This window comes from Phalangium opilio, unplaced genomic scaffold (genome assembly GCF_054372755.1).
Source record: "Phalangium opilio isolate 3A_F unplaced genomic scaffold, DU_Popi_V2 ptg000013l_1, whole genome shotgun sequence".
Lineage (NCBI taxonomy): Eukaryota > Metazoa > Arthropoda > Arachnida > Opiliones > Phalangiidae > Phalangium > Phalangium opilio.
In genome coordinates, this window is record NW_028324148.1 from 7,795,146 (window position 1) to 7,938,102 (window position 142,957).

A 142,957-nucleotide genomic window follows, 5' to 3' on the forward strand; every position below is an offset into this window, starting at 1 on the left:
GTTCTCTATTCCTGCTTCTTATATTACATTAATCCCTGATCTAATCTATTGGTTGAACGAGTTTAGCGTTGATGGTGAATTATAAATTTTTAGTACAACATTGGCTACGAAAAGGTCTTATGAATTTGTCTTTCACGGGCCACCGGTACGTTCAAATTCTATAACTTGAACATTTGAAATAACTATCAACATCGGTTAATTGTACAGCTGTAATTCAGGCATCTTTTACTTGAATGCCTAAGCTTGAAAACAAAACGTCGCAACCAATATAACTTAAGTGGGTTTTCACACTGCAGTATTTTTACTCTATTCTTTCTTTAAAACCAGGAAATCATACCTCTTTTTAGAAGGCATAATTAGTCTAGTTACTCTTGGGATGTTTTAAAAACGTCACATCGCGTCACTAGGCGTTTATGTGTTGCACAGCTCACTGAGTATTTTTACTCTTCATGTAAAATTTCTAACTGAACTAAATGAAACTCACAAGTTGTAGAGCTGATGTCTTTAACTGGTGGAAATAGTTTTAGATATCTGACGTGACCAAAGGCAAAGACTGACTTGAAACCGTAATTTGGGTATGAATCCCAAATTCGAGGTAATGGAATCCTTTTAAGCAGAGACGATATAAATGGCATCAATTTATGAATCACTTCAAAAGCGAAAAGTAATATCCACAGCGACATGATTGTTGTTTGATGGAAAGACTAATTCTGCAGCGACCAACACTTAGATCAGCTGTGTTTATACTCTGGCTCGAATCGAATTCATTTATTATCAACTATTAAGCATTTTCAATTGTTGTGTCAAACCGTTTAAATTTGAATTTATTGTTGATTTACAATTTTAGCGAATATATTTTTCCGCAATTACTATTATAGATTTTAGAACTCTCTTAAATATGCCAAAGTGAAAACAAACGATTAATAAGACCTGTACATTTTAACACGTGGCTCTACAAAAAGACGAGTATTTGTGGTGAATTATTTCTTAAAGGTTTAGTCATTTGTTAGAAAAAAATAAATTGAAGTGAAATACAATTCATAAATATTTTCAATTATTCTGGAAGCGGGTCTCTTCCTTCACTGTTGTCCGGGTTGAATCTGTCGCTTCAGTAGCATTGCGCCGAATCCCAATCAACCGAACCCAATCCCATTCGATCGCAAAACCCGCACTTTAGCGGATTTACGATTTGGTCCAATGGGACATTCCCATTGCACCGCAAAACTCGCACTTCGGGTTTTCCCGATGGAATTTAAATATATAAAATTCGGAGAATTATCTTAAAACAATTTAAGGCCTACGAAAAATGAACACTAGATCCAAACATTTTCTCAATTATTATTTTAAAACTAAGGATTGTAAGAACAAAATAGTAATAAATCAGCAAAATATGACATAATAAAACCAATTGCTAATGTTTATTTATTCTTTTATGTTATGTTCATCATGAAAATACTTTAAGCCAACCCTTTTAATATACTTAAAGTGTATAACCGCTCCAAAGAGGAAGAGACGTCCTCCTAACCAAACCTAACCTAACAGTAATTTTTTGGAAAAGGCATATTATTTGAGAAGTCAATGAAGACCATCAATGTTTTGGAAAAGGCGTAACATTGTTAAGTGATTTATAAAATATTGCTAACCTAACTTAACCAAATAGTGGCATTTCCAAGGTAGTAAAAATGTATTTAAAACGCTTTAATTAAAAACGACATTTATAGAAATTAAACTACATAGCATCTTTGGGTCGCTTAATTCGACAAATAGCGTCGTTTGAATTGTAAATCCCAAACCCGCCGTTGGGATAAATTCATTAAAAACATTGGCGGGATTCGGTCTAACGGAATTCTGCGCAATGGGAAGATACCGAATCGGTCGGGGTCGAATACTTCTGGATTGGGGTAATGTCTGGGGTCGTGATGAACACCTTGTATGAAGATAACGCACGTCCCACTCTTATTAAGAATTTTCTCGCCCTGAAATTGGCGATATAATTATTTTAAACTCATGAAATGAAATGTAGAATGATGAAAATAATAGAATATTTTTCGAAAATTTAACTATAGTGAACTTTAATCGTAATTTGGAACTTGGAATCGAATATTGGAAGAGGTTTTGCAATGGAACTGTCGAGACCTTAAATCGGGCTAACGCCTCATTTTCATAATGTTTTAAAAACTACCGGGTCCTTAACCCTAATTACATTCAATCAAAAAACCTTCCTTATACATTAAAGTCAGCCTCAGCTCGGTTAACATAAATAGGTTTAATGAAAATTGCTACTTCCAACGTAAGCCTTGAGAACGACTAGAAATGCTATCCCATGTTTAGGAATGTAGTGGTTCAGTAAAACCAGCTCTTTAAAAATTGAACAGAGTGAAGAATGTCGTATCTTTCATTATTTCTCACGTCTCATATGTATTCTTGCTTAAAAAATAGGTCAAGTTTCATCGATTAGAAACCAGTGTATAAGTTAGTCCGAGTGGGAAAATGAAATATAGCAAAGTTTGCTTTAATCAAATATACACCAAAAACGAAATCATTTATTTACGCTTCTACTTTTAATGCAGTGGGAGTACATGATAATGCACTTTTCTTTCATTATTGATCCAACATCTTCCCTAACGGAAGGCCTGTTTCCATTTAAACCGGTTCATAAGTGAAGAACCACATTAAGTTAAATATCTAAAACTTCTTGGTTTTCCTAAAAGTATTATTGAGTTATATTACTCATTTGCTGAAATTTAAAGTTTCAAATTTAGTAAAAGTTGTTGAAGTCAAGTTCAATTTTTAACGGGTTAAACATCTTCACCTACATATTTTTCTCAATAAGAACTTTACAATTATTCCTAGACCTAAAGTTTGTAAACTTTTAGATCTATAAACTTGCGATTCACAAATGCAATTTATTTTTAATATAGCCTAATTTCAATTCCGTAAGAAATGGGATTTTAAAAAAATCTTGGGACCTTTTGTTGATTAGTATGTCTAGGCCTTGAAAAAAAAAGAAAGCCGAGTTCGATCATGCGTGAAATATTCTTTGTTCAAACATCTTAAACACTTGTTTTTCTTCTATGTTTCTTATAGATTTTATTGGTTCGGTGTAACCAGGGAGTAGAATGCGATATGTCGCGAAAATACGCTGAAAGTGTTTTCAGTTTTTGAACTAATAATTTAACTGGAAGCGTTATTTTTAATACATTCCCACTTAATTCGAGTGCAGTAATTTCGGATAGTATTACCATGGTTTCGGCAATTCTATAAAAAATCATCGAAGAAGTAATTCTCTTGAACCCTAGCACAGTGAGTTAGGGTGACAAATTTACCATCTGAAATCTTAAGCTCTATAATATCCATGGCTTTAGCCGACATACTACTCCGTTAACAACTTCACACGCGAGGTTGTTTTTCTTGCAATCGACAAGAATGCCAATAGTTCTTTAAAGACCACTTTTGAAGCTTGTGGAAAGCGCATCTCTACCAAATCAGTTTTCGCCACTGATCGTTGCTCTTTTGTTTTACCATCTTCTTGAGTGTTTCGACAATTTACATTACCATTGTTCTAACCCACAAGACTGCCACTAACTAAGGCTTTTAAATCGTTCAGGATAAGTTAGTATAAAAATGAAGCGGTTAGTGTCAATTTTCACGGAAATCAGAACTAGAATTACTAAGAATAAGAACCAACGCGATTTAAATAATCAAAACAATTTCAAACCTCCAAAATGTGTAACTGAAAACTTTGCTTTTTATATCGTATTCAGAATATTGCATATCTTGGGTCTTTACCGCCACGGAAAGAAGAACCGTTCAATTCGACAATGGTTACTTTTCACAGTAGTTAACGCGTACTCTCTGTACATTTTTACTTTCGCGGTACATTTCGAATTAAACCTGGAAAACCTTTCAAATTGTTTGTTACCAATTGGTGACATACTTAGAATGTGTTCTGTTACGTTTGTGCTCAACTCGTGTTTGTTTGGAAAAAGATCTATCGTTGGAACAAGCGTGAGACTAATGTTCCTCATCTCAAACGACGGTGATGTCATAAAACTACCACGCAGTCTCAGTGCAATCACGTTAATAATTTTTTCAGTAAGCGCATTGTTGATAGCAATTAGGTTTACCCTTTTATGTGACTATGATTGGGTAATGAGATACGTTCGCGAAACTTTATTTGACTGTGAGTTTTTAAAATCCGGTACCATCCCCGCCTATTGCGTACTTGTAATTGCAAGCACTTTGTACTACACTATAACCTCGTTGACTTACCTTTTTCAAGTTACATTGGCGCTTTCAATAGCTTGTATCGGAATCAAATTAAAAATACTGGCGGAAAAGCTAAAGGTAGAGAAAAATGTAACTGATCTGTGCGTCTTACATACGCGATTGTTGAACACTGTCCATGACCTTGATGACTCGATGAAAATTTGCCTTGCATTATGGTTAGTGGAGTGGGTGACTTACTTCTGTTTGGAGTTCACAGTAATTTGCAAATTGCTGGGCACTTCTTCACTCGATCATGCTTCGTGGACAATTGGCGTGGTATTACCTTTATCTAGTACCGTTGTTTTGTTGGTTACGTTATCCGGTATCATAAATAGTAATGATGAATTGATTTCCGCGGTTCATTTGAGAATTTTGTCTGTACGAAAACCTCGATCGTCCATTGCTTACATCTCGGAATATTTTCTATTGAAAAAGATGCAAAGTGGATATTTTCGCTTCTCTTTATTGAACTGTTGTGTCATTGATAACAATTTTATTGAAGGCATGTTACAGGGTGCCATTTCGTATTTGACCTTCGTTTTGTCTCTGGTTTAATCACCACCAAGAATAATAATGTGTTCTAGTATATTGTATCGATTAATTTAACAGCAGTTCCTTTGAAGTGAACTTAAATTTTTATATATATAAATTAATTATTATATATATAAATTAATTATTATATATATAAATTAATTATTATATATAAATTAATTATTATATATATAAATTAATTGTTAATATTAAATTTAAAGTAAATCGTTCCAACGAAAATAAGTCACAGTGGTGTAGTAAAGCCTCCCTCAGTGACGAGTATGATGTTTACAACGCTTATAATCAGCCTTAAAAATTTGGTTTATTAATTATATAAATATATTCTTTGGCTCGAACCATAACCATTGAAAAATGAGAGGATTGATTTGTCCATAACAGTTAATTGCTAATGTATTATACAAATTTTAATGAACATACTTTTAGAGTGAAAAGAAAGAAGTTGTGTTAAGGTGATATTTTTCATTCAGTGGTGATTTTAAAGGGAAGATAATTGTGATTTATCTATTAATGAAGAAACACTAGTATCTATGTCTTTAATAAACACACAAATCTGTCATATTGCCTTGTATAAAATAGGAAATGTCTAACTCTTTTTAAAAAACTTCACACGCTAGGCCAAGAATATTCAAAGAACTCAATCAACTTTATACAATAAATACTGAGAAATTTACTCAAGTTAGGTGTTTTACCAAATTCTCTATCTTTCAAACGCTTCTGGGCATAAGTGTAATTTAGAAAATTAAAAATTGTGATAAGTACAAGTCTATGTTGCAAACTAAAACTTTCTGTACGTGTATTAAAGCTGCGAGTGTAATCATTTTATGACCGTTAAAGGTAACTCATGGAGGAGCTTTCATCTAACGATACAGCTTACCGGGAAAAGTATAATGTTCCTTCAGTGAAGAAATGATTTCCCGTCAGCGTCGAGGTTTCACCATGGCATAACTTAAGGTAATAATTTCAGCACTATATAAAGATCATTGAAATTTTTAGTACGTGTATTAATGGTTACGTGTGGGTTAACCAAAACGTTACAGCACTGATATAAAGGCAGCGCTATAAAATTACGAATCTGTAATACTGTTCTTGTATTTATAAACGTCTACCCTTTGAAAAGTTTATACGAAGGGCAAAATTTCTCATACTTAGTTTTACCGCATTGGACATAATGAGTACGTACATGTTCCAAAATTGATCTGGAGTTAAACAAAAAAAAACGCTCAACTCTCTTGACCAAAGTCATTGCGGTTTGGTTGAAATTATGTACAACGGCATTAAACTTTCTTTTCCCTTTTAGCTTAGTTTAAATAAATCCTTTTCGTGACTGAGAAAACTTATATAAATATTTCAAGCATAACAAAATTTGAAAGTTTAGTTTTCCCGCAGCGGTGCTTAAAGGAAGGGTGAAAAGGAAAGTCAAGCTATTTTTTATCGATTTTTCTACTAATAATAAGACCAGTCTGCATAAAGAAATATTCAGGAAATATCTCCGAATGATTTTAAAATTGAGGATCAGATTTTATGGATAATTTGAAATAATCCCCTCCGACCAATCGCATAACGCCCTGCCTTTTTGTTATCAAAAAATCACGGGCAAATTTTATCAAATCTCGTGATAAATTTCTTTCGACACGGAGAATTTTGTTAATAAAAAGGCAGGGCGTAACGCGATTGGTCATAGGTACTTATTTCAAATTGTCCATGAAATTTCAAACTAATGGTAGTTTTAAAATCATACTGTGCTATTTCTTGGATGTTGCACTATCCAGATTGGTCTTATAATTAGTAGAAGAATTGATAAAAATCACTTTATTTTCCACTTCGCCATCCCTTTAAGGAGCTTAGTTCACGTGAAAATTGATTTTCAAAAAAGGTACGTATGCGCTTGGGAAAACTAGAAGTCACATCTTACTGCGAATTTCAGTACTAACCAAGCGTGATTTGAAGTTGTATAGCTGTATTCAGGAGGTAAAAGAAATTTAAAAATTAATTCCTTTCGCGTATTTCTTACTATAGAATTGTCGAATTCCTTAGAAATTTGTGTTTCTGTACCAGTCTACCAGGTGAAATTTTCCATATAATTATGGTTCGTCGGTTCTTGGTGTTCATTGTAATATCCTTGCATTTTGCGTAAGTACCACACATTGACACTTAAGTTTTATTGCTTACAACATGCAGTTTACACATTGTTATTTAAGATCTCATGACCTATTTAATCTCGCCGCGAAAAATCTTGACTGGAAAGTACTTATGCCTGATACCTGCGTTTACAATTTAAATTATACCTTGCCCGGTATGTGAACTGTTTAAAATAGTCCATAAGGAATTCATCTAAGTTTAATTATACCACAGACCATCCAATTGATTTGAATGTTAGTTTAAAGGTTAATGCCATATACGACATATCCGAAGAAAGAATGGTTAGAATAGATTTTGGGATACGTTGAAAATTGAAGGGATATTAATCGCAATATTTTAATGCAGGAGTTTGGAATGCAGATAGATTTGTGGCTTTTTTGGAGAGACACTTTAGTGCTTCTCAATGCAAGCCAGCTGGAAGAAACGAAGAGAGTGTACTTAATACCTCAACAATTAGTTGATTGCATTTGGAAACCGGACATTATTCTATCTAACGCTAAATCCGTAGAACTCTATCGCCACCCAACGGTTAATTCGTTCTACAAACTCGGAATGCCGTCTGGCGTCATCATTTACAAAAGCAGGTGAATTCCATATGTCTTAAACCCACTATGTTGAGAGTTAATTTACAGGAATTTCTCAACTGTAGGTATAGAGTTGTAGTGGCTTGCCCTATGAAATTTGACTTTTATCCCATGGATTCTCAAAACTGTTCACTTGATATAGGTTTATGTAAGTTTTAACAGGAATGTATGGAGGGGCTGGATTGGCTAAGGGGGCTCTCGTTGTACCCTTGATGGTGGAAACATAAGGCGAGTCCTTTTTTATGACAAGTGTAGCTCCTCCCCCTACGTCTGTTTAGCTGTCTACCGAAGGCGAAAAATGTCATGACTCGTTAAAAAAGGCATGGCAGAAGTGACCTTTTAGATATTTTAAAGTTAAATGCGCTGATTCGCCGCCGTTCGCGTTCATATTCGATTCTCTCAGCCTAGGCAGATGAGGACCTGGGGTAGAGGGTGGAGAATTATAGCAAACAAGTTTTTTTGGCAGCCAATGAATGAATGAAAATAATTTAAGTGGTAAATACGATTTTTACGTCAGGCTATGACGTCACTAGCGTAAATGAAGCCACCCCAGTTGTTTCCAAGATCATTTCACGCCGATTAGGATTTGACTTTAGCCATTCCAACCCCTCCATACATTCCTGGTTTTAACTATACTTGATGCGCGGAGATGAATTTCATGGCTAACCGTATATTTTAAATATAGATAATACTCTTAATGACCAAGTAACTTTAGAATGGTTGCGTGATATATACAATTTATCTCAAGGAATGGACGAGACTCCGTTAAATTTCGCCATAACACCACTTCTCAATACAAAAAGTTCCTATCGATATGAATCTTTGGGACTTCTAAAGGAATTTCTCCATGCAAACTATTTATTCGAGCGCTCTATAAGCGCCAGTCTTTTTAATACTTATATTCCATCGTCGCTCGTGGTCTGTCTCTCAATGGTCAGTTTCTGGCTCGACATTGACGCGGTTCCTGGAAGAGTCACCTTGGGTGTCACAGCCATTCTGACACTGTCAACCCAAATTGTTCAAGCTCGAAGTTCACTTCCGGTATTAGACTACATGACCGCTCTGGATGTTTGGTTGTTAGGTTGTCTCGTCATGGTGTTCATGTCTCTTATTGAATTTACCCTCGCAAACTCATTCACTAGGAAATTACAAGTACGCATAAGTGTCAAAGGCGCTTCTCACTAATGAATTTCTATTTTTCCCCCTCTAGTCTTCTAATACTGATAAGAAAAAAGTGGACGAGTCGACTAATCCAAACGTTGCTTGGACCGAATTTGTGAAGAGGAAAAGAAGACCGCTAAGTGTTAGAAGATTCTCATCCGTGCGCGTCAGGAAGATCAAGAAAGTAAACTCAATAAGGATCGCGGACAATATCTTGGATCGAATATCCAGAGTACTTTTCCCTGTTGTGGGTTTCTGTTTGGGCACCACTTACTGGTGCGTTTACTACAACTTAGCCTATCCGTAATCGTTAAACCATATTTACCCTCACGCGTCATCAATTCAGATTATTGGCGTCATTAAAGGGACTGTAAAGAGGGATCAACGGTTGGGTAAAAATTGTTTGAAATACGTCAGAGGCACGTGAACGCGGAGAGGCGTGTTAAAAAGAAGCTTAGTTCGTTTTATTTCGAAAATTACCTCTTCAGGGAATTGGCACTACAATCTCGCAAAAAAGAAAGACTAGATGTCCAGTCCCACTCAATGAGGAGTCTTTGTGTCTTGGCGTCACGTGATGCCTGACGTATTTCAAAAAATATTTACCCGCAAGCCGATGCCTTCTTTAAATACATTGTTACGTGAATCGAAAATAAATTATACTGAGGCAATACGGGACTTACGAGGTTACCGCCCCCTTTTCGGAGTGTTGTTCTGCCAAGGCTACGGAGCGCGTTCGACGACAGGGAATGTCAGCCACTAACTAAAGGCCGCCGACAGGTTATGGCAGCGCCCACAGAAATACCTCTCGTAAATCCCGTATACATATACGCGATGTACGAGGTTACCTCCCACTTCTTAAATGTTAGTAGTTTTTGATAAGCGCCATCTAGTGAGCGAATTCTGTACTTTGATTTTATTCCGTATTTTAAAAATGGCCGCGGACAACAACAATCTTTATGACACAGAGTTAACCCTTTGTCAGGCCCCGAATGAAGTTTGCAAACGCGCGATCTCCACTCCCTTAAATCCCTATCACTACTTTTACAGCCAAGAACGGAACATGTTCTACCCCAACTTGCCACTTTTATTTTTCAAAACATACTAATTACCAATGAGAATTAAAAAATATGTTCAAATCACCGGATTCACCAGGCCAAAGGATTTGAGACGATGGTTTTGAACTTCCTGCTTTTGAACGCTAGATGGCTTTAAGCACCGACGTTTAAAGAGACAAAAATACCGAATTTTACGCTTTACTTCGACGCTAGATGGCGGTTTCAAAAACTACTAAGACGCAATGGCAGCCCCCTTGGAATTTGCCTGGTAAACGACGTATAGTAATAAAATGTAAAGAAGTTTCGAAATTATTTTATTCGGGGAGAAGGGGCATGCTTCAGAAGCACAAGTACGATTTCTATTAGAAGACCTATCCATCCCTTTCTAGAGATGCGATGAATTAAAATTTTAGTGTGATTTTTCGTGTCCACTAGAAGAGACATTAACTGTCAAGAGTGAGCCGAAAGTTAAAAACACATATAATATTAATACTTTTAGTTTCTGTAATAGAACATGTTTCATAACCGCAACTAGATCGCGATATTCTACACCCAAATTTTACCTTGCCAAAGGCTGGAGCCAATCAGAACTCATCAATGAGGGCGGAGCTAAAACAAGGCTTTGCTAAGCTTAGTGGGCCAGTTAACTTCACCCTACATCTACAGGCATTTGTTTATACTAAACCACAGCCGAGACTTGCTTTAACAGCAATACTGGCAGTCGAAGAATGTCATTAAGGTATAACGAGATGATAGTGTTTACGCTTCAACCTTGTTGTGAATATAGCTTTGAATAATGCTTAATTCATTAATTTTAATTAATATCAATCGAGGAGTTTAATTTAAAGTTATTTAAATTTTTATAAAAAATTGTGTATTTTTGGATTTTGGTCAAATTTCACGTGACATTTATGTTGGATTGTGATTTGGCAGAGTTTAATTTAGCTTATAAAATGAGTTTCAATAAATTATTAACGTTAATTGCCATGTTTAGTGTAGTTTTTATCCATGCCGAATATTCACTATATTACCCCAAATCTTTGTATTTCGATGATAATAAAAATTAATTTTAGTTTTAATAGGAAATATGAAGTTTGAGCCGCGGCTGGTGTAGTTTTAATCTAAATGAAGTAGTTTAATTACAAGTTGGTAAACCAAAATAAACCTCTCCGAGTAGAAAAGTTTTTCTTAAATAATTAAATATAATCGATGTTGTTTATTTTAACCGTCAGTAATTTACCCTAATTCTAGTTAAGCCGTATTAAGAAACGCTATTCCTAATATCCTTTTAACCATTATTATTGTTAACGTTTGAATTCTAGCGTATGCCTCTTTAACCGTTTTCAGAAATTCATGCTATATAAGGCGATTGATTCAGGGTAAATGATAAGAAAACCTGCATTTGCGTGAACCTTCGGTGGAAGCCCTGACATTGGGAGGCTAGACGTTTCTCATAACCTTTACCGATGAAGCTAATATTGCTTTCTGCCAACGAGGTCCAGAAATTGCGAACAAGTTTGCTCTAATTTTACAAATGCAAACGTGGTGACAGACACACACAGAGACATGGTCGTAACACGACCTCTCCGCGCCATACGTCACTCGGAGAGGCAGTAATAGCTCTTCCAAAAACTTTCTACATAACGGCAAAATGGAAGCACAAATTTAATCAGTCATTTTGATAATTATTTTTATTTGCTAAACTGTGTCACTCGTGTAAATAATTTACAATTACCGACAAAGTTGGATATTGAGACGTAACGGCGCCCGATAACAGATGGACGAGGCCGGATTTAGTGGCGTACTTGGATCATCAGAGTATTTACTATTTAGCGTCAATAGGCCAAAAACGTCTTCAAAGATTTGTTGGGTGCACCAAGTTTCTGTTATCGTCTCTAATTCAGGTCCGATCTTAGTGCTATGAATATAATGGATCATGGGAAAACAAACCGATTTCGTTAAATAGCGCCACCTATCGCCAGTAAGCAAAAACATGATGCTTTCCCATTCCTCCCCCCCCCCCAAAAGGACTTTGACGTAATTTTTGGGCTATTGACGCTCCTCAGTCTACAGATACTCATCCAACGTCCCGGGGAAAAAGTCTGGTCGTGTTCCAGTGCACCATTTTCTTATAGGGAGTGTTGGTGGTTGGTAAACAACATTGTTTTGCCCATAAAGGAACCTATTCACACACTATATATTATTCGAGAAGCCCTCTCATAAGCGGTTCCCATAAGAGCGGATTCCAAAATAGCAGTCCTGATAACTGCGGTTCCCTAAATAGCGGTTTGCCGAAGTGGTAGTTTACCCGTCACAGTAGTTACCGATACAGCGGTTATCGTAAACGCGGCGTTCCGTTACAGCGGTTCTCTAAAGAGCAGAAAACAGGGATTCGAAAAACGATAGTCGTTTATTATGATGTAGGCTGGGTTATATGAAGTCAAATAGAACTAGGTTAGATATGGGTTATTAGATTAGGTAAATTTTGATTATTTTGAACTGAATAGTATTAGGTCAGGTCAGGTTAGATTAATTTGGTTGGGTTTTTCAAGTTCTGTTTCGTTTGGTTAGACTTAGGTTAGTAATATTTTTGAAATAATGTAACAATGTTACGATTTTTCCAAAATATTGTTGTTTATCTTCGTTGATTCCCAAATGATAGTATGCCTTTTTCTTAAGTTTATTTACTTCCGAAATAAAATAAGCTTTCCCGAATTATTTTTCTATCATGTTATGAGAATTGTTAATGTTTTAGCGGTTGTTTAAAATTTAATAGCTCTGTCGCGGGTATGGTCCCATTTCTCCCAATTCTGTGTTTCCCAAAATACATTTTTATCCCAAACTTTCCGATTCCCAGTTCTCCCAATCTTATATTTCCCAATCGGAATTTTTATCCCAAACTATTCAATTTTCATTTCTCCCAATCGAATGGTTTCGTCTAATATTTTATGCTGCAAAGGGTTGCTTTCAAAACGACTTTGATTATTTTTAATGCGAATAGGTTAGGTTAAGTTTGGTTAGGTTAGGTTAGGTTAGGTTTGGTTAGGTTAAGTTTGGTTAGGTTAAGTTTGGTTAGGTTAAGTTTGGTTAGGTTAGGTTAGGTTAGGTTAGGTTTGGTTAGGTTAGGTTTGGTTTGGTTAGTTTAGGTTACGTTAGGTTAGGTTAGGTTAGGTTAGGTTAAATAATTTTCCTACCAATTAATGTGTTATTCTAAATGTATTATATTTTTCTGCTAGATCCACGAGAAAGTTCGTGTTTTATAAATCATTTAACTATGGTACGCCTTTTCCAAAATATTAATGTTTTTCTTCATTGACTTCTCAAATAATATGCCTTTTCCAAAACATTACTGTTATGTTGGGTTGGTTAGGTTAGTAATATTTTATAAATCATTTAACTATGGTACGCCTTTTCCAAAATATTCATGTTTAGCTTCATTGACTTCTCAAATAGTATGCCTTTTCCAAAACATTACTGTTATGTTAGGTTAGGTTTGGTTAATAATATTTTATTTTATTACCATTTAGCTATGGTACGCCTTTTCTAAAATATTGATGTTTAGCTTCATTGACTTCTCAAATAATATGTCTTTTCCAAAACATTACTGTTATGATAGGTTTGGTTAAGTTAGGTTAGTAATATTTTATAAATCATTTAACAATGTTACGCCTTTTCCAAAATATTGACGTTTAGCTTCATTGACTTCTCAAATAATATGCCTATTCCAAAACATTACTGTTATGTTATGTTAGGTTAGGTTTGGTTTGGTTAGGAGGACGTCTCTTCCTCTTTGGTGCGGTTATACACTTCAAGTAAGTGTATCCATTATGAAATGAAAAAAAAAATTAATAAAACCATCAAATTCTACTCTATTTGAGTCTTTTTGGGTATGCAATATTGGGTTAATTGGATCAGGAGAACTGGGAATTGGGTTGAATGATGTTTGGGTAAATGGGAATTGGGCGTTTTAAATTGGGTGAAATGGGGAGTAACCTGTTCGACCACCAAACAGAAAATACAAGATTTAGGAGGAAAGAATAAAACAACTAAAAAGGGAACTGGATGCGGGGAGAAAAACTCCATTTGAATATCTAGAAATCATAAAATGGAAATTCAAACTAAACTGAATATGTAAAACATATCATTGTTAATAAAACAAAAAAATTATCTTTGAATTTATTAACATATGTTTTATGCTGAATTGGGAGAAAAGAAATTGGGGGAAAAGACATAGTGTTGGGTCAAATGGGATTGGGAGATATGGGAATTGGGAGAAACGGTTTGGGTTAAATGGGAGTAAATCCTGTCGCGTAGCGGACTCAACGGCGGTGTATTCATGAAATTTCTAAATTTTCGATAGTTTATTTTACCAGCTTCCAGGCGGTTTAAAATGTTTGCACTATTATTTTCGAACTTCCCTTGGTCTAGTCAGGGATAGATAGACTTTTTTTAGACGGAATGGGTAACAGGGTTATTCGGGTGCGCGTCCTAGTCCAAGACCCCCTTACCCGCGACGGAGGGGTATGAAAGAAGAGGCGGGTCTTATTTTTGTTATGGCGTTGTATGTATATCCGGGTCAAATAAACGACGTCTGCCCCTTCGTCTGCCAAGTTGGAATGGGCTCGGATTGTAATTTTTGAAATAACATTGTTTAAAAATGGAAGTTACACAAGCAACTGAAAAAAAAAAACGGGGAAGACCCAAGAAAATTAAAAGTGAGTTAGAATTGAGTAAAAGTCTTCATAGATATTACAGCACGAACAGGTTTTAACCAAACACTAAGCTCACAAAACTCCTGACCATCCACTAAGCCTTGGTTAACTTCATCAAATTCGTTTACAAAATCATGAGGATAGTAGAAATGATTGGCTTAAGAAAGAATTAGCGAACACTTTTCACCTTTACAGATGTACTCCAAATCCAAAACACCGGCACCAAATTCACTAACTACCTTCTTAATTGCTATTAAAAACAATTCCCGAATAATTATCGGACCCTCGCATTTAGACGGCTCCATTTTGAACCCCTGTGAAGACGCTTATCTGTACAACCATAGCCCACTCGATCCGCGCTCTATAGCTATAGCGCTAGCAGCTTGCGTCGTGACGCGCGTGATCGAGTGGGCTATGGTACAACGCAAGAGGGGTCGTAGTCATGGCGACAGAGGTTAACAGGAATTACGTATTTTTGGCCCTCCCCGTCAGCAACGTCACCAATACGTAGTTTTTGTGAGCCAATAAGATAATTTAATTTTTTGGTTACGTGTTGAAGGAAGGGACTACATACTCGTCTATGAGTCGGAATGAAGTAAAGGCCAAACATTGTTTATTCCGTCTTAAAAAAGTCTATCTATCCCTGGTCTAGTTTAGTCAGAAACCAATTTGGGTTGGGTTGGTAAAATCCTACCAAATTGAAGCAGCTGTGTGAATTTTTATGCCATTGATGAAAAAGGGGCGTGCTTATAATTCTATTGTAAAATATTTATTTAGGTTTTCTTTTCTTATAAACATTCATATCGATTTAAACCGTGCATTAGGGTATTTTGTCGTAAACACATTTTAGGGAATTTTTTATGGTTGGGGGAATTTGTCATGTGACTGTAGGTGTTTTGTCTTGGACATCCATTCGGGGATATTGTCCGAGGGATCTTTTCCAATATGGTAGGGGATTATGTCCTTTTTTTCTCTGATGGGGAATTATGCCCTACATTCTTGACCCTATATGACAGTTTTCCTCTCTTCACTATCAAACTGATTCAGCCTGAAGAATAGTACAATATTTAAGTGTAGTTACAAAAAAAATCCAAAAACACGGTCCCTTAGTAGGTCACATTACTAATTAAATGATCACAGAAAAGGTAGTTTTTGAAACCAACGAGTATAACAGTATTGTTAAGAAATGCTCAAAACTCAAGACAAACACAGCTATTTTTAAAACCGCAGTTTTGAACAACACCGCTTTTATTTTTTTAGAATCGCTTTGGAGACTTCGTGAAACAGAGCGTGCAATATTTCGTGAAGTTTCTAAGTTAAAATTTAAGTTTTCATATTTTTATATGGTATATTTCCTCTACTTGGAATCTTTAAGTCCCTTACAATTTAATTGATTAAGGCGTTATTTGGGAAATTGAGGGATTCTGGATTCTTTTTCTTTTAAATTACTTTGAAATACCTTTGTAATTTTCTTGAGAAATAACTTTGGAATTCATTTGAGAAAAACATTATGAATTTCCTTGGGAATTGCCTTTGAAATTTTCTTGTGAAATACCTTTGGAATTTTGTTAAGAAATACGATTGTAATTTCTTTGAAATTTTCTTGAGCAATAACTTTGACATATTTTTGAGAAATATCTTTGAAATTTTCTTGGAAAATATGTTTGGAATATTATGGGTAAAAATTAATTTAGCCCTCTAGCAACGAGGGTAAATCTAACATGCAGAATCAAATCCCAATACAGGGAGGGCAGTTCTTACATGGAAAACTAAATTTCCTTATAGCGAGGATATTTCTCACATGCAGTGTGAAACTGCATATGAATTCAGTCATTTTATCGACTTAAAAACATCCGAAAACGGCAGAAAATTTTAACTTTGAACAAATGTATGGGATACTAAGTGGATTTTGGAGGCTACAATGCACAGACGTTATTAAATTTAATAACTATTTTCACTGAGAATTTTACGAGTACCAGAAACGCGTTTAACTTAATTTTCTCTACAATATTTTAAAATAATATTTATTTTGGGCTCTAATTACGTTCAAAATAAAGATAAATATGTCACTAGAGACTTTATTTTATGTTGAATTTACTTTGCAAAAGTTAAAGTTCATATAAGCAAAAGAACCGACTGCCACCTTATATTCCATGTATATCTAAACATTACAATTTTAATTACGCATATTTTACTTTTAATCTAATTTATCCTTTGCATAAACACCTCACGGATTATTAAAGGCATAAAAGTAGGTAAATATAACAAACCATATCAGCACTTGCTTAGCCTTTAGCTATGAGACAAACCTTCGTGAAAAGTTTTTAATTTTTTAACCATCGAGTCAATGTCTATGTAGGAAAACTTTAGCTAAACAAATTGGGCAAAAATATTTTGAGATAATTATTTGTAAAGCATAATTGCAAATATATCTGCCCATTGGAAATCTATCTCTCGCTACGACAATGTCTTGTAGTTTCTAAGACCAATGACGTCAAGAGAAACAGTTTTTACACCTCCTCTATAATTCAAGCAGAAAAACCCAGAAAATGGCTTGTTAATGATTCCAAATAGATTAAATCTACGTATCCCTGGAAACACGCAGATCCGTTTATTTTTGTTCAACCATAAATCTATTATGTACCATTAGTATATATGTCTAAAAACGATCTATAGAGCAATAGTCTACCCCCCCCCCCAACCTGGCATTAAATTATTTTTGTAGTTTGTTTTATTGATTTTTTAAAAAAACGTTTGTGTGTAACTTAAGTCTTATTATGTCAAGATAAAAACGCTTGCTGCCATTACAGGTAAGCTGGTCTTAAAAATTACGATTTATTAAAAGGTAACTGCCGTTTAAAAAAACTCGGTTGAGATTTTGTTTTTGATCTTTATTGATAAGAAATAGATCTGTTTGATTGAGATTTATTTCTGAAATAGTGCTGAGGACCAGGCTAGAATTTATCCTTCCTCATTCCAAAAGAACAAAATAAAATTAATATTTCTAATTTCTTGTAGTAATTTATATAGGGCGCTGTCAGTTAGCTGTAGCATAGATACTAACCAATACCGCTCTAAGCATTGTAATGGGGACCCACTTGTAACCAAATACCAAAGGATTCGTGGGCGTATCCCTTCGACGATAAAGCTACAATTATTTTTTACTTCAGTATTCATTTTCAATAATAGGTATATTTGTAGAAGAGAATGAAGTAACGTTGTACCAGGGAGTAAGGAACGTTAGAGGGAGTTTTGATCTAATGCTAAAAAAACCGTCATACAGTGGCAAATGGTAAAGAAAGTGGGGGGTAGGAATTTTTATCTCCGTTCCTCAATTTTTTCTAACGCGCAGGCGCGAGTGACGTCGTTTACTACCGCCAGCAGAGAGAATTTAAAAATTCTCTCTGCAGCCAGCGCCAGCTTCCGCTTCCATCGACTGCTGCCCCACTCACTCTGTTCGACTCGCCGTCGAGTTAACCGGGAAGCCCGGAAGGCGAATTTGCGGTATCGTTCGGTAGGCGTTATAAAATATTCAACGTTTTAAAGCTCAAGTTTCGAAATTTTTTGAGACATTTACCAAGTCTTCAACTAAATATTATAACATTTTCTTTAAATTTCAACATAAATATAGCTCTGAGAATAAAATTAGACACGAAAACTACACTAAGCCTTGGTTAGATATCATCGGCTGAGGCCGAGCGGCGCATCTCGAGCCGCCGGCGGCCGGGCTTGCCGTAACGGCGAGAACAGAAAAATACCTCGTTAAAAAACAGATGCACAACGGTTTTTAAATTTGACGCATGCGCGCGGACACCGCGTTGAGTCCCCGAGTCAGCGCCAGAGAGAGACGATTTTAGCCACGAATCTAACGAACGCGCCTATACTCCCTCTAACGTTCCTTACTCCCTGGTTGTACCGGGACTGTACTAATTAATTATATTCACATCATAGAGTGTGGGTTCGTATTTACAATAAATTTCTAATTTTCGTTAAGAAGAAGATTTGAAGTAATATAAAATGTACAGATTTTGCTGATATACCATATAAAGAAACAGCTAGGTAATTTGTATTTGGGAGTAATTCGATTGCATATGGCATAGTGATGTATTAAAATTTATGCGGTAAAGCGACGTTTATTGAGGAAATTTTCAGTAATGACAATGACTACTGTTCCTGTCATCAGAATGAAAAGTAAGTAGAAAGGCGGGATGACGCTACTGAGGTCCAAGTTATCCATGCTTTTCAACGGTTTCTTCCACGTGACGTATTCAATGAGACGATGCATCTCCAAATCCAAATACTTGAACACTTGCGTTTCGAATACCGGTAAGATACTGAAATAGAACATTCGTCAAACCTGTTTAATTGATGACAAAAGTCATACCAACATCAGTTCAATATTTTCGTGCACTTGTGGATTGCTCTTCAACCAAGTGGTGTTCAAAATTATGTGTAAGTAGTCGAAGCCAACTTCTTGTTGCGAAAAGTAGAGTCCTCCTTTGTTCAAGAAGATGTCTAGACTTTCAGTATCAGCGATCATAAGTTCTCCCAAAATCCAAAGAAAATAGATGTCTGATACAATCAATGCTTTTTCTCCGGAAAGAATGGCATTGTATCCTTCAACAGAAAAGTATTCTCCCGCATTGACGTAGAGATTCTCTTCATCGAAAGTGTCTAGCCATTCCTGAACAACTGGATCCTGAGCTCCCTAAAATACGCCCCAATGACGTTCGCGGAATGTCTAAAGATTTTAGGAATAAATAGGCTATTTACCAAATATTTCAGATAGTCAAGAGTTGGGCTTCCTTCGAGCACTAAAGGTGGAATTCCCGATTTGATCAAGTCTGAAAGGGAGTCGATGAACTTGTAACTTTCCGTCGTAAACTCCGTACGCAAGTAACAACCCAAGAAAAATAGAATGACAGTCACTCCGATAAGCCACGACGATACTAGCAGACGTGAAGTAATGTGGGGCAAAACGGAGGGAATTGCTACAGCACATAATTATTTTTCAGTAAAGCACTAACCATATTTTGTATTGGGGACACAATCTCGTCATGAATACGAAGCTGGTTAACGCTACGATTTGACATGTGACGAACTAGGCCCATGCAAGTCGATTTTTACGTGGGGAAATATCCAGTTTCATAGAGGAAATATTTTTACCCTTTGTGTGTACGAGGTGGCGCTTTAATGACCGTTGCGACCGGCGTCTTACATAAATTATCGATGACATTTTAGGGGCCAATTATAAAACTTTTATGAAAGAGAAAGGTTTCACCTTTAAATTAACGTAATTTTTTAGGGGCTATTCACTTTTTATTGAATCCATTGGTTAGATTGTATGGACAAAAAAGTAATTATGAGATTTTAACATCGTTGTTTTTTTAGTAAAACAAAACTTCTTGAAGTTGCTAATTCACAGTTTTCATATACCATTAGAGGATTTTTTACCCCTTCAAAACCTTTCATTTTTTTAACCTTAACATTTTTATCCTTTACTTCTTTGGAATGATTGTTTAATAAAGGTCTTCGGAAATTTTCAAAAACATTTTATAACTATCCGCGACCTCGGCTTCACCTCTCTACGTCCAGTCTTGGAAATAGCACAGGTCCACAGGTCAAAAACCAGTTTATTAATTGCTCGGACCAGTTTTTTTATTCAAAATCCGGGGGTTACTGGTCCTGTGGACCAGTTTATTAATTGAGAATTTTTATGAAAATTCTGGAGGGACCAGTTTAAAATTTCTAGTCATTACAAATTTCTACTCCATGGATATAGTCTCCTAGCCTTGAGATTTTATAATTCTTGCCTTCCTTGCTACAACCACAGCCCACTCGATCACGCTTTGGCTTCACACGCTATAGATAGGTAAAAGCGCGTGTTGGTAATTTTGGGATTTTTCGCTCGAAAAATCCAAGGAGCCAGCTTTTAACATGACCGGCTATGGGAGGAACTCAGGAACACCGTTATTTTGCCCTAATTTTGAAACTACTGGTGCAAACCTCTTGAAATTTTAAAGAGATGTGAAAAAACAACGTTTGCTATGTTTTGGAAATTTTAAAAAGTTTCCCTTCTATAGTTTTTTTGTATAAATATTAGAACGAAAATTAGCCCTAATTAAAGGGCTTGGTCTTGGAACGGTTTAATAAGTTTCTTCCGTTTCACTTGTTCGAATCTCTTGAAATTTTAGTGAGAGGCACATTGAACGGTTTTAAGTTATGATGCTAAGTTTCAAAGTTTTCAAAGAAACAATTCACTTCCAAAAAATTCATTAAAATTGAGCTTGTGCATAATCCTACAACCTATTTAGTCGCTTAGGGAAATTTTAGGAAAAGGACTATTCGCTTTATAAGTTCGAAATTTTCCACGATAATTTAAAACCTTTCAATATGCCTTTCACTAAAAGTTCAAGAGACTGGAACCAGTGATACTGAAGGAAACAAATTTAAACTGTTTGAGACTAAGCCATTAAATTATGGTTAATTTTCGTTTTAATGTTGTTACAAAAAGCTTTGTAAGAGAAAAACTTTGCACAAAAATACCAAACATTATTTTGCAAATCTCATATAAATTTCAAGAGATTTCAACCAGTATTTTCAAAATTAGGACCAAAAAACGGTGTTCCCCCCAATGACGGAAATGTTAAGAGTTAACTCTGATTTTTGACATAATTTTGCATCTATAGCCCGATCGAATGGGCTGTGCGTCAACGAAATACTCCCTTAATTTTTCAATAGGATTAGTAAAAAATAAGTTAAGTTTAATATTGTAGACGCTGGGGGTCACTGGTCCCGAGGACTAGTTTCAAAAAAATCCTTATTTCCAAGACTGTCTACGTCTATACCTTGCCCTAATATTGTAGCAGTCGACGGGGTCATGAGGCTGAACTTGTTTATTTTACGGTGCTGAAAGCGCCACCAAGCGGGAAAACACGGCGAACTAAATTAGTCAAAAAAATATTCTCGCTTCGCTAAATGCATGGGCCTAGATATCTCGGAGGCTCCGTTTCAAATATTAACTTCAACCAACAAAAAATATACCTATAAGAAGGCTTAAACTTGCCAGACATTGGCTTCTACTCCTACACCGGTGTGAGTATACAAGTAAGCCCCACCCCTTTCATATCTGATATTGCTCTGTGCTTTCCCATTGGATTCCGTGGGGATAGGTCATTCAGACGCGAATGACGTATACGGAATAGATAAAAAAATTCGAGCAAAGTAAACAGAAATTGCAGGCTGCTCCAGGTACTGAATCGGTACGCGAATTGATTTTAATTGCTATTAACAAGCTAGTTAAAGATTTTGAACCTAACGTTCTGGATTTGGATTATGTGTCCAACCGTTCTATAATTATTTCTAAATACAATCAAGTGTACTATATTTATGATTTCGTGAGTTCCAAAAACCAAACCAATTCTTATCGAAAAAGTAAAAGAGATAAAATAGTGAAAAACATAGAGTAAGATAAAATATTAAGCGCCGCCTATGTTTCGGCTGCCTCCCACACGTGAAGGGGGATTGCCGACTATCAGTACATGCGAGTACCAGAGACGAATTTAAACCTTCTTATAGGTATATTACTTCTTGCTTCAACATCCTTACGTTCACCGCACAAAAGCGACGCGTTATCCCACATATTATCCAAAGTTTCGATGGTCAGTTTCTTGACAGCTTTCCTGGTGGGCAAAGATTTGTATTTGTTCATTACGATTGAATGAATGACGAGCAAAAGCGAGATAACGACAACGGTTAAAACTATTAGAATAACCACCTAAATGAACCAATAATGAAATTAAACGAAATGGGTGGTAAATGAAGACAATTTTACTTGTATTTCCATATTCAGGAAGGACATGGTAGTTGACACGAATTTCTTCGGGGCGGCGGACACGATGATTGTCCTGGCTGTTTCGTAGGTCGAAGATGGAGTATAAAGTTCTTGTTTGCCCTCGAAAGACGACAGTGGCACATAAAACATCACAGCATGAGCTTTCTAAACCAATTGAGTGAAGTGTTATAAAAAATTGTTCTTTGATACTTAAAATGACCATAGAATTTTGGTATTTATAAATAATGGAACATGTGAAAATTAAGCCCAATAGGCCTTTCCAAAAACCTAAAAGAATCTTGGCTGAATGCTCCTCTGCTAGAGCTCGCCCTAATGTATCTCGTGCAGTTAAATAAATTTTATGGTGGTTCTAAATTTAAAAAAATGGCTTAAATTAAAAGCCTCACGCGCTCAAGTTTATCACCTTAATATGTGCGTGTCAGGACCATTTCAATGAGAATAGTTTTTGAAAAGCCTTTTAAATAAAAGCCGCAAAACTACTTACGTTGAAGAAATTTGGTTCAGTGTATAATTTTTCTAAGTCGAATACGGAAACTTTATGTTCTTCGTAAAGCACCCTAAAATCATAGACAAAATTTTACTCCTATGAGATATTGACATAAATTTACGATTCGCCATACGTTATTTTTATGTTTCTGAAGAAAAGCTTTAGTCATGGAATCATTTTTATAAACTTACGATATCAGTAAATATATTTGATGTGAATCCGAACCAAACATGTATATGTTCTATAGTTTGCTTTTATAAAACACTAGCTGTTACCCGCGGCGTCTCTCGCGTGTAATTAGAACTACCATCAAAAGGATTTAAAGAATGGGTAGATTTAACTGATGACTAATATTTTTGTAGCACCCAGGGAGCGAAGGCACTCGGCGTTGCCCGTCAGCCCGTCGGGACATTTTTTGTTACTTTTCACGCGGACATTATTTCATAAAGAATGGTTTTTAGGTTTTTGGCCGCCATTTAAAAAGATGGCGACAAATCGAACCCGAAAGTCCATTCAGTAAGTCTATAGCATAAAGGAAACCAGTGTACTAAATATTTGTGAAATTGGTTGAAACGCGCGGACTTTGTTGCATAGAGAAGAGTTTTGCATTTCTGGGCACCATTTTTTAAGATGGCGGCGGATTGGAAAAATCTTTCTTAGTACGCGCCTACTACTTATGAGTACCGTTCGTGCAAATTTTTAGTTTTCTAGGGCAAGCGGTTTGGGCTGGGCGTTGATTATCAGTCAGTCAGTCAGTCAGGACTTTGATTTATATAGATATAGATATAAATATGCTCACTTGGTGATTGCAGGAAACAGTGAGGACGTATGGGAAGAAGAGTCGTCCCCCCTTTCAAAATCAGTACTAGTGCTGTGGCTCGATATCAGAGTGCCACACATGCGTAATCGGCGCAACAGAAAGAAAAAAAAATCAAATGTTTTTTTTATACGTTTCGGTCAGTATTACAGCCGAGGCTTGAAAGATTTTACTGCATGCTTACAGAGCCTCAGTAAATTAACCTTAGCTTAAGCTACAGTTACCATGCTGATCTCTGGTATTTTCTTATAAACCCTTTTCAAATTTTCTTCTTAATGGATCACGTGAGGTCTGACTCCTCGGCTATGCCCCGAAGTAAGTGCGCGTGAGAGCAATATCGGGCTGTGCATTATTAGTTACTTCCCCTCTTCTATATTTGACTCTCATACGTCCTCACTGCGGGTAAGTACGTACGATCATAGGCATTATCAGGAGTCCATCACACCCGGAGTTCTAAAGTAAGGCTTTCCCCCGTACCCTCTTCAGCCCCTAGGACAGCAAGACAACGGGATGTTTCTTTTTTGCTTTTGAATTTTGGCGAACATTAGGAAGCCTATAAACGGAAATTCTCCAGAACGCAGCGCAGAGGCCAGCGTGAATATTATGGTTAGGAACCCGATATTTAAACCTTTTTTTTGTCGTTTTTGATAAGATCGTAAATTTTTGAAGGATATTATTTTACTCCGTTAAATGAGTCATAGGAAAACATGCAAAATAATTCAGGGGCGTGCCAACATGAGGCAAAATTTTGCACTGGAGCGGGGGCAAAATGGCTGCCTAATATTAAAGTCCCATAGAGTTCAAAATTTGAGCGGGGGCCTTCGCCCCGGCTGCCCCCGTAGTTGGCACGCCCTTGCAAAATATTGATAAATCAAGGGCGACCATTAACTGAAAACTGATACCAATCCAAATATTATTTTAGGTACGTGAAAAAACAGAGCACTTGAAGGACTCTCCCACCAAACCTTCTTCTACCCTTTTATACCTTCTTTGAGGTAGTGACTGACAAGAGGAAACGGTAGAAGTGGGAACGTTTTGATTGGACAATAAAACTACTTGACGTCACCCCGTTTGCGAAAAACAGCCCTCGCAAAACGGCTTGAACCAGAGAGAATTTATAATAGGGAGTGAAGCTCTTGCCTTTGACAGTGCTAAATACAATGTAGCTCAAACAAGTATGCTGCGACGCTAAAACTGCCCAGGAAAATTTCCGGTCACATGACACTCCTTTAATTTTAAAGTTTGCCCTCAATCACTGTTGGCTGTACAATTACCCCATAAGGGTTCGAGTGCGACTGGCGCCATTTGAAGTTATTTTAGTCAGACCGTTCCCTTTCCCTAAAAACGGTAGTGTCCATCTCCCCTAGAGACCCTCCCACAACATTCTAGACCCACCCTAGAGGGAGGGCCTCAAAAAATTATACAGGAAATAGACCTGGCCAGTTTTGTTGATCACGTGATTTTTGAGCTACATAATATTCCTCAGTTTCCACTCCCTATTATAAAATCTCTCTGCTTGAACGGAGAAAAAGTATTTTCCCCAAAGTAGTCGTAAAACTGAGGGGTGGGTTGCCATAAAATTTCCACACTGAAGACGTTACATCTCAGTACTTCGAGTCGGGTTATGGACTTCTGATTCCACGAATCCAAACTTTAATTCCATTAATCGATAATAAACAAATTACTTCGTGTTTAAGGCTCGATTTATATAATCTGCCGTGATTTGATATTGCTTCAGTCTGTTTTCAAATCCCCATGTTTCCTGACAAGAAAAGAAAATGTAATTTCACCTCCAACTGCGCAATTTAAACACTCACCCTTACTGTCGACATGTTCCATGGGGTCTCTTGGGTGTATCTATAATCATTGATTTGTTTTTCAAATCGACGATAATTTTTTTTATTTAAAATGCAAATTGTACCTATATTTAAAATATCGATCTTTTCCCTGAAATTCAAATTCTTTCATTGCCATTTTAAGGATACGACGTGAAACCTAAGAAGAAGAAAGTCGGTAAGAAATTGCTTAATTTTGAGTTTATAAAATTTCCCTCAAAGAAACTAGAGTACTCTGAGAGAGAGGTAATATTAAATATACCGAAATTTATTTACAAGTGCTTGTACTTGTATTGCCTGGTTCATGGTTTAACTACTCAATTAAGTTACCACAGATTGGAAACATATTTGCAAGTGCTTATACTTGTACTTGTATTGTCTGGTTCATGATTTAACTACGCAATTAAATATACACAAATACGGAAATTTTTTACAAGTGCTTTTACTTGTACTTGTATTGCCTGCCCAATAAAATAACCACAAACTGGGGTAAAATCTCGATTTTCTAGTCTCCCTAGATTTTAACTTTCATGAAAATAGCACAAAATATTCTCCTTAATATATGCAATCAAATAGGGTATGCTTCATTGATGGAAAATTGATGATTGATGTATAAATTTCTCGATTCACTTACCACAAATTGGGAAAAAACTTAATAAGCGCTTGTTGTAATTGTACTTTTTGCCTGATTCATGATTAACAACTCAATTAAATTACCCCAATTTGGAAAAATATTAACGGGTTCTAGTACTTGTACTTGTATTGTCTGGTTCATGATTTAACTATGGAATTTAATATACACAAATACGGAAATTTATTTACAAGACCTTGTACTTGTACTTGTATATCCTTGTATATCCTTGTTCAGTTAAATTACCACAAATTGAAAAATATTTACAAGTGCTTGTACTTTTACTTGTATTTGTATTGCCTGGTTCATGATTATTTGTATTGCCTGGTTCATGATTATTTGTATTGCCTGGTTCATGATTATTTGTATTGCCTGGTTCATGATTATTTGTATTGCCTGGTTCATGATTATTTGTATTGCCTGGTTCATGATTATTTGTATTGCCTGGTTCATGATTATTTGTATTGCCTGGTTCATGATTTAACTTCTCAATTAAATTTCCAGAAATTATTAAAAATATTTACAAGTGCTTGTACTTTTATTGCCTGGTTCATGATTTAATTACTGAATTAAATTACCCCAACCTGGAAATATATTTACAGGTTCTTGTACTTGTATTGTCTGGTTCATGATTTGACTGCTCAATTAAATTTCTAGAAATTTGGAAAAAAGTTTACTAGTGCTTGTACTTGTATTGCCTGGTTCATGATTTAACTACTCAATTAAATTTGCAAAAATTATTAAAAAGTGCTTGTACTTGTACCAGAAATCTGCTTGTACTTGTATTGCCCGGTTCCTGATTTAATTACTCAATTAAATTACCCAACCTGAAAATATATTTACAGGTTCTTGTACTTGTACTTGTATTGCTTGGTTCATGATTTAACTACTCAATTAAATTAACCCAAACTGGAAAAGAGCTTGTAGGTAGTTGTAGTTTTAGTTGTATTGCCTTGTTCATGATTTAACTACGCAATTAAATATACACAAATACGGAAATTTATTTACAATTTCCCAGATATATCTTCCTCGACGCACAAATACACGACATATGTAATCAAAATATGTCAATCTATAAGGCGATAATAATTGAACAGAATTAAAAGAATTGTATTCACCTTTATAATATAATTTTGGCATCAGGTATTACTAGACGAGTACGGAGTTTGAAAGTACACCACCACCATATTAACTACGCTTATTTAAAAGCACCGATTTCCAGGCGTCTATATGCGACAATATTTTAACAAGACTATAGGAATTGCACGAATGTAGGACATAGTACCCCCGGTCAAGGTCTTACTGGAACAGAAAAAACGACAATTTCATCAAACATGGTCCTAAATCCCCCGGGGACAAAATACCCCAAAATCTATTTACAAAAAAATTTTCAAAATATTAACCCTCTAAAAGGGATGTCGAAAAGAAAAATTAAAGGATTTTTTAATCGAAATATATCCTAAACTTAAGATCTGTTTCTATGATGGTGTATTTTGGCCAGGGAGTTTGTCCTGATAGTCTGGGATTTAGTAGTTTTTCCGTGATAAAGATAATTGAAGGAAGTTTTATCTACAGAGTGGGGGAAGTTTGTATTTTTTTTATAATGGGCGATTATGACCGGTGGTCTTTTATCATGGGGGTATTTAATCCGTATACCGAATAACAATCGCTTTTAAAAGATTGAAATCAGACTTGCACTGTTCAATATACGTTAGGGCCTATACGGAGTTCGGAAAAACTTACAGCACGACGTTATGGGAATCCGCTTACTTTTAAGCATTTTTCCCGCTCGTTTAAGTAATGCTGCATGGGTTAAAACAAAAGCCAATATAAATTGTTGAGTACCTTTGGTTAAGGGCATAAAGGGTTTAGAAATAGCGTGATTCGTTCTAGAAAGCAAATGGGATTCATTAAGTGTAATTATTGTATATTCAAATCGGCATTAGAAAAGTTGAACATGGAAAAGTGTAATATGCAAAATAACGGTTTTTTTCCTGAATATTTATCCATTCTAAGAATGGATTTTTCTGTAGGCACATTCAAATTACAAATGACTTGTTTGAAATTAAAGTTTGTCAAAGCATTTAGTGTCGCTACGGTAATGGCAATACAACAAGGCACGTTTCATCTGAAGTATATAGAATATTTCCCTTCAAGAGAAGGGTACCACAAAGCGGGGTAATAGTAACATGATTCTTCCTAACATCAGAAAGGTTTGGAGCAAGGTTACGATACCGAATCACATACGCGATAAATAGTTCCCTCATCATTACTCTATTAGCGCTTAAGAATTTTCCAAGGCTTGCTTGTAGATTTTTGTCCCGCGTCATGCCGAGGTCTGTGGGTTGGTTGTTAGGGGTTTAGTAAGAAACAGTTATAGAATTCATCCCAAATGAAATTTCATGAGGAGAGCAACCAAAAAGGGTGAGTCTGGGAAGAATCATGGTACGTAACTAAAGTATTAAGAGGATACTGAGTGTGAGCCTTCTTCTATTATCCCCTTCTGGTTTTATTTAATACTTCTAAAAGTTTCGTCTGGAATACATATTCTTCTACTTGGAATCTTTAAGAGACCATTCTGATTGAAAGTAAGATGAAGGGTTTAAAACTTTGTTAAACGGCCCGTTTCTACTTCTTAGCGTTCATTGGCTATTCACATGTATACAGTAGAACAACCGTCAACCTTTATAAGTTTACTCCTTCAGATTACTCAAAGAAATCATGTTTAATTCGAGTTCGAAGCTTATAGGTCGTGTAGAGCTCGGCATTTTCGATCAATTATCCACTTTATTTTATCTTTATCCATACCCGAAAATTATCCACAGAACTTACATGTTAAATCGTATTATAATCCACAAATTTGTTTATAAATAATCGGTTATCCACCAATTTGTGGATAATTAATCGAAAATGCCGAGCTCTAAGGTCGTGGCACTGACAGCTAGCTACGTCAATATCGCGTTGTTTCCAAGTTCAAATGCATTATGCACAACATCACGGATGACAGTTTCTACGCCTCCTCAAGCAGAAAGGCCCAGAAAATGATATGGTAGAGATTCCAAGTAGAAGTCACTGCATTCTTGGCTTCGTACTGAAACGTAATTTGATTTGGTGAAAGCTTACCGTTTGTTTTTGGTAATCACTCTCATTTAAGCATAATAGGCCAATTAAAGAAAACTTGAACTATGTCCCGTCTCAAAAGAAAATTGGAGTCCTTATGTTTATAGCACAACTTAAGGCAGTACGTAGAGCATGAAATACGTGATCCTCCTTGCCTCTCAGCCAAACCAATCAATATATTTAGAGCTCGGCATTTTCGATCAATTATCCACTTTATTTTATCTTTATCCATACCCGAAAATTATCCATACCCGAAAATTATCCATGCACGGAACTTACATGTTAAATCGTATTATAATCCACAAATTTGTTTATAAATAATCGGTTATCCACCAATTTGTGGATAATTGATCGAAAATGCCGAGCTCTAAATATATTTAAATCCTTCCCCCCCCCCCTCGTTAAGACACAAAACGAATTACATATACTATATTTGATTTACGGAATGTTTGATAACCAATATCCAAAATTAGAGAAGTAATGACGACGGTAATGAACATTGACTGGTTAAATCAGGATTCATGAGTAGGATAAGAACTACTTCTGGTTAAATAATTATAGTGAAATCATTTACGCCTATCAAAATTGCTGGTAATTATAGGTTGTTATCATAATGCATTAATTTTAACTTCTGCAGTTGCTTATCAATAAGAGCAATAATTACATATCTAGGTAAATAAGTTTGTAGGTATTAGGCCTACGCAAGAGAAATGAAATAGTTGTACTCTGCAGAATGGATATGAATTTGAATAAATACTAACGTACTATGGATTCCCAACTGTCCAACTAGCCATGAGAAAGCCAACCAAAAAATATGTGTTACACCCGCGGATGTGAGACGGCTGTAATTCGATGGGAAATTGCTATAGTTCACGTGCGGAAAAGGAACTAGAACTATATCTCTACGAAAAATCCTGAGCGATGGTGCGTTTGAAATTTGGTCCATGAGCAGAGAAGAAAAATTCGAATTTCTCTCTCACTCACATGGTTGGGGGGTGGGGCTGGAAGTCATACTAATACGCTGATAAACGGGTAGGGTGCTAAGTTGTGTTGATTTAGTGTTTAAATCAATAATTTTTTCAAAATTCAATGTTGAGCGGAGTTTATTTTTAGGGAATGTTGGTTTCAATCGTTGCCTACGTTAATCAAGGCCTGTGCGCGGTAGTTTCGAAGGGGGCGACTTTTAAGAAACGCGACTTATTATTTTCTCCCTAATTTACCGCGAGATTTCATTTATAGCTGGACCGAAACGCGCTCGAAAATGAGTATTTAAAATTCTAAGCGCGAGAAAAATGAACATTTCAAATTATTTAAGTCTCAGTCAGGTGAGAGAATTTGGCCGCGCACAGGCCTTGATTAACGTAGGCCATGTTTTAACCTAAGTGTTCAAATTTCGCACCTTTACGTGTATTTTACAGATGATTTAAATTAGATTAAATCTGAAATTGGAATAATAGGTTTGGACGATGGATAAAGAATGCGCTTGAGCAAATTTGTGCTACAGGATAGGCAACTCCCTATCTCTGACGACATCTTATTCTGTATATACTCTGTTCCAGTATCAGTTATCAGCACGCCAAAAGCTAGGTCTCTATGTAACGTAGCTTTGTGCGCTGCCTACGTTAATCAAGGCCTGTGTGCGGTAGTTTCAAAGGGGGCAACTTAAGAAACTTCTTATTCTCTCTATTTTGCCGCGAGATGGTATTATGAGCTGGACCGAAACGCGCGCAAAAATTAATTTTTCAATTCCAAGCGCGAGAAAATTGACATTTCAAATTCCAAGCACGAGAAAATTAACATTTCAAATTCCAAGCGCGAGAAAATTAACATTTCAAATTCCAAGCGCGAGAAAATTAACATTTCAAATTCCAAGCGTGAGAAAATCAACATTTCAAATTCCTTAAGTGCAGCTTGTTGTAAAATTTAGAATCATAAGAAATGTTTGAACTTCGCAATTCAAACCAAATTTTTCATATCGATTAAACTTAATTTCAAATTGGAATACAGATAATAACTTCTAATTTCTGGCCCTTTGTGGGTTTGAAATAGTGTCGCCAAGGATTGTGTATAAATGCAGTTTTTTAAGGTCTGCGAAGCAAAACTGGTTTTTGTATAATATCTGTTCCTTTTTGGGGAGAAACGTTATTTAGGAAATAAATAAGTTCTGGAATTGTCAAATTCAATCGTAACTTACACTTGGAATAGTCGGAAAATACAATGAACTGTATAAATGCACGATCTACTAAATGTTCATTTAAACCGGGTGAAACTAGCTGATAATTATAAAAATTCTCCAGGTATTTCATTGTTTAGGTTTATTAAGACAAAAAGTAGGCCCGAAACATGGATTAACTAACGCTATAGGGATTGTTCACTAACTGGGTTTCCCATGTAATTCTATCGCCGAATTATTCCTTGATTGCCCTCTTCATTCCCCCAATTTATTGGACCAAAACGGATGTAGATATAGCGCCATCTCTCGGCAAAATAAATCGTTTTTGCCCAATTTAGGCAGTATTTCAATTTTGACGTCATAGACCACGTGATATTTGGTCCAATTTTCTTATAACTTCCTGTTAGGGATAGTAACTGCTGCTAGGGGGCGTTTGGAACATGCATGCGTTATCTTTTTGGGGGAACGAACTATCCCTAGCGTTAGTTAATCCATGCCCGAAAGGTCTTTGAAAAATCACGTGACCTTAATTTTACAATATAAAATGGGGAATTTGAGTGCGAGATTTGAATTTAAAACTTTAATAAAATGCAGGGCGTGGTTAAAAAAAATTTTTTTTCAAACCTATACAAAAAGTCAAACTTAACTTTGCACTACGAGAAATGAGATACTACACCTTTTCTGACTTTGCTAGTACTGTAAAGTTGGGTCTAACTCTAAAAAAATTATCCACCGGCGCTGTTGGGGGAGACCGCACTTAGTTCAGGGGGAAAACACCCAGCTCTTTGGCCATAAGTAATGGTGGGCGGGTAAGCAATATGCTAACCATCAGTTGAACCCCCCCCCCCCTTCAACCCAACAGCTCCGGCCAGCCCCTTTAAGCTCCATAGAGACTAACATTATGTTTTCGGATTGAGTATAAATATAAAATCCCTGACGGGATTTTCTAAATAATCTGTCGTCCGAGATTGGGAGTTGCCTATCCTTCAGCGAGAAAACAGATTTCCTCGAGCGCATTCTTTTTCCATGGTCGAACTTGAAAAGGCCAATTTTTGGTTAATTTCAGGTAATTTGTACTTAATTAAGTTAAAAGGGGGAGGATAGATAAGTTAGGTTGATTCAGTTTATGAAAGGGATTTAAATAAATAAATTACTTTAATTGCGACGTTAATTGTAGTTTTCGCATTTTTAATTTTTACCCCACATTTTTTTAGCCGAAAAGTGCGGAAACGAATAACTGACACCCTGCTGACACCAATTTACCCCATTTAGCCGAAGCCGAAGCCGATTAAGCCAAAAGGCATTAAGGGCTTTTTTAAGGCAAGCCATTTAGAATGTGTTAGCAGACGACGCGTAGGAGGATTTTTCCTATTTTAGTATCACAGCCCAGAGCCCACTGCACCACGCTTAGGCTGCACGCGCTGCCCCTCCAACAAAATTTTTCCAGTGTAAAAGCGCGTATCAGGAATTTTCAAATTTTTTGTTCGAAAAAAACAAGGAGTCAGCTTTTAACATGGCAGTCTATACTTTATGGGAGGAACTAATCGTTTTAAAACGAATAGTTCTTTTCCTAAAAATTCCCTGAGTTATTAAATAGGTTGTAATTATGCAGAAACAAAATTTTAATGAATTTTTAGGATACGAACTATTTGTTTTAAAATTTTGGAACTTTGCACGATAATTTTTAACCATTTTATATGTCTCTCACTGAAATCTCAAGAGATTCCAACTAGTGAAACCGAAAAAAACATGCGTTTTGAGGCCAAGCCGCCAATCGGACGAGCTTCTATGGCGCGTTAGCCAAAAGCGTGATCGAGTCGGCTATTATGGGATAAATCAGAAAAAACTTATTTTTGGCAAAATAGTGATTTTTGGCAAAATAGTGTTTCCCAAAGTTCCGCGGCTGTTATGGGATAAACCGGCAAAAATTTATTTTTGGCAAAATAGTGTTCCCCAAAGTTCCGGAACTTGAGAAAGATTTAATTTTAAGTTATTACTTATTAGTTATGGCGGCATTAAATATTTTCAAATGCTCAAATACAAGCCAACAATATATTTTTCGCAAAACTAAAGGATCATTGTTTTCACTGAGTAACTATGTTTGCAATCACTATAATATAAAACACAACTCCAATCTTCTGCAGTCACCTCCTGTTGAAGATCCAATTAAGATTAAGATACCTAAACGTATTCCAAGGGGTCCAACAGACATTTTGAAAGCTTTATCATCAACAGTCAAAAGAAATCCGGCTTCACCACATTACAAATACGAAGATGACCCCTACTTTTTACCTATAAGTAATGTCAACAAAAGGAGCTTCGCTCTATCCAAGGAAGCTGGAAGAAAAGCTGCTGCGTTTTTATTAGAGAAATACCCAGACAGTTTTGAGCATAATCCTGCCGAACCAAATATACCCGCTTTCAATGCACGCATTAAGAATGACGAAAGTAATCTAAATGACCCTCAGTCACTTAAGGAATGCATTGACTCGTTAGATTTATCGACATCCGTAACAATTTACAAATATCTAAAAACAAAAGACGTAGCACTCGATGACGATGTTTTACACAGTTTATTAGAACTGCTGTGTTATTACGGCGGTGAAATTCAAATCCCAGAAGATTACATCGAGGAACGTTGGTTAAAACGATCGGAACGTGAACAGTGGAAGAAATGGCAACCCGATAACCTCATCGATGAGATATTCGTTAGAATTGAAAATAAAACAGCTAGAAGCTACAGCGCGTTAATAAAAGGCCTTGCTAAGCATAAACAGATAGACAGGGCTTATACATTATTTAAGGAAATGAAAGACAAGAATTTCGCCGGGGACGTTGATTTGTATAACGAGCTGCTAATGATCGTCCCATTTCTACGCGAAGGAGCGGACAATAGATGGAACCTAGTTGAAGAACTAGTCAGTGATATGGCTCAGGATAATTTGAAACCAAACATAGGAACTTTTAACGCTTTATTAGCTAACGTAAATAAGCTGGGAACATGGCGAAACTCGAAAGATTTGGCGTTATCGATATTCGCTGAGATGAAACAATGCGGCGTTGAACCTAGTCTGGCATCGTACTACTACCTCCTTGGTATCTTCTGCAAAGATAGAGGACCAACTAGTTACATTTTAATCGACATTATCAATGAAATTGGCAAAAAAGAATTCGAAATACGACACAAGACCGATATAAATTTTTTCGTTACCGCCATGGAAATTTGTAACAATCATCTGGGCGATGCGGAATTAGCCTTGAAAGTTAACGATTTATATCAGTACGGAGGAAACAGTAAACTTATTGGCAGCGCCTTAAAGGAATCAATCTATTATCAGAACTTATTTAAAGCCGCCTGCAAGTTGGACGATATCGATAATTTCTTCCAACTCTATAATAAATACGTCCCTCATTCGTATACGCCGGAACCTAGCGTCATGATTGAGATCTTAGAGGCCATTAACTCGAGCGGAAAACTTGATTACATCCCTCAAATGTGGTCAGACGCCATTATGTTTAACCACTCTAACAAGGAGAACGTTGTCAGCGCCATTCTGGCAATTATGGCTCAATCCAAAGACGAACATTTGGTCACGACTTTTGCAACTGTTGCGCAAAATGTTAAAGAACGTATTCTCGCCATACAAGATAAAGAGAGGATCATTAGGACCAATGTTACGTGGACTGGACAAATATTGGGGGATCTCTTGACCATTTTTACAAAGGCGTCGGATTTGGAAGAATCCTGGGATACCTTCAAAATTATGAATAATCTTCAAGGGTCCATTATGGGTTTTCCTAGCAATTCCTCTTTACAAGCTTATTGCAAATTGGCTATACTTAATGAGCAGTATGATAGAACGTTGGCGTGTTTGAATTACGCGTCCGATATTGGGCAGGTGGAAGTTATTGCGTCCGTTAATAACATGTGCCAAAATATGGACATAAAGAACGAAAATTTTAAAACGGAAGTTAAAAAATTGCTCCCAGAGTTAAAAGACGACAATTTGTAACTCGTGATGGGATTTGCCGATATCATAATGTTACCCATATATCGTTTGATTCGTTTCAAGCTTGAGTTACTGATTACAAAACCGATTTTTACTGATATTTTTTTTAAAAAGTCAAGAGATGGCACTTATAAATTAGCTAATGACATCGCCATATATTTATTTCATCATGCTAGGCCTTTGCGCCAATAGAGTAGTGTCGGTAAAGGGGGGGGGGGGTAGACTGTTTATCCCTCCCTCTAGGCGCGCTTTTGTAAGAGGGGATACTGTACGCGCCTGGTAGGGGGATGACACTGAGCTAAGAGATAGAATAGAGTTATGTCAGTTCTACGTATGCAAACGTCATACCCTTCTATCTCTTAGCTAAGTGTCATCCCCCTACCAGGCGCGTACAGTATCCCCTCTTACAAAAGCGCGCCTAGAGGGAGGGATACACAGTCTACTCCCCCCTCTACCGACACTACTCTGTGGTATGATGTTTGCATTGTAGTACTGACATTACTGACATGAAACAATCAGCACCAATAATTGTTTAGTGATTTAGGGACTTGGCAGTACTACGTCATGCAACGTCACGCCTAGCTTCCACTAGTGCAGGAGAAGGGGCTTACATAGCTTTTATTCTTTAAATAAAAACATACCATAATGGGGCTGGGGGTGGAGCTAAGCTCGAATTGCCAAGTCCTTGTTGGTTAAAATTTCAGTTGATATTGGTAAATAAATCGGTAGATATATCAGTTTCAATTGGTTTAATATTAGTTACCTCATTAAGTTTGGCATATAAACCAATAATACGTCATTGTAGAATGTATGGATTTTACAAGGACATTAGAATTTGAATAATAGCTTAATTTGTGATTTGAAAATATATCAAAATTTAAAAATTGTACTAATTTGAAAAATGTTTAGTGCACTTGATGAAAACTGATAGATATTATTAATAAACATATAATGTCAAATCTTATGAGAAGTATTGTGTGTATGAAGTGTGCTTAAGAGTTCAATAAATTATAGCAGAGATAATGGAACAAGCTTGTAAATCAAATGTGCTTGAAGTGAGACTCAAATGGGCAGACAAAGCATTTTTCGTAGTTTTTAAGTTTGATAAAATAACCATGGATAAAGAATGGGCGTGAAGAAATTTGTTTTCACGCTATAGACAAATTCGCTTATTACAAACAGAGAAACCGACACCCAGGAGCGAGGCTGCCATTGGGGTATCCTCCCTCTCGCCAAGAAGCCCCGCCAGATGCAGTGCGAGTTGGTTAGCCTCCAGCGTGTAGTGAACTCTGGCTCCGTCTGTCGTTGCTTTGGGCAAGAGGGAGGATACCCCAATGGCGGCCTCGCCCCTGGGTGTTAGTTTCTCTGTTTGTAATAAACGAATTTGTCTATAGGTTAGGTAACCCCCTATCTCCAATGGCAGATTATACGATATATACTATGTTCCAGCTTCAGTTGCCAGCACGAGCAAACCTAGGTCTCTATGTAGCTTAGCTTTGTACGTGCTGTCAAGAGACGAAGAACTTCAGGATGATCTTCAGGATTTAAAATATAGGCGAGTTTTTTAGCTCGAGTGCACGGACCTCTAGGCTTTAATTTCAAATACGTGTAGTAGGCTGTATACAATTTCACACGTATTTGAAACTAAGGCCTAGAGGTCCGTGCACTCGAGCTAAAAAACTCGCCTATATTTTAAATCCGGAAGATACTGAAGTTTTTTTGTTTCTTGACTGCACGTACAAAGCTACGTTACATAGAGACTTAACTTTACGCGTGCTGACAACTGATGTTGTAACAGAGTATATACCGAATTAGCTGTCGTCCGAGATAGGGAGTTGCCTATCCTGTAGAGTGAAAACAAATTTCCTCACCCACATTCTTTATCCATGGTTTAGTTTTACAAAAATGAGAGTTAGGCTTAAATTAATTAACGGAAAGGATTATGTAAGTTTTATTACTGATTTTTTGTTACTATAACAATGTAAATCGATTAAAAAATGCTTGTCTGACCAGTTTTGATATAACTGTTTTAAAGCATAGCGCGGCTCCTGTGAATCCCCTACAAAGGTACTTTTCTCCTGAACTCCTGGTTTGGCTTGGCAAAGGCTAGTGGGCGGGATTTATATATGCACGTATAAATCCCGCCCACAAATGCCTCTAGCTTTGTCAAGCCAAAACAGGAGTTCGTAAGGAAAGTCAACTTGTAGGGGATCCACTGGAGCCGCGCTATGCTTTAAAATTTTTAATGATTTTCATCTTAAATAAAAAAATGGCTGTCTGGCCGTTTCATTCTCCCTTTAGATTTCTAAACAAACTTTAATTTGACAAGTAATAGCTGAATATCTTCCGAATTTCACATACCTGCCACCAGGTGTAACAAGTTAGTTAAAATTCATTGTACTAAAATATCTGTTTTCATCTCTTTAGTTTATAATTGCGTTAAAACTTCGGCTTTTCTCAAGCTTAGATACCCTTGAACTATCTCAGGGGCAAGTGAACGCAATTTTCTAAACTCTTTTGTATTAGAATACTTCAATTTAGTCAAGGGATCCGTATACTTCGCGGGTAACCCACTAATATCAGAATATATCTTCGAACAACGCGTTGATGGTGGGGCATCTAAACTTGAATACAAAGTAGCGTTGTGTCCGTGAATTTGTCGCTCCGATGTTGTAATTTGCTTTAAACTCTTCCAAACTCTGGATCGTCTTCCGGTAACGGACGTTTTGGCGATCCAATTTGGGTTTTTGAATGGTGGAGCGTTTCTCGCTTTCTCTGTTGAATCGGGCACTGCTGGCACCTGTTCCAACGATGATGGTTTTGTTGAGATTGAAGGGCTTTCACTCGCTACTTCCGAAACTTGTAAAATTGTTTCCATGACAGATGGTGGAAGAGATGTTGCGGTGTTGGTACTAATAGCGGTACCACTAGCTACAGCTTGAGGTTTCTTTTTCTTAGCCATGGTTCTGTTCGAAAAATATAACCAAAATTAGGTTGTGTCATTGACCCTTTAACAGAGAGATAAAAATGTATCAATAGAGTGCTGTCAGTTGTGACGTCAGATCCAAGGTTAAACGTCACGAGTCTGCCTTTAGCAATGGGCGGCCATGACAGTTACCGTTTTTTCTTTATGGGAAAACCGCATGGGTGACGTCACACCGGCGCTTCTGACAGCACTCTATGGGAAGCAAATATTAAAACATGCGCCACATTTCTCACTGTTTCATGCTTTTCCAAAAAGTAGAGTTTTCGATATTAGCGCCACCTGGCTACCAACGCTGGAAAGCGTTGTGTGAAAAATAAGAAGTGTGGAACATCAGAAAAAAATCCGTTGTTGTCGCGCGTCTATTACTCTTAAAGCAATGCGCGGGTCCAGTGGATCTCCTACAAGGCGACTTTCCTCCTGTACTCCCGTTTTGGCTTAGCAAAGCCTAGTGGGCGGGATTTATATGGGCACTTATAAATCCCGCCCACAAATGCCTCCTGCCTTCGCCAAGCCAAAACTGGAGTTCGTAAGGAAAGTCAACTTGTAGGGGATCCACTGGACCCGCGCTTTGCTTTAAGTGCAGTACTTTTTATTTTTCACGCAAGACTCTCAAGCGCTGGTAACCAGGCGGAGCTAGAATCGAAAATTCTAATTGTTAGTATCATGGATGAAAGATGCGCGTGAAAAACATTCGACGCTCAACAGGATGTGCAACTCCCTATACTAAAAAGCAGACTGGGAAATAGCACACTTCCTCTGGTCCAAAACCAGTTTATTAATTGCTTGGACTAGTTTTTTAATTCAAAGGGTACGTTCAGTAACGAAAATCTCAAGGAAATCGCTGTTTTCTTGATATGTGGTTGATGGGCTCGAGACGTCACAGTGACGTAAAAGGCTGTTGAACGGAAAAGTGACATTTTGAAGTTAGCGCTGTTTTAGAAATAGAAGTTGGGGAAACGTCTTGCTGGCCTTCAAAACGTTACGAAGCGCAAATGGCTGTTTTTAATTATAAACGAGCTCGCAAATAATGAAATTGTTTAAGAAAATTATGCCTATTTGAATGGTAGAAGTAGTTTTGTAAAGAAAACTAAATTACTACCTAATACAATTACTGTAGGAATAACATTGTTGGAATTTAATTTTTAAATACCGCGCCAACTTTTCGTCTGCCAAGTGTTCAACAGTCAAGCGCTACGTCACGCCATCAAAAAAACCATATCGATTAGATGGTTTTTTTGATGGGCAAGCGCTGAGCATCATGACGTCAAAACCGGAAACGCGAAAAAGCCTACAGTAGGAAAAATCTCACATCGCTTAGTAAGCGCTGCCATCAAAGAGGGTTACTGAACGTACCCAAAAAGTGGGGGTTACTGGTCCTCGGGACCAGTTTATTAATTGCAAATCTATAGAGCTATTTCAGAGGGGGTAATGGCTACGTCACCAATGCTATTTGCCCATAGAGAAAATCTGCACAAAATGGCCGCCCTGGTCCGCCAAAGGCAGGCCCAATTTTCGTAGCAGACGAAATTTTTCCCCCACTGAAATAGCTCTATAGGACAACAAAGGCTGGGACCACTCGGGAGACCAGTTTATTATTTCGGACGCTAGGGGGTCACTGGTCCCAAGGACTAGTTTAAAAAATATCCTTATTTCCCAGACTGCTAAAAAGTAGACAAGTCGATGCTAGCGCCTCCTGGCTACCAGCGCTGGAAACCTTCGCGGGAAAAATAAAAAATACTGGACATAAGAAAAAGAAAACACTGTTTTATTCTAGCAGACGACGCCAAGGAAAGAAATCGACCTAAGCCCATAGATATAGTAAAACTATAAAGGGTCCTTATCCTATCCTTTTAACATATCTATGCCTAAGCCCATTTTTTTTTTTCTTGTGTCAGTCTGGGAAATAGGGATATTTTTTAAACTAGTCCTTGGGACCAGTGACCCACTATTGTCCGAAATAATAAACTGGTCTCCGGACTAGTCCCGACCTATGTTCTCCTATAGATTTGCAATTATTAAACTGTTCCCGAGGACCAGTAACCCCCACTTCTGGAATTTAAAAACTAGTCCAAGCAATTAATAAGCTGGTTTTGGACCAGAGGAAGTGTGCTATTTCACAAGACCAGTATTTTTTTTATTTTTTCCGCGATGGTTTCCAGTGCTGGTAGCCAGGCGGAGCTAGTATCGACTTGTCTACTTCTGGGAAATAGCACACACAAAACCAGTTTATTAATTGCTTGGACTAGTTTTTTAATTCAAGAAGTGGGGGTTACTGGTCCTCAGGACCAGATTATTAATTGCAAATCTATAGGAGAACAAAGGCTGGGACCAGTCCGGAGACCAGTTAATTATTTCGGGGACTAGGGGGGTCACTGGTCCCAAGGACTAGTTTAAAAAATATCCTTATTTCCCAGACTGCTTTTTAGTATAGGGAGTTGCACATCCTGTAGAGCGTCGAATGTTTTTCACGCGCATCCTTCATCTATGACCATAGCCCACTCGATCACGCGCGTCACAACGCAAGCTGCTCGCGCTAGCAGCTTGCGTCGTGACGCGCGTGATCAAGTGGGCTATGCTATGACTGAACTTGCTGACGTCTACTTTTAACAAAGGGTACTAAAAACATGACAAGAGTGAAAACGACAATTACATTTATTATAGCTTTCCCAAACCCAACCTTGGCAATCCTGTTATAATTATAACTTTTCTTTCAAACAAGGTTTTAAAATAGCAATTTTTATTTTCTAGCTAGGTCTGATAGCTGGTTATAGCTATTTTGACGTTTGCAGGCTGGTTGAAATTTTCATAGAACCATCACATGTAAAGCTAAGCTTTTCCGAAACCGCCCGTTGGTGAGTGAGAATTTGACGGGGATGTGGGAACTGGTAAGTGTTATTAATTGTAATCTTACCAGCTATATTTCGTGCGCCGTGATGCTGTTTAATTTAGTCCTGTAAGTTAAAAGTTAATTGAAACAGAGGCTGTAATGGTGCTAATGTTGATAAGGTATCAAACAACCTGATGGCAGCTGTGATTCAGTTTGAACCAGAGTTTTCCAACTTATTGTAGATCAAAAAATTCGCCAAACTCGTAACGCTGAAACTGCTAGAAACTTTTAAAAGACATTAAACCGCTTTACAATTACATAAAATTATCACTAGTTTTAATGTTTTATTTGTAAAGCCTGGTTCTCACTTGGCGAAAAAATGCATTTTTCGCCACGCGACTTGATACGCGCGACTAAAATGAGCGAATTTTCTTCTAGTCGCGGTCAAAATCGCCCCAAAGAGTCCCAAAGCGACTGTTCTATTTTTTTTTTCTCTAAACGCTCGGCGAAAAAAGACTTCAGCCAATCAGGTTCAGGTAGTGTGAAGGGGAAGGGGGAGTGTCGCCAATTTTAAAGGCTAGTTCTCACTTGGCAAGTAAACGCGGCGAATTTATTTTTCGCGTGGCGAAAAAATCCGGCGATATTTTAGTCGCTGGGGGTGTGGTTCTCATTGGGCGCGAAATTTAAAAAACGCTTCAGCGCTATTTTACGCATCTTAAGCCTAAAAATTCAAACTTGTATTCTATTTAATAATGAACCAAGTTATTTTCTTGCCTCCCTTAATGGAATTTTTTGACATATCCATATTTATCTAATAGAAACATTTTAGCTAGCGTACGTATTTCACTCTTAAAAAATTAAATTAGAAGCGTACTTGCCTAAACTTACCTCTGTTATTTTCATAGAGATCAGAACATATATATTAGAACTCAATGGTTATTTTCATTCATCAAGTAACCAAGGCTTAAAATTGGCGACATAGCACACTCACACTCCCCCTTCCCCTTCCCACTACCTGAACCTGATTGGCTGAAGTCTTTTTTCGCCGAGCGTTTAGCGAAAAAAAATAGAACAGTCGCTTTGGGACTCTTTGGGGCGATTTTGACGGCGACTAGAAGAAAATTCGCTCATTTTAGTCGCGCGTATCAAGTCGCGTGGCGAAAAATGCATTTTTTCGCCAAGTGAGAACCAGGCTTAAGGCTTGTTTAGGCAAGTACGCTTCTAATTTAATTTTTTAAGAGTGAAATACGTACGCTAGCTAAAATTGATTATGTTTCTATTAGATAATAAATATGGATGTGTCAAAAAATTCTATTAAGGAGGACAAAAAAATAACTTGGTTAAATAGAATAAAAGTTTGAATTTTTAGGCTTAGGATGCGTAAAATAGCGCTGAAGCGTTTTTAAAATCTCGCGCCCAATGAGAACCACTCATCCAGCGACTAAAATATCGCCGGTTTTTTTCGCCACGCGAAAAATAAATTTCGCCGCGATTACTTGCCAAGTGAGAACTAGCCTTAATTCTTAAAAAAAAAGTGTCATTGAATTTATAAGCCTGACATATATGTACCGATTTGTGTGGCGAGTTTTTTGGAAAATTTAGAAAACATGCTTTTGTTCTAATTCTAGAGGTTTGAAACAGTTCATTTATTTTAGGCAATCATCAGTTTGCCAAAATCAGTCGGAATATTTCCCTATACAAAACCAAAAATTAGTTAAATTCATATGAACAGTGTGAAAGCGTATCTCAATTCCTTGTTCTGATTTAATAACATTATCGTAATATTAGTTTTTATCAAATGAGCTGTTTAATTGCAAATCTTAAAGAAGTAGGAATTATAAATTTGTAGGCATGACCATGGATAAAGAATGCGCGTGCGGAAATTTGTTTTCACTCTACAGGATCGGCAACTCCCTATCTCGAACGACAGCTTATTCTGTATATACTCTTGTTACAACATCGGTTGTCAGCACGCGCAAACCTAGGTCTCTATGTAATGTAGCTTTGTACGTGCTGTCAAGAGACAAAAAACTTCAGGATCTTCAGGATTTAAAATATCCGCGAGTTTTTTTAGCTCGAGTGCTGCACGGACCTATAGGCCTTTGTTTCAAATACGTGTAGTAGGCTGAAGGCAATTTCACACGTATTTGAAACTAAGGCCTAGAGGTCTGTGCACTCGAGCTAAAAAACTCGCGGATATTTTAAATCCTAGCTGAAGATCGTGAAGTTCTTCGTCTCTTGACAGCACGTACAAAGCTCGTAAAGCGACGCCTGGTGAGGCTCTGTCAAAGGCTTAGTACAGACTAAATAGGAAGATGGACTGCAAAACGGAGTGTAGTTGATTCTCGCGTCGTTCTCAAACTAGCTCGCAATAAGTCTCTAGCATTACGTAGTGTGATACTTATGGGTCATGTCTTATAAACTTATGACATAGGTCTTTTCAAACAATTGAAAAGTTTGTTTATTATGTTTTAGTCCCGACAAAGTTTATTTTATTTAGGAAATCACCATTCTGGCGAAATCAGTTTGACCATTTCCATCTACAGAGTAAACACTTGTGAAAATCTATGAATAACGTGAAAACATAATTCACTATGTCATCAAATCTGTTTCAAAAAGACGTGGAATGGCAAACTCGCAACGACTGCCAAGCACCGACAGATATTTCTTTAGTTCTTGGGGAACATATTCATAAATGTCACAAGAATGTCCTGGCATCGTCATCCGGATACTTCAAGTCTATGTTTAACGGAAACTTTGTCGAATCGAAAGCCAATGAAGTTCAACTTTTAGATATAAGTAATGACAATCTGAAGTCTCTTTTGAAGTTCGCTTACACGAAGGAATTAAATTTGCCAACATCTGACACTGAAGTACATCTACTACTTCACGCTGCCTTCTTTTATCAGTTTAATGACGTCATTAACGCCTTGGTGGCGCACTTAATAGATAAAATGACGATAAAATCCTGTATTGAAAATCTTTTACTCGGGGACACATTAGCGTTTGAAAATTTACGAAATTGCTCCAAAATGTTCGCGTTATGGGAACTATTTAGCCACCAACCTGATATAGCGAACTACTTGAACAACACGATTAAACGCTTGCCATATGAAATTTTTTACGAAATATTGTCGGACAACAGACTTAGAGTAAAAGACGAATATTTTGTTCTTCTTGCCTGTTCATTTTGGACGGAAAACAATGAAATAACTGAACAGCAATTGAAAAAGCTGTTGGCCTGTATTAACGTACAGTCTTTAAAACCCGATGACCTAACTGCCGTGAAAAAACAACTAAAATGTGCAAAGATACCATTGTTGGAATTGGTAGACAAAAATATGCGCAAAGATGCCCCTGCTGGTATAACAAGAACTCTTCCACTAAGACCTGTTCTGTTTACATTAGATCAAACCACTGGCAACGAGAGAATAGTGTTTAACGTCATGTGTGACTTGAAAAATTTCGAATGGCGAGAGCTGGGTTACTTTCCACTGAACAAAATTAACATGAAGAATATAATAGGCTTATCCATTTGTAGTGTTGGGAAAGATTTGTACATATTTGGGGGCCGTGAATATTACGGGGCAGGTAGTTGGAACACTTCTCTCTTCAAGTACGACAGCTTCAAAAAATCATTCACACGCCTCAGTGATCTTCCACGAAAGTTACGTCACGCCAAATTTTCATCCGATGAAAAATCTATATACGTAGCAGGGGGATACGGTGCTTACAGAGTAATCATGAATTCGTTGTTCCGTTACGATATTAATGATGATTTTTGGACTGAACTTCCTGAACTACCAGTTTCTGGTTCAAATTCCTTTACAATTACTGTGTTTGAAGAAACACTGTACCTTTTCTCTGACGGAAATGGTATTTACCAACTGGATCAAACTCTAGTTCCATTATGGAGGAAGATAGGTAGAGCTTTTGAACTGCAAGGCGTAACGACGTCGTGTGCAACGGAAGAAGAAATAGTTTTACTTTCGCCGAAAGAAGATTATTACGCTGTCTTTCACCCGGAGAATGGAGTTACCAAAACAGTTTTTATGGGCAATTGCGTGTCTTGGGATCTCTGCGCATTATTTAATGGAAATATATTTGTAGCTCGTACCGATGGGTTTTTCAATATTTATGAAATAGATTCATGCTTAATGACTGGTAAAAAGAGCCCCTTCCCAGTTTTAAGCTCTGATTTTTCTACGCCTTGTGTGTTACCGGTCTTTTGAAGTTGATTACAAAAGTATTAATTGTATCTTCGGAATTGTTAATATGTTAACAATGAGTCTGAATGGAGCGCTAGACACAATACTCCATATCAAGAGACCATGCTGTTCACGAATTCCATTCTTGATTTGGTGGAATTTTGTTGAGAGCGCCATCTAATTTCATTAAAAACGTTATTTTCTGAAAAATGTTTTGTGTATGTGTGTGTTTAATACCAGAAGGGGATAATAGAAGAAGGATGACATTCTGTATCCTCTTAATGCTTTAGTTATGTAACGTCATTCTTCCCAGGCTCCCCCTTTTAGTTTGCATTCCCGCTCATCAAACTACAAATGGACATCGCACCGTAAGGTGAATTCTATAGTTGTTTGGCACTAAATCCCCAGCAATCATCCTACAAACTTCGCCTTGACGTGGGACAAAAATGCACAAGCGCGTCTTGCCAAATAGTTAAACGCTAATAGAGTAATGATGAGGGAACTATTTATCGTGTATGTGATTCGGTTTAGTAACCTTGCTCTAAGTGTTCCGATGTTGGGAAGAGTGACGTTACACTTACCCCGCTTTGTGGTACACTTCTCTCGAAGAGAAGTATTATATACTTCTGTTAATACTAATAGACCCAACCAACAAATCTTTTGAATTTTTACAATGGCCCAGATCTCGTTCTCGGTCGGGGGGGGGGGGTATTTGAGGTGAGCAAGGGATAACCTGATTGGCTTGATTTTGACATGCGCAGAACCTATTTTTCCCCTGGAGTCTAATCCAATCAGAAAAATAAGATATTTATTTTCGTCGGTCAACTACAGATGGTACTACAGTCAACTTTGTTAGTCACGTGAACCTATCCCTTAGATGGAGACGAGACCACGCCAACTTGTTTATTTGTTGGTTGGGTCTATTGCTCATGTTACACTGGCTGGGACCAGTCCGGAGAAAAGTTAATTATTTCGGGGACTAGAGGGGTCACTGGTCCCAAGGACTAGTTTAATAAATGTCCTTATTTCCCAGACTGCTGAGAAGTTCAGAACCAGCGGGTACGTTCAGTAACTCTCTTTGATGACAGCGCTTACTAAGCGATGTGAGATTTTCCCTACTGTACGCTTTTTCGCGTTTCCGGTTTTGACGTCATGATGCTCAGCGCTTAACCATAAAAAAAAAACCATCTAATCGATATGGGGTGCGTTCAGTAACGCTCAACGGAGACCAAACGCGTTGAGCTCCGTTGGTCAACGTGATGTTATGTGACGTATTAGGCTACTGAACGGTTTTTTGCAAACTTTGCGTTGTATCGTCTGCTTACAGTTGATGGAAATGGATATGCGAGGACCTGCTAGCCGAAATAAGAGCAAACTTTGACCCTAACTTAGCCAAGGCTTAAGCTTTAAAACCCAATAACTTTTTAAGCTTCATAGATATAATCGAAAAGATTTCATAAAATAATTAAGACACTATTCATTCGCATTCAGTCGCTTCTACACCGATTTTATAAATAGTTCCGAAATTATCCATCAAATTAACATCTCGAAATCGTTCAGGGAGATAAGTTTCCTCCATTGCAGCTACGTCACAAATTCGTTGCTCAACGAAGTAATCGGCTCTTACAGCCGATGACTTCGATGCCTCTTCGCTTACAATCGTGACGTCAAACCGGAAGTTCCGAAAATCGTTCAGTGGCGAATGCGCATTCAACGGAGCCTCCATTGAGCGTTACTGAACGCAGCCATGGTATTTTTGATGGCGTGACGTAGCGCTTGACTGTTGAACACTTGACAGACGAAAAGTTGGCGCGGGATTTAAAAATTAAATTGCAATAATGCTATCCCTACAGTAATTGTATCAGTTTCCTTTACAAAACTACTTCTACCATTCAAATAGACATAATTTTCTTAAACAATTTCATTATTTGTGAGCTCTTTTATAATTGAAACGAGACATTTGCGCTTCGTAACGTAACAACTCCATTTTCTAAAACAGCGCTAACTTCAAAAAGTCACTTTTCCGTTCAACAGCCTTATACGTCACTGTGACGTCTCGAGCACATCAAGAAAACAGCTATTTTCCAATGAGATAGAATATATGTATTAAACCTAGAGTCACAACGTGGGATCTCAAGATCGACGATTCGCGATACACTTTTTGTCGAGCATGAATCTTTATCAAATACGGGTGGCGCCACCTATTAATCACTTGAAGAACTGTTTTATTACCGTCTGCTGTCAAAATAGTTTTTTAAACGTGTTAAATAAAATAAGCAAGTTAAATAATAAAAACTCTAGTTTTTTTTAATCTAATAAATAGATGAAATAAAAATCATAACGATGTTTCTGATTGAAAATAAGCGAGTAAAAGTTGTAATTAGTTCCGCTAGAGGCTCACAGGTGGCGCTGTCATGTTTTGATAAACTTGCTTGATAAAAACAATGTGTATCGCGATAAGCCGATTTGAATTGGAACTCTATCTATCTCATTGCTATTTTCTTGAACGTACCACCGCCTAGATTCTATCAATGCCGACTCAATTTATAAAGGCCCATGCATGCCTCGGTTTTTAAATTTATTTTCGCTTTTTCGAATTCGCCAAAAAGTGCCGCACAGCGACTTGGCGCTCTTCGATACAGAGGATTCAAAATGTTTTCGCGCCGCGTAAGAGCCAATAAGGGTGAGGGAAACTACGGCTATGCGGTTGAGGGGGGGGGAGTATACGACTGTTAGGGACTCTTTGGAAACGGAATCTCGCGGTCTCGCCTGTTTTTGATGTGGAGGAAATTATTTTCGCAAAAGTTTATAAAATTTAACTAGTTTATGTTTAAGTTTCTTATATTATGAAATATAATTAGGGACGGGATTTTAAAAGTTTAAATGAATGTAGACTAATGGCGAGGAGTGTGATATTTTTCATTGCGATAATACCGCTTTGTTACAAAATGTTAATTCTGGTCATTAATAAGATATTATAATTTTTGTAATGATATATGTTAATTTCTAGGGTAAAAATTTTTTTCTTATCATCATTTATTCGTATTTCCTCTTAATTTTAAAAATTATGCTAGAAAAAACGGATATTTTAGGTATCATGCATTTTGGCGCCAAAATATTTTTGGCACCAAATTTAAATTCATTCAAATATTTATACAACAGAAAGCGCCCTCTAGCTCCTGGGAGAGGCGGCCGATAAAAGCTCCGGTCCCCTACTCCCGAGGCACCATGCATGGGCCTTTATAAATTGAGTCGGCATTGATTCTATATAGGAGGCGGTGAACGTACTGAGAAGTGAGAACCCTATTCGCAACGTAAAGTTACTATAGGGGGCGCCACTGAAAATTCCAATATGGCGCAAACTAAAGTAAACAAAGCATCTGTCGTGTACTAAGAACTCGATCTTTCGGGTGTGTTTTAATAGTGATTCATACAAGCGAAATTAAATAATGGTTACTTACTGCTGCGTTTATGGATGTAAAAATAATGGAACAATGGAGAATATTCATTTCCATAGATTTCCGCGTGACGCAAAATTAGCAAAACAGTGGGATATAGCATTAAAAAGGGGCAAACCACACAGTAAAACGATGGTAGTGTGCTCCCATCATTTCGAAGACAAAGATTACCGCCCTAAGCCAATTTTTCCAAATAAAGGTAAGATTTTGTACTCAAGTTGTATTGTGATAGTCTGTTAATCAATTTTAAGCTATAATTATAGATCAGCCAAAGTATCTAGTAAGGTTACGCCCGTTGGCCGTTCCATCGGCTAACCTTCCTTTGAGGAAATTTGAAAAGAAACCTACTAAAGCTAATGGAAGGTTAGAACACAGCCCACTCGATCACGCAAGTTGCACGCGCTATAGCGCGTGCAACTTGCGTGATCGAGTGGGCTGTGGTTAGAAAGATTGAAGAAGAGACACGAGCTCTCACAGGGCTGGAAATAACCACAGGACAATGAACATTTTTTACCAGGACAAAGTTTTTAAGAGTCCCATAATTTTTTTAAAAAACCAAAGAGTCACTGCACAGTTGACTAATAAAATTTTTCCGAACTTTAAATAGTTTAACTATGAAGATGCGACAAAATTTTTGCGAGCTCCAATTAACAATGTTTTATAATTTTTCCAGCCCTGTAGAAACATTTTCTTATTTCTGGCATAGCCCACTTGATCACGCTGGCTGCACGCGCTCTAGAAGCCCCCTCAATCGACCCTAAGAATGAAAATAACATAGGTTCGGTCTAATATTCAAACCCGTCTGGTTTTAACATGGGCGTCTATGGGAGGGGGACCAGTTTTATCAACCTTTTTGGTCCAAATAGTACATCCACTGGTTCAAATCTCTTGAATTTTTAATGAGACGTGTATTGAAAGGTTTGATATTATCCTGTAAAATTTAAAGTCTTCAGCTATAATAGTTTTTTTTTTATAAAAAATTAAAATCTTCACATAGCGAGCAGCGCGAGTTAACATGTAAAAAAAATCGTTTGGACAGGCTTCTAGAGCGCGTGCAGCCAGCGTGATCAAGTGGGCTATGTTTCTGGCCCAGCCTAGAACAGTGTGGGAAATAAAGAATTTTTTAAAACTGGACATGTGGCCAGTAGAGCCTAGGTAATTTAATTAAAAAACTGGCCATGGTGCCACCCACCATTTTTAGCCTGAAAAATCAGGCTTTCGTAATTTATGGCCAAATTCTTCTTGACAATATGTGCTAGGGCATAGGATTAGTATGTTAGTTTTTATGGGTATAGATATTTCAAAATACTGGAGTCTTAAATTAAGAACTATATGTCTTTTATTGAGTAATTTCAATTTAAAAAATCTGCTTCTGCAGATGTTGGATTTGTTACCAGTTAGACATTAAATATTTGAGATAATATTGGAAAACAATCTTGAAAGGAGTTGACAATTTTGTAGAAAGGCTGCCTTTCCCTATAGACCAGACCCAAAGTCCCAATCCCAAACAAGACTACCGAGAGACAGGGATGCCAGATTGAAAACCTTCAACCAGCCAAAATCAAATTGGAAACAAGCCCAAAAAACCGCCAATCTATATTTCGAAAAGAAGCCCAAAAACTGACTAAGATCTAAACAATCCAGCCCAAAAACAAGCCAAAAATTTATCGTGAAAATTTGGAATTTGCTTTTCTTTTAGAAATTTCAATGCATATTACCATAGACATTATAACACTATTAAGAACCTTGAGAATTTTAATGATCTTCGCCTATTGGCGGTATTTTAAGTACAGAAAGCCAAAGAAAAACCCCGACAAGCCCAATTTCCAGCCAACAACCAACCCGTTTATTTCCAGCCAATATTTTTTAGAAGAAGCCCAATTGGCGGCTTTCCAGCCCAATATGGCATCCCTCCCGAGAGAGACTGTTTATCTTTCCTTTAGCTAACTGCAAAAATCACTTCATCTACACTGTGTGTAGAGCGTAGACATACGAAACCCACCCATAATCCCATACCACTCTCACATACTAAATTTAGGCCAAGCAAGCACACAGCATAGAAGCAAAGACGAGACAATTTTAGGGTTTAACATAGTATTTATTTAATGAAATCATGAGGGGGGAACTTTGAATTAATTAAGTGGCCACCAGGGCCAGTAGACCGCAAAGCGTTTAATTTTTAAACTGGCTATTGGCCTGTGATAGTGCCTTATTTCCCACACTGGCCTAGAATCTTTTATGTTAGCATCGTCTGCTATATTTTCTGCTCTACCGGTACTTGGTAAATTTCGTCGTTTGATATTAACACTTAACAATTTCCTCGCATAGAAATAAAAAAAAACTTCTGATGGAGGAAGACAGTGACTGTGAACAAAGTGTGTCGGATGACTCTTCGGAAGCGGGAATGGATATTGACAGTACCAATAAAGATACTACAATTTTACCCTATCAGTTTGAACCAGAAGCTTCTACTGATGATGAAAATAACCCATCACACCCACATCATGAAGCTGAAGTAGTTGACGTCAATGAAAGTTCGTCGGAGGAAGAGACCACCACGACTACTGATTCATCGTATGAGGCGGCATTTAAGAACTATGATGATGATGATGATGACTTTTTCTTCGCTCGGCCAACTGGACCAGTTTTGCCTTACCAGTTTGAGCCTTTGGCTTCACCACCAACTGCAGAAGAATTACAAGCTGAAGCTGATTTGAAAAAAAGACTCAAAAATACTGATTGGCAAGTCAGGACAAGTCATTCCTATTTTAGAGGCCGTTTTTCATAGGGGCCCCCGGGGTAAGGGGGGAGAGAGAATTTATTAGTAGGATAGTAGTCAAAATAGTAGTATTCCCCCTATGTCGAATAGTTCTCGTTTTAAAGTGTAGGGGCGAACCAGCGTGGGAAATAAGGCGGTGGCACAGGGCAAATGACCAGTTTAAAAATTGCCTGGACCAGTTTAAAAATTAAATCGGAGGGGGGTCAGTGGTCCACAGGACCACTAAGAAAATTCAAGGGTAACCAGAGTCCAGACATTAGCTTATATATTGTAATTATCCACTTCTTCAATTTAGCAGACGACGCACCCTGGTCAGTGGTCATGGACCAGTTTATTTATTCCAGGCCAGAGGGGTCGCTGGCCCAATGTCCTGTTTAAAAGAAATCCTTATTTCCCACCCTGGGGCGAACGGTTTATAAAAGCGCACTCTCATGCTGATTGGCTAGACGGACCCATGAGCAGACGATGCTAATGACTTGGTGCCAGACTTAGAAATAAGGATAATTTTTAAACTAGTCCTTGGGACCAGTGACCCCCCTAGTGTCCTAAATAATAAACTGGTCTCCGGAGTGGTCCCAGCCTTTGTTCTCCTATAGATTTGCAATTAATAAACTGGTCCCGAGGACCAGTAACCCCCACTTTTTGAGTTAAAAAAACTAGTCCAAGCAATTAATAAACTGGTTTTGGACCAGAGGACGTGTGCTATTTCTAAGTCTGCTTGGTGCGTAATTCTAACCAATCAGCATGAGAGTGCACTTTTTAAACCGTTCGCCCCTACACTTTAAAACGGGAACTAATAACTAATTGCACTTATAGTAATTATATCAATTTTGACGTAAATAAGTTTGGACCTTAGGTACAAATTTATTTGTATATATACACCATAGCCCACTCGATCACGCGCGTCACGACGCAAGCTGCTCGCGCTTTAGCTTTAGCGCGAGCAGCTTGCGTCGTGACGCGCGTGATCGAGTGGGCTATGTATACACACGTAAAATAACACGAAATTTTTTTAAGAAAATATCTAATATCAAGAGCAAGTCTTTTAGCGCCATCTACCGTGAAGTGTTATTACAAATATTTTGCCCCCCCCCCCGATATGGCTAGCGCCCCTGAAAGTTGTTTTCTGAGTATGGGGTTTACGAATTCGTCTACTGGCTAGGGGGAAGAGATAGTCTGACGTCACGCAGCCCGTTTCTTTTTGGCATTTTTGCGCGTATAATACTGTTTCCAACCGTTAGGGGGGGATGAAACTCCAGTAAGAGATAGAAGGGTGTGACGTTTCAGGGTCAGAACTGTTAGCTCACTTTAGCATAACCTATGATGGAGGCTTGGACTAATAATATCTCCGAATGATTTCAAAATTCAAATTAGGTTCAGATTTTATTGATAAATTGAAATAAAGACCTCGATCCGACCAATCGCATAACGCCCTGCCTTCCTGTTAATAAAATTTCCGGTGCACGCTCTACATCTCGCGCCACGTTTATCACATCGCGAGCAACTTTTATTAAATTTCGCGCTAAATTTCATTCGGCGTGGAACGTGCCACGAGAATTTTGTTAACAAGAAGGCAGGGCGTTACGTGATTGGTCAGCGGTCCTTATTTCAAGTTATTCATAAAATCTGAACCTAATTTGAATTTTAAAATCATTTGGAGATATTTCCTGGAGGGATGTTTCACTATACAGATTGGTCCTTTAATTAGTAGAAGAATCGATAAAAAAATCACTTGATTTTACACTTCACCCTCCCTTTAATTAAAATCAAACTGTACATTCAAAATATTTAATTTCTCTATTCTCTGGCCGGTCCTGAAATCACGAGCTATGGTTCCTTAAAAAAGTTTCAATTTCTAAGGGCAGTCTCAAACTCACGACTTGTGGTTCCGGCGAGGGGTCGGACGTTTTTGTGTACGGGATTTTGAAATCAAATTTGATTTCTTCAGATTTTGTGTGATTTCTTCGGATTTCGTTTGATTTCGTCGGATTTTGTTTGATTTCAAAATTCGATAAAATGATTTTGTCCGATTTTGAGGTTTTTCTCGTAATTTCCTCAGATTTTGAGATTTTCCCCGTGATTTTGTGATTTATTTTTATTTTGGATTTCGTGAATTTTGTAATGGATTTCGCGATTTCTTTACTGATTTTGTGATTTGGCTTCTGATTTTGTCATTTCTTTTGTTGATTTTGTCATTTCTTTTGTTGATTTTGTCATTTCTTTTGTTGATTTTGTCATTTCTTTACTCATTTTGTCATTTCTTTACTCATTTTGTCATTTCTTTACTCATTTTGTCATTTCTTTACTCATTTTGTCATTTCTTTACTCATTTTGTCATTTCTTTACTCATTTTGTCATTTCTTTACTCATTTTGTCATTTCTTTAGTTTACTCATTTTGTCATTTCTTTACTCATTTTGTCATTTCTTTACTCATTTTGTCATTTCTTTACTCATTTTGTCATTTCTTTACTCATTTTGTCATTTCTTTAGTTTACTCATTTTGTCATTTCTTTACTCATTTTGTCATTTCTTTACTCATTTTGTCATTTCTTTAGTTTACTCATTTTGTCATTTCTTTACTCATTTTGTCACTTCTTTACTCATTTTGTCACTTCTATACTCATTTTGTCACTTCTATACTCATTTTGTGATTTCTATACTCATTTTGTGATTTCTATACTCATTTTGTGATTTCTTTCTGATTTTGTAAGTTTTTTACTGATTTCGTTGCTTGTTTCGGATTTTTTATGGTATTTCGAAATCAGTATTGATTTCGTATTTCTTAAGTTGGATTTCGAGGGTAGCGTACGGGATTTCATGAATGACCGACCCCTCGGGTTCCGCCATACAAAACGCAGACTCTAGATGACGTGCAAAAATGAAAACGTGTATGCCAAGTGGAAGTTTTAGGATTTTAAGCGAATATTGTCCTACAAATATTATAATCTCTTTCTTATTTCTAGTCGTCGTTGTAACAGATTTAAGAGCTAATTAAATTTTTTTTAGGTGTACCTGTGGAAATTGTATTCCAATGAAAAATGCCGAAGAGTGCATTTGTTGCCGTGAAGCCAACGAAATTGAAGAACTGGTGGAAGGGAACTGCATCACAGAGCGCAAGGAATTCCATGGAACGTGTCTAGATATGCATCAGCTGAAATTATCCTATCAAGAGCATGTTAATGAAAAAACCTGGAAAAGGCCTCAAGAACCAGAAAAAGGTCAAATTTACAGGTTAGTATATTAATAAAATTTCAGGTTTATTTATCGTGGTTAGTTTTTCTGCTTCCAGAAATGGTTATGTGAATATTGAAATTATCCTTAGATTATTGTTAAACAGAAAAATTAGTAATTGCAATTGCGTCAAGAAAATATCATGAGCTAGTGATTCTTTGAAAAATTTAACTTGTAAAAATTATTAATTCGCTGAGGAATATATGAGAAAACATAGGAAATATCTTGGTGTTTAATTTCAAAGAGAATTAAATCAGATCTTGGCTATGTTTTAGTTTGAATGAATGACTCTCAACATAAGAAAATAATATATAGCTCCCTTTAAGTATGAAACTCTCCATTTAAGCGATGTAAACAGCATTTTCTTCCATTGCAATTTGTGAAAAGTTTCTAATGCCACCTATTAAGAGTTTTTGGCGTGAAAAAGATGAAATATTTGTTTGGAAAATTTTCAAATTTTATATTGCAATTAAATAGATAAATGTCTAGAAGTTATTATTATGATAATTATAATTGATTAAGTACATGTTAAAATTATCATAATAAATTAATAGATGGCGCGAGGTTTGGACGACCGAGGCTAGCTCCTACACTATTAGGAGGTAAGGAGTATCTCGTGTCTCTAGGGGCGCGGCGATATTTCTCCGGCCCATCGTGCCTTTCGCGGGCACCTTAGGTGGCGGCGATGGTTTCGCCCCCCTTTTACTCTTAGTTCCGAAACTTCTCCCATGGGGCGTAAAAGCGTAAGCGCGCCAATTTGGAAGCAAATGCTGTAGTATGAAAATGTACTACGTTTCATACTTATAGGGATCTAAATATTATTTTCTCATGCTCTCAATAATTACTTTTTTCAGTCAGGGTACTCCTCAAAAATCACTTTAACTAAAGTATGGTTACGTTTAAACTTTCAGTAATAAATTTATCATTTCTTTATTAGGAAATATCGGTATGTTGCATTTCGTCGCTTCATGCGATGGTGTTATTGGGAGCTTCCAGACAGTCCATTCCCTGTGCCCAGCTGCGTTAGGAAAAAAATTAGAGAAGCGTTGCCTTCAGATGAATTGTGTGGATTAACTCCATATGTTCGCAAAACAAAGAAAAAGAAGAAGAAGCGCATAGATATGTCCAAGATTCGTTATTCCTAATTATCATCAAGATACGGGAAATTCTACTTTACGCAAAAAGAACATTTTCATACTCATTAATAGAACGTTCATGTTAAACAGTTCATATTGTCGTATTAAAAAATCATTTTTTACTTGAATAAATTGTTTCACCACTTATACGTAGTAGTTTACATTTATTTGGTTTGTGCATGACATAATGCTAATGACCTCTGAGACACCATAAATCTGGTGAAAGGACGATTCATAAATTTCGCTTTCGAACATTTTCATACTCATTAATAGAACGTTCATGTTAAAACAGTTCATATTGTCGTATTAAAAAATCATTTTTTACTTGAATAAATTGTTTCACCACTTATACGTAGTAGTTTACATTCATATGGTTTGTTTATGACATAATGCTAATGACCTCAGAGACGCCATAAATCTGGTGAAAGCACGATTCAAAAATTTCGCTTTCGAATATTTTCATATTCTTTAATAGGACGTTCATGTTAAAACACTTTTAAAACAGTTCATATTGTCGTATTTAAAAATGTAATTTTTTACTTGAATAAATTGTTTCACCACTTATATGTAGTAGTTTGCATTTATATGGTTTGTGTATGACATAATGCTAATGATCACCTCAGAGACACCATAAATCTGGTGAATGGACGATTCAAACATTTCGCTTTCGATTACAAATTCTCGTAACCACTTTTTCGAAATGTGTTCAGTGGCCGTTAAACATCGTAACCATAACCGTCCATCCCTTAATTTATCATTACACTTGGTATGCCACAAGTTAAATAGTTCCTGCATGTCCCTGCAATTGGCGAACTGACTAAGAGACAAAGTGGAAATGTAGAGAGAAAATATCTAATATAATGATGTCATTACCAGGATCACATTTATAATAGCTAAATTATGTTCCTTTTAAACCCTTAGGCACATAATTTTCCAACTCAAAAAGGTCATTTAGACCATCAAATAACCGAGTCACTTTGACTGTCAAATAGCCGAGTCACCTTGATTGGCAAAAACCCGTGTCACCTTGACTGTCAAAGACCCTAGTCACGTTGATTGTCAAAAATCCATGTCAGGTTGATTGTCAAAGCCCGGGTCACCGCGTCATAAATACAACAGCAACAATTCTGAGAGTCGTGCCATGGCGATGGAGGAAGCAAGGAAGGTTGACTCTGTCATTTTCCGTTACCGTGCGGCAGAGGCCTGGCAGAAGCGTCGCAGAAGCTACTGCTACCAGCGGCCTATAGTTTTCTTGCGCTATATAGGCCTAATTAGATGTTCGGGAGCCCTAGACCGAAGTTGTTCTAGGGCTTTCCGGAAAATGCGGGAGAGGTGGCTATGCCATAAGCGAATCGATTGATCTTGTATGATCTCTTGCAAGTGTTGATAATCAAAAGTTAACTTGACTCTTCATCCACCGCAATCTGCATGAAAGCTTCACTCAAATCAATTTTGGTGTACCTTGCGCCTTTAGTTAATTTCTCAAACATCTATTCTATTCGAGGCATGAGATGTTGTTGGTCCACTTGTAATGCTTACTCTGGAGCAATTATGACCAGCGTTTCGTGTCCTGGAAGGATTATGTTCTACATGCCCAGTTTTGGTTGGTTTTATTGGGAAATAGGGCATAGAAATTATCATCACATCTGTAATTCGGTGAAGAGCAGGGCTTTTGTTCGTTCCGATTTTGGGGATATATTATTCATCAAAAATTAGGAATTCATACTTTGTGCAACGATGCAATATTTTCGAGAGTGTTATCCAGAGGTGGAGCTTCTTAAATGGCCATCGAATTCACCAGATTTGTCGGAAATTTTAAACGTTAGGCCCGAAATAAAAAAAGAGCAAGGCATTCATTACCGAGATCGGGGAAATACCACGCTACACGCAGGAATCGTTCACGTCCACTTCAGGAAGACTGTTGAAAGACATGGACGTAAATGGAAAGATGAAAAAAATATTAATTCACTGCTTACTTAAATATACAGTTAACTACGAAAGAACATTGGTAAAAAATTATCGTGAAATAAAACGATTCTGCTTAGAATTGATTATTTTAATCTAATCATTGTTTATATATTTGATGTTCGAAAAATCGAAAGGAGTAGGGTCTTTGACAGTCAAAAAGACACGGTTGTTTGACAGCCAAGGTGATCAGGGTCTTTGTCAGTCAAGGTGACCCGGGTCTTTGAAAGTCAATTTGACCGTCCCGGGTTTTTGACAGTCAAGGTGGCCCGTGTCTTTGAAATTCAAGTTGTCCCGTGTCTTTGAAAGTCAAGGTGACCCGTGTCTTTGAAAGTCAAGTTGACCCGTGTCTTTGATATTCAAGTTGACCCGTGTCTTTGAAATTCAAGTAGCCCCGTGTCTTTGAAATCCAGTTGACCCGGGTATTTGACAGTCAAGGTGACCCGGGTCTTTGACAGTCAAGGTGACCCGGGTCTTTGACAGTCAAGGTGACCAGGGTCTTTGAAAGTCAAAGAAGCGAGTGTCATGTCGAAAACTAGATCGCGGTGGTTAAAGGTCTGATCGTAATCGGGTTATATCTTCGGAACTTCTATTCTGTCAGTGAGGCTAGAGATAAATCAGCTTTAACATGGACTGACATTAACAGTCACGCTGCAAAATAAGGATATCTTTGAAGTATAACGAAAGGATAGAGTTTACACGTCAACCTATTTGAATCGTTCTTTAATTTTTACCTCTGCAGTTGCTTAAATATGTAGGGAAGTAAGTTTGTTTTTAATCCTCCACTCTCCTTGGAGAGGCAATTTTAGGTTTCTCAACTTGTTTTAATTTGATTATGGCATGGTATGAATGAACCATACGTCACGAGAGAGAAGTTTTTCATTGGCAACGATTGTACCTATGCATTCAATCAAGTCTTCAATCAGCCAATTTGTCTCCGATGTTAATTTCTACGCGGGTTTTGTGGGCCGGTCTTAATTATTCCTTCACGCCTCATAATTATGTCTTGCTAACTGTGATTTCATAGGTTGGTAGCAAAGAAAGGTGAGGCGCGCGCAAGGTGGGTGCAGCGAGACAGATTATTCGCCAGAAAATTCGTCATACTTGATTAGTCTAGTTCTTCCCACAAATTCCCCCATAGATACGTCGAAAAAATGACTACACAATGATTCCTATTGGCTTTATGTATTCCAAATTCAATTAATTAATATAATTCAAGTGTTACTCATTGATTTCGCGGGTCGTGTCTAAGAGCCTTGGAAATCGCTTATGGGCCACGTGCGGTATTTTTTCACCCATGTTCTGTAAGCTTCTCCCCAGAAAGATTTGATAGGACACTAAAGAAAACATCTTATAATATACACGATAAATATGTAGTTCGATGTATGCCTTTAAGTCTCTTTTGTATGCTCTTGATAATTTTCGTGCATTGCAAAGCGTCTGGCGCCATCTAAACCTACTTATTAAGGCAGTTTCCCATCCCAGCAACCAGCATCAGCTGATTCTCAACTCTCTCGCGTACAGACATATATCATACATGTGCGGTACATCGTTTATTTTGAAGTGAAAACTGAAGGATCGAAAAACCTCGCAAATTCATTACCCTCTCAGACTCTGACGGACCTAGATAGCAAGCAGCTATCATTCGATGTCTATTGCGTATCACTTACACTACAGTTTCTACAGCTTTGGTATCGGAAAGTTCATATCTGGTCTCTGACAAACATAATTCAAGGATTAAGATGTTGGTTAGGCGGTTAAGTTTATGTGGGCAACAGCTCTTTCTTAGAAGCTGGTCCAAAACTAATAATAATCACAAGATCCCACTTCTGTCTTTTACCATGAAATATACAACCGAAAGTGGTCCTAAATATGAAATAGGAATAGTTGGTGCGCCGATTTCCAAGGGTCAGGTAAGAATATTTTTTAAATATTTCTAAAAAATCTTTATTTACATAAGTCTGACAGATTAACCAATCTTTTCTGTCGAAAATTTTTAAATTAATTTACTAATATTTTGACTTTACTATTTTTAACATTAGTAAAAAATCAATAAAATACATCTAAATAGTTTTAGATTCCGTTAGGTTATGCATGAAAAATTACGTACCTGTTGCGTCTTTTTGCAAAACTGTATTGGGGCGGGTTAAGAGCTTCAATAGGAATATTTTCTGCAATTGCGAAGCTTAGTACTTACTCATTGTACTAAAAAACAGTTCAGTTCTTCGTTTTGGGTCGTAATTCTGTAACTAAAAATTGCGCATTTGCCAATGACTAACTAGAGAAAAAATTTATTCGAGAAGGTAACTAAAACTAGTCTGCAAGAGCGCATTGTGCATACTGACCATAAATTTGAAATATAAGTAGTCTACAATTTGGCCAAGTGTCCTAAGTTTGCTAAAAAGACCGTTTTCGTAGCATCAGTCACTCAGCGCAAGCCACCTTGACTGTACTAAAGTGATTAAGCGTAGTATTTAAAATTCCTACCCATGATGGTGCTATAAGGATTACGCGTAAGTAGTAATCAGTGAGTTGGGAATCTGAAAGTAATTAATATCTCGCCTCTCCCAGAGAAGTGGAAATCCCCAAGAGAAAATGACATCGTGGCTGCGGCCTTACGATTTTTCTGTTAGTCTTTCGAATAATATCACTGGATATGAATATTTTAAGTTTCTAACTATACTTTGAATAACAATGTAGGCAGAAAGCGCCACTTGGTGAGCTACATGTTAGGTCAGATTGGTTTTAACGAGACTCCCTTTTATTACCGAAATAAATATATTATTTTTTTAATCGAAAGAGTGTATAAAAATTTATAAGTCAATTGGATACATGTTTCTATCTACAGTATTAAAGAAGATACAAGCAATTAAGTTCTTGTAATGGACGCTATGAATTAGGCTTCCTCGCGAAGCACTGCGGACTATTCCCACTTGTGGACAAATGTTTCACATGCGTTACTCGTCCAACTGGGATAGCCCCAGTGCTTCGTGGAGAAGCCTTACGTGAAGAGTTAAAATCGAAACCTTGCTTGATTGTATCTTTTTCAATATTGTAGATAGAAACATGGTTTTAATTGATATATAGTCATTATTTTATACGCTTTTTCGATTAAAAGAGTGAAAATTCTAGATCAAAGTATCCCTATAAGTCATTTCACTAGGAAAATTATAAACAAAAACCATTTTAGTATGAAGGGTAGAAGTACTATCACACGAGGAAGGTGGATTGTTTTTACAGTTCAGAGTAGAGCTCGGCATTATCTATCCATTATCCACGTTATTTTATCTTTATCCATAATCGAAAATTATCCACAGAACTTACATGTTAAATCGTATTATAATCCACAAATTTGTTTATAAATAATCGGTTATCCACCAATTTGTGGATAATGGATAGAAAATGCCGAGCTCTAGTTCATAGCAAGATCTGACTTCAGCGTTGCCCCGCAACTTTTGAACTTAAGAAAGTGTTATTCATAATTCAATTGAAATTGGATCGTGCTATTATTATATTTACCAATTCTACAATAGATATTATGTATTGTAATTTTGTAAGCTAAAAATTTTATAAGTTCTTCATGAAAAGGTTAGTACTTTTGAATAGAGATTAGCAATTTTAGCCAAAGGCAAACAGAGATAACAGAAAGTGAGGAATTGAGGAAAAAGCAAAATAAATGTGCTGAAAAATAAAGACTAGAAATTTGTAAAATAATGGCAAATTAAAGTGTTTCAATTTTTTTTTGTTGAAACTTTAGTTTACTTCGAAAATATTCTAACAAAAGTTTACTTCGAAAATATTTTAACAAAAATTTACATGATAAATATCCTATCAAAATGTCACATTAAAATGTAATATTTATAATACCAAATTGGCACTTATCTTCAAAGACAAATAAAATATCAGAAAAAAAACCACATTTGATTCACGTTGCATCTGAGGCGTCATAAGAGTTATTTCACGTCCCCGGAGTGTATGACTTTTTTGCACAATTGCGGAGGAAAATCGAAAAACATTTACAAGGTGTGAACTACAAAAGTTATCATCACCGAAAAATAAAACTATTTTCTCCGGAGATAGGAAAGAGATCACGCCATAAAGTAGAGGGTTGATTGGTCGACTCGGGGCACTATGGAAGACTACCTCACTTTCGGTTGTTTCTATTTGCTTTTGATTTCAACCTTATATCTGAATCACGGAATATTTGAACTTCATGTAGCGTTAAACGCGTATCGCTTGAGAAAAATCTTATCAATTTTGCTCTTCTAGTCATAAACAAAGTCAGAGCAAGCAAAGCACGTGTTTGCTTGATTTTCACTTATTTTTTCAATAATATTTGCTAAGTGTAAATAAGTGAAAAGGCACAAACTAGTACGGACAGAAAATTTACAGTTGATATCATTACCTAAATATGAAAAAAATAAATTATATATTTTAATTTACTGGTTGATCATATAGACTGCCGTAATTTTATCTGGGCTCTTAAATATTCTGAAAATTGAAGATTGGGAATTTGCTACTGCTGACCTTATCCCATTTTAATCAGTGTGATATTTTTTTTTGTGGTTTTTCACGTAGTAACAAAATCCACCATATCCTCAACACAGAACAAATATTAAAACTACCCTATTTTTTGGGGTGGAAAAATTTGTTTATTCAAGTGAATATTGGTTTATACGATATGTTTTATAAGTATGACAATACCTATACTTTCGGAAAACTAGAGACTTGTTGAGATGAGAGCTAGTTCGAGAACGACGCCAGGATTTACTACACTCTGTTTTGCAGTCCATCTTCCTATATAATCTATACTAAACCTTTGACAGCGCCTCACCAGGCGTCGCTTTAAAAAAATCTATGACGTTCAACCCAAGTCACATCATGATAAGCTCTCAGTAACCAGTGAGAAAATTATGGAACATATTTTATGAACTTATGATGTGAACAATATAGTATTCCAGACACTTTGAAATGGAAATTAATTAAAGAGTCTCCGAAACATATTAATTAATAATATGACATAGGTAACATAACTTTCTAAGTATGCCTTTCTATCAGATTTGATGGACAGCAAATTTTTAACTTTCGGTATTTTGGTACAAAGAGCTACTAGAAATATTGTCATGACGTTACATCCCCTTATCTCTTACCTTGATTCTGATGACCATTAACGTCAAGTCACGTGGCTCCTCTCCCTCGCGATAGCTCACTATTGCTTCCAGTCCCTTAGTTTGAGTTTTTAATCCGTGGGACCAAGGCTTAGCCGCACCGATACAAGGATCAGAAATATTTATCATTCGGTGTTTGAGAGTTCTAACAGTTTGGCGAATATGAATAAAAATGCTTGTTTTTATTTAGAATCAAAACATGCAGCTTGTTTAAAATGCTTCTAGGCCTGAAGTACAGAAAACCAAACTGGAAACACAACGAGTTTAGGTTTTTTGAGGTGACTTGTTGTTCACGTGACGTAATTCCGTTTAGATTGCAGATCCTATCTGAGGGAATTCTCAACATTTCATGGCAAAAATATTTTTTCCTCACACATTAACGTAAAAAGATTAGAAGTGGCATACCTATGGGGATAATGTTACTTATGATAATGATGAATATACCCAAGAAAAAAATGAAAAAGGACCGGCTTTGTTTACAAAGAATTTTGGTTAAGAATCACATGATATATTTTTGCCTCTATCTTAAAAGGAGAATGAAATAGACAAAAAACCATTTTGAATCGATATGTATTGATAACATTAATATCAATTACTTTAACTATTAATATCTTACTATAACTACCCCGTTAACGTTATACCATCTTTCGAAGTTTCACAGCCCAACTCTGTTTTTTAAAACAAAGACTGTAATTTTATAAAAATCGTGGTGAAAGACACGTAATTAATTAGCGACCTACCTCTCACGTGATTTATTTAGGCGCCTTCTACGACTTTATCCTTATTAGGCCATGGTTACACAAACGGCGCGATTTTAATCGCCAAATCACGTGAGGTGTCGGTCGGTAATTGTTACTGGTTGTTTTTATAATTTATAATAGAGTAATCGTGAACTTTTGAAACTTTGAAAACTAGAGTGGTTTTGATGAGTTTTAATAATGATTTGTATTTTATTTTATCAATTTAATATATTAAAAATGGCTGTTTGACTGTTTCACTCTCCCTTTAAATTATCTATTATTTCTTTAATACTCTGTTTAGATTCTAAGTGTTTCAAAATAAGTATAATTCTGATGTTTTGATGGGAATGGGGAAGAGTTAAAAATAGGTGCAAGGTCTGCGGCCAGGCTTTGCATAATTAAGAGAGCCAAGGAGAGTTTAGAAGCTCCCAAAATCAGATCATCCCCATGACGACCATCACTCAACCTCCATCCATCGAATGAGAAGCTATTCCTTTTTCCTTTTCTCGTTAAGTGCGAGTACGTCGGTGGTGATGTTTGTAAACGTTGCCAAGCAAGATATAGCGTTTGGGTTTTTAAAACTTTTATTATTTTTACATGCCATCCGAATTTATTTCTGGTGCCAGTATGGTCTTGGCCGAGTTCCTACATTAAATATTAATTTCCGGGAAGTTTTTTTATTACAATTCAGGCTGAATTGGACAATGATTAATTAATACTAGCCAAAGCCAGAAACTTGGAATAAAGAAATTGCTCTCTAGCTTATTGTTTACTTTCTAACAATTAGTCAAAGATTAGAATACTTCTTGCGTTGACGTAAAGGCTACTCCTTCACCCCAGTTTTTGTTGTTGGAAATACTCCATTATCTTTTACTCCGTGTGGTTATGTAATGAAGGGACATATATTATAACAAAAGAGTTCGTTCCTACTGAAGATAAACTTTAGTGTCCCCTACTATTGAAGCCATAAAGGTACAAATATTAATACAGTTGATTTGCAACTGCGTTTAAAATCAACACTTATTTTAAGCCCTTGTTCTTTCATTGCCCAACATCTGTGTTATGATTAGCAGTTGAGCAACCGTGTTAGAAATCATAACACTCTTGCCGGGCAATTAAAGAACAACAAGCGCTTGATACAATCTCTTTTTGGCGCCAAAATGTGCAAGCCGCCATTGTGGTAGTGGTTAAACAGTTTATAACATCATTATATAATTCGGTTTTAGAGCTCGGCATTTTCGATCAATTATCCACTTTATTTTATCTTTATCCATACCCGAAAATTATCCATAGAACTTACATGTTAAATCGTATTATAATCCACAAATTTGTTTATAAATAATCGGTTATCCACCAATTTGTGGATAATTGATCGAAAATGCCGAGCTCTATTCGGTGGTTGTTCTATGAATGTTTTTCAAATGATTGGTAGTGAACAAAATGCATTACATGTATGATGAATGACAGACGAATCACGAATGATTGGAATACAATTGCAATCAACTAAATGGATAATTGTACCTTTAAAGCTTTAATACTAAAGGACTGTAGAAGGTTTTTTTTCAGTTCGAAGAACTCTTTTTGTTAAAATAGTACTAGGGCCATCAAAAATTGAGGCCAGGAGCACGTGCCTCCTTTGCAAGCCCTATAGTTGGTCTCTATCTCAAGTGACATGCTTTCAACCATATCCATACTGCTCTTTGTGTTTAAGGAGATTAATAAAATTACATTTTCATTTAGCCGCTTTCCGGTGTGGATCTAGGACCAAGCTACATTCGAAAAGCAGGACTTATATCAACCTTGCAGGACCTGGGTAAGCGATCACGCTGATTTCTTTTTTATTTCAAACTGCATTGAAACTAAAGTTCAACAGTGTTGAATAAAACTTTTTTTTTATTAATTATTCGCTTCAACTGTTATTTGACAAATGCGTTTAAGCAAAGCTATTGTGTTAACTATGTCCAAGGTAAATGATTGACTGAGAATTTTTTGTAAAAGTGCAATGGGCACCTGTGCAGGAGTAAAGAAGGGAGAATCTTACTAAAGAAAGGGAGAAAGCAAATATCTCCTTCTCTCCCCACTGGACGTGTCTGTGTGTGCGTGTCTGTCACCGAGTTTGCAGTTCACAATCGGAGAAAACGTGTTCGCAGAAAGCAATATTAACTTCTACTCCACTATAATCGTTAGGGTTAAGATGTACGCGGCGATCGGCTAGGGCTACGAGAAACGTCTAGCCTCCCAATGGCAGGGCTTCCACCAAAAGTTCACGGAATTGTGGATTTTCATATCATTTAATGTGAATCAATCGCCATAAATAACCTAAATTTCCAAAAATTGTTAAAGAAGCATACGCTTGAATTCAAACGTCAACAATAGCTATGTTTACAATTAGTTTAGGAATAAAGTTTCTTAAAATGATTCAACTAGAATTAAGGTAAATTAATGAGGATTAAATTAATATTTATTTAATTATTATTTAAGAAAAACCTCTTAATTGCGTCTCGACTTGGAAAGGTTTATTTCGGTTTACCAACTTGTTTGGTGAAATTCGGAAGCTAATTGTGGCTGTGCATAAAGAGCAAACAAACCACTTTCTGAAATATGTAAAACTAGCTAAGTTACCCGGCGGTGCCCGAGTGTTTTAAGGGAGTGAAAACCGGGAAGCGTATCCTATCTAGTGGTCGGCGTTTGGACAAGATAATCCACAGAATTTAGGTTAATCAGTTATCCATGAATAATAATCAGATAATTATTTGTGATTACATTGCATTAATCATAGACTTCCCGTGGATAATTTCAAATTATGAATAAAGATAAAACAAACAGATATTATCCTATCCAAATGCCGACCACTAATCCTATCATTGATTAATCGTTCTGAAGATCACTCATGTGAAATATCTGCATTTTATTAATATTATTTTTTTAAAGAAATTTATTATTTTTAGAACACTCAAATTGAATAAAATATTTATACAAATAAGGCTAATTTTAAAGCTAAAAAACATTGAATGTTCATAACAGGCTTAATAGCTATGGGTCCGCGAACTCAACCTGAAGGAACTAACCAAACCACTTTTGAAACGATACCTTGGTGTTACTGATATTAGCCATGTAGTTTCATGCTCCATACATTAGTTACAGAGTAGATTATCAAAATGGTGGATTTAAAGACTAAAGGATTGCATATTTAATAATTTTGTTAAGTAGATTTTGATTTTGTGATTTTTTTTTTAGGATTCATTGTAACTGATCATGGAGATGTCCATTTTGAAGAAGTAGCAAATGACCAGCCATTCCGTAGAGTACTGAATCCTCTATTCGTCGGTTCCGCATTAAAAAAAGTATTGGAAATTTTTATTGATAATAATTTAATGCTTACATAAGCCATCTGTTTTTCGTTAAGTTTATCATAGTGATTATATCTCATATTTTTAGTGAATTTTTTGATATTCGACTATATCATATTGCACGAATGTCTCCGAATGCACTTTGCTTACTTACATAAATTTAGCTTTTAAATGGAGGGTGAAGTGGAAAATAAAGTGATTTTTATCGCTTCTTCTACTTTATATAAGACCAATCTACATAGTGAAACATCCAAGAAATAACACCGAATGATTTTAAAATTACAATTAATTTGGATAATTTTAAATAAGTACCTCTGAGCAATCGCGTAACGCCGTTACGCTGTTTCGATTAAACAAGAAAAATTTCTAGTCCTAGTAACTATTGCAAATTTTATGCATAGCAGCGAATAACAAACTATGGCGAAAAGAAACAATTGGACGATGTCACAGGCCCTAAATGCAGCCAGGCCCTTCGAGAAAGTATGGGCCCCAGAGAATCTGATCGAATTCCTTAACCTCTCGACGGCCCTGCTAAAGGTATTAGCAGAAGCCAATCAAACCATTATTTTACCACCTAGCTCTTCTATTCTCGCAATAACCTTTTGACACGGCAAAGCACTGTCATAGAATGAAGTATTTGCATGGTAATGATAAATTGGTGAAGAAGTGTAGTGGACAGTTTAGAATCATCTGGAAAAAGTAGTTCCATGGCCTTGTGGATAACATAGTTGCAGGTTTTATCAAGTGAATATAACAGTTATGCGTTAAATTACAAGTCTAAAGTTATTGGAACAACTATAAACCTTGGAAATTTTAATCGATGCTGTATACGAACACGGCATAGAGAGAGTAGAGACTGGAGATTGAAAACCAAACGTAGTCACGATAGGCCTTTGTTTGGTAAAGCTACCGCCCAAGAAGGCATAAGGCTCGTCATGGATTACTTTGTGCCATGAATAGAATTTTACCATCGTTTTAAACTTCTCATGCCGAACCTCTATGTTTCACGAAGTGAGGCGAATTGGTAGCTTCACCTTGAAGGGTGTTTAATATTGCTTTCTAGTGGTAACTAGCAATTTTAGAAGCAGATATCGATGCATCGGAAAACTTAATTCATACAAACTGAACATTTTCTCCTGCATGAGAATTAGCAGGATTAAGGCTAAAATTGATGTTAAAGATTGGCCTATTGTATATTCAAATGATAAAGATTAGATTGAACATCATTGTTTTGTTTTCAGCTATCTAATAAAATCCAGGAAGTAATAAAAGAAGACGACTCGATTAGCCTCTTATTGGGTGGAGATCACAGTGTAGGGGCAGCAAGTATTCACGCTTTCAATCAGGTGTTTCCCGGCAAAAGCTGTCATATTTGGGTTGACGCACATGCTGACATTAATACAGTACTGACAACGAATTCAGGTTAATTGATTACTTCGTTTCCAATAATGATTAAAAACGGCTATTTGTGAGTAATTTAGTAGGATGGTGTCAAGAACTATATTATAAAGTTGAAGTGTTACTGTTTCTTGGAGTAGTGATTGGGCAATGCCACATGATTGAAAGCTTGCAACGACTCGGTTGTTAGATTAAACGGAAAAGCTGATGCCAATTGCAATGCACTGATAATGGTAGGAAATTCGCGCATGCCCAGAATAGAGCTCTTTTGAATATAGACTCCGCCCCTAAATAAACATTGTACTGTACTGTACATCCCTTTCAAACTCAACTCATTCAGTCAATTTATTTCCGGTAAATTATAGTGATGATTAAAGATTGAAAGAATAAGAGACTCAAACTATGGGCACATTAGAGAAATTATCTTTCAATAGTTTTCATCAAATTTGAAATTGTATTATTTAAATCAACATTATTTCTTTGTTAAGATACAAGATTAAAAAATAATGTATCTTCATACATTTATAAAGAGATTAATGTTCGTTTATATTGAATATTTTTGCTTTTGACGGTTTTTAATGCAATTTTCTTTAACTTAAAAAAATTCGGGTGGTAGGCGATATCGAAGGGTAGCTTAGTTGAACTTTCCATAAATATGTGAGGGTTCTACGCGAGGCAGCCCTGCTACCATAAAAATGTGTCTACCTAGTACTTTTTATGAAATGAAAACTGTCCTACACGTAAAAATATAGAACTTTTTACAATGACAATTTATACTTCGAGTAAGTAATGGATTGCCTATTACAATTTAAAAGAGTGAATTATATTGTTATTTATTTATATGTTAATGTTTTTAAAGCTCTAATATATAATTCCTGTGTGATTTTTCGTTAGAGCAGGTAACATACATGGTATGCCTGTATCTCTGGTACTGCGAGAACTTGCAAAATATAATCCAAGCATTCCAGGCTTTGAATGGCTGAAACCTTGGTAAGATAATTAAAATTGTCATTGAAATTGATTTATGAATGAAAAAATGTTCAAGTCAAGTGCAGTGGAGTGGTCTTTAAATCTACTCAAATATGACTTCTTCCAAATACATTTTTCTAAGTAGCCACGAAGCTGATTGAAATAAATTTTACAACGCTTTTAGATCAAGCCTTGATTTAGCTCTGTAATTTTTAAAGTTAATCATTACCTTAAAGCCATTGAAGGTAAAAGCAGACGTTCAGTACATTTCACTCATCCTTCACTTCATGCATGTATATTGGTTATAATTATTGACTTTTTGTATAATGTGCTGAAGTCTATTAGAAATTTCTTAAAAGTCAAAGGTTACGTAGTGTTTAATTGCTTTTAATGCGCAAAAGAATATCCACATTTAGTCAAAGACTTGGTTAATTACAAAAAATACCATAGGGTAATTGAGGTAAAAAATATCCAATTGTAGCTATTTATTAATTCCTGACAACATAATGTCTGACCCACTTCGCTTCAGTATAGGATTGGCAAAAAAATAACCTAGTTTTTCGTAAAACGTTTGCTGCACTACTGTCTCAGATAAGTGCTTCGCAACCCGTGTGTCGCGTAAAATCGTTTTGAGAAGACAATTTAGAAATTTCTTTAAGATTTTAAGTTATTGGGAAATTTCAAGAGGTTTTAATTTAAATTAGACGACTAGTTTATAACTCCAGAATTATTTTCGTGAAAAACATCTTCAAATTCTTGAGAGGTATGGCTCATTTTCAACTTGTTACGCGCTAAACTAATGTTAGATGAAATGATAAAATTTCGGAGATTGGACTATAATGACAATGTGAGAAGATCTTGATTTCCTTCTTAATAGCAATTTTTTAACTATAAATGGGAACGAACACTCAAAAGACCTTGAACTAGAGCTCGGCATTTTCGATCAAATATCCACTTTATTTTATCTTTATCCATACCCGCAGAACTTACATGTTAAATCGTATTATAATCCACAAATTTGTTTATAAATAATCGGTTTTCCACCAATTTGTGGATAATTGATCGAAAATGCCGAGCTCTACCTTAATTTGAACTTTGGCTTGGAGCCTTATGAGAGCCTAGGCTCTTGCGGTTTTTTGGCTCCATAGTGTATTTAAGTCTTCAAAATTTCGGAGTGATGCAGGGAGTCGTAATGGTGAAACGATTGCGAACCACTGCTCTGAAAACCCAAATTATTTAAACTTGTCATAAAATCTAATTTCACGTTATCGATGGTTAAATAATCGCATTTTAAAATAAGAAAAATATTCTGACGCGCAACAAGATGCTCGTGAAGTGTGGTGATATCTTTAAATATACTGAAATGAATTATTTTCATGAAAATGCATTTTAAAGTTTCGCTTTTACCAACAATTCCAAGTGAAAAGTGATTTAATCAATCTTTTCATGAATTTGTAGTGATTTGTGTTACTTTACTTTTATAATTATTAATCATTTTATTCTTTCTAGCATAAGCGCCCATCAGATCGCGTACATAGGATTACGAGATGTGGAGCCATTAGAACTGTAAATTTCAACATATTCATGCCGACTGCAAGTGGTGCCAAAATTGATTATAAACTTTTCTTTGCAGATCTATGTTGCGAGAGCTAAACATAAAATTTTTCTCAATGAAAGATATAGATAGGCTTGGAATACACAGAGTTGTAGAAGAGGTTTTCGATGCGATCAATCCAAAGTAGAATAATACTGCGTATTTGAATCAGATACATGATTAAACTATTATATTTTCTTTATTTAGGCTGGATAAGTATGTACATGTTAGTTTTGACATAGACGCCATCGACCCTCAAATTGCACCAAGCACCGGAACTCCAGGTAACATTTATATATTTATAATATATGTTTATAGGAAAAACCCAGGGTAACTAATATTAGACCTTAAACGAAAGACATGGTTTTGAAGATATTGAAACCCATGAGAAAAAATTAAACTTTCCTAATTTCTATTTATATCTAATAATTGTCCATACAATTGAAGAACAGGACCGCGCCATTTTTGTGTTAAGTGAAAATCTCGCACACACGGGATTATCTAAAGTGCTTGATGTCAGCACGTCGTATAGCTGCTCTAATTAGTAGTATTCCTACAATTAAATCCTACCGTTCGAACATCAAAATGTTATAGAACATTTTTGAGTAAAAATTAGCCATAGAACACACTGTACTTCGGTCCTACTACCCATTTTGGAACATTTTGTGAAATGTGTAGTTCTTACTTACAAACGGATCTTTATAATTTAACCATTTTTTTATTTTAGTTAAAGGAGGCCTCACGAGAAGAGAAGCCTTAATCATTGGAGAAGAAATATCAGCAACAGGTAACTGTCTACTTGAGCTTCTTTTCTTATGCAATGCATTTAGGTGCAGATACCTAGAACGCTTTTCTTCTTACTAGAATTTTGTTTATGAAACTTACCTTTTTCTGACTTATCTTACAAAAAGGCACTAAGGAACATGCTTAAAGGGAATGCGAATTTACAATGTCATATCATATTTCACCACGAAAGTGGTATTATGTTACACTTTCAAGTCTCTACTTTCAAAATATCAAGTTTTTAATATAATAGAACCAAAGTTTCTATTTTTAAAATCCATTGGAAAACCACGAAAACTCGATATATACTTAATTTTGTCTTCTCGAGCTTGTTCGCCCGTTTGAAGACATCACTATGACGTGAGGAAAAACAAGCGCGGGAATCCTATACGCGTCTCGAGCTTCTCGCCAGTCTAAACTCTGGGTCTGATAGAGGAGAGAGTGGCACCATCTCACGTGAAAAATATATCTGTGACGTCATCCTACGGGAAACGTTTAAGCCTTTCATAAAAAGTGGATTTCAAATAATTTCATATGAAGCATTTTCAAATGCATATTGCCAAAATGCCAAATAACCAGAAATCGGAGAATTAAAAGCTTGATATTTTTGAACTCACAGAAATTAATTCTATATTTTGTTATATAAATCAGAGGTTTTTCAAACGAAGCTTCTCATTCCCTTTAATAAATGCAAAACTAGTGGAAAATATATTTTTAAAGCTGAAATATTGAAGTTTAAATTTTCACTTTCATTTAATTTCACAATATGTAATTTTTATAGGCGTCTTGAAGAGCTTGGATTTGGTAGAGGTTAATCCCTCTGTGGGTAGCGTCGACGATGTCCGGCGAACCGTTTCTATGGCAATGGATGTCATCCAAACCTTTATAAGCCAAAGCCGGCCGGGATTAGTCTTGCCTAAAGATGTATCTCTTCCAAAGCCTTAAAACAAGCAATGGTAACAAACACGCTAAAATCGCGCTTTATTAATTTATTTCTTATCTTAATACTGCAGATATTTTTATATCTTTATTTTAGCTACGAGAGTTTTTTTATTATTATTATTAAAAATTTTACTGCTCTTTCTAAAAGCAGATGTTTAAACATTTATTAAAAGTGATTTGCTAATAAATATATTTATGCCGATGCACATTATTAAATTAAGAAGAATTTATTTTATTTCTTGATTTCAAAAGTTTAAATTGATTAAAGCGAGTCGCCAAAAATCTATATTTTTGTTCCATTGAGTGAAGAGAATATTGCATCGTTAATAAAATATTATCTATGTATAAAATCTGACCGGTTTACGCTCATTTAACACAACATTCACCTGTCCTTTTTTTGAAGGTTGCAAGACAAGTTGGATGATCCCAAGTTCGCTTTTAGGATGGTGTTAATCAGAGTTAACTTTGTTAATAATCAGAGAAGTATAAGTATAGGTTTTACAAGTGTAATTAGCCATCACCCGTGGATTCGAGATAGTCGACACTTATGACAAGGTATTTATCCCTTCAAATTTTGTTGCTCTTACGCTTAACTTACAGGATTTCATCTCATTCCTGACTGTAAAGGCGGATTCCCACTGAGGTCGCTCGAAATTTCGCGTTTGTTTAAAACGCGTTAACGCGGATGTATTTCAAACGTTTCACGCGAAAACCATTCACACACGAATTTTGCTTCCCGCTGGAGTCGCGTGAAAAAAGTGTAATTTTAGTTTTGAATGAAAAAAAAATAACAAGAAAAACTAATAGTCAAAATGGGTTACAGAAATTTTTCTGAAAAGAAAGCAACAAGGGGACTTCCATAATGTGTTAGTGGACTCCAAGATTTCGGATCACAGGGGTAGATTTTGCAAAGACTTAAGCCGAGAAGGTCATCGTATTCAATGGCTCATAATGATCAAGCCCGAATGTTGATGGAGAATTTTTGTACTAATAATTTAACAGTAATTAGTTCAATACAACTCTACCCAATAATATTCACTCACTATCCGTATTCGGGCTCGGGTTCATTCACAAAATTTTTATGGGCTCAATTTGAGCTCAAGCTTGCTCTAATATCTTTCGTGGGCTCACCTCGGGCTCAATATTGATAGTATTTCAGGCTCACCTAGCGGGGTTAGTCAATTTAGTAGGCTCAAACTCGAGCTTGGTCTCATATTGCTGGAGAATATTTCTTTCAGGCAGTGTAAATGTTGAAAAAAAAAATCATTTTAGAGCTATGTTTACGCAATAAATGCAAAACTAGAATTTATATTTACTATCCAAAAGACTTGCACTGCTATTGTATTAAAAAAACTTCAAAAACGTCATCCACAAAAATTAAGTCTAAATATTACTTAGTTGTACTTATTAATTTACAAAAATATTTAAAGCTCAACCTGTCTATGTTAAAATTTAACCATACCATGCTGCTAAATAGTCCAAAAATATGTTTTCTCTTCATTTTAAGTTTGTTATTTACATAAATTAAGCTGCCCAATCATGATTTTAATACAGTGTTGCGATCACTCCCAAACTGACTTATATTCACATTCACAATATTCTAAAAACTATCAGCACAAAAATATCTCTGCGTATGTAATGACTTTCGCACTATTTCTTGAAATTTGTTCGTTTGCGAATGATGATGACTTTATTTCAGAATCGAAGTGAAAACTTTTTAAATCTATAGTGAAAATTTGTGTAATATTTAAAATGTAAACAATAAAAGATGTAAACTTTTGTTAGAATATTAATAATATAAATTTTTGTTAGAATATTTATAAAGTAAACCATGGTTGGAATATCAATAATATAAATTTTTGTTAGAATATTTATAAAGTAAACCATGGTTGGAATATCAATAATATGAACTTTTGTTTATATGTAAAACTTTGCTAGAATGGAAACTTTTATTAGAATAATTATAATGCAAACTTTTGTTAGAATAATTATAATGTAAACTTTTGTTAGAACAATAACAATGTAAACTTTGTTAGAATATTTATAATGTAATTTTTTGTTAGAATATTTACAATGTAGACTTTTGTTAGAATGTTTATAATACAAACTTTTGTTAGAATATTTATAATGCAAACTTTTGGTGAGTAGGATTATTTATAATGCAAACTTTTGTTGGGTTGGATTATTTTTAATGCAAACTGTTGTTGGGTTGGATTTTTTATAATGCAAACTTTTGTTGGGTTGGATTATTTATAATGCAAACTTTTGTTGGGTTGGATTATTTATAATGAAAACAAGATTTCTTAACGTAAAATACTGTTTACGTTTTCGGGAATATCATAAGAAGCCATAGAAATATTTTGTTTTATTATATTATATTTCATATTACTTTAAGATCCTTAAGCTCTATGATTATAATGAGGCCTCAAACAGTATTGAGATGAGCTTTTAATTTACAACTATACTTGACATACTACTAATTTTTTTAAGCTATGCTAACCACCAAAAGCAAGATTGCAACTGTGAGCCTAAAGGTAATGTATAGTAAAGTAAAATTATCACAGCATTTTTGTGGCCGCCAAACTGCATAAATGCCTCAAATCTTTGGGGCATTACCACTTATGTTCAGTTTCCCGACAGATTTTTAAGGGGTTCTGTAGATTGCGGTTGTTTCAACCCCACTGCGTCTCTTAGTAATACTTTTTGTTGATAGAAATCAATTCTCCGATGAATACGAAAGTTGAAATAGCGAGACCCATTAGCCACAAGAATAGTGATCCACTGACAACTTCGATCGTCAAATTTGATATTTCCTCCGGAGGTCGTCTCCATATTGACATCTCGTAAATAATTTTCTTAGGTATTGATTTAAAGTGGATAAAGTTGCGTTCCATAATATTCATGACACTGTGATTGAAAAGATTAATTACTTATTCTAACTATTTGACGATTTTAATACGGGCTATTAAGAACAACTCAATTTTTTGTTACGGCCCGAGTACAGTAAGCTTAGAAGAGTACTAGAGGGCTGCAAAATGAAAAATTCATTGCCAAAGCCTGCCAAATGGTAAATTGTTCACAAACGCCACTGCTACCCTAACGCTATTTCTTTATTTTCAACACCTCCCTAACGCCACACTAAATTGCATTTCATTTTTGAAACGAATTGTGAAGTTTCACACGAAATCCAATCCCCACCAAAACCGATTGATAGATTAAAAAATCTTTCCAATCCCTGCCGAAGCCAATTGATAAACTAGACAATTTTTCCAATCCCTGCCAAGCCAACGAATATATGTATGGTAAAATCGAAAATTCCGTATGCTGTCGAAGCCATAGAAATATTCATAGTGACTGCCAAGGTGAGAGAGGCCGAGAAGCTTCTAATGTGAACTACAGTGGCTGTTATAAGCTTCTGATGCAAATTAATTAAAAAATTTAGTACTTACGATCTGATGGCCAATTCCTTGATATCTTGTCTGGTACGAAAGGACTTGATGTAAAGGAAAAAATATTCACTCCGATAACTATTAGCTCCAACGTAAAAATCCAGCTTGCGTTTTCCATTGCATTTGTATTCTGTCTGCATCAAATCATAAAGTTCACTCTTTGTAGTTAAGCCGAACCACGCTTTATTCTCGATGGCCGGATCGTATTCGCATTCAAACACTGCAATGGCGTCATTTACCATTATTCTAAACCTGCATATTGTCATTTTCGGATCGAAGTATTTGTAAGCGTTTGTGGGCTGAAATGGAAAACCATAAATATCATTTTAAATTATATTTGTTTCTTTCCATTTAACTCACTGGCATTTCCATGTTGCAAAAAAAGGTTGTCTCAGAGAAGAAATCATTAAAACTCAGATGAATTCGTTTAGTCGTCATGTTTATAATATCACTTAAGCTGTCAACTACCAAGTATTCTTTAAGAGCGAAATTGGTTTTCATGTGTCCAGACATTTCGAACGTCAAAAGAAGAACCCCAAGTAGCCAAGAACTGCACAAAATTATCCAAGAAAGGTTCTTAGAAGTTCTCGTGAAAGCTGGAAATCCATATCGTTATATTAAGAAGTGTTAAAACTGTAAGAAATTACATTAATTATTCAATTCTTATAATTACATTTTCCAAAAAATGTGGAAAGCATTTCTAGTAGCAACAAAATCATTTCGGAAACATGAAATGTTCTTCTCTTTTTGAAGCCAATCTTATCCCTGGTTTTCCAGAGCAAGAGACAGAAAAGTATAATAGAGGATAGCAGAAGAACGCCTGCCTGTTTTAATTAAATTTGATGTAACATAAATCTTTGGGATAAAATCAAGTTCAAAAATAATTTCTCAATACTCTGTGTAGTTGACAGTATGCTTAGGTAGTACAATACCTTTCAATGCGCTAAGGCTATACATACAAAGCGATGTGAAGACTACACCTTTTTACATGTCGTTCTTTACCTACACGAGTTGGAAGCTGATTGGATATCTATTCATAACAAGTTTCTTGACATTCTTGTACAGGAGCTCCACAAACATACTTCGTCACATACACATCACACAACTTCTCCGCATAACTCTGTTTGATTTTTACATAACCACTTGAAGTAAAAAGAGTTGGAAAAAAACAAGAAACATGCGGTGAAAGAAAAAATTCATCGTTTAAAAAAAAGGCATTGGTAGAATATGGCTGGTTTTATGGTTCCGAATCCATGATATTAGAATTACGTAAGCTAATATTTATTAAGTTTATAGAAATGGTTTATGATCATCCCTTTAATATAGTTTTCCAATTTACGTTTCTATGATACATTTTCGAAATTTCGAATTTAACTATTTGGTTTGGATACACACTGAATGAAATTACGCCAAAAAAGAAAAAGCTGTTCTACATACCAATATGCTTAGTATTTTTATATCGACCAAATATGTATCAAAGTTAAAATTCACTAACTTTCCAGCCTATCATTAGGAACTCTAGACTTGTAGTTTCTTTTATGACTGGATTAGAAATAGTGATGGCTTCCTCATAATCGAAGAAAATTGGCGCGTGACTTGTTCGACGTTTCAAAAAACTATATTCCAACAATTTACCAAGAGGAAAAGCTCTTCCCTCAATGTGCAAAATCTGAGTAAAAATGTATACTCTTGAAAATAGAACATATAGATAAAAGTTTAAGTTTATGATTCTGTAATTTTTATGTATTAGTTGCACTTGTACTTACGTTGTCCGAGAGATTGGCATAATTCTTTACTTGCAATTTTCTGCATGCCACAGTTTTATTAAGGATTAAATTATTTGCCAATTCAGACTTTTCCTAAGCAAACATTTTTAAATTTATTATATTTATTTATTTATATGTAACACTCGCCTTTTGAGCCTTATTAATAAAAAAATTTGACGAACGGCCCAAATATTAAGAGGCACTTTAGGGCAAGCGTCTCTATGTACAAACCATATTATTTAAAGGACTCACAGCGAATTTATATACTTCAGCACTCAACTTGCATCCGCATAAACAAATTAAGTTCCTATTTGAAATTAATAAATTTTGTGTAAGGGATTAATTAATAAATAGTTTTGAACTTTTAACCGTCCATGCACTTACCTTACTGCTAAATAGTCGATGATATATTCTCTCTCTTCGTGGTAATACTTCATCTTAAGAAAAAATTTGTAATCTGAATTTTAATGAATGTTCCGACAACTCTTTGACTGAATAAATTCGATTTCACGTTATTTCCTATATCAACTTAAACGTATAAAATTAGCATAAGCATTAGAACTAATCGTACTTTACAAATTTTTGATTGTTTATGAGAGATGATGCTACTTTTTTATCCTTTTGAGTAGTGTAAAACTTATTACCTTCTATGTGTAGGGTTGGTAAATTCTTAAAGTCGCAAATGCTTTGCAAATTTTCTGGACAACGCCCTAAATATTTGTAAGTACTTTTAGGTTACCAACAGTTTGGTTTATGTCACGTCTTAATTTCCGGACTATGGAAAATTTGGATCCAATCGCCGAGACGAAAATGCGTTTAAAGTCTCGATCAATATCATTCTGTTCTAATTATTCAACAAAACGCAACTCTCAAGAATTTTTTATTCCGTAAAACTAGAAACCAATTAAAGGTATACTTAAATTAACCTCCAGTCTCATCAGGAATGTATGGAGGGGTTGGAATGGCTAACGCCAAATCCTAATCGGCGTGAAATGATCTTGGAAACAACTGGCGTGGCTTAATTTACGCTAGTGACGTCATAGCCTGACGTAAAAATCGCATTTACCACTTAAATTATTTTTATTCATTCATTGGCTGACAAAAAAACTTGTTTGCTATAATTCTCCACCCTCTACCCTAGGTCCTCTGCCTAGGCTGAGAGAATCGAATATGAACTCGAACGGCGGTGAATCAGCGCGTTTAACTTTAAAAAATCTAAAAAGTCACTTCTGCCATTTTAACGAGTCATGAGACTCATGACATTTTTCGACTTCGGTAGACAGCTAAACAGACGTAGGGGGAGGGGCTACACTTCTCAAAATAAAAAAGGACTCACCTTATGTTTCCACCATCAAGGGTACAACGAGTGCCCCCTTAGCCATTCCAGCCCCTCCATACATTCCTGGTCTCATATAAAACCGTGAAAGAAACTTTGAAAGGTTGTTTTGGTATTCTTGCTTTTAGACTTCAGTAAATAAATAAATAAATATTGTCATATTGCACTGATTATTGAACTTAAAACTTGTAAATAATCTGTAGATATATTGTAATGAATAGTTAGTGCACAATCTTGTTAAAAAATGGGCCATATGCGAATCTATAAATGTTTTTTAACATTTTTATGATCGATTCATATCCCTTTAGAGTAATCAAAATAACCAATGTATATTTACATAGACTATAAACAAAGCCTTGCTTTTAATTAGAAATATTCATTAGCATTTACAACACGTCCAAGTACTTGTTTCTACGAAATGAAATTTTCGCTTTTCGTTTTAGCTTAAAGGAAATATAAGAGAGAAAATTCCTCATTAATCTCAGGTAACATTTTACTGTAATTACAATTAGCGATTATTTTCAAACTTGCAGGCATTGAAGTGCAATCATTTTTACGATTTTTTTATTCTCCCTTGAAACGTTTCCGGGACATGACTTCTATTCCCTAAATGAAGGTAGTTTACAAATAAAGTCTGTTAAAAATCAATAATGCTGGGAACAAATATACAAAACTCATGAATTTGCGTCTCTAAGGTATTTCGGGCCATAGGTTCAATGCAACTTTTATATTGCAGTGTGTTCTAATTTCTAGTGAGTCACCTATACCACGGCCGAACTAGATTCAAGGAGCCGCGCCGGTGTTCGGCCCCTTTAGGTTGAGGGGAAGGGGGTAGGAAATGTTTTTGGAACTCGACCAATTTTTTTCTCTCTAGTTTTAGCGCGTGGGAAGCGGCGTAAAATCCTCAAATTTGTTCACTAGTGCCAGGATCTATTACCAATGCTAGAGCCCTTCACTTCTAGTCTCATACCACTTCTGATACTTCTAGTATCATACCACTTCTGCCTATACCTAAGAGGTAATTTTTGTTAGGGAGGGGCTATTGGACGTTTTAACAAAATTTTCGTTTACAATTTTCATTTACACCAAACTACACTTCGAATTACAGAGATTAGAGCATTTCTATCCATTATCCACGTTATTTTATCTTTATCCATACCCGAAAATTACCCACTGAACTTACGTGTTAAATCGTATTATAATCCACAACTTTATTTATAAATAATCGGTTATCCACCAATTTGTGGATAATGGATAGATTATGCCGAGCTCTAACAGAGATTGACATGAAAAGGAGCCTAATGTGGTTTAACTAAACTACAAAGGATATGGATCATGAAGAAACCATGCTATTGTATTTTTCTTTTAGCTAATATTTTGCGATTTATAATTAGTTCGTTTTCTTTTCGTTTCCCTAATTACCTTATGGAAATTTGGCGAGAGTCTCTTATTTCTCGCTAATATTCGGAAAAACTATAGAATTGTGATATTTCTAATTTAGGTGAAATAACATTATTTACAGATCTTTTTGTTTCCTTTTTTCATACATATTTTTTCATAAACATATTTTTCTGTTTTTAGTCAGCATAACAGTGTTAGATAACAACACTCACATTTATAATAAAGACGACCGATTGCAATTTATTACTATGTCGATGTTATTTCAATTATGTAAATAATGACTATAGGTAGTAAAGTGAAACTATTTACAGCAGTAATTGGGTAAGGTTTTTTAAGAATTATAAATGCTCGGCTTTTTCCAGGATATCTTCGAATATATAACACAACTTGCATCATTTTGCAAGATTCCCTCGAACTATTCTTCCTCAGCAAACTGCATTACTATAATTCAAAAGGTTAGTGAATGAATTTTCACAAATATATGATAAAATTATATATATATATATACTAGCTGTTACCCGCGGTGTCGCTCGCGTGTAATAAGAACTTCCATCAAAATTATATAAAGAATAGGTAGATTTTACTGATGACTAATATTTTTGTAGCACCCTAGGAGCGAAGGCGCTCGGCGTTGCCCGTCAGCCCGCCGGGACATTTTTTATTACTTTTCATGCGGACATTATTCCACAAAGAAGAGTTTTAAATTTTCATATAAAAAGATGGCAACAAATCGAACCCAAAAGACCATTCAGCCCGTCTATAGGTTAAAGGAAACCAGTGTACTAAATATTTGTGAAATCGGTTGAAACGCGCGGACTTTGTTGCATAGAGAAGATTTTTTTGCATTTCTGGGCGCCATTTATTAAGATGGCGGCGGATTGGAAAAATATTTCTTAGCACGCGCCTACTACTTATGAGTAACGGTCCTGCAAGTTTTCAGCCTTCTAGGGCAAGCGGTTTGGGCTAGGCGTTGATTATCAGTCAGTCTGTCAGTCAGTCAGGACTTTGATTTATATAGATATAGATAGATAGATATAATATAAATTTTCATAAATTTCTCAATGAAAAGTAACAATTATACAGGTATTTTAGTCCACTAACTTAATAACAAAGGCCAGAAGAAATAACAGAAAGTGAAGCAGTCTGATTAGCAAAGATCACGTGTAATCACGTTGTTTCTGATTTAAAGGCTAAATCAGAAGCCTTTTCGATTCAACAGGGGTAATACTTTAACGACCATCTCGGTATACGTCGCCTGCGCTGTAAAGGGTGAGCAAAAACGGCAATGATTTACCCCCTTCTATGTCGTAGGGGTTATTTCAATCTCGGCTTCTTCCATACTGTTATTTCTATTTCGCTTTGTTATTATTGGTCAATAATAATAAGAAACAAGAAAAAAACTAAAAACAAAACAATTTAGACAATAGAATAGAAAAGGGTAAATTTTTACGAAGGTACATATTTATATTTTTATCCAAATTAATAATATTATTTCCTTCACTTTATATATGAACCGTTTAATACTATTAAAAGCTCCGATATAAAGGGTAGGATATTATACAACATCGAGAATATAGAATTTGGTTTTCTAGAGGTGTTACACTTTTCAACACTAAGTGCATCTTTTGATCTAGTATAGCGTTTTGTTAGCTCTGGTAGTAAAGAAGTAATTTGATAATAAATCTTTGAGTATTAATGTTAAAGGGAATGCGAATTTACAATTTCATATCATATTTTACCACGAAAGTGGTATTATGTTACGCTTTCGAGTCTCTACATTCAAAATATCGAGCTTTTAATATAATTGAACCAAAGTTTCTATTTTTAAAATACATCATCATGATGTCACACAATGACATCACTATGACGTGGGGAAAAATAGCGCGGGAATCCTATAGGCGTTTCGAGCTTCTCGCCCTCGTTCTCGCCAGTCTAAACTCTGGGTCTGATAGAGGAGAGAGTGGCACCATCTCACGTGAAAAATATATCTGCGACGTCGGCCTACGGGAAACGTTTTAGCCTTTCATAAAAAGTGGATTTCAAATAATTTCATATGAAGCATTTCCAAATGCATATTGCCAAATAACCAGAAATCGGAGAATTAAAAGCTCGATATTTTGAATTCACAAAAATTAATTTTATCTTTTGTTATATAAATCAGGAGGAGGCTTCTCATTCCCTTTAAAGGGGCTAACCGGACCTCTCCCGAGGCAGTCTGCCCTTAGTTCAGGGGGAAAACACCCAGCTCTTTGGCCATAAGGAATGGCGCCACCGTCGCGGTGGGCGGGTAAGCACTATGCTAACCAACAGTTTGACCCCCCCTCACCCCAACAGCTCCGGTTAGCCCCTTTTATGTCACTACTTCCGTCATTGCATCAAATTTCACTGTATGCCATTGAAGCATTCACTTTATTTTTTAAGGATTGTAAACATTTCTCCGATCAATACAAAGCTTGAAATAGCCAGTCCCATTAGCCACAAGAAAAAAGCCCCACTGACAACTCTGATTGTCAAAGGTGATGTTTCCTCCGGAGGTCGTCTCCATCTTGTCATCTCAAAAATAATCTTCTTCGGTATTGACTTATAGTGGATAAAGTTGCGCTCCATAATATTCATCACTCTATAAATAATACAGAAATTATGTCCCATACCTCTGTCTTTTTATAGGATCATTGAATCCGGAGAATATTTATAAACCCTAGCAAATAGTGGAGATATTCGCTGGCGACCAGTCTATCATATTTTTCGTATTCTCAGTAGCTCGTTGTTGTTATGCAGGGATTTACAGCGCTTGAATTGTAGTTAAATGAACAGCCACAAATACTTCTAAAAACGATGGGGTCAGTACAAATGGTAGGCGTAGGATCTGCTAGTTTTGGATCTTACGGAAACTCAGCAGTAGTACACGGAAATTATTTCTAAACTTTAAGGTAGAAACTGATAACGTATTAAGTTACGAACATTTGCTTTGTAAATCCGGTTAATAATGACATTGACTTCTTCACTTACAGGCTCCTCTTTTAATTACTTTACTACAAGTGTTTTAAAAAGTCTTCCCAAGCGTTAGGGGAAGTATATAGACTGTTTGCTTCAGAATGTTTCCACGTAGTTTACCAAAAACTCTTAACTTTTTGATCCACATTTCATCAGAGAAAATCAACACACCCAACAGTTCATCTTTATAATATAATTTGAAATGATGGTACTTAAGGATTACCTCTTTTGGTACTCAGTTTTTTGCAAAACCATTATTCAACTGAATGGGCAATTTTTCTATTCGTACATATGAGTAATTATTAAATTTTGACCAGTAAAAATGACTCATTAAAGAAAATTCCGATACTAAAACGTTCCGGCTATCTACTTTGTTCAACATGTCATTACCATAATACTAGAAAATACTTAATATGCTAAGATAAACCTTAAGCACCATTTTATGGATAATTTTTTTGGGGGGTTTCTTTCTCTACCATGATGTCTTTTGGCAATTAACATAGATAATATTCTATTGCAGCTCCTTTTAAGGTTAGCTTGCAGTGTAGTACTTCTTATTCAATCATAGTAAACGCGAATAAATATTTCTCTCTGTTCAAAGAATTAATAACCTGCCAGTGATGAACTTACGATCTGATGGCCAATTCCTTGATGTCTTGTCTGGTGCGAAAGGACTTGATGTAAAGGAAAAAATATTCTCTCCGATAACTATTAGCTCCAACGTAAAAATCCAGCTTGCGTTTTCCATTGCATTTGTATTCTGTCTGCATCAAATCATAAAGTTCACTCTTTGTAGTTAAGGCGAACCATGCTTTATTGCCGATAGGCGGATTGTATTTGCAATTAAGCACTTCAATCACGCCTTCTCCAATAATCATAGAATAGCAGATTGTCATTTTTGGATCGAAATATTTGTACGCGTTCGTGGGCTGAAATGGAAAAAAAAATTAATCCAAGGGACACAGCACTTCCTCTATGTTAAATATCTTTCTACTTTTGGTTTTTTTCTTAACTCTATTATGTTTCTAAAGTTTGTATAAACTGATCAAGAGCGTCCATGGTTGCTTTTCCCTGGATAAAATAGTTCGTCCAATATTCGTGGTTAATGTTTGTAAACTTAGTAAAGACGGTTTTAGGTTATTCTATTGTTTTTCTCAGCAATTTATGAATTATTAATGACCACACATGTTGAGCCATGAGTTAATAATATGTTAGCTCCCTATAAGTTACTCAGGCAATTCATTTTTATACTCCAGCGATTTCTCCCGCGCCGCCGGCTTCCCAATTATATGCGACGCTCTGCGGCCGCCACGTGAACGAAAATCATATTTACTCTTCTTTCCGGTATTTCCCCGGACGCGCGTGTAGTGGAAGCTAGCCAATGATATCGGAGCTATTTAAGCAGCCGAATATTTCGCTCAGTAGCCTCGGTTGAGAAAACAGTTATTAGATCAGTGGATTGGATTTAGCTCAGTTGTATAAATGGTTTTAGAGTTTATACCTCTCTGAGTGAGGATGACGTCATGGAGAAGTATTGGGGTTTACGTATCTGAGTGTCTGTCTGTCACAGCGTTGGCAAATTGGAGCAAACATATTCACAATATCCGGACCACGTTCGCAGTTCACAGAAAGCAATATTGGCTACTACTCCATTAACATCGTTAGGATTAAGATGTACGCGGCGATCGTCTTGATTTACGAGTAACGTCTAGCCTCTTAATGGCAGGGCTTCCACCAAAGGTTCACGCAATTACGACTTATCTTATCATTTATTGGGAATAAATCACTTATATACCCTAAATGTAGAAAAATTATGAAAAAGGTGTTGGCCAGATGTCAGACGTTAACAACAGCTATGTTTAAATCGATTTTAGGAATGACCTTTCTTTTAACTACTTAACTAGAATTAACGAGAATTAAGGTAAATTACAGACGATTAAAATGATTAATATGAATTACATTTATTCAATCATTTAAGAAAAACCTCTTTGTTGGGTTTATAGCAGTCGTCTCGACTCGGAGAGTTTTATTTTGCTTTCCTAACTTGTTTAATTTTAACCAGAGATATTAAGTGATACCACATTATGCATTGACTTTCATCTATATCTTTAACATTACTGAAGGGCGGGATAATTATAACTCTTAAAGATTATTTTTTTGCAATATTTCACATTATCCTGGTGATGGTCATATTCAAAATACCTTTGAGCACCTGGAACGTGTAGCGTACCCCCAAGAATGCGAGCAGGCCGACCTACCCGAGCACCTTCCTATCAAGTGCTAAGGGCTATCATCTTTTAAAATTGTGGTCCAAAAGTCATAAAATGTCCCAAGGCTAGTCTCTCTAAAAATCTTTAAAACAACCTAAGCGCTATTTTCGATCATTGTTTGCGATCTATACGGTAATTGCATACAGTCTATATTCTCTAAAAAATAAAGAATATCCTGAAATTGTTTTCAAAAAACCATGCATTAGGCGAGAATAGGTCTAACTTTAAAAAATAAAAATGGAAAACGAAAGACATCCTCAACGGTTCGTCAACCATTGGACGGAATCCCATAGGGTAGAAATCAAATTCAGCCGAAATAAAAACAAATGTGTCCCATTGATCAGGAATTAATTCCCTTTGAAAAGAAAATGATTCCTTTTGGGCAGAAGTACAAAAGAGGCACTTTCCCAAAGAATAGAAATTTAATTTCAATTAAACAGAATAGTATAACTAGCACCCATTGCTTTTAAGGAAAGCTCGATGGTGGCTCACATTGAATGGTCAAGCCATAGCCGCCTTTATTAATAATAAAGGCGGCTATGGTCAAGCGCAAAGTAACAAAGCCCCATTATTATTTGAGCATATACTATGAAAAATGTGTCAACAAATTATAAGAGCCAATATTTTTGGTCAATTTGGCAATGAATTATTTGGTCATATATTTTTGAAAAGTTGACAACTAATTATCAGGGCCTATAATTTGGAAAAGGTGGCAACTTATTAGCGAATGCGAGTTGACATATTTAAATTTAGTTCACAAACCTAACAGAACCTCTCCTGTCTTAATGTTCAATAAATCCTTATTAATATCAGAAGTAAGATAAGGGACTAGAAGTATCGAGGAAACCAAATTCTTTACTTGGCAAAAGTGAATATTCTTGATAACACACCAACGGTTGGCCCTCTGGTATCGGTTTTTGAATTTTCCCTTCAAAACGTGAGACGCTCGCGGCGGTAGACAGCCAAACTAGATTCAAGCAACCGCGCCCGTGTTCCGCGGCTTCAGGTTGAGGGGAAGCTGGTAAGAAATTTCTTTGGAGCTCGACCAATTTTTAGCCATATCGTTTGATGTACATCTAACTCTGGGGGTATTAGTTTGGCTTGGTCTGAAGAAGAAGAAGAAGAAGTATCGTTCGTCTTTTTAAAGGGAGAGTGAAAAGAGGGATTTTTGATTTTTCAAGGGTGGGGATTATGATTTGCCTATAACAATGCGAATGTACAACGCACAATTTAATGAAGGCACTTAGAGTGAAAAGGGATAAATTGTGTTAAGGTGATATTTTTCATTAATTGGTGATTTTAAAGGCTTATGATCTATCTCTAACAGTACAATACGGATGCACTGTGAAAATATTAATATATGTAGTGCTTTATGAACACACAAATTTATCTAATTGCCTTACCTAAAACGAGAAATTTCATTCTCTCTTTAAAATTTCTCATACTTTAAGCCATGAATTTTCTAAGAATCCGAACTTTCTATACAATTAAGAAGTGAAGTTGGGTGTTTTACCGAATTCTTTCTCTTTCAAACGCTTCTGGGTATAAGTTCATGTTAAAAGTTTATAAGACGCGATATGTTGCGTCGGCATAAGTCTATGTTCTAAACTCATCGGGGAGTAATCACTAAAACTATCAAATTAATTAGACGCGATAAGTATACGTTGGCATAAGTTTATGTTGTAAAGTTAAATGAGCTTTAAGCGTTTGATCATTTTAGCATTGCTAAAGGTAACTTATCGAGAGGATAATCACTAAAATATTACAATTACAGCATAAGTAAATTTATACGGGCAATAATGTTATCACTGTTTAGGGTAGGGCGTCGAGGGGCTATTCACTATGATTTTATGCACGGTATATCATTTAAGCATTTTATTCATTACGGTAAGGTATAGAGGGGTTATCCACTCATTAGGATAGGGTATAGAGGGGCTATTCACTCGAACGATGTGGCTACTATTACGAGCCCTTGGGTCGTCTTGTTTTCTCTCTTTTCTTCTAGTCCCTTATCCTTTGTGTCGTTTAAAAACCTAAATTACCCCACCCGTCTTGTTAGTTGAATCTTTATTCTTATTTTTACACTTGCTAGCTTAAACAGAGTTTTACGACAATTGCGTTTATCTTCTCCAGGGATTGAATCCGAGTCTCTGAATTGGAATCCTTACGCTATACCACAGTACTGTCGATTTCGGTCAATTTGGACGTTTCATCTCAAATGGATTTCTATTGACTGGGAATTCTGGTTTCTGATCAATGGGCATATACCATTCAAAGTATAAATTCAACTGCGGTATTCTGCAGGGCCGGTAGGTTCGAGACAAACTATGACGGCCAGGGAAAAACGGCCATGGACACCTTTGATCAGTTGACTAGGCTTATCAAAACATTTTCATAGAAATTCAAATTCCATAGAGAAAGTGCAATGTCCTTTCAACTTATATTTTGAACTATTTTGAATATCTCACTGGTAATTCCGTGTTACAAAAAAATGTTGACTCAGAAAAGTAATATCGAAAACCTAGATATACGCGATTAATGGTCATGTTTAAAACATCACTTAAGCTGTCGACTACCAAATATTCTTTAAGAGTGAAATTTGTTTTCATGTGTCCTGACATTTCAAAGGTCAGAAGAAGAGTTCCGAGTAGCCAAAATCCGCACAAAGTTTTCCACAAAACGTTATTAGATAGTCTACTGAAAGCTGGAATTACATCATTAAAAATTAAGAAATAAAGCAATTCTAAAATTACGCTAATTTGAAAGTGCAGTCAATTACATTTTCCAAAAAATGTCGAAAGCAATTCAAGAAACAAGAGAAATATTTTCGAACTAAGAAATGTTCTTTTCCTTTTGAAGACAATCTTGTCCTTGGTCTTCCACAGCAAGAGAAAGAAGAGTAAAACTGCCGTTACCAGGAGAATACTCGCCTGGTAAATTAAATATAATATCAGTTAGTAATAGTATCCTAGTAAATAATCCTACTAATAAGTAAACCGAGTCAGCTCGACTCGAATCACTCGGTTATTTTTTTAAAGCTCGCTTTGCTCTGCTCAAAACTTATCTTATTATTAACATACTTTCCAGTCTATCCTAAGGAACTGCAAACTTGTGGTTTCTTTTATGACTGGATTAGAAATAGTGATGGCTTCCTCATAATCAAAGAAAATTGGCGTGTGATTTGTTCGATACTTCAAAAATACTTTTTCCAAAATTTTACCAAGAGGAAAAGCTCTTCTCTCAATGTGCAAAATCTGATAAAAGAAATGTACTTTCAAATCAAGATACAATTTATTATTTTATCTATCAATTTATTTTATACTCACTTTATTCGAAAGATTCGCATATTCTTTTACGTTTAAATTTCTGCATGCCTCAGTCTTATTCAATTTTAATTTATTGGCAAAATCAGACTTCTCCTAAGCAAATATTCTTGAACTTTTAATTCAAAAGCTTATGAAACACGAAACTTTAAGCCTTGTTTTATACCAAAAAATCAACTAAAACACAAATTTTAAGAGATAGTTTGGCGCAAAAACAGCCTCTAGATGAAAACACCATATTATTCAAAGCGCACTTACAACGAATTTATAGACTTGAGCACCCAACTTGCATCCACATAAACAAATTAAGTCCCTACTTGAAAATATTAAATTATATGTAAGGGATCAATTTATAAATAGTTTTACAACTTTAGCCGTCCACGCTATTACCTAGCTCCTAAATAGTCCATGATATATTGTCTCTCTTCAATGTAATACTTCATCTTGAGAGAAAAATTTGTGATCAGAATTTTAATAGATGTTTCGACCGCTGGTTGAATTCGATTTCACGAAAGTTCAAAAATCAAATAATAAGTAAAAAAACTAGCATAAGTATAAAAACTACTCGTGCTTTCTAAATTTTAGTTCGTTTTGAGAGTAATGTCGCTTTTATTTTTATTTATTTTTTTAGTCCTTTTACTTTTATCTCATTTTAATTCAGCTTCCACTAGAAAATATAGAAAATTACGCAATAAGTGATATCACTTATTACGTTACACACTCTGTGAAATGGAAGTGTTAAAAATTCGATAAAGGGCGGGTGAAATGGAAAATCAAGTTCTTTTTTATCGATTTTTCTACCAATTATAAGACCAATCTGCATAACGAAACATCAAAGAAATAACACCTAATGACTTTACAATTACAATTAATTTGACATTTCCTGGATAATTTTAAATAAGTATCTCCGACCAATCTCGTAATGCATTGCCTTTTTACTAACAAAAGTCTCGTGGCACGCTCCGCGTCTCATGAAATTTATCGCGAGATTTGATAAAATTTGAGCTCAATGTGTGATAGTGGTGGAGCGTGTCACGAGAATTTTGTTAACAAATAGGCAGGGAGTTACGTGATTTGTCGGAGGTACTTATTTAAAATTATCCATGTAATCTCAAACTAATTTGATTTTAAAACTATTAGGAAGCATTTCTTGTATGTTTCACTATGCGGATTGATCTTATAATTAGTAGAATAATCGAAATTAAATCACTTGATGTTACTTTTCATCCTCACTTTAAAAGTGTGTGAATTTGGAATACACTTTTTATACACCGTAAAATCACCCAAAAGACAGCTTCATTACCTTGAGTTTTTGCAGCCAATCTAAGTTAAAATTCGGTGTAAAATAATCTTTTAAAACAAAGCTTAAAATTAAAGATGGAAAATTATATTATCGCGGTTAGATATTCAATTAATGGTTTTATTAAACCAGGTCTTCCATTTCTATTAATTTTCAATCCACACAAAAACAAAACATTAAAAAATCTTCATTTTTCATATTAAATAAAAATTTGTTAGTTTTAATTTAATATGAACAATGAAGATTTTTTTGAAGATAATATTCATGAAAGAAAACTATAATTAACTAATAAATGGGTCATCACACGGCATGGTACCTTAATAAAACACTGCTAAACGTGTTATGCGACCATTTAAATAGTGTTAAGCAACACTCTTAAAAGTGTTAAGCGCCTCTTTTAAAAGTGTTATTTTAAACTCTCAATGGTGCTATGCCGCCAGGCCATTTCTCTTTTGATAATTAGCATTACATGTCGCTGTTAGAATTTGTAGAAGAGTAATAATATTTACAATGAATTAAATGTGACTTAACGTCAAGTATATGCCATCCATAAACACTTCCTTAGTATTAAACGTTACTAAATCCACTCTCAGAGCGTACGTCTTTATTAATCATATATTTTTTCTCTCCATTTATGTATTAATAGAGCTCGGCATTTTCTATCCATTATCCACAAATTGGTCGATAACCGATTATTTATAAACTAAGTTGTGGATTATAATACGATTTGACATGTAAGTTCTGTGGATAATTTTCGAGTATGAATCAAGATAAAATAGCGTGGATAGATAATGCCGAGCTCTATTAATTGAAATTAAACCCTGAATTTAAATATATTTATTAGAAAGTTTTAACTTTGATGCTAAAATAACTCCACCATTCGGAAACGAAGAATTTTTAAGAATTAGTGCGACTGTGAATTCATAACACTAAAATTTTTGATGTGGTGATATTTTTGGAATTTTGTGAAAGGGGATCTACACAATTTAGGAATGATCGCGGCGCACTCAAAAATTAAATGTGTTTAATATCTTTAAAAGGTATTTGTTATGGGTTCAAATTTGGCACCCGTTCCACTTATTTCTGGATAATGGATAGAAAATTCCGAGCTCTACCTACTAATATGATTTTCAGATCGTAAAAGGATTTTGCTTACCCTTTAAAAACTTTTCCTTTTTGATTGTTTCGCTTTTGGTCTCAGATGTTTTGTACCACTAGATAATAGAAAATTTCTCTTTTCTTGAAGAGTTCATGTCCGTTAAAAATAGTTCATCTTAGTTTCTAAGCAAAACCTTAATTTTGAGTTTTCTAAAATTTCGACTGAACTTTGGTCCCGTTCTCTTATTTCTCATATTTTTCTTCTCCGACTGATATTTACAGATCTCTGATTTCTCAGCCAATCAATGTTAAAGTCATGCATTTAGGTTTGAAAGGAATAACTTGAGTATACAACACTTAATGGATGCTTTCCATTTCGCTTGGATATTAGCAGAATAAAAGGTTGTTTTTGCTTAATGAAAGTGCTTTTTAAAATAAAGTAGCTATTGTTTTATGAATGAATCGGACATGTTTACATCAGGCTTCCTAAGGTTTCCTTCGCTAATGTTTTTTTTCGTCTTTCTTTATTTAGTTAAAAGGTGACAAAATTAAACGAAATGTAGTAATTAAGCCCATATAGCTCTTAAGTTGTCATAAAAATCGGAAACAAAAGAAGTTGGGAATCGAAATTTTATTTCTCCAAGTGAAGGGTAATATTACCTCCCCAATTATTTTTCCTGAATTGGTCTATTCAGTTGCTATTTAATAAGTTGAGCATTGTAAAAAGGTCCTTTAAAACTAGCTTTGCAATGGCACACCGTTCTCTTAGAAAATAGTGCACTTCACTTATGAGATTCCAAGTGCAAAGCTCGTGGCATTGAACCGTAAAATGTTGATAAAGTTATTTTTGAAAATTCCAAACTTTGGTATAACATTTTGAAATTTTTGCGTACTTTTATAACAAAGTAGCGAATTGAATTTTCAATACTGATTATTGAAACAAAGTTGGGTGAAGAACTAGTAACTTCTCTGGTCCAAAAATATTAAAAGTATTACAAGACAGCTTTTATGTGAAAATTGTTTTTCCAGACAGCTCCGATTTCCCCGGAGTAGATAAAATTGGTGTTAATATTAGTGCAAGGCTCAATAAATAAATAAATGATCTCTTATTACAAAATGATTAGCATTTAATTATTCTTAAAAACTCTGACTACTGCCTCGCCATGTTTAGAGCCATCTGCTAGCCAGAACCCCTGAACCAGAACTCAAGGGAAAGTAGAACATCAATTACACAATTTTCACATTTGTGTATTTATATAATTTTAGTAAATCACATGCAAAGAGCCAGTAATCTGACTTTTTAAACGTTGTCAATATTCAACATAGAACTTAATTTACTTGTTTATATTTTTATCACCTTTATCGCGTGTTGGTTGACATGGTGAAAAAGCATGCAACATTAAATGACTATTTTTCATTCATTAGTTAAAAATAAAAATACGGTCCGAGTTCTCAAAACCTAAAACTATAAAATCGTTCGAAAATAATTTATTGGTATTATGTAAGTAACTTATGGAGCTTATCACAAGTAAAACGTCCAAATAGGATTAAGGAAAGAATTGCTTTTCACACCATGCAGTTCTGCTTTAGTCATCGTAACTGTTAGATATTTTCATTGTTTGCGAGCTTCAAGCCTTTGCTGTAGGTTAGAACATTACACAGTCATTACTGGTACGAGTTTTTTCTTTTTATTCATCAACAAGTTTGACTCGTGTGGCTTTTCAGATTTGGGTTGGTTTTCATTCAATGGACACACATTTTCATGATAACACTGTAGTAAAGATTTATTCCTTTTATTGTGATAGGTTTATTTAAATAAGTTCCCATAATTTGGTAAACACTTTTTTGAACAGTCGTACATAACGTAGAAATTCAGTGACATGATATTTCGAGTTTTGAAAAAAAAAATGTGTTTGCATATATAATTTCTTCCGTTCTCATAACAAGAAAGCAATTATTGGTCTAATTCTTTTAAATATCATTTTCAAAATTCGGGGACAAAATTGTCTGGTGCTTGACCAATTCCTTTTTTAAGACGGAACATCTGGTATGTGGATCGAAGGACATTAGATGTAGTTTCAAACTAAAGGACTTTGTTGGAATAATAACGTTTAAGTTATATCTAACGTCTTTGTCCATAGACCAGATATTAACAACAATAATTATAACACTAAAGGTGGAAATCATAAACGTTGGAAGCAACGCAATTTAGTACAGGCGAAGGCAGGGCGTCGTGCGCAAAAGGCTGGACGTTTGCGTAAAACACCTGCCTTCGCCTGTACTAAATTGCTTTGCGTCCGACGTTTATGAATTCCACCTTAAGTGCATCTTTGATCAAGTACACCATTTTGTTAGCTCTGGTAGTAAATATTTGATAATAAATATTTGTGTATTAATGTTAATGTCACTACTTCCGTTATTGCATCAAATAGCCTTTCATAAGAAGTGGATTTAAAATAATTTCATACGAAGCATTTTCAAATGCATATTGCCAAATAACCAGAAATCGGAGAATTAAAAGCATGATATTTTTGAATTCACAGAAACTAAATCTATCTTTTGTTATATAAATCAGAGGTTTTAATGTCACTTCTTCCGTCATTGCATCAAATTTCACTGTATGCCACTGAAGAACTCGTGTTATTTTTCATTGATTGTAAACATTTCTCCGATGAATACAAAGCTTGAAATAGCCAGTCCTATTAACCATAAGAAGAAAGCTCCACTGACAACTCTGATTGTCAAAGGCGAAGTTTCCTCCGGAGGTCGTCTCCATCTTGTCATCTCAAAAATAATCTTCTTCGGTATTGATTTGTAGTGGATAAAGTTGCGTTCCATGATATTCATGACTCTATGAATAATATAGAAATTATGTCCCATATCTCTGTTTTTTATAGGATCATTTAATTCAGCGAATATTTATAGACACTAGCACCGGGTGGAAATATTCGCTGGCAACTAGTCTCAATATTTTCTTATTCTCAGTAGCTTGTTGATATTATGCAGGGAAGGTTTAATGGATTTACAGCGCTTGAATTGGAGTTAAATGAGCAGTCACAAATACTTCTAAGTGTAATAGGGTCAATACAAATGATAGGATCTACATATTTTGTGGCTTAAGGAAATCCAAAAGTACACTACCCAATTAATGTCGAAAAATATGATTTTGAAACTTTAGGTTAGAAACCGATAATGTAATAGGTTACGAACATGTACTTTGTAAATCCGGTTAATAATGACATTGACTTCTTCACTTACAGGCTCCTCTTTTAATTACTTTTCTATAAATTCATTAAAAAGTCTTCCTTGCATATCACCGAAGCGTTAGAGGAAGTATATAGACTGTTTGCTCCGGAATGTTGCCAGTTTGCCTCGCAGGCTACCAAATAATAAAACGTTTTGATTCACATTTCGTCAGAGAAAATTAACACACCCAACTAATCCTCTTTTTTAATATAAAATAATTAGACGTGGTTATGAGAGAATTCCCAATATCAACTGCAAAATTTAAAATCGTGGTACTGAAGGATACCCTCTATCGGTACGAAATCAGCTGCATTTTGCTAAATCCTTACTCAGTTCAATGAGCATTTTACCATTTCGTACATAGGAATAATTATTAAATTTTGAGCTATAACATGAACTCGTTAAAGAAAATCCATATTCAAAAAGCTTCCGACTATCTACTTAGTTCAACATATTATTAGCCTAATACTAGAAAATACTTAATATGCTAAAATAAACTTTAAGTCTCTGTTTATGGATAATATGGTTGATTTCTTTCGCTACTAACAGACAGCGATGTCTCTTGGCAATGCAACCCAGACTTACATAAATTGCACTTTAACACAGATAATATTCTATTGCAGCTCCTATTTAAGGTTAGCATGCAGTGTAGTACTTCTTATTCAATCTTAGTATACTCGAAATTCTCGAATAAATATTTCTCCCTGTTTAAAGAATTAATAATCTGCCAGTGATGCACTTACGATCTGATGGCTAATTCCTTGATGTCTTGTCTGGTACGAAAGGACTTGATGTAAAGGAAAAAATATTCTCTCCGATAACTATTGTCTCCAATGTAAAAATCCAGCTGGCGTTTTCCATTGCATTTTTATTCTGCCTGCATCAAATCATAAAGTTCACTCTTTGTAGTTAAGCCAAACCATGCTTTATTGTCCATGCCCGGATCGTTTTTGCAATTATACACTTCAAAAAGGTCTTGTCTCAAAATAGAATTGCAGATTATCATTTTCGGATCGAAATATATGTACGCGTCGGTGGGCTGGAATGAAAAGAAATTAAATCAAGGGACATTTCACTTTCTATATGTTAAATATCTTTAAACTCCAGTATGTTTCTAAGGTTTTGTAAAATGATCAAGAGCGTCCATGGTTGGTTTTCCCTGGATAAAATAGTTCGTCCAGTATTCGGACAATATTTAATAAAGACCTTTTTTTAGGTTATTCTTTCGGTTTTTTTCAGCACTGAGTAATCTATTAATAACCACACATGTTGAGTATATAATAGCGTACATTAAAGGTTTGTTTATAAATTTTCTTTTAAATGAAAATAGGGTTTCTAAATTACTTTTTGAAATAAACTCTTAAAGTGTTAGTGACATAATTTTTGACATCCACAAACTTAAAATGCGAAAAAAATCCTTGAAAAATCTAGTTTATTCAAGAAGGAATTTACTATAAGAAGGCCTAAAAAGGCGTCCGATGCGCGTGATAGTCGACAATCCCCCTCATGGGTGGGGGGAGGCCGGAAACCAAGGCGGTACTTAATATTTTATCTTAAACTCTATGTTTTCCACCATCTATCTCTTTTACCTTGTCGTTAAGCCTTGGTTTGATTTTTGGAACTCACAAAATCGTAAGTATAGTACACTTGATTCAATTTAGAATCAATTATAGAACGAACGATTCTCACGTCGAGACACGTATTCAAAAACCATTAAGTTAGGTTCAAAACCTTTAATTTGTTAATGGCAGTTAAAACCCATTCGCGTACCGTTTCAGCACCGCTGGCAGCCTCCATTTTTGTTTACTTTGCTCGAGGTTTTTTATCTAGTCGGAATACGTCATTTGCGTCTGTATGACCTATCCCGACGGGATCCAATAGGAATGCGCAGAGCAATGACGGACATGAAAGGGGTGGGGCTTACTTGTCCACTAAACCGGCGTAAGAGTAGAAGCGTAAAATCGCGTGAACTTAGGTCCTCTTGTAATAAATTCCTTCTTGGTTTGTTATGATATGTCTACTCCTTTATTTGGTTTCGTAGCAATTTATAAAATTGGAATCAAAGTATTGTGTTTGGAAAAAGCCTAGTTAAAATTTTGTTTCGTTTGATGACGTAGTAAGGAGAAATTTTCTATCTAGAAGTCGCTCACGTGACGCCTGATGGTGTCTCCGCTTTAAGCCTATTTTATTCAGATTCGCGTGGCATTAGTAGACTCGGGACTCGAAAGTCTCGGGCGCTCGCGGTTGGCCTTCCCGCGAGATGCAGTGAGTGACGTACCAAGGAGAAAAACCTGCCAAAAATCTTGTCCGCAAATTTGCTTTTGCCCCCCAAATTCAAGCTTTCGAAGTGTTTTTTCCAACTACTCGAGACTCGTCTCGATACTCGACAAGGGAAAATTTCAATACTCGAGACTCGACTCGAAACCAAAAATTCAAGGCTCGCACAGCCCTAATTTTTACATATACTTGTTTAAACGAGGCATTTAGGACAATTACATTTATCTCCTCCGGGGTTTGAATCCGAGTGTCTTAATTGGAAGCCTTACGCTCTAACTCGGTACTGTTGCGAGCCGATTTCTGTCAATTTGGACGTTTCATCTTAAATAGACTATTGACTGGGAATTCTTGCGAATGGGGTTTCTGATCAATGGGAATAGACCACTCAAGTATATATTCAACGGCGGTATTCTGCAAGGCTGGTATGCCCTTGAAGATTATAGTTATTAGTTCTATAGTAATTGTTGAGGAGAACAATGGTATAACTAACAACCGCATGTCCAACTTTGACCATAAAACTATGACGGCCAAGGAAAACGGCCATGGTCGCCTTTGATCAGTTGACTAAGCTTAGCTATATAATTGAATATCAAAATATATTCATAGAAGGCTAAATTCCTTAGAGAACTGAGAAAGTACCATGTCCTTTTAACTTATATTTGAACTTATTATATTATTATCTCACTGGTCGTTCCATGTTGCAAAAGAAGGTTGTCTCAGAAAAGTAATTTTCATAACTTAGATATATGCGATAAGTGGTCATATTTAAAACATCACTTAAGCTGTCGACTACCAAATATTCTTTAAGAGTGAAATTTGTTTTCATATGTCCTGATATTTCAAAGGTCAAAAGAAGAGTTCCAAGTAGCCAAAATCCGCACAACGTTTTCCATAAAAAATTATTTGATAGTCTACTGAAAGCTGGAATTACATCATCAAAAATTAAGAAATAAAGCAATATGAAAATTAAGCTAATTCGAAAATGCAATCAGTTACATTTTCCAAAAAATGTCGAAAGCAATTCAAGAAACAAGAGAAACATTTTGGAACTATGAAATGTTCTTCTACTTTTGAAGACAATCTTGTCCTTCGTCTTCCACAGCAAGAGAAAGAAGAGTAAAACTGCCGTTATCAGGAGAATACTCGCCTGGTTAAATTAAATATAACATCGGTTAGTAATAGTATCCTAGTAAATAATCCTTCTAATAAGTAAACCGAGTCAGCTCGACTCGAATCACTCGGTTATTTTTTAAAAGCTCGCTTTGCTCTACTCATAACTTATCTTATTATTAACATACTTTCCAGTCTATCCTAAGGAACTGTGACTTGTGGTTTCTTTTATGACTGGACTAGAAATAGTGATGGCTTCCTCATAATCAAAGAAAATTGGCGCGTGACTTGATCGATCTCTCAAAAAAACATTTTCCAACATTATGCCAAGAGGAAAAGCTCTCCTCTCAATGTGCAAAATCTGGTAAAAGAAATGTTTTTTCAATTAAAAGATACAATTTTTTTTATCAATTTATTTTATACTCACTTTATTCGAAAGATTCGCATATTCTTTTACGTTTAAATCTCTGCATGCCTCACTCTTATTTAGATTTAATTTATTTGCAAAATCAGACTTCTCCTAAGCAAATATTCTTAAACTTTAAATTATATGAAACACAAAACTTTTGAGCCTTGTTTTATACCAAAAAATCAACTAAAACTCCATTTTAAGAGATATTTTGGCGCAAACACGGCCTCCAAATGAACACACCAAATTATTCAAAGCACTTACTACGAATTTATAGACTTCAGCACCCAAACTGCATCCACATAAACAAATTACGTTCCTTGTTCAAAATATTAAATTATATGTAAAGGATTAATTTGTAAATAGGTTTACAACTTTAGCCGTCCACGCTATTACCTAGCTCCTAAATAGTCCATGATATATTGCCTCTCTTCGTGGTAATACTTCATCTTGAGAGAAAAATTTGTGATCACAATTTTAATGAATGTTTCGACCGCTGGTTGAATTCGATTTCACGAAAGTTCAAAAATCAAATAGTAGGTAAAAAAAAACTAGCACAGGTATTAAAAATACTCGTGTTTTCTAAATTTTAGTTCGCTTTGAGAGTAATAGCACTTTTATTTTTATTTCTTTAGGCCTTTTACTCTTATCTCATTTTAATTCAGCTTTCACTATAACTTATAAAGAAAATATAGAAAATTACGTAAAGTATATAGACCGGGATCACCTTACAATAAATTTAGCTAGCCCAGGCAAAACGTTAATATGGCCGGGGCCATCTGGTTTATTTTTTAAAAAGCAAATAATCTACCCTTTAGAGATCCCTGTTGTTCATGGGCTGAAGAAGTCACGCCCCAATCACGTGAAGAAAGACTTCCTAGAGAGGAGCTCGAGATTTCTAACAAAGTTAGGAAAGGGGAAAAATTTAACCCCCTATCCGTGGAGTTAGAAGGAGTTCTTACGCCAGCAGAGACGTACGCTATACCAGCTATTGTAGTTGTTTACTTCCTAGGTTAATTTAATGGACTTATGATTACAATTGATACATAAATGGAGGGAAAAAATCTATGATTAATAAAGACGAACGTAACGTTCTGAGAGTGAATTTAGTAACGTTAAGTGTTAATGCATGACATTTACTTGTGTAAGGTCACCTTTAATAAATTGTTAAAATTATTACTCTTCTACCAATTCGAACCGCAACATGTAGTGCTAATTATCAAAAGCGAGATGCTATTCAATGAACAAAATAAAAATAGTATTTGTATAATAAAGATTTCAAACAAAAGAAATTTTATGTGCTCTAGCACTACGCGACCATTTCATGCAGCGTAACCTAAAAATTGAAAACATTTCCTACTAATAGTCAGATCGTAAATAGATTTTGCTTACTCTTTAAAATTTTTCCAATTTGACTGTTTCGCTCTTGGACTCAGATGTTTTGTGCCACTAGAAAATAGAAAATTTCTCTCTTGTTGAAGAGTTCATGTTCATCTTAGTTTATAAGCTAAACCTTACTTTTTAATTTCCAAAGTTTCGACTGACCTTTAGTCCCTTTCTCTTATTTTTTCATACTTTTCTTCTCTGACTGATAAAGACACGCATTTATGATTGAAAGGAATAACTTGAGTTTACAGCACTTAATGGATGCTTTCCATTTCGCTTGGATATTAGGAGAATAAAAGCTTGTTTTTGCGATTGAAAGTGCTTTTTTAAATAAATTTGCTATTGTTTTATGAATGAAACGGACATGTTTACATCAGCCTTTCGAAGGTTTCCTTCCCTAATGTTTTTTTCGTCTTTCTTTATTTAGTTAAAAGGTGACAAAATTAAACTAAAACGTTGGGGATGTAGTAATTAAGCCCATAAAGCTCTTAAGTTGTCATAAAAATCGAATCTGTTTCGAAAATAGGAAACAAAAGAAGTTAGGAATCGAAATTTTAATTCTCCAAGTGAAGAGTAATATTATCTCCCCATTCATTTTCCCTGAATTGGCCTATTCAGTTGCTATTTAATAAGTTGAGCGTTGTAAAAATGTCCTTTAAAACTAGCTTTGCAATGGCACACCTCAGTTTAACCAGAACTCAAAGGAAAGTAGAACATTAATAACACAATTTTCACATTTGTGTATTTATATAATTTTAGTAAATCCCATGCTAAGAGCCAGGGATCTGACTTTTTCAAAAAATGTTAGAACTTAATTTACTTGTTTATATTTGAGAAAGTATCGAACAGTCCTTTTTTATTCCGCTCTTTATATGGTCATAAGTGAATCATTCCATTTTTAAGTAACTATCTGTAGGTCTTTGATGGTACATCTCTTAACCCTCTCTTTTTGATTTTACAGGGAATTTTAATTCCAAGCGCCTGTCCCTGTCCCTGTGACGGACGCGTACACGATTTTTAGAGAGAGAAGCTCGGAGAGAAACGAAGGGAAAGCGCCGCGTAGAGAGAGCACTGCCTACCTCCTACACAGCTGAGAGGGGGACGTCCCGCTCGGAGAGGAAAGAGAGGAAAGAAAGGCAGTATAAAATTGGCGGGCTTTCTGAGTGAAGGAAACAAGATGATAATTTTTGTGCACTTTGTGCGCGTGATAAATCATATTATGTTGGATGGTTAGGTTAGGTTTCTTTAAATACAGGGGACGGTTTACGGTTATAGTGCCTTCTGATTTAGTTGATCCAGGAGACATTGTTTCAGAGACATTATTTGACTCGTATGGTTTTTAGAAATTATACTGTAGTGGGGTGCACTATTTTGTTTCATTTATATTATTTGAAATGTAACGTTATTAGAAATTATACTTAAGGAGATACACGATTCGGTCTCTGTAATATTTTTAGTTGTACGATTTATTTTAATAATACCTTAGGGAGATAAACTATTTGGGGGGCACGTGAGCTGTGCAAAATTAGTATTAAGGCCCAGCCCTTGGGGAATCTTGTTATCTTTGACTTGCTAGCTCAGACCTTTTTTGTTACACGAAGAACGCGGGACTTTTCCACCAGTTATGCTACTGATGTTTTTACGTTCCGAAACAGGACAACAGATGAATGAATTTCTTAACATGGTTTTATAAGCAAACATGCTCTTTTATAGACGATTTTGTTGGACAAAATCCTCCTCTACAGATCTCATTCAGGCATAGAAACTTAATGTTAAATCGTAAATTTATGGTAGGGTATCTTTGAAAAACAACGCATTAGTGGTTAAGCAAGACCATTCTTTTATGAACAGGTTTGATTGTTTTGTTTTTGGTAATAATCCCGACATCAAATTACAAATGTTGGTCATTTTCTATGTTTTTCCTTTTATATAAAAATTGTTCGTAGTCCTGCACTCTAAAGGACAAAAACAAAACTCGGTAGGATAATTATGGATTTATAGATTTTTCCACTAATTATGAGACCAGTCTGCACAGTGAAACAATCAGGAAATACAAACCTAAGTCTACGACATGAGTTGGTGCACATCTGTTGGTGCACAAGTTTATGACATCTGTTGGTGCACAAGTTTATGACATCTGTTGGTGCACAAGTTTGTGACATCTCTATGATTTGCTTGTGAAAATGAATTAAAAGCAATTGGATTTTGACTGGATGTCGATTGTCTAGTCAAGCAGTTAGGTTAGTTCAAACGCTTTAACAAATGGATGCGCAACGCCCTAAGACTATTTCTCTCCTAAGTTTTTTTAAACAATTTTAATTAATATTAAGACTGAATAAATACTAATTAAAATTGTCTTTTGAGACAAAGACAGGAAAGTATAAAAGATAAGTGTTGAAAATTATTTGCCTGAAGTAACAGATATTCAAATTTTCTCTTTTGAAGATATGATTATAATAAAAAAATATAAAAATTTCTTTTGCCAAAAATGTTTTCCAACATTATTTACAAAAGTATTTTGCTCTCAATTTGTGACTTAAATATCTGTAGATTGATCGTCATCTTTTGAGAGCTATACAACACGAAAAGTTTTGAAACTTCGAAAACTTTAAAATTAATAATATTAAGTGTTTATTAACGATCATGTTAGGTTCAGTTTTCATACGGTTTATATTTTATCGGCTATCAACGATTTTCTGTCTATTTATTCTCCTTATAGGGCCGGCCGAATACTCAACCTAATTCTAAAATTAGAAAGAAAATAAATAAAAACGCTTACTATTTATAAAATGATGATCATGTATCATGATAATATATTTTTACTGAAGAAACTTTCGTGAAAAAAAAATAATAATTTTTTTTTTTAAATAATTGATGTTTTATAATCATGTCTTCAAAAGAGAAATCATACATGTCTCTTACTTCAGGGAATTCATTTTTTACGCTTATGTTTTACACTTTCCTGTCATTGTCTGCAAAGTAAGTTTTTACCTCTCCGTGTGACGTAGTCCAGGAGAGGTTCTGTAACGGCCGTGTCTGTGTGTCTGTCTGTGTGTCTGTCTGTGTGTCTGTGTGTCTGTCTGTTGTTACACTCACGTGACCGCGTTCGCAGTTTGCGTATCGGAGCAAACGTATTCCCAATTTCCGGACCGCATTGACAGTTCACAGAAATTTGGAAAATTGTATTTCTCTCCGTTGGCTACTCTATACTTGAGTTCTCACACCACCATGTTTGGTCTTCGTCCATCCCACATGAACACCAGTCTGGTACTTCTCTGGCTTCCAACACCACCATCTTCTGTTCTTTGTCAATACCACATTGACACCAGTCTGCACTTACACTGGCTTCTAACACCACCATCCACTGGTCTTCCGTCTATTCCACATAGACACCAATCTGTATCATTGGCTTCTACTCCATTATCATCGTTTTGTTTTAGGATATACGCGGCGATCAGCTAGGGTTACGAGAAACGTCTAGCCTCCCTAAGGTGGGATCGGCCACCAAAGGTTTTCGCAATTGCGCTTTTTCCTTACTATTATAATGGAAACGAATCGTATATATACCCCAAATTTGAAAAAAGCGGCCAAGAGGGGTACCCTTCACTTTAAACGTCAATATTAGCAAAGTTTGAGAAGATAATAGGTTATAACTTTATTTTAAACGATTTAACTATTATTAATGTTAATTATTGAAGATTAAAATAATTAAAAATAATTATATTTATTTAAATATTAAAGATAAACTTCTCGTGCAAAGAGAGAGATTATCATTGCCTCCTATATCTACCAAGGCCCGTGCATGCGATATATTTCCTTCATTGCCTCATATCTATCAAGGCCCGTGCATTGTGATATATTTCATTCATTGCCTCCTATATCTATCAAGGCACGTGCATTGTGATATATTTCATTCATTGCCTCCTATATCTATCAAGGCCCGGGCATTGCGATATATTTTTTCAAAACAGCAACAAAAATGGGAAGCTCCTCTCAGAAACATAATAATTTCTTTTCTCTGTATATGAAATGAAAATATGGATAATATTGCGCTCCTTTAATGGTATGAATCCTTTCCTGTCTATTAATATTTTATGTAGGAGTAATACATTTTTAGCGAAGTCTAGAGAGGATAAACATAAGCGAGATTGTTTTGGGAAAAAAATACTGCTTCCTATAATGGGTTTACACTCCTTGTTACTGTTGTATAGAGTAATCATGATAAAAGCTTAAAAAATTACGAGAGGACAGACCTTTTTTATCCTCTTGTTTTATTCTTAATAAGAATATAAAACATTTATTTTGTATCAAAAAATATTTTTTGGTGCTAAGATTGCTTTAAAAAAATCCAAACGGTTAGGCATTGTTAAAAAAGAAAAATGATATTTTTCAAATCTAATGAGATAACGCCCACCCAGTTGAAAATTGCCCTTTTTTATTCGCGGGAGTCATTCTTAATGAGAATTTCGATGCTAGTAGGTTGTCAATTAAACTACCGGTATATTATTGTTGTTGGAAATTGGATATTAAGTCAAATTAAGTGGTTGTAAAGAGCCAGCAGGTTTTTGCCACTCCTTTTTGTGAGTATTTGATTTTTGTATGTAAAATGGAGGAAGATAATGTTGAGAGTAAGGATGAAATGCGGAAGCGCAAAGCGCGGGAAAGGATGAGGGCAAAAAGGTCGACGTTTTCCTTGGATACTTAAGGTTATATAATCTTCTCGACACGGAGAGGTAATATTTTGGTTTTCCCAACTTGTATTAATATCACCTTTGAGTTTATTGTGTAATTTGCAGTGAAAAACAAAACAGTAGTGGCTCTTTACATTAATATAAATTTTAAAATATTAAAAATTTTTTTAGAGTTCGATATATTTTATTAAATACTTCATTTTATAAAATCAACAATTTTATTTTTCATATTTTTTTGCCATTTTCCCGTTAAAAATTTCAGTAATAATTGTCACTATTTGGGATTAAGTGATATTTTATAGTTCACTCATAACCTATTCAGGGTTGGGTTTTATATAGTAAAATATATTCTGACTGATGGTAGATAGATTAATAAATTCAAAAATATGTTAACTTCCAATATAAATTATTTCATTTCCAGTGTTTAAAAGTTTTCCATTTTGTAAGCAACCGCCCCTTTACTTTTTTCGAAAATGCATACTCTCAATCATTTACAACTTAGTGTTAGACGGAAAAGCGTTTTTGGTAGAAAAATTTGCTTAAAATTATGTGTGATACAAAAAAATTCGATTTAACAAATTCAACAAGACGGCCCAAGGGCTCGTAATAGTAGCCATATCGTACGAGTGAATAGCCCCTCTATACCCTACCCTAATGAGTGGATAACCCCTCTATACCTTACCCTAATGAGTGAATAGCGCTATCTTTTTCAATGCTTAAATGATTTACCGTGCATAAAATCAGAGTGAATAGCCCCTCGATTCCCTACTCTAAAGTCTAAACAGTGATTAAATTATAACCGTATAAATTTACTTATGCTGTAATTCTAATATTCCGGCGAATCGAATAACAGATAGTTTTTAGTGATAATCCCCTCGATGAGTTTACAACATAGACTTATGCCGATGCACACTTATCGCATCTTATAAATTTCTAACAAGGACTTATGCCCAGAAACTTTTGAAAGAGAAAGTTTAGTTATAGTGATTACGCATTTTAGTGATTATCCCCTCGAATTACCTTTAGCAATGCTAAAATGATCAAACGCATAACGCTCATTTAACACTATGTTAGCTCTATCTAAACCACATTTGAATTAACCGCCAAAACGTTCCAGTCAAACATAACATAGATGACGATAGCTACCGAACGAGAACGAAAAACGGGGAAAATCGTTATCTATTTAATTAGCACATACATAAAAAGAAAATAAATATAAAAACCCCAAACATACAAATTCATAAGTATCCGACTCCACAGATAAAAATTCAAAAGTTTCCGACCCCACAGATTAAGAGGTACCCCACCCCACATCACCCCGACATTTTAGAGATAAGAATAAATTATAAAAAACTCGGAGTTTCTATCAAGTCTCTATGGTTCAGTTGGTAGAGTGGCTGTTTACTACGCCAGCGACCCGGGTTCGATTCCTGGGTCTGACCTGAAAAAATTTAAATTAAAATTAAATCTCTAACCGAGCCCAGTAACCCCTATGGGTGGGTTGTGGTAATATAAAGTTCCTTTTAAGCTAAAATCTGACGATAACGATAGCGAAAACTCCGGCCACTACTGTTACTACTACTACTACTACTACTACTACTACTACTACTACTACGGCTCGGGTCAAACTAAGAGTCTATCGTATACTACGATATGGCTAAAAAATATATTGACCGAATAGTTATTATGAAACTCAATCTAACCGAGAAACCCCGACCAATAGGGCTCGGAGTTTCTATAATATAAGCCATTTGAATAATGATGACTATCATGTCATTATACATTAATCAAAACTGTCTTTGTACACAAAGACGCAAAAAAGTAAGAGATAAGTGTAGAAAATTAATTGTTTGAAGTAACAGATATTCAAATTTTCATTTTTGAAGACGTGATTATAAAACATCAATTATTTGAAAAAATTTCTTATCTTAGTTTTTTTCACCAAAATTCCTTAAGTAAAATATTTTATCCTTAAACATGTGCATCATTTTAAAAATAGAAAACGTATGCATTTTATTTTCTTTTTAAAATTTAGAGTTAGTTTGAGTATTCGGGCCTATAAGGAGAATAAAATGGGCAGAAAGTTGTTGATAGCAGACAAAATAAAACAAGCATGAAAACTTAACAAAACGTGTTCGTTTATTTTAAAGTTTTCGAGGTTTCAAAAATTGACGTGTTGTATATCTCTCAAAGCTACAGATCCTTTTGACTCTAATAACTACATCACAGTCAAAGGGCGAATGTAATTTTCGGTTCGCAATATTTTCAATTTTGAAATATAAAAATAAATACTTCTAGCTCTATTTTTCAGATATCCGAGTATTTGAACTTCCTCGAAGCAAATGTTTCTCGAAAATAAACAGTAGTATCAAAGTAGTTTCTCTGAAATTTTTGTGAAAAAAACTAAGATAAGAAATTTTTTCAAATAATTGATGTTTTATAATCACGTCTTCAAAAATGAAAATTTGAATATCTGTTACTTCAAACAATTAATTTTCTACACTTATCTCTTACTTTTTTGCGTCTTTGTGTACAAAGACAGTTTTGATTAATATCTGTCACTTCAGTCTTATTTGAATTAAAACTGTTTAGAAACTAGTATTTTAAAACGTATACTGAAAAGCAGGCGCTCCATTTAAGTCTTGTGGTGTTGCGCGTATATTAGTTACCACGTTTGAACTAACAAGGCCCTAACCATCTATTATAAAAGTAATAATCTTGATTGATTCAACGCCCAGTCCAACTCAAATTGCCTCCCCGTCGTTTTCACGTGCAAAGCATAAAATAAGCATAAGACCATTTCACTCTGGTGTTTATATCCGCACCTCTGTCAGCTATACGATGTCCACTGCCTAGCCTCGAAGCGGAAGGGAAGAATTTAGGGACTTGCCCGTACGAAACCTTTTAACGACTTGCGTTTTCATGAACAGCTCAGATTAGCATTAGTTTTATATGCAAATGCTTATTTTATATGCAATAATACAAATAGATTACGAAGACTTAGGCTAAAAAATTATTACGTAGACCTGTGTACAAAAACTATCTATTCACCTGTGCACAAACATATTCCATAGACCTGCGCTGGGTGACCACATTTCCCAAATTTTATAATTTTTCCTATTTTCGGATGTCTTCCTATTAATTCCTATAATTTCGATAATTTTCCTATATTTTACTATTTTTGAAATTATAGATATTTTGTGCGCTCTCACTTTTGGTTTTGTTATATATCACCAAAGCTATGGAAGTCTCTAAAAATATTTGTCAGGGAAGTCTGTGATGTTTTAAAGTTATAGCATATGTTTCTAAGATTACGTTCCATAAGTATGACACTTCCTATAATTCGAAATGCTAGTGACTTAATGAGAGCTAGTTCGAGAACGACGCGAGAATTGACTACACGCGATTTTCTACTCCATCTTCCTATTTAGTCTGTACTAAGCCTTTGACAGGGCCTCATCAGGCGTCGCTTTACGAGAATCTATGACGTTTCATTTACGTCACTTCGAGAGAAGCTCTCAGTTTCCAGTGACAAATTTATGTAACATATCTTACGAACTTATGGTTATAATTAAACCAAAGCTCCTTTGTAAATCTTGTCTTATTACTTTCAAAGCATTTGCAACCTATATTTTGCTATTTTTTCAAGAGTAGTTCTCTTGCCTTTTCCTGTTTTTTTAATTATACATCTATATCCATATAAATCAAAGTCCTGACTGACTGACAATCATCACCCAGCCCAAACCGCTGGCCCCAGAAGGCTGAAAATTTGGAGGAACGTTACTCGTAAGTAGTAGGCGCGTACTAAGAAAGATTTTTCCAATCCGCTGCCATCTTCATAAATGGCGCCCAGAAATGTAACGAATCTTCTCTTTGTAAGAAAGTCCGTGAGTTTCAACCGATTTCACAAATATTTAGTACACTGGATTCCTTTAACCTATAGACGTGCTATATGGTCTTTCGGGATCGATTTGTTGCCATCATTTTAAATGGCGGCCAGATATTTAAAAACCTTTCTTTATAGAATGTCTGCGTGTAAAGTAATAAAAAATGTCCCGACGAGCTTAAAGGCGACGCCGAGTGCCTTCGCTCCTATGCTACAAAAATATTAGTCGAATCAGTAAAATGTACCCATACTTGATGGAAGTTCTTACTACACTCAAGCGATGCCGCGGGTAACAGCTAGTCTCCTATAATTTCCTGTAAATCAATTGTACATTTCCTATTTTCCTATAACTATTCCAAGGTTATTTGTGGTCACCCTTAGTGCACAAACATATTTCGTAGATAACATAGACTTGTGAAAACACATGTCATATAATTGTGCACAAACAGATCCCTTAGAATTGTGCACAAACAGATCCCTTAGAACTGAGCACAAACTGATGTCATAGACTTGCGCACAAAATGATGTCATAGACTTTCGCACAAACAGATGTCATAAACTTGTGCAAAAAGAGAGGTTATATGCCTGTACACAAAAAGATTCCATGGACCTCTGCACAAAAACATTCCATACCCCTATGCTCAAAAATATGCTCAAGAATATCTCGTACACCAGTGCACAAAAATACTGCATATCCATTTGCACAAAAATATCCCGTATCCATTTGCAGAAAAATGTTCTTTAGACCTGTGCACAAACAGATGCAGTGGCCTTTGTAAAGACAGATTCCTTAGACCTCTGCACAAACTGATTCAGTAGGCTTGTGCACAAAAATATTCCGTAGACCTGTGCAAAGAAATATTCCGTAGACCTGTGCACAAACAGATACCGTAGACATGTGCACAAACAGATTCCGCGGATACTTGGACACAAACAGATTCCGCGGATACTTGGACACAAACGGAAGTCACAGGGTTGCGCACAAACAGATGTCATAGACTTGCACAAAAAATACATCATAGATTTGTGCAATAAGAGATGTCAAGGATATGTGCACATCAGATTCCACGGACTAGTGCACAAACAGAAGTCTTAGACTTATTTACAAACAGAAGTCATAGACCTGTTTCCATAAAGATTCCATACCCATTTGCACAAAACAATTTCATACCCATTTGCACGAAACGATTCCATACCCATTTGCACAAAACGATTCCATAGACCTGTGCACAAAAATATTACATAGACCTGTGCCCAAAGAGATTCCATAAAACTGTGCCCAAAGAGATTCCATAAAACTGTGCCCAAAGAGATTCCATAAAACTGTGCACAAAAGATTCCCAAGACCTGTGCTCAAAAAAATATGCCGTAGGCCTGTGCACAAACAGATGCCGTAGACCTGTAAAGAAACAGATTCCGTAAACCTGTGCACAAACAGATGCCGTAGACCTGTAAAGAAACAGATTCCGTAAACCTGTGCACAAACAGATGCCGTAGGCCTGTGTACAAACAGATACCGTAGGCCTGTGTACAAACAGATGCCGTAGGCCTGTGTACAAACAGATTCCGGAGATCTGTGCACAGATTCCGTAGCCATGTGCACAAACAAATTGCGTAGACTTGTACACAAGTGGAAGTCACAGGCTTGTGCACAACAGAGTTCATAGACATGTTCAAACCAGATTCCATAGTTTTGTGTACAAACAGAAGTCATAGACATGTGCACAAAAACATTCTATAGACTTGTGCACATCAAGTTTCCATAGACCTGTGCACAAAAGATTTCATGGAGATGTGCACAAAATATTTCATGGAACTGTGCACACAACATTGTACATGCTTGTGCACATAAAGATTCCTTAGACCTGCGCGCTAATGATTCCATAGACCTGTGTACATAAAGATTTCATACCCATAGCACAAAACTATTCCATAACCATTTGCACAGAAATATTTCCTAGACCTGCGCACAAAATATTTCATAAAACTGTGCTGTGCACAAAAACATGCCTTGGACCTGTTCAGAAACATTCCATACCACTATATGCTCAAAAATATTCCACACCCATTTGCACAAACATTTTCCGTAGACCCGTGCACAAACAGATGCCGTAGACTAGCGCATAAACAGATTCCATAGATTTGCGCACAAATATATTACGTAGACTCGTGCACAAATAGATTCCACAGACTTGTACACAAACAGAAGTCACACGGTTTTGCACAATCCGATGTTATAGACTTGTGCACAAACAGATGTCATATGCTTGCGTAAAAAACTGATTTCATTGACTTCCTCAAAAAGAGATGTCATCGACATTTGCACAAGAGATTCCGTAGACTTGTGCACATAAAGATTCTTCAGACTTGTGCACAAACATATTTTGTAGACCTGTACACACAGATACCATAGACTTGTGCAAAAATAGATGTCAAATATTTGTGCAAAAATAGATGTCAAATATTTGTGCAAACACATACCTTGTACTTTTGCACAAACTGATGCCATAGACTTGTGCACAATCATATGTCCTAGACCGGTGTACAAAACATTCTATAGATTTGTGCACAAACATGAGTCATATACCTGTACACAAAAATATTCCACGGACTTCTGCACAAAAACATTCCATATACCTGTACACAAAAATAATCCATGGACCTCTGCACAAAAACATTCCATATCCCTATGCTCAAAAATGTTCCTTACCCATTTGCACAAAAATATCACGTTCACCTGTGCACATTAATATCACGTTCACCTGTGCACAAAAATATCACGTTCACCTGTGCACAAAACTATCACGTTCACCTGTGCACAAAACTATCACGTACACCTGTGCAGAAAAATATTCGGTATCCATTTTCACAAAAATATTCCCTACACCTGCGAACAAAAACAGTTCGTACACCTGTGCACAAAAATATTCCGTACAATTGTGCATAAAAATATTCCGTACACCAATGCATAGAAATATTTCGTACACTTGTGCACAAATAGAATAACAGGCTTGTGCACAAAGAAATGTCGCAGACTCGCGCAAAAAGAGATGTTATAGACATGTGCACATCAGATTCCATAGAGTTATGCACAAACATTTTCAATGTCCCTATGCTCAAACAGATTTCAAACCCTTATGCTCAAAAAGATTCCATACCCATTTGCACAAAAATAATACGTAGACCCGTGCTCAAAAATATTCCGTAGACCTTTGCTCAGACAGAAATCACTCGCGTGTGCACAAACAGATGTCATAGACTTGTGAATAAAGAGATGTTATAGACTTGTGCACAAAGAGATGTTATAGACTTGTTCACACACAGGTGTTATAGACTTGTTCACAAGCATGTGTTATAGAATTAATCACAAACAGGTGTTATAGACTTGTTCACAAACAGATGATTTAGACTTGTGCACAAAAGGATGCTTTAGACTTGTGCACAAACAGATGGAATAGACTTGTGCACAAACAGATGTTTTAGTCTTGTGTACAAACAGATGTTTTAGAGTTGTGCACAAACAGACGTTTTAGGCTTGTGTACAAACAGACGTTTTAGGCTTGTGTACAAACAGACGTTTTAGGCTTGTGTACAAACAGATGTTTTAGACTTGAGCATAAACAAATGTTATTGACTTGCGCAAAAAGAGATGTCATAGAAATGGGCAAATCAAATTCCATAGACCTGTGAACAAACAGAGGTCGTAGACCTGTGAACAAACAGAGGTCGTAGACCTGTGAACAAACAGAGGTCGTAGACCTGTGAACAAACAGAGGTCGTAGACCTGTGAACAAACAGAGGTCGTAGACCTGTGAACAAACAGAAGTCGTAGACCTGTGCGCAAACAGAAGTCGTAGACCTGTGCAAATAAAGATTTTTCACTTGGACACATAAAGATTCTTCAGACTTGTGTGTGCACATAATGATTCTTCAGACTTCTGTGTGCACATAATGATTCTTCAGACTTGTGTGCACATAAATATTCTTCAGACTTGTGTGCACATAATGATTCTTCAGACTAGTGTGCACATAAATATTCTTCAGACTTGTGTGCACATAATGATTCTTCAGACTTGTGTGCACATAAAGATTCTTCAAACTTGTGCAAATAAAGATTCTTAAAACTTGTGCACATAAATATACCATAGACCCATGAACAAAAAATTCCATAGATGTGCACAGAAGATTCCATACTCCTATACTCAAAAGGATTCCATGCAAATTGGCACAAAAACATTCCGTAGACCTGTGTAAAACAATATTCCATAGGCCTGTGTAAAACAATATTCCAGAGGCCTGTGTAAAACAATATTCCATAGGCCTGTGCACGAAATGATTGCATAGGCCTCTGCACAAAGAGATTTTATACTCCTTTGCACAAAAATATTTTGTAGGTCTGCGCTTAAACAGATTCCGTAGACTTGTACACAAACAGATGCTATAGTAAAGACTCGAGTAGAAATTTAATTACCTTTAATTGGTAATTATCTTTAATTGCTTATTTTGTTTAATTATCTTTAATTGCTTATTTTGTTTAATTAAGTTTAATCTGTACTTCGCAACTAAATTAGTTGGACGCGCAATAGTTATAATGACAATTAAGCTAGCTAATTGCCCTACCAATTTGATTATCCGCAGTAAAACGACGTAAGTCCTAGAATGACTTTCTTTATTACTTAACCCAAGCAAAAAAGTCTTAAGTTCCACAGTTTAAAGGTAAACCACGTAATTCGGAGCAGGTACTTAAAACTATTAAAAACAATACTTAAACTTTGTTTTTCTTAATGAAACAAAAATTGGCGCCCACTTTAAAAATGTGGCTTTCATTTAAGACCGTTTTCAAATCTATCAAACGTATAGTTATTTTTGTAAGGGTAGTTACAAAATGGGTAAGTTTGGAAAATTTCCCATGTTATTTCTATGGAGATTCTCTAGTTTTTCGCCAAAATCTGTGATTAATTTTATGGAAATGAAAACCACCCTTAGCAACTTTATGCTTTATAAAATAAACTATTAGGTGGATCATCTTGAAATTTTTACCACATATTAAGGGCCCGGATTTTAGTTCAGTAGAAAAATTTCGAAACAATAAACTTAGCACGAAAAAAGTTAAAACCAATCCAAAAACCTTCCTTATACATTAAAGCCGTCATCAGGCCTTATCTAAGGGAGCTACCGCTCCCTTAGAATAATACGATATGCATTAATGGATTGTAACTGAAATAGACGATTAAGTTGTTTATATACAAATATCTATAAACAAACAAAAGAAGTATATAATTATTCAATTTACTGTTATAAACAGTGATAATCGAAATACGTTATCAGTTTAATTATCGTAACTTTAGACTTGATTACAACCAACAAAATATTAACAAGGCATATCAAACATAAAATGTCGGCGTTCATTCGTATATAACGTTTTTTATAGATGAAAGAACATAATTTCGTCATATACTTTATTATCCATTAAAAAACATTGCAACTTATTACACATCTTTTTAATACTCATAACAATTATTTCAACTAATAGAAATTATATATCAACAATACGTTATATTTTGAAGTAATATCTGCAGAACTCATTGACAGTTTAAAATCTTCATGTTTTTATATCCTACGTTTTGGTTACTCGTTTACGGTTTCATAACTTAGTTGCTATCATGTCGGAGATTCCGGTAAAGGTTAACGCATCGTGGCTTCCGCGTACCCGCGTCAGTGTTTGGCATCACTTTCGTAAAAATTTGACTTGACTGAGGGACTCTTGCTCGCCAGTCGCGGAGTAGCATGAGTCACTTCCCAAAATATATTTTCCGAGAATTTGGTGCGAAAACTTACAATGGACTGATGGGCAGCTTTAATAGCTGTGAATCTCGTGTGCTTAAGTAATAGGATGAGCCTGAAGACAGTAGTGTGAGCTTAGCTAGCTAGTAACTAGCCTACAACAAACTAAGTGAGATGAGTAGTAGTGGCACCTATGTTATATTGCCTTATATCGTCTAATACTGTCAAAGGCCGATATCTGCCACTACTCAGTGGCAAAACCGTTTTTAATTATTTTAGAATTTTAGGATCTTCCATAGAAAATAGATTCTATCCATTAATTACCATTTCCAACTAAAATGTGTATCAATTTAACCACTTCCATTCCATATTGGTTTTTCCGTTCATTCCCGATCCGAATATGTGATTTTACTAGAGAAGCCATCTATTCCCACGGATTTCAATGGTTACCGCGGTAAATGGAAATTTACCATTTCCATGCAGCTCTCTATTTTCTTGGGTTGAAATGTTTTCCAGGCTTAAAAATACAGCCAAATATAAGCGTGAGTAGGTGTCTTTGTCAAACCGTACTTGGTTTAGTGGCTTTGGTTTATAAGTGTTTCAAGTTTACCAGAATACAGTCTGATACAAATGTACTCCGTTTAGTGTAGCGCTCGGAGCCTTTTCGCACTTGAAGTTCGTTAAGTTTACAGTTCCCAAGAACTTGAAGTAGTTACGCCTAATGTGACTAATTTAAAATGAAAATGGAAAAGCACCAAGCTTGAAAGACCTTAAGTTACGTTTTCATTCACGTTGTCAGTCAATACTTAGTTCTGTACCGGAAAATAAATATCTCGTTAATGAAATTGGGGTTGGTTCTTCATGTATTGTAACAGATGTACATAATACTTCTCTTCGAGAGAAGCTTACCACAAAGCGGGGTAATTGTAACATGATTGTTCTCAACATCAGAATATTTGGAGCAAGGTTACCAAACCTAAGCACGTAACGCGATATATAGTTCACTCGTCATTACTCTATTAGGGCTTAACTATTTGAAAAGCCACGCTTGTGGATTTTTTTCCCGCGTCAAGACGAGGTTTCTGAGGTGATTGCTGAGGACTTAGTGTACGCTTATGGAATGCATTAGATCCATAATTAATAAGTCAAAACTCATTTAAAACATTTAAAATTATTTAAAATCATATTTACAAAAAGGAGCATAAATTTTAGTAACATAAATCAGCTGACTTATATCGCGTACTGCATGAAGCTATTTAACTTTAACCAAATTGACCTGGGAATTACTTAACACTGGTGAATTTAACTAAAAAGGACTCTTATGCATAGCTGATAAGAATATTCACGTAGGTAAAGCTCTATTATTATTGTTGTGGCACCGATATTTACAAGTAATCCCAAGTGTGTTTAACTAATTGTCAGTTTCTGAAAGTAGAGTTACCCACCGCGTTTATAACGTTCGTCCTACGCATAGACATCCGTTGACACTCTTTGGATCTCTTGTGTTAATCCAGTTCTAAGACTGAAGGTTTAAAATGTTATTGAGAGGCTATCTCGTTCAAATCATTTTTGATACCAAACACACACGTTATTTCATTAACGTCTTGGTTTAGTTTATCATTAAAACACCAGGGAATCAAGCTAAGAGTAATGAAAGTCGTAAAATGAAAACCATTTCGTAGTGTAACACGAATTTCGTCGCAAACAGCTGTAACAACTGATGTCATCTTGAAGCATATTTTTAAATATTAAACAAAGCCAGATCCTATATAGGCACGGAATTAAATTTAAACCTCTAATAGATATACGTTAGACTATTGGTAACGTTGCTATACATTGTCTGTAAGAGACTACTTTCAGAAATAAAGCTTGCATGAATGGTTATGGAAAAGAGCCAATATGAACAAATATGTTATCTTTATCAGTTGCCAATATTATACGCGAATAGAAATATCTAGCGCTAATGTTGTATACTAACAATGTCAATTGAATATCCACTAAGGTCTTATATATACATATGTTATTGTGTGTAGATAACGTATTCATTAGCATTATTCGTTCCGCTATATTTATAAATAATATATACATCTCAATATCAATAATTACAGATAATGTATAACAGAGTCCGAGCCCTACCGACCAATTTGTTCTATAAAACTATTATTGACAGTTTTACATAGTTAATGTAAACATATCGTCCCTTGGCTATCGCGCAGTAAAAATTAAGTAATAACAGAAGGGGATAATAGAAGAAGGATGCCACTCTGAATCCTCTTAATGCTTTAGTTATGTAACGTCATTCTTCCTAGGCTCACCCTTTTAGTTTGCTTTTCCGCTCATGAAACTACAAATGGGTATCGCACCTTAAGGTGAATTCTATAGTTGTTTGGCACTAAATCCCCAGCAATCATCCCACAAACCTCGTCTTAACGTGGGACAAAAATGCACAAGCGCGTTTTGCCAAATATTTAAACGCTAATAGAGTAATGATGAGGGAACTATTTATCGTGTGTGTGATTCGGTTTAGTAACCTTGCTCCAAATGATCCGATGTTGGGAAGAGTGACGTTACAATTACCCCTCTTTGTGGTACACTTCTCTCGAAGAGAAGTATTATAAACTTCTGGTAGTAATAATAATATTAACTCTGAACGTACGTACATACCTGCGATTGCCAAGTAACAATATATATTTTATGTAAAAAAACTACGTAAAACTGTATCGAACATTTTATAAACCTTGACTGTGGGATCTCAGAACTTTTTACGATGTAACGGTTTCAAACCCATGCTTGATATATTTTTAATGTTAATGTTTTTGCTAGGATAGAGTAATTAACTTTCAATATAGATTAATTTAATTCCAATATGGGTTAGTCAATTTCCAAGGTAGAATAAGTAACTTTCAATATTGGTTAATTAATTTGCCATGTTTGTAAGCTTTCAATTTCGAAAGGGTACTGTCAATTATATACGAATAGTATTAGATGGCGGAAATTATTAAAATTAAAAACAATTCAACTTCAATTGCTTAAATTTAAGAATTTAACATTGGATATTTTAAAATTCAAACCTGATGAAAAACACCGACAAGCTTTTTTTGTTAGCATAATAATGATAATTTACTTTTAGCATCCTTTGTTGACTCTTGGCGGTTATTTTGGAGAGTAAGAAAAGAAAGCCATTCATTCAAATCGTTACTGGTACATCCAAAACTATGCTATTTGGGCTTTTAGGTCCAATTATTAAACTGTTTTGGGGTTTTTCATGTTTAAAACCTCTAATCTAAGCTTTAATGACATTTTTATATTTAAATATAATTATAATTTTATATATATAATTAAACGACAATATTAGACTTAAACTATTTATATTCCTTTAAACCTTTCAAAACACCTATATCGAAATAAAAATTATTAATTATATTAGATTGGTAAATATTATTATTGAAAAATTCCGTTATGTGTAAATCTCCAAGGGAGTGGAGGGAAGCTACAGTAGTGATGATGTTTCACTTGTTATTACCCGAAAAAGACAAAGAAAAGTAGCAGTGGTCGTATCGGCCACATAATATTTTTAAAGGACACGAAAGGACTTGATGTAAAGAAAAAAAATTCACTCCGGTAAATTTGAGCCCCAATGTGAAAGTCCAACTGCTGTGTTTCAGTGCACTTGTATTCTTCCTCCATCAAATCGTAAAGTTCATTCTTGGTAGTTAAGCTGAACCACGCTTTATTCTCGATCGCTAAATCGTATTCGCAGCTATGCTTTTCAATGGCGTCTGGTACTACTATCTTAAACCTGCAGATTATCATTTGTGGATCGAAATACTTGTACGAGTACGTTGGCTAGAATATTAAACATTATTTAACTCTTAAATGTATAATTTTTTTTTATCTCACTGGAAATTCCATGTTGCAAAAAAAAATTGTCTCAGAAAAGTATTCAGAAAAACCAAGATGTATCGGTTTAATCGTCATGTTAAAAACATCGTTTAAGATATCAACAACCAAATATTTTTTATAGTACAGGAAAAATAGGTTTTAACCCTGAACAAATTGAAACAAAGCTGAAAATTTCAGATCTTATAGATTTTTCGGCACTCTTTAACGTGGTGTGGTCTCCCACACTCTCCCATTGGAGGAATTTCCGCCATATTGGAAAATGGTGGACAAAATCGAGAAAACGTTTAATAACTCCGGTTCTACTTAACCGATGAACACTTAATTAGGCTTCAATTGTAGATCGCATTCAAACACATAATTCACCTCTTAAGATATTTTGTCCTACAACTAACCGGAAGTTCCCAATCTGACCCTGAAGATTAGCCTCATATAAAAAATGGGGATTTATAGCATTTATGGTTTCTATTTTCAGAATAAGTTAGAAAAATTAAACATATAGTTCCTATTACTGACAAATTTTGTTTTTTTATCTGACAAGAGCTATAATGTATAGTACGGGAGAGGGTAAAACAGCCTTTTTACCATCATAAAACTTAATGTTTTAATATATACCATTGTTCGCCCACACTTGTCAATACGGCTAAAGTTGAGTTAAAGCGCGTGAAACAAAGTTGACATAACCAAGTGTATACTTTAAATGAAGATTATGGAATTGAGCTTTTGAATTAGCTTCTGTTCGACCAAGAAGTGCGGCAGCAAAGCAACATTCAAATAGAGTTTATCACCAAGTTCAAACGTGGCTTGGAAGCAGCCTAAATGCTAGAGAATGGGGTTGGGGACAGGTAGGATCTGAACTCAAACCAATCGTTACCACTCTACAACCTGCTCCAGCTGAGCTTCTGCATATGATCCCTCGTAAATGCAAGGAAGTCTGTGATTTGAAATGTGAATGCGGTAAAACTGGTCCAGTCTGTTCTTCAATTTGTAGACAATGCAAGGGAGTATCTTGTTCAAATGAACATAGAGATTTTGAGGCTCAACCTCAAGTAGAGGACTATGATTAAACTTAAGCTTAACCAATATTGATAAATATACTAATATACAAGTTGGTAAACCAAAATAAGGATCTTTCCTATTTACGAGGCCGCCTTCGCTAGTGGGATTTTTTTTAGTAGGATAGTAGTAAAAATAGTAGTATTTTTCCTAGATCAAAAAGCTAAACCAATGACGGAGAAAATACTATGAACAGCTCTATTTGAATACTCATTAGGCATATTTCAGAAGCAACGTTTTCGTATGATTTTACTGTTTTAACAGTTTTTGATTATTTAACCTAATGTTCTCATCGAAATTTCCCAAAAGAAATTCATTTTGTACTATTAATGCGCTCAAAATAACGAAACATCTGTCACCAAAGGAAACTTCCCCACATCTTGGCCTCTAAACCAGGTGTCTATAGTCGCCCTATTGTGAGGCCACTCCTAGTCTCGTCTGTCTCTACACGGAAATCAATAAACCCCATCTCAACTGGCCTCTCAAGTAGGCCACTACTGACGCCTAGTTGAGCGGCCAGTGTAATAGTCCATGGTTCCATTTTGCTTGTTTATTCTCTACTGGCCTCTCAAGTAGGCCACCACTGACGCCTAGTTGAGAGGCCAGTGTAATAGTCTATGGTTCCATTCTGCTTGTTTATTCTCTACTGGCCTCTCAAGTAGGCCACCACTGACGCCTAGTTGAGAGGCCAGTGTAATAGTCTATGGTTCCATTCTGCTTGTTTATTCCCTACTGGCCTCTCAAGTAGGCCACTACTGAGTCCTGACGCCTAGTTGAGCGGCCAGTGTAAAAGTGTATGGTTCCATTCTGCTTGTTTATTCCCTACTGGCCTCTCAAGTAGGCCACTACTGACGCCTAGTTGAGCGGCCAGTGTAATAGTCCATGGTTCCATTTTGTTTGTTTATTCTCTACTGGCCTCTCAAGTAGGCCACTACTGACGGCTATTTTAGAGGCCAGTGTAATAGTCCATGGTTCCATTTTGTTTGTTTATTCTCTACTGGCCTCTCAAGTAGGCCACCACTGACGCCTAGTTGAGAGGCCAGTGTAATAGTCTATGGTTCCATTCTGCTTGTTTATTCCCTACTGGCCTCTCAAGTAGGCCACTACTGACGCCTAGTTGAGCGGCCAGTGTAAAAGTCTATGGTTCCATTCTGCTTGTTTATTCCCTACTGGCCTCTCAAGTAGGCCACTACTGACGCCTAGTTGAGCGGCCAGTGTAATAGTCCATGGTTCCATTTTGTTTGTTTATTCTCTACTGGCCTCTCAAGTAGGCCACTACTGACGGCTATTTTAGAGGCCAGTGTAATAGTCCATGGTTCCATTTTGTTTGTTTATTCTCTACTGGCCTCTCAAGTAGGCCTCTACTGACGGCTATTTTAGAGGCCAGTGTAATAGTCCATGGTTCCATTTTGTTTGTTTATTCTCTACTGGCCTCTCAAGTAGGCCGCTACTGACGCCTAGTTGAGCGGCCAGTGTAATAATCTATGGTTCCATTTTGCTTGTTTCTCTCTACTGGTCTCTCAAGTAGGCCACTACTGACGCCTAGTTTAGCGGCCAGTGTAATGGTCCATGGTTCCACTTCGCTTGTTTATTCTCTACTGGCCTCTCAAGTAGGCCACTACTGACGCCTAGTTGAGAGCCCAGTGTAATAGTCTATGGTTCCATTTTGCTTGTTTATTCTCTACTGGCCTCTCAAATAGGCCACCACTGACGCCTAGTTGAGCGGCCAGTGTAATAGTCCATGGTTCCACTTCGCTTGTTTATTCTCTACTGGCCTCTCAAGTAGGCCACTACTGACGCCTAGTTGAGCGGCCAGTGTAATAGTCCATGGTTCCATTTTGCTTGTTTATTCTCTACTGGCCTCTCAAGTAGGCCACTACTGACGGCTATTTTAGAGGCCAGTGTAATAGTCCATGGTTCCATTTTGTTTGTTTATTCTCTACTGGCCTCTCAAGTAGGCCACTACTGACGCCTAGTTGAGCGGCCAGTGTAATAGTGTATGGTTCCATTCTGCTTGTTTATTCCTTACTGGCCTGTCAAGTAGGCCACTACTGACGCCTAGTTGAGCGGCCAGTGTAATAGTCCATGGTTCCATTTTGTTTGTTTATTCTCTACTGGCCTCTCAAGTAGGCCACTACTGACGCCTAGTTGAGCGGCCAGTGTAATAATCTAAGGTTCCATTTTGCTTGTTTCTCTCTACTGGCCTCTCAAGTAGGCCACTACTGACGCCTAGTTTAGCGGCCAGTGTAATGGTCCATGGTTCCACTTCGCTTGTTTATTCTCTACTGGCCTCTCAAGTAGGCCACTACTGATGCCTAGTTGTGCGGCCAGTGTAATAGTCCATGGTTCCACTTCGCTTGTTTATTCTCTACTGGCCTCTCAAGTAGGCCACTACTGACGCCTAGTTGAGAGGCCAGTGTAATATTCTATGGTTCCATTCTGCTTGTTTATTCTCTACTGGCCTCTCAAGCAGGCCACTACTGACGCCTAGTTGAGCGGCCAGTGTAATAGTCCATGGTTCCATTTTGCTTGTTTATTCTCTACTGGCCTCTCAAGTAGGCCACCACTGACGCCTAGTTGAGCGGCCAGTGTAATAGTCCATGGTTACATTTTGCTTGTTTATTCTCTACTGGCCTCTCAAGTAGGCCACTACTGACGCCTAGTTGAGCGGCCAGTGTAATAGTCCATGGTTACATTTTGCTTGTTTATTCTCTACTGGCCTCTCAAGTAGGCCACTACTGACGGCTATTTTAGAGGCCAGTGTAATAGTCCATGGTTCCATTTTGTTTGTTTATTCTCTACTGGTCTCTCAAGTAGGCCACTACTGACGCCTAGTTGAGCGGCCAGTGTAATAATCTATGGTTCCATTTTGCTTGTTTCTCTCTACTGGCCTCTCAAGTAGGCCACTACTGACGCCTAGTTGAGCGGCCAGTGTAATAGTCCATGGTTCCATTCTGCTTGTTTATTCCTTACTGGCCTGTCAAGTAGGCCACTACTGACGCCTAGTTGTGCGGCCAGTGTACTAGTCCATGGTTCCACTTCGCTTGTTTATTCTCTACTGGCCTCTCAAGTAGGCCACTACTGACGCCTATTTTAGAGGCCAGTGTAATAGTCTATGGTTCCATTCTGCTTGTTTATTCCCTACTGGCCTCTCAAGTAGGCCACTACTGAGTCCTGACGCCTAGTTGAGCGGCCAGTGTAAAAGTGTATGGTTCCATTCTGCTTGTTTATTCCCTACTGGCCTCTCAAGTAGGCCACTACTGACGCCTAGTTGAGCGGCCAGTGTAATAGTCCATGGTTCCATTTTGTTTGTTTATTCTCTACTGGCCTCTCAAGTAGGCCACTACTGACGCCTAGTTGAGCGGCCAGTGTAATAGTCCATGGTTCCATTTTGTTTGTTTATTCTCTACTGGCCTCTCAAGTAGGCCACTACTGACGGCTATTTTAGAGGCCAGTGTAATAGTCCATGGTTCCATTTTGTTTGTTTATTCTCTACTGGCCTCTCAAGTAGGCCACCACTGACGCCTAGTTGAGAGGCCAGTGTAATAGTCTATGGTTCCATTCTGCTTGTTTATTCCCTACTGGCCTCTCAAGTAGGCCACTACTGACGCCTAGTTGAGCGGCCAGTGTAAAAGTCTATGGTTCCATTCTGCTTGTTTATTCCCTACTGGCCTCTCAAGTAGGCCACTACTGACGCCTAGTTGAGCGGCCAGTGTAATAGTCCATGGTTCCATTTTGTTTGTTTATTCTCTACTGGCCTCTCAAGTAGGCCACTACTGACGGCTATTTTAGAGGCCAGTGTAATAGTCCATGGTTCCATTTTGTTTGTTTATTCTCTACTGGCCTCTCAAGTAGGCCTCTACTGACGGCTATTTTAGAGGCCAGTGTAATAGTCCATGGTTCCATTTTGTTTGTTTATTCTCTACTGGCCTCTCAAGTAGGCCGCTACTGACGCCTAGTTGAGCGGCCAGTGTAATAATCTATGGTTCCATTTTGCTTGTTTCTCTCTACTGGTCTCTCAAGTAGGCCACTACTGACGCCTAGTTTAGCGGCCAGTGTAATGGTCCATGGTTCCACTTCGCTTGTTTATTCTCTACTGGCCTCTCAAGTAGGCCACTACTGACGCCTAGTTGAGAGCCCAGTGTAATAGTCTATGGTTCCATTTTGCTTGTTTATTCTCTACTGGCCTCTCAAATAGGCCACCACTGACGCCTAGTTGAGCGGCCAGTGTAATAGTCCATGGTTCCACTTCGCTTGTTTATTCTCTACTGGCCTCTCAAGTAGGCCACTACTGACGCCTAGTTGAGCGGCCAGTGTAATAGTCCATGGTTCCATTTTGCTTGTTTATTCTCTACTGGCCTCTCAAGTAGGCCACTACTGACGGCTATTTTAGAGGCCAGTGTAATAGTCCATGGTTCCATTTTGTTTGTTTATTCTCTACTGGCCTCTCAAGTAGGCCACTACTGACGGCTATTTTAGAGGCCAGTGTAATAGTCCATGGTTCCATTTTGTTTGTTTATTCTCTACTGGCCTCTCAAGTAGGCCACTACTGACGCCTAGTTGAGCGGCCAGTGTAATAATATATGGTTCCATTTTGCTTGTTTCTCTCTACTGGCCTCTCAAGTAGGCCACTACCGACGCCTAGTTGAGCGGCCAGTGTAATAGTGTATGGTTCCATTCTGCTTGTTTATTCCTTACTGGCCTGTCAAGTAGGCCACTACTGACGCCTAGTTGAGCGGCCAGTGTAATAGTCCATGGTTCCATTTTGTTTGTTTATTCTCTACTGGCCTCTCAAGTAGGCCACTACTGACGCCTAGTTGAGCGGCCAGTGTAATAATCTAAGGTTCCATTTTGCTTGTTTCTCTCTACTGGCCTCTCAAGTAGGCCACTACTGACGCCTAGTTTAGCGGCCAGTGTAATGGTCCATGGTTCCACTTCGCTTGTTTATTCTCTACTGGCCTCTCAAGTAGGCCACTACTGATGCCTAGTTGTGCGGCCAGTGTAATAGTCCATGGTTCCACTTCGCTTGTTTATTCTCTACTGGCCTCTCAAGTAGGCCACTACTGACGCCTAGTTGAGAGGCCAGTGTAATATTCTATGGTTCCATTCTGCTTGTTTATTCTCTACTGGCCTCTCAAGCAGGCCACTACTGACGCCTAGTTGAGCGGCCAGTGTAATAGTCCATGGTTCCATTTTGCTTGTTTATTCTCTACTGGCCTCTCAAGTAGGCCACCACTGACGCCTAGTTGAGCGGCCAGTGTAATAGTCCATGGTTACATTTTGCTTGTTTATTCTCTACTGGCCTCTCAAGTAGGCCACTACTGACGCCTAGTTGAGCGGCCAGTGTAATAGTCCATGGTTACATTTTGCTTGTTTATTCTCTACTGGCCTCTCAAGTAGGCCACTACTGACGGCTATTTTAGAGGCCAGTGTAATAGTCCATGGTTCCATTTTGTTTGTTTATTCTCTACTGGCCTCTCAAGTAGGCCACTACTGACGCCTAGTTGAGCGGCCAGTGTAATAATCTAAGGTTCCATTTTGCTTGTTTCTCTCTACTGGCCTCTCAAGTAGGCCACTACTGACGCCTAGTTGAGCGGCCAGTGTAATAGTCCATGGTTCCACGTCGCTTGTTTATTCTCTACTGGCCTCTCAAGTAGGCCACTACTGACGCCTAGTTGTGCGGCCAGTGTACTAGTCCATGGTTCCACTTCGCTTGTTTATTCTCTACTGGCCTCTCAAGTAGGCCACTACTGACGCCTATTTTAGAGGCCAGTGTAATAGTCCATGGTTCCATTTTGTTTGTTTATTCTCTACTGGCCTCTCAAGTAGGCCACTACTGACGCCTATTTTAGAGGCCAGTGTAATAGTCCATGGTTCCATTTTGCTTGATTATTCTCTACTGGCCTCTCAAGTAGGCCACAACTGACGCCAAGATGAGCGGCCCGAAACCTAACCTAACCTAACCTAGTTTGAACTACTGGCCTCGCAATTAGGCCACTTAGGACACCTAGTTTAAAGACCAATGTGATACTTCCAATTCGTTTTTAGCCACATCGTAAGATGTGAGCTATTAGTTTCACTGGGGATGGAAGTGGGAGTTGCCGTGTCTGTTGTGGTGGCCGTGGGTGTGTTCGTCCTCCCTCGTAATACATTATAGTTAATTAATAAAAAAAAACAAATAAAAAATATTAGATTTGCATTTAATTGAACAACATAAAATTAATTATGTAATAGAAAAATTTAAACATTGTAGTTTTATTTTTAATATTGTAGTTCAACTTGGTTTAAATAGATGTCGCTGTGTAAGTTGCCCTGACGCTATGAATACATTAGACCCTGAATACATGAATGTACACCAATTACATCCTGAATATTTAAACATTATACTTCTGAACTTGTATCTTTGAGGTCGGATACTTCTGAACTTGCATCTTTGGGGTCGGATACTTCTGAACTTGTATCTTTGGGGTCGGATACTTCTGAACTTGTATCTTTGGGGTCGGATACTTCTGAACCTTTATCTTTGGGGTCGGATACTTCTGAACCTTTATCTTTGGGGTCGGATACTTCTGAACTTGTATCTTTGGGGTCGGATGCTTCTGAACTTGTATCTTTGGGGTCGGATACTTCTGAACTTGCATCTTTGGGGTCGGATACTTCTGAACTTGCATCTTTGGGGTCGGATACTTCTGAACATGTATCTTTGGGGTCGGATACTTCTGAACTTGCATCTTTGGGGTCGGATACTTCTGAACTTGCATCTTTGGGGTCGGATACTTCTGAACTTGCATCTTTGGGGTCGGATACTTCTGAACTTGCATCTTTGGGGTCGGATACTTCTGAACTTGCATCTTTGGGGTCGGATACTTCTGAACTTGCATCTTTGGGGTCGGATACTTCTGAACTTGTATCTTTGGGGTCGGATACTTCTGAACATGTATCTTTGGGGTCGGATACTTCTGAACTTGCATCTTTGGGGTCGGATACTTCTGAACATGTATCTTTGGGGTCGGATACTTCTGAACTTGTATCTTTGGGGTCGGATACTTCTGAACTTGTATCTTTGGGGTCGGATACTTCTGAACTTGTATCTTTGGGGTCGGATACTTCTGAACTTGTATCTTTGGGGTCGGATACTTCTGAACCTTTATCTTTGGGGTCGGATACTTCTGAACTTGTATCTTTGGGGTCGGATACTTCTGAACTTGTATCTTTGGGGTCGGATGCTTCTGAACTTGTATCTTTGGGGTCGGATACTTCTGAACTTGTATCTTTGGGGTCGGATACTTCTGAACTTGTATCTTTGGGAAAGTCTTAAATACCCAACCAAAATTCATTAAAATGAAAGTTGTTTTTTAAATTTTATAATATTTATTTTCTTCTCCACCGCCACCGGGAACCGGACCCCGGACCTATGGCATGCCAGCCTGATACTAAACTGCCTTCTCTATAGTCGCTTGTTGAAAGAGGGTTGCAGAGATAGGAGAGAGAACGAAAGTATCTACGAGCTGTGCTGGGATGGATGTAGAACCGGTCCGAGTGGGCGAGAATTCTAGATGCGCGCTTTGGAAATTTTTTGACTTCTTCTTAGCTACAAAGTATCGATGGGACTAATAGTTTTACCTGAGTAGTAGTGGTAGTAGTAGTAGTAGTATTAGAAATTTAGTAACGGGCGTTGGCGATGTTTGATTCTCTTTGCCAAGCAGCCATTGAAAAATTATTCCCTCTGACCGGTATATTAGGGGCGAGGGGCTAGCCACTTACGAAATATGGTCTACAAGCCTTAAGAAATATATTTCAATATTTCGAGAAATATCGTAATATTGAGAAATATCGGAAATAAAATTTTAGTGAATTCCTTCCTTCCCTCTTCCCGGTATACAGCAGCGGTAGGTCATAAGATGGTCTACGAACTACGTGAGACAGTCAGATGGGAGGCCGAGGGCAAGGCTAAACTAGAATTGGGTTTCTCCCTTCTGCGGAGAGCTTTAACCCCTCACCCTCGCATATTATACAATGAGCTCGTCCAGTTCAGTCGTTTTCTAACTCTCGCCACCCCTCCCACGGTCCCACCCTCCCGGTGTGAACGAAAGTTTCAAGCGATGGACAATATGCCGAAGGAATGAAAGGCTGTAACTCCTCAGTTATTTTGAAGCTGTCCCTTTTCGCGGTATTTCTCCCTCCGAAGCTGGCCTGCAGATTCATTGGATTGTTTCCGCGAATCGGTTTATTTATTCTAGTGATCAGTCAAAAGAAATTACACATAAAATTAATCGGAAATTTCGCGGTAGTAAGTTAGTAACTAAGCTCCTTCTCCTTATGTCTGTTATCTATTTCATCACGGGAACTTGTAAAAACCTATCCTTTTATTCATCGGCTTGGCTTGAACACGTGACTTTTTTTAAGTTGCGTTTGATTCTTTAACGTGTTTAGTATGATATTGAGACGGTGAGAGTTCGCCATTTGACAGGTATAAAAATTGATTGGTGCAAAATCCAAAATATTTTGATAGGTAAAAAATTGATAGGTGCGAAATCCTAAATATTTTGATAGGTAAAAAATTGATAGGGGCGAAATCCAAAATATTTTGATAGGTAAAAAATTGATAGGGGCGAAAACAAAAATATTTTGATAGGTAAAAAGATATATCGAAATAAATGTGCCCAACACTGGTTATGCCTAAGGGGGTCTCGATCCGTCTTCGGTTTGAGAAAAGTTTTGGGCGGCCTTGAAGCGTCGTCTGCTTTATGTAACGTGTGACGTCACAAGTTGAGATATTATCCAAAGTTGCAGCGGGAATCTTTTACATTTGAAATTCAGATTGTTTCTAATTAGTTTTCTTAAATACTATTATATGTTTTGGATTTAATATGGAAGCATAATATATAAAAAATGCCATAAGTTTATAAGATATGTTCCATAAGTATGACACTTCCTACACTTCGTAATGCTAGAGAATTACTGAGAGCTAGTTCGAGAACGATGCAAGAACTGACTACACTCGGTTCTACTGTTCATTTTACTAAGCCTTTGACAGAGCTTCACCAGGCGTCACTTTACGAGAATATATGACGTTTCACCTACGTTACTTCGCGACAAACTCTCAATTACCAGTGACAAACTTATGGAACATATCTTATGAACTTATGAAACAAATGAAATGTTTAAACAATGGAACTAAGAAATTTTTTTTAACTGAATTGATATTAATACTGAAAATTTTATAATCAGAGAATCAGGTATCTTTGAATTCAAAAGTCGTCTTTTAAAAACGATTCCAACTTCATTTAGCCGTATAGGTTGTAGATTATTGTTATGATGATGGTTGAGAGAATTAGAAATATCAAAAATGCTATTAAATAATAGAATTAATCAGAAATATTAGAAATACGAAGGAATATTAGAAATACGAAGGAATATTAGAAATACGAAGGAATATTAGAGATACGAAGGAATATTAGAAATTCTGAGAAATATTAGAAATACGAAGGAATAATAGAAATACTGAGAAATATTTGAAATACGAAGGAATATTAGAAATACTGAGAAATATTAGAATTACGAAAGAATAATGGAAATATTGGAAATTTAAAGGAAATATCGTGAAAATATTGGAAATTTTAGGAGAAATATCGGGAAATAAAGAAATACGAAAATAATAGAAATAAATCGGAAATATTTGGAAATAAGAAATCTGGTGTACATTTTTTGGGGAAGTGAGTAGCCCCTCGATTAGGGGATATTTCACTAGAAGCATATTTATTGTAGTAGGGATAGCGAGAGTACGTAAACGATGTGGCTTAATTATGGGCTTGACCATCTTGTTAATATTTATTCACGAACGGCAAAGTAGCCGACGATAAAAACATAGATAAGAGATCCATGTATTGTCCCTAGTTTAATTTTGCGTGTTTATTCTCTACTGGCCTCTCAAGTAGGCCACTACAAACGCTTAGTTCAGAGGCCCGTGTAATTGTCCACGGTTCCGTTTTGCATGTTTATTTTCTAATTGCCTCTCAAGTAGGCCACTACCAACGCCTACTTGAGAGGCCCCACATGAAATTTCACCCGCCTCGCCTAAACCAAACCTAACCTAACCTGGTCTAATCTCGTTTGAACCTAAGAGCAAATCTGTACTGGCCTCGCAATTAGGCCTCTTAGGACCCCTAGTTAAAAGGCCAATGTATTATTCCAACATTTCGTTTTGCATGTTCATTCTGTACTGGCCTCGCAATTAGAACACTTAAAACGCCTTGTTAAAAGGCCAGTGCATTACCCCATTTGATTTTTCCTGTTTATTCACGAAAGGCTAAGTATGCGCCTCTTTACACGGAAAAAGACAGTAATATAGCAATATTTTGGAAAAGGCGGCACTGGGCATAACCAGGAAATTTTCTGAATCACGAACTAACAAACCTTTTAGAGTAGCTCAGTGAAATCAATCGTAAATCAGTGAAATCACTATACAAAGCAGTCAAATCAAGAAATCATCAAATCAATCAAATCATTAAAGTAAAGCGCGGGTTCAGCGGCTCCCCTACAAGGCGACTTTCCCCCTGTACTCCAGTTTTGGCTTGGCAAAGGCTAGTGGGCGCGATTTATAAGTGCACTTATAAACCCGCCCACAAATGTCTCCTGCCTTCGCCAAGCCAAAATTGGAGCTCGTAAGGAAAGTCAACTTCCTTCCGCTGGACCCGCGCTTTGCTTTAAAATCACTATGAAATCAATCGTAAATCAGTGAAATCACTATACAAAGCAGTCAAATCAAGAATTCATGAAATCAATCAAATCATTAAAATCACTATGAAATCAACGCCAAATCATTCAAATCACTACCAAATCATTCAAATCCTCGACAAATCATGCAAATCGCACCAAATCATTCAAATAACTACCAAATCATTCAAATCACTACCAAATCATGCAAATCCTCGTTAAGTCACCAGTCATTCAAATCGTACAAATCTTTCAAATCATTTCCAAATCCTTCAAATCACATAAATCGAATCGAAATCATCGTAAAATCTTGAAAATCACTCCCTCATCATTCAAATCGGCTCCAAATCAGCAAATCAGTCAAATCAGTCAAATCATTCTTAAATCTTTGAAATCATCAAAATCGAGAAAGATTTCAAATCTCGTACGCTCTCATGAGTAATGACGGCCCCCTTGAGCTCGCCTCCCTCAGAAAATGCTGAGGAAAATACAAATCTCTGCTTTACCAAGATTTCGCCATATTTCCTCGAATTTCCGATGATATTTCCCATTATTTCCGATATTTCTCATTATTTCCGATATTTCTCATTATTTCCCAATATTTCCGATATTTCTCATTATTTCCCAATATTTCCGATATTTCTCATTATTTCCCTATATTTCCGATATTTCTCGTTATTTCGCAATATTTCCGATATTTCTTATTATTTCAGATATTTCCGATATTTCTCAATATTACGATATTTCTCGAAATATTGAAATATATTTCTTAAGGCTTGTACACCATATTTCGTAAGTGGCTAGCCCCTCGCTCGGCCCCTGTTTGTCGTAGCCCTAAGTTCTTGGTATGGTTGGATGGGGGATCAATTGGACTATAACATACTCAAAGGACATCCCCCTATGTCTAGTAGAACCAGAGTTATGAGACTCTAAAGTTGGGTGTGACGCTATTTCTATGGCATGTTTTTGAATATTTCGCTAAATTTCTCGGCCCCTGCTTGACGCAACCCCAAACCTTTGGTATAGTAGGATGGAGGACAAATTGGGCTATAACTTACTCAAAGTACATCCCCGTATCTCTAGTAGAAACAGAGTTACGAGCCTGCAAAGTATAGTCTAAAGCATTTCCTATGGAGGGGTTTGTTTCTTTACGTTTTGCTTAAGTACTCGGCCCCTGTTTGTCGTAGCCCAAAGTTTTTAGTATGGTTAGATGGGGGGCACATTGCACTATAACTTGCTCAAAGGACATCCCCGTATCTCTACTAGAACCAGAAATACGAGCCTCCAAAATTGGGTCAAATGCTTTTCCTATGGAGGGGGTTGTTTGTTTACGTTTTGCTTAATTACTTGGCCCCTGTTTGTCGTAGCCCAAAGTTTTTAGTATGGTTAGATGGGGGACAAATTGCACTATAACTTACTCAAAGGACATCCCCGTATCTCTACTAGAACCAGAGTTACGAGCCTCCAAAATTGGGTCAAACGCTTTTCCTATGGAGGGGTTGTTCGTTTACGTTTTGCTTAATTACTTGGCCCATGTTTGTCGTAGCCCAACGTTTTTAGAATGGTCAAATGGGGGACAAATTGCACTATAACATACTCAAAGGACATCCCCTTATCTCTACTAGAACCCGAGTTACGAGCCTCCAAAGTTGGGTCTAATGCTATTCCTATGGAAGGAGTTGTTTCTTTACTTTTTCCTTAATTACTCGGCCCTGTATTCTCGGTCACCCATAATACCGTATCTGTAGTGTAGTGGTTAACACATCCGCCTCACTCCCGGAAAGCCACAGGTTCGAAACCGCGAAGTTTTTTTTTCGCTTGGGATATGTAAAGACCTTTATAATTATCCGAACATTTGTGTCAAGGTCACATTATTTACATCCCCGTATCTCTGGTAGAACCAGAGTTTCGAGCCTCCAAAATGTAGTTTAATGCATTTCCTATGGAGGGGTTTGTTTCTTTACGTTTTGCTTAAGTACTCGGCCCCAGTTTGTCGTAGCCCAAAGTTTTTAGTATGGTTAGATGGGGGACAAATTGGGCTATAACATACTCAAAGGATATCCCCGTATCTCTAGTAGAAAAAGAGTTACGAGCCTGCAAAGTTTATTTTCAAAAATCAAAAGTAACCTCCTAACAATAAGTGAGACAAAAAATAAGTTGACGACGATATTGAGGTAGCCTCAAGTTTAAAGTATCCTTGTATGGGGAGCAAAGAGTACTATAACATATCCAAAGGAGATCCCCGTATCTCTAATTGAACGAGAGTTATGAGCCTACAAATTTCAGTGCTAATATCATAAGTAACATAGCAAATATAAGTGAGACGATACCATACGTTGACGAACATTTTACTTAATATCTCGGCCCCTGTTTGTCGTAGCCCTAAGTTCTTGGTATGGTTAGATGGGGGACCAATTGGACTATAACATACTCAAAAGACATCCCCCTATGTCTAGTAGAACCAGAGTTACGAGACTCTAAAGTTGGGTGTGACGCTATTTCTATGGCATGTTTTTGAATATTTCGCTTAATTTCTCGGCTTCTGTTTGACGCAACCCCAAACCTTTGGAATAGTAGGATGGAGGACAAATTGGGCTATAACATACTCAAAGGACATCCCCATACCTCTAGTAGAAACAGAGTTACGAGCCTGCAAAGTATAGTCTAAAGCATTTCCTATGGAGGGGTTTGTTTCTTTACGTTTTGCTTAAGTACTCGGCCCCTGTTTGTCGTAGCCCAAAGTTTTTAGTATGGTTAGATGGGGGGCACATTGCACTATAACTTGCTCAAAGGACATCCCCGTATCTCTACTAGAACCAGAAATACGAGCCTCCAAAATTGGGTCAAATGCTTTTCCTATGGAGGGGGTTGTTTGTTTACGTTTTGCTTAATTACTTGGCCCCTGTTTGTCGTAGCCCAAAGTTTTTAGTATGGTTAGATGGGGGACAAATTGCACTATAACTTACTCAAAGGACATCCCCGTATCTCTACTAGAACCAGAGTTACGAGCCTCCAAAATTGGGTCAAACGCTTTTCCTATGGAGGGGTTGTTCGTTTACGTTTTGCTTAATTACTTGGCCCATGTTTGTCGTAGCCCAACGTTTTTAGAATGGTCAAATGGGGGACAAATTGCACTATAACATACTCAAAGGACATCCCCTTATCTCTACTAGAACCCGAGTTACGAGCCTCCAAAGTTGGGTCTAATGCTATTCCTATGGAAGGAGTTGTTTCTTTACTTTTTCCTTAATTACTCGGCCCTGTATTCTCGGTCACCCATAATACCATATCTGTAGTGTAGTGGTTAACACATCCGCCTCACTCCCGGAAAGCCACAGGTTCGAAACCGCGAAGTTTTTTTTTCGCTTGGGATATGTAAAGACTTTTATAATTATCCGAACATTTGTGTCAAGGTCACATTATTTACATCCCCGTATCTCTGGTAGAACCAGAGTTTCGAGCCTCCAAAATGTAGTTTAATGCATTTCCTATGGAGGGGTTTGTTTCTTTACGTTTTGCTTAAGTACTCGGCCCCAGTTTGTCGTAGCCCAAAGTTTTTAGTATGGTTAGATGGGGGACAAATTGGGCTATAACATACTCAAAGGATATCCCCGTATCTCTAGTAGAAAAAGAGTTACGAGCCTGCAAAGTTTATTTTCAAAAATCAAAAGTAACCTCCTAACAATAAGTGAGACAAAAAATAAGTTGACGACGATATTGAGGTAGCCTCAAGTTTAAAGTATCCTTGTATGGGGAGCAAAGAGTACTATAACATATCCAAAGGAGATCCCCGTATCTCTAATTGAACGAGAGTTATGAGCCTACAAATTTCAGTGCTAATATCATAAGTAACATAGCAAATATAAGTGAGACGATACCATACGTTGACGAACATTTTACTTAATATCTCGGCCCCTGTTTGTCGTAGCCCTAAGTTCTTGGTATGGTTAGATGGGGGACCAATTGGACTATAACATACTCAAAAGACATCCCCCTATGTCTAGTAGAACCAGAGTTACGAGACTCTAAAGTTGGGTGTGACGCTATTTCTATGGCATGTTTTTGAATATTTCGCTTAATTTCTCGGCTTCTGTTTGACGCAACCCCAAACCTTTGGAATAGTAGGATGGAGGACAAATTGGGCTATAACATACTCAAAGGACATCCCCATACCTCTAGTAGAAACAGAGTTACGAGCCTGCAAAGTATAGTCTAAAGCATTTCCTATGGAGGGGTTTGTTTCTTTACGTTTTGCTTAAGTACTCGGCCCCTGTTTGTCGTAGCCCAAAGTTTTTAGTATGGTTAGATGGGGGGCACATTGCACTATAACTTGCTCAAAGGACATCCCCGTATCTCTACTAGAACCAGAAATACGAGCCTCCAAAATTGGGTCAAATGCTTTTCCTATGGAGGGGGTTGTTTGTTTACGTTTTGCTTAATTACTTGGCCCCTGTTTGTCGTAGCCCAAAGTTTTTAGTATGGTTAGATGGGGGACAAATTGCACTATAACTTACTCAAAGGACATCCCCGTATCTCTACTAGAACCAGAGTTACGAGCCTCCAAAATTGGGTCAAACGCTTTTCCTATGGAGGGGTTGTTCGTTTACGTTTTGCTTAATTACTTGGCCCATGTTTGTCGTAGCCCAACGTTTTTAGAATGGTCAAATGGGGGACAAATTGCACTATAACATACTCAAAGGACATCCCCTTATCTCTACTAGAACCCGAGTTACGAGCCTCCAAAGTTGGGTCTAATGCTATTCCTATGGAAGGAGTTGTTTCTTTACTTTTTCCTTAATTACTCGGCCCTGTATTCTCGGTCACCCATAATACCATATCTGTAGTGTAGTGGTTAACACATCCGCCTCACTCCCGGAAAGCCACAGGTTCGAAACCGCGAAGTTTTTTTTTCGCTTGGGATATGTAAAGACTTTTATAATTATCCGAACATTTGTGTCAAGGTCACATTATTTACATCCCCGTATCTCTGGTAGAACCAGAGTTTCGAGCCTCCAAAATGTAGTTTAATGCATTTCCTATGGAGGGGTTTGTTTCTTTACGTTTTGCTTAAGTACTCGGCCCCAGTTTGTCGTAGCCCAAAGTTTTTAGTATGGTTAGATGGGGGACAAATTGGGCTATAACATACTCAAAGGATATCCCCGTATCTCTAGTAGAAAAAGAGTTACGAGCCTGCAAAGTTTATTTTCAAAAATCAAAAGTAACCTCCTAACAATAAGTGAGACAAAAAATAAGTTGACGACGATATTGAGGTAGCCTCAAGTTTAAAGTATCCTTGTATGGGGAGCAAAGAGTACTATAACATATCCAAAGGAGATCCCCGTATCTCTAATTGAACGAGAGTTATGAGCCTACAAATTTCAGTGCTAATATCATAAGTAACATAGCAAATATAAGTGAGACGATACCATACGTTGACGAACATTTTACTTAATATCTCGGCCCCTGTTTGTCGTAGCCCTAAGTTCTTGGTATGGTTGGATGGGGGACCAATTGGACTATAACATACTCAAAAGACATCCCCCTATGTCTAGTAGAACCAGAGTTACGAGACTCTAAAGTTGGGTGTGACGCTATTTCTATGGCATGTTTTTGAATATTTCGCTTAATTTCTCGGCTTCTGTTTGACGCAACCCCAAACCTTTGGTATAGTAGGATGGAGGACAAATTGGGCTATAACATACTCAAAGGACATCCCCATACCTCTAGTAGAAACAGAGTTACGAACCTGCAAAGTATTGTTTAAAGCATTTCCTATGGAGGGGTTTGTTTCTTTACGTTTTGCTTAAGTACTCGGCCCCTGTTTTTCGTAGCCCAAAGTTTTTAGTATGGTTAGATGGGGGACAAATTGCACTATAACTTACTCAAAGGACATCCCCGTTTCTCTACTAGAACCAGAGTTACGAGCCTCCAAAATTGGGTCAAACGCTTTTCCTATGGAGGGGTTGTTCGTTTACGTTTAGCTTAATTACTTGGCCCATGTTTGTCGTAGCCCAACGTTTTTAGTATGGTCAAATGGGGGACAAATTGCACTATAACATTCTCAAAGGACATCCCCTTATATCTACTAGAACCCGAGTTACGAGCCTACAAAGTTGGGTCTAATGCTATTCCTATGGAAGGAGTTGTTTCTTTACTTTTTCCTTAATTACTCGGCCCTGTATTCTCGGTCACCCATAATACCATATCTGTAGTGTAGTGGTTAACACATCCGCCTCACTCCCGGAAAGCCACAGGTTCGAAACCGCGAAGTTTTTTTTTCGCTTGGGATATGTAAAGACCTTTATAATTATCCGAACATTTGTGTCAAGGTCACATTATTTACATCCCCGTATCTCTGGTAGAACCAGAGTTTCGAGCCTCCAAAATGTAGTTTAATGCATTTCCTATGGAGGGGTTTGTTTCTTTACGTTTTGCTTAAGTACTCGGCCCCAGTTTGTCGTAGCCCAAAGTTTTTAGTATGGTTAGATGGGGGACAAATTGGGCTATAACATACTCAAAGGATATCCCCGTATCTCTAGTAGAAAAAGAGTTACGAGCCTGCAAAGTTTATTTTCAAAAATCAAAAGTAACCTCCTAACAATAAGTGAGACAAAAAATAAGTTGACGACGATATTGAGGTAGCCTCAAGTTTAAAGTATCCTTGTATGGGGAGCAAAGAGTACTATAACATATCCAAAGGAGATCCCCGTATCTCTAATTGAACGAGAGTTATGAGCCTACAAATTTCAGTGCTAATATCATAAGTAACATAGCAAATATAAGTGAGACGATACCATACGTTGACGAACATTTTACTTAATATCTCGGCCCTTGTTTGTCGTAGCCCTAAGTTCTTGGTATGGTTGGATGGGGGACCAATTGGACTATAACATACTCAAAGGACATCCCCCTATGTCTAGTAGAACCAGAGTTATGAGACTCTAAAGTTGGGTGTGACGCTATTTCTATGGCATGTTTTTGAATATTTCGCTAAATTTCTCGGCTTCTGTTTGACGCAACCCCAAACCTTTGGTATAGTAGGATGAAGGACAAATTGGGCTATAACATACTCAAAGGACATCCCCATACCTCTAGTAGAAACAGAGTTACGAACCTGCAAAGTATTGTTTAAAGCATTTCCTATGGAGGGGTTTGTTTCTTTACGTTTTGCTTAAGTACTCGGCCCCTGTTTTTCGTAGCCCAAAGTTTTTAGTATGGTTAGATGGGGGACAAATTGCACTATAACTTACTCAAAGGACATCCCCGTTTCTCTACTAAAACCAGAGTTACGAGCCTCCAAAATTGGGTCAAACGCTTTTCCTATGGAGGGGTTGTTCGTTTACGTTTAGCTTAATTACTTGGCCCATGTTTGTCGTAGCCCAACGTTTTTAGTATGGTCAAATGGGGGACAAATTGCACTATAACATTCTCAAAGGACATCCCCTTATATCTACTAGAACCCGAGTTACGAGCCTACAAAGTTGGGTCTAATGCTATTCCTATGGAAGGAGTTGTTTCTTTACTTTTTCCTTAATTACTCGGCCCTGTATTCTCGGTCACCCATAATACCATATCTGTAGTGTAGTGGTTAACACATCCGCCTCACTCCCGGAAAGCCACAGGTTCGAAACCGCGAAGTTTTTTTTTCGCTTGGGATATGTAAAGACCTTTATAATTATCCGAACATTTGTGTCAAGGTCACATTATTTACATCCCCGTATCTCTGGTAGAACCAGAGTTTCGAGCCTCCAAAATGTAGTTTAATGCATTTCCTATGGAGGGGTTTGTTTCTTTACGTTTTGCTTAAGTACTCGGCCCCAGTTTGTCGTAGCCCAAAGTTTTTAGTATGGTTAGATGGGGGACAAATTGGGCTATAACATACTCAAAGGATATCCCCGTATCTCTAGTAGAAAAAGAGTTACGAGCCTGCAAAGTTTATTTTCAAAAATCAAAAGTAACCTCCTAACAATAAGTGAGACAAAAAATAAGTTGACGACGATATTGAGGTAGCCTCAAGTTTAAAGTATCCTTGTATGGGGAGCAAAGAGTACTATAACATATCCAAAGGAGATCCCCGTATCTCTAATTGAACGAGAGTTATGAGCCTACAAATTTCAGTGCTAATATCATAAGTAACATAGCAAATATAAGTGAGACGATACCATACGTTGACGAACATTTTACTTAATATCTCGGCCCTTGTTTGTCGTAGCCCTAAGTTCTTGGTATGGTTGGATGGGGGACCAATTGGACTATAACATACTCAAAGGACATCCCCCTATGTCTAGTAGAACCAGAGTTATGAGACTCTAAAGTTGGGTGTGACGCTATTTCTATGGCATGTTTTTGAATATTTCGCTAAATTTCTCGGCCCCTGCTTGACGCAACCCCAAACCTTTGGTATAGTAGGATGGAGGACAAATTGGGCTATAACTTACTCAAAGTACATCCCCGTATCTCTAGTAGAAACAGAGTTACGAGCCTGCAAAGTATAGTCTAAAGCATTTCCTATGGAGGGGTTTGTTTCTTTACGTTTTGCTTAAGTACTCGGCCCCTGTTTGTCGTAGCCCAAAGTTTTTAGTATGGTTAGATGGGGGGCACATTGCACTATAACTTGCTCAAAGGACATCCCCGTATCTCTACTAGAACCAGAAATACGAGCCTCCAAAATTGGGTCAAATGCTTTTCCTATGGAGGGGGTTGTTTGTTTTCGTTTTGCTTAATTACTTGGCCCCTGTTTGTCGTAGCCCAAAGTTTTTAGTATGGTTAGATGGGGGACAAATTGCACTATAACTTACTCAAAGGACATCCCCGTATCTCTACTAGAACCAGAGTTACGAGCCTCCAAAATTGGGTCAAACGCTTTTCCTATGGAGGGGTTGTTCGTTTACGTTTTGCTTAATTACTTGGCCCATGTTTGTCGTAGCCCAACGTTTTTAGAATGGTCAAATGGGGGACAAATTGCACTATAACATACTCAAAGGACATCCCCTTATCTCTACTAGAACCCGAGTTACGAGCCTCCAAAGTTGGGTCTAATGCTATTCCTATGGAAGGAGTTGTTTCTTTACTTTTTCCTTAATTACTCGGCCCTGTATTCTCGGTCACCCATAATACCGTATCTGTAGTGTAGTGGTTAACACATCCGCCTCACTCCCGGAAAGCCACAGGTTCGAAACCGCGAAGTTTTTTTTTCGCTTGGGATATGTAAAGACCTTTATAATTATCCGAACATTTGTGTCAAGGTCACATTATTTACATCCCCGTATCTCTGGTAGAACCAGAGTTTCGAGCCTCCAAAATGTAGTTTAATGCATTTCCTATGGAGGGGTTTGTTTCTTTACGTTTTGCTTAAGTACTCGGCCCCAGTTTGTCGTAGCCCAAAGTTTTTAGTATGGTTAGATGGGGGACAAATTGGGCTATAACATACTCAAAGGATATCCCCGTATCTCTAGTAGAAAAAGAGTTACGAGCCTGCAAAGTTTATTTTCAAAAATCAAAAGTAACCTCCTAACAATAAGTGAGACAAAAAATAAGTTGACGACGATATTGAGGTAGCCTCAAGTTTAAAGTATCCTTGTATGGGGAGCAAAGAGTACTATAACATATCCAAAGGAGATCCCCGTATCTCTAATTGAACGAGAGTTATGAGCCTACAAATTTCAGTGCTAATATCATAAGTAACATAGCAAATATAAGTGAGACGATACCATACGTTGACGAACATTTTACTTAATATCTCGGCCCCTGTTTGTCGTAGCCCTAAGTTCTTGGTATGGTTAGATGGGGGACCAATTGGACTATAACATACTCAAAAGACATCCCCCTATGTCTAGTAGAACCAGAGTTACGAGACTCTAAAGTTGGGTGTGACGCTATTTCTATGGCATGTTTTTGAATATTTCGCTTAATTTCTCGGCTTCTGTTTGACGCAACCCCAAACCTTTGGAATAGTAGGATGGAGGACAAATTGGGCTATAACATACTCAAAGGACATCCCCATACCTCTAGTAGAAACAGAGTTACGAGCCTGCAAAGTATAGTCTAAAGCATTTCCTATGGAGGGGTTTGTTTCTTTACGTTTTGCTTAAGTACTCGGCCCCTGTTTGTCGTAGCCCAAAGTTTTTAGTATGGTTAGATGGGGGGCACATTGCACTATAACTTGCTCAAAGGACATCCCCGTATCTCTACTAGAACCAGAAATACGAGCCTCCAAAATTGGGTCAAATGCTTTTCCTATGGAGGGGGTTGTTTGTTTACGTTTTGCTTAATTACTTGGCCCCTGTTTGTCGTAGCCCAAAGTTTTTAGTATGGTTAGATGGGGGACAAATTGCACTATAACTTACTCAAAGGACATCCCTGTATCTCTACTAGAACCAGAGTTACGAGCCTCCAAAATTGGGTCAAACGCTTTTCCTATGGAGGGGTTGTTCGTTTACGTTTTGCTTAATTACTTGGCCCATGTTTGTCGTAGCCCAACGTTTTTAGAATGGTCAAATGGGGGACAAATTGCACTATAACATACTCAAAGGACATCCCCTTATCTCTACTAGAACCCGAGTTACGAGCCTCCAAAGTTGGGTCTAATGCTATTCCTATGGAAGGAGTTGTTTCTTTACTTTTTCCTTAATTACTCGGCCCTGTATTCTCGGTCACCCATAATACCGTATCTGTAGTGTAGTGGTTAACACATCCGCCTCACTCCCGGAAAGCCACAGGTTCGAAACCGCGAAGTTTTTTTTTCGCTTGGGATATGTAAAGACCTTTATAATTATCCGAACATTTGTGTCAAGGTCACATTATTTACATCCCCGTATCTCTGGTAGAACCAGAGTTTCGAGCCTCCAAAATGTAGTTTAATGCATTTCCTATGGAGGGGTTTGTTTCTTTACGTTTTGCTTAAGTACTCGGCCCCAGTTTGTCGTAGCCCAAAGTTTTTAGTATGGTTAGATGGGGGACAAATTGGGCTATAACATACTCAAAGGATATCCCCGTATCTCTAGTAGAAAAAGAGTTACGAGCCTGCAAAGTTTATTTTCAAAAATCAAAAGTAACCTCCTAACAATAAGTGAGACAAAAAATAAGTTGACGACGATATTGAGGTAGCCTCAAGTTTAAAGTATCCTTGTATGGGGAGCAAAGAGTACTATAACATATCCAAAGGAGATCCCCGTATCTCTAATTGAACGAGAGTTATGAGCCTACAAATTTCAGTGCTAATATCATAAGTAACATAGCAAATATAAGTGAGACGATACCATACGTTGACGAACATTTTACTTAATATCTCGGCCCCTGTTTGTCGTAGCCCTAAGTTCTTGGTATGGTTGGATGGGGGACCAATTGGACTATAACATACTCAAAAGACATCCCCCTATGTCTAGTAGAACCAGAGTTACGAGACTCTAAAGTTGGGTGTGACGCTATTTCTATGGCATGTTTTTGAATATTTCGCTTAATTTCTCGGCTTCTGTTTGACGCAACCCCAAACCTTTGGTATAGTAGGATGGAGGACAAATTGGGCTATAACATACTCAAAGGACATCCCCATACCTCTAGTAGAAACAGAGTTACGAACCTGCAAAGTATTGTTTAAAGCATTTCCTATGGAGGGGTTTGTTTCTTTACGTTTTGCTTAAGTACTCGGCCCCTGTTTTTCGTAGCCCAAAGTTTTTAGTATGGTTAGATGGGGGACAAATTGCACTATAACTTACTCAAAGGACATCCCCGTTTCTCTACTAGAACCAGAGTTACGAGCCTCCAAAATTGGGTCAAACGCTTTTCCTATGGAGGGGTTGTTCGTTTACGTTTAGCTTAATTACTTGGCCCATGTTTGTCGTAGCCCAACGTTTTTAGTATGGTCAAATGGGGGACAAATTGCACTATAACATTCTCAAAGGACATCCCCTTATATCTACTAGAACCCGAGTTACGAGCCTACAAAGTTGGGTCTAATGCTATTCCTATGGAAGGAGTTGTTTCTTTACTTTTTCCTTAATTACTCGGCCCTGTATTCTCGGTCACCCATAATACCATATCTGTAGTGTAGTGGTTAACACATCCGCCTCACTCCCGGAAAGCCACAGGTTCGAAACCGCGAAGTTTTTTTTTCGCTTGGGATATGTAAAGACCTTTATAATTATCCGAACATTTGTGTCAAGGTCACATTATTTACATCCCCGTATCTCTGGTAGAACCAGAGTTTCGAGCCTCCAAAATGTAGTTTAATGCATTTCCTATGGAGGGGTTTGTTTCTTTACGTTTTGCTTAAGTACTCGGCCCCAGTTTGTCGTAGCCCAAAGTTTTTAGTATGGTTAGATGGGGGACAAATTGGGCTATAACATACTCAAAGGATATCCCCGTATCTCTAGTAGAAAAAGAGTTACGAGCCTGCAAAGTTTATTTTCAAAAATCAAAAGTAACCTCCTAACAATAAGTGAGACAAAAAATAAGTTGACGACGATATTGAGGTAGCCTCAAGTTTAAAGTATCCTTGTATGGGGAGCAAAGAGTACTATAACATATCCAAAGGAGATCCCCGTATCTCTAATTGAACGAGAGTTATGAGCCTACAAATTTCAGTGCTAATATCATAAGTAACATAGCAAATATAAGTGAGACGAT

The 142,957-nt window shown here is 36.6% G+C and overlaps 10 protein-coding genes and 2 long non-coding RNA genes across 24 annotated transcripts; 6 read left to right on the forward strand and 6 right to left on the reverse strand.

Moving 5' to 3' along the window:
- Positions 1–7,071: 7,071 nt before the first annotated feature.
- On the forward strand, positions 7,072–9,012 carry LOC149708780 (gamma-aminobutyric acid receptor subunit delta-like). Its single transcript, XM_089863863.1, has 6 exons — positions 7,072–7,114; positions 7,174–7,241; positions 7,306–7,544; positions 7,610–7,692; positions 8,230–8,696; positions 8,755–9,012. Exons 1-6 carry the CDS (start codon positions 7,072–7,074, stop codon positions 9,010–9,012), a joined length of 1,158 nt encoding a protein of 385 aa, XP_089719989.1.
- Positions 9,013–18,585: 9,573 nt separating this feature from the next.
- Positions 18,586–33,157, reverse strand: LOC149708781 (uncharacterized). 5 transcript variants are annotated; one of them, XM_089864301.1, is made up of 11 exons: positions 32,545–33,157; positions 27,216–27,399; positions 25,553–25,626; positions 25,449–25,488; positions 25,317–25,393; positions 22,812–22,884; positions 22,307–22,471; positions 22,081–22,249; positions 19,246–19,463; positions 18,861–19,180; positions 18,586–18,806 (listed from the first exon to the last, which is right to left on the reverse strand). In XM_089864301.1, the coding sequence occupies exons 3-11, from the start codon at positions 25,603–25,605 to the stop codon at positions 18,587–18,589; spliced, it is 1,335 nt and encodes a 444-aa protein (XP_089720427.1). In that variant the 5' UTR covers positions 25,606–25,626; positions 27,216–27,399; positions 32,545–33,157; the 3' UTR covers position 18,586. The 5 variants fall into 5 exon arrangements, with proteins under 5 accessions (XP_089720427.1, XP_089720428.1, XP_089720426.1 ...); XM_089864302.1 differs by lacking the exon at positions 27,216–27,399 and adding an exon at positions 30,617–30,656 and having other exon boundaries at positions 32,545–32,614; XM_089864300.1 differs by lacking the exon at positions 27,216–27,399.
- Positions 33,158–33,285: 128 nt separating this feature from the next.
- Positions 33,286–36,431, forward strand: LOC149708782 (small ribosomal subunit protein mS39-like). The gene has a single exon (XM_089864296.1). It carries the CDS (start codon positions 33,397–33,399, stop codon positions 35,401–35,403), a length of 2,007 nt encoding a protein of 668 aa, XP_089720422.1. The 5' UTR covers positions 33,286–33,396; the 3' UTR covers positions 35,404–36,431.
- LOC149708783 (INO80 complex subunit C) lies at positions 36,135–49,022 on the reverse strand. 2 transcript variants are annotated; one of them, XM_089864305.1, is made up of 4 exons: positions 48,883–49,022; positions 41,405–41,498; positions 41,298–41,337; positions 36,135–38,366 (listed from the first exon to the last, which is right to left on the reverse strand). In XM_089864305.1, the coding sequence occupies exon 4, from the start codon at positions 38,360–38,362 to the stop codon at positions 37,829–37,831; it is 534 nt and encodes a 177-aa protein (XP_089720431.1). In that variant the 5' UTR covers positions 38,363–38,366; positions 41,298–41,337; positions 41,405–41,498; positions 48,883–49,022; the 3' UTR covers positions 36,135–37,828. The 2 variants fall into 2 exon arrangements, with proteins under 2 accessions (XP_089720431.1, XP_089720430.1); XM_089864304.1 differs by having other exon boundaries at positions 41,298–41,491; positions 48,883–49,019.
- LOC149708784 (kelch-like protein 38) lies at positions 41,168–45,631 on the forward strand. 2 transcript variants are annotated; one of them, XM_089864297.1, is made up of 2 exons: positions 41,168–41,271; positions 43,714–45,631. In XM_089864297.1, the coding sequence occupies exon 2, from the start codon at positions 43,808–43,810 to the stop codon at positions 45,443–45,445; it is 1,638 nt and encodes a 545-aa protein (XP_089720423.1). In that variant the 5' UTR covers positions 41,168–41,271; positions 43,714–43,807; the 3' UTR covers positions 45,446–45,631. The 2 variants fall into 2 exon arrangements, with proteins under 2 accessions (XP_089720423.1, XP_089720424.1); XM_089864298.1 differs by having other exon boundaries at positions 41,264–41,392.
- LOC149708785 (uncharacterized) lies at positions 48,951–49,242 on the forward strand. Its single transcript, XR_016381209.1, has 2 exons — positions 48,951–49,078; positions 49,143–49,242. It is a non-coding gene; the product is annotated as an uncharacterized LOC149708785 (long non-coding RNA).
- Positions 49,243–51,122: 1,880 nt separating this feature from the next.
- Positions 51,123–56,173, forward strand: LOC149708786 (uncharacterized). The gene is made up of 3 exons (XM_089864309.1): positions 51,123–51,621; positions 54,666–54,890; positions 55,828–56,173. The coding sequence occupies exons 1-3, from the start codon at positions 51,227–51,229 to the stop codon at positions 56,033–56,035; spliced, it is 828 nt and encodes a 275-aa protein (XP_089720435.1). The 5' UTR covers positions 51,123–51,226; the 3' UTR covers positions 56,036–56,173.
- On the reverse strand, positions 54,723–60,359 carry LOC149708787 (uncharacterized). Of its 3 annotated transcripts, none has more exons than XR_016381212.1 (3): positions 60,102–60,359; positions 57,753–57,944; positions 54,723–57,672 (listed from the first exon to the last, which is right to left on the reverse strand). It is a non-coding gene; the product is annotated as an uncharacterized LOC149708787 (long non-coding RNA). The 3 variants fall into 3 exon arrangements; XR_016381211.1 differs by lacking the exon at positions 60,102–60,359 and adding an exon at positions 59,217–59,479; XR_016381210.1 differs by lacking the exon at positions 60,102–60,359 and having other exon boundaries at positions 57,753–59,479.
- Positions 59,734–73,137, forward strand: LOC149708788 (arginase-1-like). Of its 2 annotated transcripts, XM_089864307.1 has the most exons (11): positions 59,734–59,904; positions 65,640–65,712; positions 67,137–67,243; positions 68,491–68,671; positions 69,547–69,637; positions 71,126–71,182; positions 71,250–71,354; positions 71,418–71,494; positions 71,938–71,997; positions 72,775–72,949; positions 73,030–73,137. In XM_089864307.1, the coding sequence occupies exons 1-10, from the start codon at positions 59,734–59,736 to the stop codon at positions 72,936–72,938; spliced, it is 1,086 nt and encodes a 361-aa protein (XP_089720433.1). In that variant the 3' UTR covers positions 72,939–72,949; positions 73,030–73,137. The 2 variants fall into 2 exon arrangements, with proteins under 2 accessions (XP_089720433.1, XP_089720432.1); XM_089864306.1 differs by having other exon boundaries at positions 72,775–73,137.
- A 2,203-nt stretch (positions 73,138–75,340) lies between these two features.
- Positions 75,341–78,013, reverse strand: LOC149708789 (uncharacterized). Its single transcript, XM_089862724.1, has 5 exons — positions 77,822–78,013; positions 77,058–77,208; positions 76,745–76,980; positions 76,385–76,683; positions 75,341–75,842 (listed from the first exon to the last, which is right to left on the reverse strand). Exons 2-5 carry the CDS (start codon positions 77,101–77,103, stop codon positions 75,626–75,628), a joined length of 798 nt encoding a protein of 265 aa, XP_089718850.1. The 5' UTR covers positions 77,104–77,208; positions 77,822–78,013; the 3' UTR covers positions 75,341–75,625.
- A 10,546-nt stretch (positions 78,014–88,559) lies between these two features.
- LOC149708790 (uncharacterized) lies at positions 88,560–92,066 on the reverse strand. 4 transcript variants are annotated; one of them, XM_089862736.1, is made up of 8 exons: positions 91,931–92,066; positions 90,778–90,824; positions 89,865–90,141; positions 89,733–89,787; positions 89,478–89,570; positions 89,232–89,405; positions 88,931–89,081; positions 88,560–88,855 (listed from the first exon to the last, which is right to left on the reverse strand). In XM_089862736.1, the coding sequence occupies exons 3-8, from the start codon at positions 89,915–89,917 to the stop codon at positions 88,602–88,604; spliced, it is 780 nt and encodes a 259-aa protein (XP_089718862.1). In that variant the 5' UTR covers positions 89,918–90,141; positions 90,778–90,824; positions 91,931–92,066; the 3' UTR covers positions 88,560–88,601. The 4 variants fall into 4 exon arrangements, with proteins under 4 accessions (XP_089718862.1, XP_089718890.1, XP_089718881.1 ...); XM_089862764.1 differs by lacking the exon at positions 90,778–90,824 and having other exon boundaries at positions 89,865–89,917; positions 91,931–92,052; XM_089862755.1 differs by lacking the exon at positions 90,778–90,824 and having other exon boundaries at positions 89,865–89,964; positions 91,931–92,042.
- Positions 92,067–93,523: 1,457 nt separating this feature from the next.
- On the reverse strand, positions 93,524–99,550 carry LOC149708791 (uncharacterized). The gene is made up of 8 exons (XM_089862776.1): positions 99,311–99,550; positions 99,179–99,233; positions 98,933–99,025; positions 98,694–98,866; positions 98,392–98,542; positions 98,081–98,316; positions 95,862–96,157; positions 93,524–94,723 (listed from the first exon to the last, which is right to left on the reverse strand). Exons 1-4 carry the CDS (start codon positions 99,361–99,363, stop codon positions 98,702–98,704), a joined length of 366 nt encoding a protein of 121 aa, XP_089718902.1. The 5' UTR covers positions 99,364–99,550; the 3' UTR covers positions 93,524–94,723; positions 95,862–96,157; positions 98,081–98,316; positions 98,392–98,542; positions 98,694–98,701.
- Between the last annotated feature and the right edge of the window lie 43,407 nt (positions 99,551–142,957).

Excerpts from the sequence above, each read along its gene's own strand:
- LOC149708780 (XM_089863863.1), top strand. The coding sequence starts at position 7,072 with ATGCCTGATACCTGCGTTTACAATTTAAATTATACCTTGCCCG. Across the intron at positions 7,242-7,305 it reads ACATATCCGAAGAAAGAATG|GAGTTTGGAATGCAGATAGA; the intron begins GTTAGAATAGAT and ends ATTTTAATGCAG. Across the intron at positions 7,693-8,229 it reads TTCACTTGATATAGGTTTAT|ATAATACTCTTAATGACCAA; the intron begins GTAAGTTTTAAC and ends TTTTAAATATAG.
- LOC149708781 (XM_089864299.1), bottom strand. The coding sequence starts at position 25,772 with ATGAACCAGGCAATACAAGTACAAGCACTT. Across the intron at positions 25,489-25,552 it reads GATCGATATTTTAAATATAG|ATACACCCAAGAGACCCCAT; the intron begins GTACAATTTGCA and ends CAATGATTATAG. Across the intron at positions 18,807-18,860 it reads CACGAAAATATTGAACTGAT|TATCTTACCGGTATTCGAAA; the intron begins GTTGGTATGACT and ends GTTCTATTTCAG.
- LOC149708782 (XM_089864296.1), top strand. The coding sequence starts at position 33,397 with ATGGCGGCATTAAATATTTTCAAATGCTCAAATACAAGCCAACAATAT.
- LOC149708783 (XM_089864305.1), bottom strand. The coding sequence starts at position 38,362 with ATGGCTAAGAAAAAGAAACCTCAAGCTGTAGCTAGTGGTACCGCTATT.
- LOC149708784 (XM_089864297.1), top strand. The coding sequence starts at position 43,808 with ATGTCATCAAATCTGTTTCAAAAAGACGTGGAATGGCAAACTCGCAAC.
- LOC149708786 (XM_089864309.1), top strand. The coding sequence starts at position 51,227 with ATGGAGGAAGACAGTGACTGTGAACAAAGTGTGTCGGATGACTCTTCG. Across the intron at positions 51,622-54,665 it reads AGACTCAAAAATACTGATTG|GTGTACCTGTGGAAATTGTA; the intron begins GCAAGTCAGGAC and ends AATTTTTTTTAG. Across the intron at positions 54,891-55,827 it reads GAAAAAGGTCAAATTTACAG|GAAATATCGGTATGTTGCAT; the intron begins GTTAGTATATTA and ends TTTCTTTATTAG.
- LOC149708788 (XM_089864306.1), top strand. The coding sequence starts at position 59,734 with ATGTTGGTTAGGCGGTTAAGTTTATGTGGGCAACAGCTCTTTCTTAGA. Across the intron at positions 65,713-67,136 it reads ATCAACCTTGCAGGACCTGG|GATTCATTGTAACTGATCAT; the intron begins GTAAGCGATCAC and ends TTTTTTTTTTAG. Across the intron at positions 67,244-68,490 it reads TCGGTTCCGCATTAAAAAAA|CTATCTAATAAAATCCAGGA; the intron begins GTATTGGAAATT and ends TTTTGTTTTCAG.
- LOC149708789 (XM_089862724.1), bottom strand. The coding sequence starts at position 77,103 with ATGATTTTGTTGCTACTAGAAATGCTTTCCACATTTTTTGGAAAAT. Across the intron at positions 76,981-77,057 it reads TTCCACATTTTTTGGAAAAT|CTTTCACGAGAACTTCTAAG; the intron begins GTAATTATAAGA and ends ATGGATTTCCAG. Across the intron at positions 76,684-76,744 it reads TTTGCAACATGGAAATGCCA|CCCACAAACGCTTACAAATA; the intron begins GTGAGTTAAATG and ends TTTCCATTTCAG.
- LOC149708790 (XM_089862736.1), bottom strand. The coding sequence starts at position 89,917 with ATGAAGTATTACATTGAAGAGAGACAATATATCATGGACTATTTAGGA. Across the intron at positions 89,788-89,864 it reads ATGGACTATTTAGGAGCTAG|GGACTTAATTTGTTTATGTG; the intron begins GTAATAGCGTGG and ends ATTTTCAAGTAG. Across the intron at positions 89,406-89,477 it reads ATGCGAATCTTTCGAATAAA|ATTTTGCACATTGAGAGAAG; the intron begins GTGAGTATAAAA and ends TTCTTTTATCAG.
- LOC149708791 (XM_089862776.1), bottom strand. The coding sequence starts at position 99,363 with ATGAAGTATTACCACGAAGAGAGGCAATATATCATGGACTATTTAGGA. Across the intron at positions 99,026-99,178 it reads CTGAAGTCTATAAATTCGTA|GAGAAGTCTGATTTTGCAAA; the intron begins GTAAGTGCTTTG and ends ATATTTGCTTAG. Across the intron at positions 98,867-98,932 it reads ATGCGAATCTTTCGAATAAA|ATTTTGCACATTGAGAGGAG; the intron begins GTGAGTATAAAA and ends TTCTTTTACCAG.